The sequence below is a fragment of the Mobula hypostoma genome, chromosome 14 (genome assembly GCF_963921235.1).
Source record: "Mobula hypostoma chromosome 14, sMobHyp1.1, whole genome shotgun sequence".
Classification (NCBI taxonomy): domain Eukaryota; kingdom Metazoa; phylum Chordata; class Chondrichthyes; order Myliobatiformes; family Myliobatidae; genus Mobula; species Mobula hypostoma.
The window spans coordinates 21346426-21470953 of NC_086110.1; the positions used below are offsets into that span (position 1 = coordinate 21346426).

Here is a 124528-nt window from a genome sequence, read left to right on the forward strand (position 1 = left end):
CAGCCAAGTAGCACACAAATTTTGACAGAAGACATTTAGCTTATCTTTACAGAAAAGCAGCCTAACCCAATTTCAATCCTTCGTATTCTGTAATTACCTTTATTACCAATGCTTCTCACAAAAGTGCAGAAAATTCTCTATTATTGTTGACATGTTTTGGGACTTCAATTGAATTCCCATCTTACTGGCTGTGCTCCACCATTGGACTTCACAAGGAGTGCAACTGATGAGCAGAGGGTTTGCTGAATCCACTGCCGTAGTATAGTGTGGAAGGGCCTTGGTGATAGGTAAAAGGCTTTCAAAAGAGTTTTGTGATCAGGGTTTGGTATGACTCAACTGCACCAAACCATTCCAGGGCACTAGTCATATAAGCAAGAACTCTGGTATGGAAAAGGCAAATTCAGAGGATCGTGGGAAGAGGTTCTTCATTCTCTGCAAACCATGTTCATTTCATATATTAAATCATCTCATGTATTTAATCCTAGAACAGTCTCCTGCCCCATTCAATCTGGCCTAGAAATATAAACATATTATTCTATATCTACACTAATTGAATTTCATCTTGTTCAAAATAGGCAGAAATATTTTGCTACCAAGGCAATAGTACTTTGAAAAACATGGAATAATTCAAACAGAGGTGCCTTTGAGAAAATATGCTCATAAAAATTAAACTAAGGAGCGAGCTGATCTCATTGTTACTCAGCAGCATTAAATTGCTAGTCCATTTTCTATTTTAACTGTAATATGTTTGCCCAAGTCCTTTAAGTGAAAACAAAATCTACAAGCCCTCTTAGTACATTCCATTGTATATACACACACACACACACACACATGAAAATTCAGACATTCCCAATAGTTGTTGTTAGTTCTCAGCTTGACTTTAAAAAAGCTAATCAAGGGTGAGCATGCATGCAGCTATACTCCAGCATTCACTGAATTGGCCAATCTGCAGCAGAACACCATCTGGCATTTGGTCCCAAATGACAACCATGCTATCATTTCTTTTGATCACACTAGCAACATATGTAAATGAGAGATATGAAATACTATAGTGAATCTCTGGAGGACAGCTGTTGCCTCTTTTTCATCATTTTTACATTATCTTCCCAGAAAGGAGTAAATCACGTTGTATTGTTGCTTTGTGACAATTCAGCATATCACTTCCTTCCTCTGTATAAACCTAGGCTTTAAAACGCTTATTTTATTCCATCCTACCTACTATTTTCCTACTTTGGAAATGGCTTACACAAATTGTCTCATCTGGATTTTAAGAAACCTTTCAACTATTGGCTTGCTCGCACATAGAATGAATGGGCTCGAGTACAGATGGAGCCAGTCTATTTTGTTTAATTCTCCAATACTGGACAATGTTCCAGATTGTTATCAGATATTCCAGATTGATTTCAGATATGTTACTAAATGATTAGAGATCAATATTAAAATGACATGTAACAATTTGGTAAAATGTTTTTTAAAAATTCTCCAAATCATGTAGATTCTGGCAAGATATGGAAAAGGCATTTAAACAAGGGTATATTAGATGTACACTTTCTGAATTTGCAGTTCAATGGGCTTTTCAACTTCAAAAATTTACAGAAAATGGGGAAGGCAAGAATTTATCAGTAAACAGCAGAATATTGGTAATTATCAAATAAGCTTCAGAGATATGTAAACAGTGTCAATACTAGTTACTTACCAAAACACTTTCACAGAGCCCAACTAAAACCAGTTGTGATTTTATGGGGTTTTGCAATTTTGTTTTCAATTTAAAATCAAGTTATAACTGTGACTGCAATAATTTAGACATGTTAAAGGTGAAAACAAACAACTATTCAGGGCACTATTTAAAACGGCTTTCAAATAACAACACTGCAAAAGGCAAAGGCAATCAGAATACTATCTTAAGTAACATTTTTAGTAACCATATCCTGAAATATTATGGATATTTTGCAATTGTTTTGTTTGAAATTTGTATTTATTTTTAAGATTACACTTCTAAAATAGCAACTACAGAAGTTTTCCCCAAAGTTATAACATTTTGAACGATCATACGAACAATCAAAAAGTTACTATGTGTTACACAAAAGGCAGCAGTTTACTCGACAACTGCCTTGATAAAACAAATAATGGAACGTTTTGCAATATTAAAACATACAAATCAGTGCTAATAATTTAAAGATAAACCAATCCAGATAATTTCCAAAAAATCTTTTTATTGTGAACATTTTTGAAACATTATCCAAACAGGAAATTTCCATATTCAAGATTAAAAAAAACAAACTTAAAATTACAACAAAATTGTAAATGCTGAAAAACATCAATTAACACAAACCTGTTTTTCTTCTTTTTGAACTAACATGATGGAAATAAACTATTTGCTGAGTGAAATTTCAAGCAGTAACAGTCAAACACTAATTAGAAATATTCTGAAAATATATTTTGGATGCTCATTCAACTCGTGACAGTTGTATTCAACTCTAAGTCGAGGTCAGAATTTTATAGTGAAATGCTTTTTAATGCTTAAAGAATGTGAGAACAGAAGGTTGATGTTCAATTATGTGTTTGATACACTTATGCTAACATGCAGATAGTTTTACCGTATCATAAATGTAACTATGGAGTAGGAAAAAGGATGCTTATATTTACATAGTTTTGTTTTAAACTGACCAACATATAAAATGGATTATCCAAATTAGAGAAAAGATTTTTTTTTTTTTTTTTTTAAAGTAACTAATGCATTAGGTGGACTGAACTGTGGCTCCAAACCAATTTTCTTACCACAGATAAGGGAGGTTCCATTTTTTTTAATAAAACAGTTATGTTAATTCGTAACGTACAGATGTGAATCGTATAGTTATAACACAATCATTACAGGTGGCAGAAGCACATCAGCCATAGAGTTCAATTTAACTCAGTGGAGTCATCAGTCCCTGAAGCATCATCGTAAGTCTTCGAGCTCTTTTACTCACATTATTGGGAGGTTCTGCTTGGTTGAACTGATACAGTTTCTGTCTCACTTGATTTAAAACAGAACCCATATGATCCCTGGCAACTGGGTCTGTGTGATCTAGATTCATGATTGCATCTTCCAGGTAACTGAAATGAAAGCAAAGATTAATTATTGCATTAAAAAAAAACAAAAAATAGTTGGCCTTTTGACCATTTGAGCTTGTTACACTATTCAATACAATCATGACTGATCGTCCATCTGAATATTAGATTCCTGTTTTCTTTTCAGACCCCTTCATGCCTCATGTCTAGGAATCTATAGACCTCCTAAAAACTATGCAGTGACATGGTTTTCACTTTCTGTGGTTGAGATTTCCACAGGTTTTCCATCATCCAAATGAAGAGATCTCTCTTCATCTGTCTAACAGGACTTATCCTCATCATAACTCATATCGTCACTTCTCTTTCGATACCTCCCAAACCCCTCATGGGAAACATAACCCGCACATCCACCCTGTCAGAACAGGTAATAGTCACCATAAATAATTTAATATTTTTCACATAAAAATATGGAAAACTGTATCACAAACAACCATTGAGAGAAAAGATAAAAACAATGACCTTGGATTTATTCATAAACTGCCCTTCACACTGTCAGAATGCCTAAAAAGTGATTATTGACATTGAATTTTTAAATATTCCACACTCAGAATGATCATGTTTTGGGCATAAATTAAAACAATTTGCAAGACTCCACAATGAATCATTAAATCATTGATACTTTGTTTAAACCACAGGTAACATTAGAGCAGAATTAGGCCTCTCCACCCAACGAGTCTGCTCTGCCATTCAATCATGGCATTTTTAAACCACATTGTCTCCTTTTCTTCCCATAACCCTTAAACCCCTGAAGATGATGGGGATTGGTTGAATGTAAATTTCCTTTAAGTTCTACTTGTAACTTAGTTTAATACATTATATGAAAGACAGCACCATTTACAATGTAGCATTGCACTGGGGTGTCAATGGTTATTTGGATCCTGATTATGGAAGATGGCTCCTTGGAAGTAACTCTAATAAAAGATACCAGTTAAAACATTAGCCCTTTTCTCTCCAGTGTTAACTGATTGCTTACTAATTATTAATTTCAATATTGTGGCTGAACTGCACTCATGATTTTTCCTTAGCACCTTACCCGAGTTTTAACTCTGTGCGAGAGTTGAGATCTGTGGAGAGCTGTTGAATAAGTGAAAGCAAAACTGGCTGGGTTAGGGGACATGGATGCTGACCAAAGACTAGGTGAGAATCCACAGTTTCACAGACATAAAGTACCAGGTTGAGATCTGCCGCAGTCAAGGCCTGATTGACAGAACAGAAAGAATTAATGAAGCAAGTTGACAGTTAAATTTAATCCAAAGTCATAAGCAAATGTTTCCTGCTCAAATCGTTACATTTTTACTCATAGCTTACTGCAGTTGTTCAATAATTAGTGTAATAATTTGAGCAGCAAAAGTAAATGAACCAGTTCTGTAAAAGTTTTAAATTTTAAATAAAAGGAATTTAAGAATAGTGTCCAGTCACATACCTTAATACTGTTTAAAAAAAACCTGTCATCTCACAATTAGTGGCACTGGGAGACAAGATCTCCTTTTTATTCTTCATTAAATAAATGTCAACAATCCCCAATTCATATTACACTATAACACTAATATCATTGCAAATCACCAAGTCAAAAATTAGGAGCTCTTGTGGGAAACTATCTTGTCAAAATTTGGTGGCTCCGTTTCTCTCATTGCTATATTGCAAAGTCCAATATGTCAAATTAATATTTTTTTGCAAGAATACATTAACAACCCATTTACAAATCAAGGAAAATTTGGTTTCTAAGTTATTATTAAATGCTGTGTACATGGTGGCTGCTACTTTTATTTTCATCTACTCAGAGACCCTATAAAGCCTTTCCATGAATTGAAACATCATTCATTTCATATGTATTTGCTTCTCCTTTTAATTATATGTCCAATCTTATTGGTACAGAGCTTATTTTCAGTATAGCATACAGTACAGGAACTGACCTTTTGGCTTACCATGTCTATGCAAACCACTAGGTACCTCTTTACACTAATCACATTTACCAATACATGGAGTGTAACCTACAATGCCTGGCAATTCACCCGGATGTTTCTTAAATGTTTTCTTAGACACACTTGTCATGAGGTAAAGTTTCTTCCCATCTGTGCCCCTCAATTTTGTACTTCTATTGGTTCTTTCCTCAGCCTCCTATGGTCCAAGGAAAGCAAACCTATCCTATCCAACCTCTCCTCATAACTTAACATTGCATCTGAGACAATATCCTGGTAAATCACACCTGTCTGTTCTACAGTACAATCATGTCCTTCTTACGCATGACAAGAACTGCTTGCAATATTCTATGGCCTAACCAATGTTTCAGAAAGTTGTTCTAAGACCTCTGTGAACTGAAGCTTTTCTTCACCACCCCAGTTACCAGTGCTGCCATTTTCAAGAATCTATTGGACTTGTACACAAAAGTCCCTTTGCTCCTTAATATTCCCTAGGACCCTATCATTCACTGTGCACATCTTCAATCCTCTAGAATGCATCACATCACACTCGGCACGATGAATTTTCATCTGCCATTGCCCTATCCAACTTACTAGCTAATCAATAATCTAACACCACCTACTATCAACACTAATTTTAATCAAACTTTTACATTCACATCCAAGTCCTTAATGTACATAACAAATAACAAAAGTCCCAGCGTAAATCCCATTAGTCACAAACAAAATAAAAATGCATATAATACTAGAAGAATAGCATTGGACCAAATTGGAACAGACTTTGCTCACAAGGTAAACAATAGACGGTAGTGCTATGTCAGGAAAGTTCCAAATCAACAAAAATGCATTCATGCTTTAGGTCCTCAAACCAGAGCATGTTCTCATCTTTAGGATTTTATTTGTATGGCAGGATGCAATGCTACACTAATAACTTCATAAAAGCAGCATCCAGTAAAAGAAACACTGTCAACCTACACAATCTTAATTACTTGCAACTTTAACCTTATTTGAGGTAACATTAAACTAGTTGAAAAAGGCTTGATGCTTTATTTTAGTTCCCTTGAGAAAGCTCAATTTATAGAAAGTAATAACCTGTTTGCTAATTTAACAGTCGGTTATTGCCAGGCAATCATTTCTATAAGCTGTACATAAAGCAGAATCTCAGTAGATTAGCTTCAATGAACCTGCCTTCAGTAGACATTAGTCCAAGTAAATTATCAAGGTACGTATGTCACCAAAATTGAGATTCAATTTCTTGCACCCAGTAATTTTTACAGTAGTTACATCTCTAAGCAATTTTATACTGAGATTTTCAGATTACCTTTGGGCAATTTGTAATCACGTAAAAATGAATTACATAGCTCCTAAATGGAAGAAAAACTCAAAACACTACAACTCTGAAATATTTCTCAGGAAACAAGTCGGTTCACTTGCATGCAAGACCAGATATATGATGGCCACAACAAGTCAACCAAGAATTGTCATCAAGAATTCATTTTATGCGTTCAAAAGTCAGGAGGTTATGTGGCAACTTTATGAAACTCTGGTTAGGCCATGTCTGGAATACTGTCACCCCACTATAGGAAGGATGTTGAGGCTTTGGAGAGGGTGCAGAAGAGGTTTACCAGGTTGCTACCTGGTTTAGAGTGTACGTGCTGTCACAAGAAGCTGGATAATCTTGGCTTCTTTTCTCAAGAGTGCCGGAGTCTGAGGGGAGATCTGATAAGAGATTTACAAGATTATGAGAGACACAGATATAGTGGACAGAGAGCATCTGTTTCCCAGGGTAAAATAACTAACACCAAAAGGCCTGCATTGAAGGTGAGATGTGGTAGGATCAACGGGGATGTGAGGGGCAAGTTTTTTTGACTCAGATGTGGATGCCCGGAATGCACTGCCCGGTATGGTGGTAGAGGCAAATATATTAAAGACTTTTAAGAGATGTTTGGATAGGTACATGGATGTAAGGAAGGTAGAGGGATATGGGCATGGTGTAGATAGGAGGGATGAGTGTTTGGTGTTTTTTGATTTCCTTTTTAGCTGGTTTAGCACAACCTTGTGAGCCGAATGGTCTGTTCCTGTGCTGTACTGTGCAATATAATTATTTGACAAGGTTCCAGATGGACATGTATATCCACACATTCTTAAAAACATCAGGGCACATTTGGTCAACAGATTACAAAGAGGTGACTGTAGTGAAGTTTCAGAGATTTACAAAGACTTTGCTAGGCTGGAAAGATTTAGATAAGAAAGATAGTATGAGCTGGGATTGCCCTCTTTGCAATTAAGGCAACTGTGGAGAAGCCTTAACTGAGGTAAAAAAAATATTAAGGGTCCAACACATAGTCAAAAGGAAGGGATTAGTTCTCTTAACCATGGGATGAAAGGGGATGTCCAGAGGAGAGACTGGAGGGGAAAAAAATTGGGGGATAGAAACAAGTAGGCTAGATTTAAAAAAATAATTACTTGTAAAATTAGGAGAGAGATGAGAGAGAAAGATCAAAGAGTGAGAGGGGGCTGGAACTAACTGCTTGAAAAGGGGCAAGTACTTAAAGAGCCATGACCTGCAAGGCTATGTGCTAATTACTGGAAAGCAAAATTATGCTGGGAACTTACTTTGAAATGACAGAGGCACCATGGGCCAAATAACCACCTGGTGTTGGAAATTTTCTACAAAAATCTAAAACTTGATACATCACTGTCACATGTAACAAGATATAGTGGAAAGCATATATTGCATCAAATCATTACACAGTGCACTGGGCTAGAATAAGGTCAAAGAAATAAAGCAGAATAAAGACCATAAGACCAGAGCAGAATTGGCCATTCAGCCATCAAGTCTGCTCCACCATTTCCTAATGGCTGATTTATTTTCTCTATCAATCCCATTCTCCTGCTTTCCCCCACCCCCCCCCCCACAACCTTTGACGCCCTGACTAATCAAGAATCTATCAACCTAGGAGCCTCTGCTTTAAATATACTAAACAAATTTCTTCCCATTCAGAAAGTAGTTTACACCTTTACTCCATCTACCAAAGTGCACGACCAGATACTTCCCCACACTATATTCCATCTGCCATTTCTTTGCCCATTTTCCCTATCTATTCAAGACCTTCCAGCAGACTTCCTGCTTCCTCAACACCATCTGTCCTCCACCTAACCTCGTATCTTCTGCAAACTTGGCCACAAGTCATCAGTTCTGTCATTCAAATTACTGAAATATAGCATGACGAGAAGCAGTCCCAACACTGACCCCTGCGGAACACCACTAGTCACTGGCAGCCAACCAGAAAAGGTCCCTTTATTGTGACTCTTTGCCTCCTGGTAGTCAGCCAGCCTTCCTATCCATGCTGATACCTCTCCTGTAATACTATGGGCTCTTATCTCGCTAAGCAGCCTCATGAGTGGCACCTTGTCAAAGGCTTTCTGAAAATCCAAGCATACAACATCCAATAATGCTCCTTTGTCTATCCTGTTTACTATTTCCTCAAAGAATACCAACAAATTTATCAGGTCAGATTTCCCCTTAACCATGCTGAGTTTGGCCTATTTTATCAAGTGCCTCATAGTAACCAAAACCTCATCCTTACCAATTGACCCCATCATCTTCCCAACTACTGAGGTCAGACTAACTGGCCTACAATTTCTTTTCTTCTGTGTCCCTACCTTCTTAAAGAATTGAATGACAGTTTCAATTTTCCAGGCCTCCAGAACCATGCTAGAATCCAGAGATTCTTGAAAGATCATCAACACCTCCACAATCTCTTCAGCCACCTCCTTTAGAACCCTGGGGTGCAGTCCATCTTGTCCAGGTAATTTTTCTACCTTCAGACCTTTCAGCTTCCCAAGCATCTTCTTAGTAATAACAACTATACTCACTTCTGGCCGACACTCTTGAACTTATGGCATAATGCTTGTGTCTCCCACAGTGTCATTTTCTAGTGACCAATATCCACTCTTGCCTCTTGTTTACTCCTTATATTTGAAAAACTTTTGGAATCCTCTTACATTATGGACTAGCTTACCTTCATATTTCATCTTTTCTCTCCTTATGGCTTTTTTGGTTGCCTGTTTTTTTTTTAAATAAAAATTTCCCAATCCTCTAACTTACCACTAATTTTTGCTCCATTATATGCCTTCTTTTGCTTTATGCTGTCTTTGACTTCCCTTGCCAGCCACTGTTACATCATCCTCTTTTTATAATACTTCATCTTTGGGATGTATCCATCCTGCAACTTCTGAATTGCTCCCTGAAACTCCAGCATTGCTGCTAGTATCCCCTTCAAAGCAACTTTGGCCAGCTTCTTGTTCATGCCTCTGTAATTCACCTGATTTTCCCCAATCTACCTGCATATTGAAAACCCCCATGACTACTGTAACATTGTGTTTTTTTTTTATATGCCTTTTCTGTCTCCTGTTGTAATTTGTACCCCACATCTTGGCTACTGTTCTGACGCTTGTATATGACTCCCATCAGGGCTTTTTTTTTTACCCTTGCAGTTTCTTAACTCTACCCGCAAGGGTTCTACATCTTCCGATCCTGTGTCACCGCTTTCTACGGATTTGATTTGAATTTTTAACAAAACAGTCACCCTTCCTCCTCTGCCTACCCACCTGTCCTTTTAATACGTGTAACTTTGGATGTTAAGCTCACAATCACCATGTCTGTAAAAATATTCACCCGCCCCCCCCACCCGCGGAAGTTTTCAGGTTTTATTGTTTTACAACAATGAATTAGTGGATTTATCTTTTTTGACAAGATCAACAGAAAAAGACAGTTTTGTGTCAAAATGAAAACAGAGCTCTACAAAGTGATCCAAATTAATTACAAATAAAAACACCAAATAATTGATTGCATAAGCATTCACTCCCTTCAAGTCAGTATTTAGTGGATGCATCTTTGGCAGCGATTACAGCCTTGATTCTGTGTGGATAGCTCTATCAGCTTTGCAAATCTGGACAGTGCAATTTCCCCCAATTCTTCTTTATAAAACTGTTCAAGTTCTGTCAGATTGCATGAAGATCGTGAGCAAACAGCCCTTTTCAAGTCCAGCCACAAGTTCTCAATTGGAGACTCTGACTCGGCCACTTCAGGACATTAACTTTGTTGTTTTTAAGCCATTGCTGTGTAGCTTGGCTTTATGCTTGGAGTCATTGTCTTGTCGGAAAACAAATCTCCCAAGTTGCAGTTCTCTTGCAGACTGCATCAGGTTTTCTTCAGGATTCCCCTGTACTTTGCTGCATTCATTTTACCCTCTACCTTCACAAGCCTTCCTGGGTCTGCTGCAGTGAAGCATCACCATAGCCTGATACAGCCACCACCACGCTTCACCGTAGGGATGGTGTGTTTTTGATGGTGTTTAGTCTAATGGCCAAAAAGCTCAATTTTGGTTTCAGCAGACCACAGAACCTTCTTCCAGCTGACTTCAGTCTCCCACATGTCTTCTAGCAAACTCTAGCTGATATTTCATTTGAGTTTTTTCTCTTCTCATTCTCTCATAAAGCTGCGACTGGTGAAGCACCCAGGCAACAGTTGTATGCGCAGTCTCATTCATCCTAGCAATTAAGCTTTTAACTCCTCCAGAGTTGCCATAAGTCTCTTGGCGGCCTCCCTCTCTAGTCTCCTTGCACAATCACTCAGTTTTTGAGGATTGCTTGCTCCAGGTAGATTTACAGCTGTGCCATACTCTTTCCATTTCTTGACAACTGACTTAACTGTACTCCAAAGGATATTCAGTGACTTGGAAATTTTCTTGTATCCATGTCCTGACTTGTGCTTTTCAATAACCTTTTCATGGAGTTGCTGGAGTGTTCTTTTGTTTACATGGTGTAGTTTTTGCCAGGATACTGACTCACCAGCAGCTGGACCTTCCAGTTACAGGACAATTTTTACTACCATCAGTTGAAACATCTTGACTGTACACAGGTCTCCAAAAACAGATCTCCATCTACAAGATCATCTCCTTTATTCCAAATACTACACACATTCAAATATTACACCTCTAGTCCTGTATTCATCATCCTTTTCAATTTTGCTCCACTTCAACTCATCCCGCTGTCTGCCCTATCATCTGCCTGTCCTTCCTCATAGTCTCACTACACATTGTATCTACTTGTATACCAACTATCCCAAATGGTTCCCATTCCCTTCCCAAAATAACTTTAATCCTCCCCAAAGTTCCAGTAAACCTGCCCACAAGGATATTGGTCCCCCATAGGTTCAAGTATAACCAGCCCTTTTCATACAGAAGATATCTCAATGATCCAGAAAGCTGAAAGCCTGTTCCAATTCCTTGGCCACACATTTATCTGCCAGATCATCCTATTCATACCCCCACTGACATATGGCACAGGTAGCAATCCAGAGATTCCTACCCTGGAGATCCGGCTTTTCAGCTTCCGACTTAACTCTTTATATTCTCACTTCAGGGCCTCCTCTCTTTACCCACTTATGTAGTTGATACCAACATATACCATAACTTCCAGCTGCTCACTCTTCCCCTTTTAGGATGCTGTGGACCCAATCTGAGACATCCCTGACCCTGGCACCTGTGAAGCAATATACCAACCTGGGTGTCTCTTTCAGGTCCACAGAATGCCCTGTCCGATCCTCTAACCATGGAATCCCCCATCACGACTGCACTCTTCTTCTCCTTCCTCCCTTATTGAGCCACAGAGCCGGACTCAGTGCCAGAGACCTGACCACTGTAGCTTTCCTTTGCTAGGTCATCTTCTCCAACAGAATTCAAAGTGGTATACCTGTTGTTGAAGAGAATGGCCACAGGGGTACTCTGCATTGGTTGCCTATCCTCTCCCCAGTTATCCGTGTCCTGCACCTGGGGTATAACTACCTCCCTGTATGTCCTGTTGATCAACGCCCAAGCCTCCCAAATGATCCAGAGTTCATCCAGTTCCAGCTCCAATTCCTTAACACGTACTGAAAGAAGCCACAGCTGGATACACTTCTTGCAGGTAAAGTCACCAGGGACAATGGAGATCTTCCAGCCTTCCCACATCCTGCAAGAGCAGCATTCCACTATTCTACCTGGCATACCCACTGCTCTAACTATGCAATACGAAAATCAAGAATCCATTTCATTATACAAGAGGGCCGTTCAAGAGTCTGAATACAGTGGGATAGAAGCTGCCCTTGAGCAAGGTGGATATACTTTCAGGTTTTGTATCTTCTTTCCAATGGGGAATGGATGAAGAGAGAATGTTGAGGTTGGGTGAGGCCTACGATTATGCTGGCTACTTCAGTGTGGCAAGTATAGAAAGAGTCCACAAGGGGAAGGCTGGTTCCAGTGATGTGCTGAGCTGTGACCACAACTTTCTGCAATTTACTGGGGTCAAATGCAGAGCAGTTGCCATACCAAGCCATTATTCCTCCAGACAGAATGCTTTCTATGTGCATCATTAAAAATTGTTAAGAGTCATCAGGAACATGCTGAACTTCTTTAGCTGCCTGACAAAGCAGAGGCATTGGTGAGCTTTCTTGGCTGTGATATCAACATGTGTGACCAGGACAGGCCACTGCTGACGTTCACACCTCGGAACTTGAACCATTCAACTTGAACACTGTTGATGGAGATGGCCAAATACACAACCTCCCAATCTGAAGACAATTACCTGCTTTTGTTGTCATTGAGGGAAAGCTCACAGTTCAAATTTATTATCAAAGTATGTATATCATATAAAACCTGAGATTCATCTTCTTGCAGATACTCACAAAACAAAGACATAATAGAATTCACTAAAAAACAGTCAAGATAGCCACATATCCAATTTGCAAGTGGACAACTCGCACAAATAATTTAAAAAAGTGTAAACAAAAGCACATGAACATGTATTGCAGAGTCCCTGTGTGACCACAGCTGCAGAGCCCATCCAGAAGCCCAGTGGCTGCAGGGCAACAACTGATCCTGAACCTGGCGGCGTGGGGCCCAAGACACTAGCACTTCCCGCCCAACAGTAGTAACGAGAAGAGGGGGAGACCGGTCAAACACCAGGCAAACGGTGCTGAACATCTATTCATTTTCCACTCTCACTCTCAATGATTTTAATCTTGCTCAGTGCTTTAATTGACAGAGTAATGGAGCCGACCACAGGTTTGTCTTCCGCTTTCAGATCTCGACATGGTGACCACCCCATATGATGGTAGTAATTTTATGAGCTGTCTGCTAAACTTTACTGTCAGTCACCTGCGCCTTCTTGCAAGATTGTTTTCACGACACTATGTCCCTAAGCTCTCAATCTCCTCTATATTCCAACTCAATGTTATTTGAGATGTGGCCCACTACAGTGGTATCTTCTGCAAACTTGTAGATGGAGTTACAACATAATCTAGCGTCGCAGTCATGAGTGTATAGGGAGAAGAGTGGGGGCCTGAGGACGCAACCTTGTAGAGCACCAGTGTTTAGAATAATTGTGGTAAGGATGTTGCTGCCAACCTTTACTGCTTCGAGTCTGTTGGTCAGAAAGTCAAGGATCCAGTTTCAGAGGGAGGCATTAATTCCCAGGGTTCAGTGATGAGTTTGCTTTGAATAATAGTATTGAAGGACAAAGTGTAGTCAATAAACAATAGTCTATCATAGGTGTCTCTACTGTCCAGATGCTCCAGAGATGTGTAGGGCCAGTAAGGCAAATCACAGGGGGTTGAGGTTGTCTGGAAAGCTAGAGTTGTTACATGCCATGACCAACTCTCGACCCGCATCATGGCAAGATGTTAAAGGGCAGTAGTCATTAAGGTTGATTATCCTGTTTTTCCTGTGTACTGGGATGACAGCAAACTTCTTAAAGCAGCAAGGAATCACAGCCTGAAGCAGGGAGGGGTTAAAATTACCTGCAAATACCCCTGCCAGCTGAGCCACACAGGGACTGAGAAGTACAGACTGAATTGGTCATATATTTCATTTTAATGTTGAAAGATTAAAAGTAGTCACATTACTGGCTCACTGTGGAACATAGTCAATAAATCAAAAGTACTGATGAACTGGGAAAAATAGAGCCACTACACGATTTTTAAAAATGGATGTTTGTCAAGAAACTAAAATTAATTGCAATTATACTTTTAAAGACAATCGAAATGCTAACATGCTTGAATATCTCAAGACCAGTATTCAACACCATCATCCCCTCAAAACTAATCAGTAAACTCCAAAACCTGGGCTTCAGTACCCCTTTGTGCAACTAGAACCTAGATTTCCTCACTTCTAGACCCCAGTCAGTTCAGATTGGCAAAATCATCTCCTCCACAATCTCCAGGAGCACCACTGCTCTAACCGTTTTACACCTATGACTATGTAACCACGTACAGCTCCAACACCATGTACAAGTTTGCTGATGACACCACTGTTGTGGGCTGCATCAAAGGTGGTGATGAATCAGCATACAGGAGGAGATTGAAAACTTGGCTGAGTGGTGTAATAACAACAACCTCTCACTCAATGTCAACAAGGCCAAGGAACAGATTGTAGACTTCAGGAGAGGGAAACCAGAGGCCCATAAGCCAGAAAACTGGGCAAAGAACAACCAAGCTAAAAGGAGAGGGTATGGCAGATGTAACAGTTCAACCTTCAAATCATCAATTCTTACACCATGGCAAAAATGAGCAGAGCAACAAGACAATAGGTGGTCAACCTGCATCAGCAAGGTCTCTCCCAAACAAAAATTTCGCAGCAGCTGGTAGTTTTAAAGATATGCTGTCCAAGCTCTTGTGAAGAAGCACAAAGAAATAGGCATGGTCAAGGACCAGATACACAACAGTCAGCTATGGAAAATGAGTGCAACAGACAAGAAATACATCAAACTGATATCCTTTCTAAATCTGAAATGAAGTGAACTTACAGAAACCACTGAAACCCACAACACCCCTCAACACTCTGGAGATGTCTTGTCAGAAGTGGTCTTCATGGAAGAGTTGCTGCCAAAAAGCCATTCCTCCAAAGTGGAAACAAAACCAAGAGGCTCAGCTACACACAAAAACACAAGGACTGGGATGCTGAACAATGGCAGCAAGTGCTCTGGACCAATGAGTCAAATTTGAAACTTTTGGTTCAAACAGGAGGCACTTTGCTGGTAGAAGAGTCAGAGCACACTACATGGGTAAGTGTCTGCAGCCAATAGTGAAGCAAGGCAGAGGTCCCCTGCTGGTTTGGAGTGCAGTTCTGCAAATGGAGTTGGTGATCTAGTCAAAAATAATGGATCCTCAAAGCCGAGAAGTATAAGCAGATTCACATCCATCAGGCAATACCAACAGAGAGGTATCTGATCAGTCCCAACTTCATTCTGCAGCAGGAGAATGACCCCAAAAACACAACCCATGTCATAAACTATCTTCAGCGAAAAGAACAAGGAGTTCTGGAACAGATGGTATGGCCTCCTCAGAGCCCTGATCTCAAAATCAAGGCCATCTGAGATTATCTGGAGAGACAGAAGCAAGTGAGACAGCCAAAGTCTGCAGAAGAACTACGGCAAGCTCTCCAAGATGCTTGGAACAATCTACCAGCCAATTTTCTTATAAAACTGCATGACAGTATATCTAAGAGAATTGGTCCAGCTTTAAAGGCAAAGGGTGATTACAACAAATATTGATTTTTAGTGTTTTTCTACTGTTTACTGCTTTATTAATTTTTTGATATTTAGAAACTTTTCATTTTGTTATTTTTGAAAGTATCCTTGCTTTAGAGAATTTCTTTTTACATGAGCCCGTATTTTGTATATGACATTAAATGCAAATGCTAAATTATACAGCAATGATTAGACTCAAAGATGCTAAAAGTCTTTATACCAACTGATCTGAGTATCAGCAAATATCTAAAATTTCATCTCCACTAGAAATTCGTTTGTCACTTTGTGGTAATAGGCTCAATCTCCTACACAAACCTGTTGAAAAGCTTGGTTCAGTTGTCCCTGTTGCAACAGCTGTAAAATATGGGCCTGTTGGGATTGGAAATCCATGTGAGTTGATGGAATTGGAGTGCCAGCAGCTGATCGCATGGCCTGCATTATGCTAGAAGCAACAGCAGCCTGTTGTTCCTTCATTGCAAGGCCAACTTCTCCTTTAACGATTCTCTGCACTTGAGTTAAAATCGATTCCTGCAAACTGTTGAAAATCAATATGAATGTCATGAAGCATTTTTCCATTAAGTCCTACATATTGTAGCTGTGGATACATTTAATAAACAAACTGTCTCTTATCCAAAAATTAGCATGCTGAACTGTGCATTTCATTTATGACAAAGGAAAAATATCAACTTTTAATCTGTTTATATGATGCTTTTCAACTGAAATTATATATGGAATAATACCAAAACAATCTGTACACAGCTAGAAATATTGTTTTTAAAAATTTCTCACTACACATGTATTCAGCTGCAGTAGCACCACCTGAGATTTCCCCCATGAGGACTTAATCCAGAGATCTCAAAATACTGAAACAGGTGACTCACAAAAGAATTACACTACCTAACAGACAAAGGAAAAAGCAGGCCAATACCTGTGTGCATCTAAATTAAAGACTAGAAATTAATTGTGATCCTGCTAAACATGACAATGGCACATGCTACTGAGGTTTAGATTACGTAGTGTGGATATGCAATTTGTTCAATTATCATTGATAAGCTGATGTCCTAGAGGACTGGCAAGTGGAGGAAAGGGAAGGGACTGGAGGAAAGGGAGGTTGGTTCACGAATAGAGAAAGCTTGGAGACAGTGTGAAAGGGGGAATAGAAAAGTGATCGAGAAGGGACGCGCTTAGACTGATGGCTTGAGGTGTGTCTATTTTAATGCGAGGAGTATTATGAACAAAGCATATGAGCTTAGACCGTGAATCAGTACTTGGAGCTATGATGTTGTGGCCATTACAGAGACTTGGATGGCTCAGGGGCAGGAATGGTTACTTCAAGTGCCAGGCTTTAGATGTTTCAGAAAGGACAGGGAGGGAGGCAAAACAGGTGGGAGTGTGGCACTGTTGATCAAGGATAGTGTCACGGCTGCAGAAAAGGAGGAAGTCATAGAGAAGTTGTCTACAGAGTCTCTGTGGGTGGAAGTTAGGAATAGGAAGGGGTCAATAACTCTGCTGGTTGTTTTTTTTTTAATATATAGACCACCCAATAGTAACAGGAACATTGAGGAGCAGATAGGGAGACAGATTCTGTAAAGGTGTAATAATAACAGGGTTGTTGTGGTGAGAGATTTTAATTTCCCAAATATTGATTGGCATCTCCCTACAGCGAGAGGTTTAGATGGGGTGGAGTTTGTTAGGTGTATTCAGGAAGGTTTCTTAACACAATATGTAGAGGCTGTACTTCACCTGGAATTGGGAAATGAACCTGGTCAGGTGTCAGGTCTCTCAGTGGGAGAGCATTTTGGAGATAGTGATCACAATTCTATCTCCTTTACCAGAATATTGGAGAGAGATAGGAACTGACAAGTTAGGGAAACGTTTAATTGGAGTAAGAAGAAATATGAGGCTATCAGGCAGGAACTTAGAAGCATAAATTGGAAACAGATGTTCTCAGGGAAACTTATGGAAGAAATGTGGCAAATGTTCAGGGGATATTTGCGTGAGGTTCTGCATATGTCATTTCAATGAGATGGAAAGGATGGTAGGGTACAGGAACCATGGTGTACAAAGGCTGTTGTAAATCTAGTCAAGAGGTAAAGAAGAGCTTACAAAAGGTTTAAAAAAAAACTAGGTAATGATAGAGATCTAGAAGATTACAAGGCTAACTGGAAGGAGTTTAAGAATGAAATTAGGAGTGCCAGTAGGGGCAGACAGGATTAAGGAAAACCCCAAGGCATTCTACAAGTATGTGAAGAACAAGAGTTAAGACGTGACAGAATAGGATCAATCAAGTGTGACAGTGGAAAAATGTGTATGGAACCGAAGGAGATAGCAGAGGTACTTAATGAATACTTTGCTTCAGTATTCACTACGGAAAAGGATCTTGGTGATTGTAGGGATGACTTGCAGCGGACTGAAAAGCTTGAGCATGTAGATATTAAGGAAGAGGATGTGCTGGAGCTTTTGGAAAGCATCAAGTTGGACAAGTCACCAGGACCAGACAGGATGTACCCCAGCCTACTGTGGGAAGCGAGGGAGGAGACTGCTGAGCCTTGGGTGATCTTTGCACCATCAATGAAGACGGGAAAGATTCCAGAGGATTGGAGGGTTGTGGATGTTGTTCCCTTATTCAAGAAAGGGAGTAGAGATAGCCCAGGAAATTATAGACCAGTGAGTCTTACTTCAGTGGTTGGTAAATTGATGAAGAAGATCCTGAGAGGTAAGATTTATGAACGTTTGGTGAGGCATAATGATTAGGAATAGTCAGCATGGCTTTGTCAAAGGCCTTATGAGCCTGATTGAATTTTTTGAGGATGTGACTAATCACATTGATGAAGGTAGAGCCAGTGGTGTGCCTCAGGGATCTGCTCTGGAACCCCTACTCTTTGTGATTTTTATAAATGACCTGGATGAGGAAGTGGAGAGATGGGTTAGTAAATTTGCTGATGACACAAAGGTTAGGGGTGTTGTGGATAGTGTGGAGGGCTGTCAGAGGTTACAGCGGGACATTGATAGGATGCAAAACTGGGCTGAGAAGTGGCAGATGGAGTTCAACCCAGACAAGTGTGAAGTGGTAAATTTTGGTAGGTCAGATATGATAGCAGAATAGAGTATTAATTGTAAGACTCTTGGCAGTGTGGAGGATCAGGGGGATCTTGGGGTCCGAGTCCATAGGACACTCAAAGTAGCTGCGCAGCTTGACTCTGTGGTTAAGAAGACATACAGTGCATTGGTCTTCATCAACTGTGGGTCTGAGTTTAAGAGCTGAGAGGTGATGTTGCAGCTATATTGGACCCTGGTCAGACCCCACTTGGAATACTGTGCTCATTTCGCCTCACTACAGGAAGGACGTGGAAACCATAGAAAGGGCGCAGAGGAGATTTACAAGGATGTTGCCTAGATTGGGGAGCATGCCTTATGAAAACAGGTTGAGTGAACTCGGCCTTTACTCCTTGGAGCAATGGAGGATGAGAGATAACCTGATAGAGGGGTATAAGATGATGAGAGGCACTGACTGTGTGGATAGTTAGAGGCTTTTTCCCAGGGCTGAAACGGCTAGCATGAGAGGGCATAGTTTTAAGGTACTTGGAAGTAGGTACAGAGGAGATGTCAGGGATAAGTTGTTTTTTTCTCGCAGAGAGTGCTGAGTGCGTGGAATGGGTTGCTGGTGGCGGTGGTAGAGGCGGAAATGATAAAGTCTTTTAAGAGACTCCTGGATAGGTACATGGAGCTTCGAAAAACAGAGGGCTATGGGTAGTTCTAAGGTAAGGACATGCTCGGCACAGCTTTGTGGGCCAAAGGGCCTGTATTGTGCTATATAGGGCCTGTATAGGTTTTCTATGTTTCTATATTTGGAAAAAGTCCCTCATGGGAGGCTAATCCAGAAGATTAAGATGCATGGGGTTCATGGTGAACTGGCTGTATGGATCTAGAACTGGCTTGCTTACAGAAGACAGAGGGTAGCTAGAGGTCTGTAATTAGTGGTATTCTGCAGAGAACTGTGCTGGGTCCTTGTGATGTATATACATGACCTGGATGAAAATGTAGACGGGTGGGTTAGTAAGTTTGCAGTAGATACCAAAATTGGTGGAGTTGTGGATCGTGTAAAAGACAGGCAAAAAATACAACATGCTATAGCTAAGAAATGGCAGTTGGAGTTTCACCCAGATAAACATAAGGTGTTACACCACAGTAGGGCAAATGCAAGGAGACAGTACACTGTTAAGGACAAGATTCCTAAGTGTTGCTAAGCACAGAGATCATAGGGTCCAAGTTTACAACTTCATGAAAGTGGCTATACAGGTCGACAAGATGGTTAAGTAGGCTTATGGAATGCTTGCTGTTATTAGTCGAGGCAGTGAGTTCGCAAGTCAAGAGGTTAAATGCAACTTTATAAAACTGTGGTTAGGCCACATCTGGATTATTGCAAACAGATCTGGTCACCCCACAATAGAAAGGATATTGAGGCTTTGGAGAGGGTGCAGAGAGATTTACCAGACTGCTGCCTGATTTAGAGGTCATGTGCTATCATGAGAGACCACATAAACTTGAGGTTCAAGGGGAATGTGAGAGGCAATTATTTTTTTCCCCTGAGTGGTGGATGCCTGGAATCTGCTGCCAAATACATAGGAGGCTTTTAAGAGACGTTTGGGTAGGCACGTGGATGCAAGGAAGATGGAGGGATACGGACATTGCATCAGTAGGAGGGATTAGTGTTTGAGTGTTTTTGATTTGCTTTTTACCTGGTTCAGCACAACACTATGGGCTGCATAGCCTGTTCCTGTGTTGTACTGTGCCACATTCTATGCTGATTTTTTTTCATCTTGCTCACATCCATATACCTATCCAAATGCCTTAAATGTTGCGATTGTACCTGCCTTGACCACTTCCTCTGGCTCATTCCAGGTGCTCATTACCCTCATGTCTCCTTTTATCTTCTGAGGTCAACCCTCATTCTCCTATGCTCCAAAGAATAAAGATTCAGTGTGGTCAACCTCTTCCTGTAATTCAGGCCCTCTACTCCAGGCAGCATCCTTCAATCTCTTTAAGTGCAACAATGTATTTCCCTATAACATGATGACCAAAACGGTACATGATGAAGGCCTGCGTCTAAGCACCTTCACCAGCCTGTCTATTTGCAAAGCTGCTTTCAGCAAACTGTGCACTTGTACTCCCAGATCCCCCTGTTTCACTGCACTTCATCAGTGCCCAGTCATTCACTGCACAAGTTCTACCCTGGTTTGACCGTCCAAATGCATCACCTCACTCTTATCTAAATTGAAATCTATTTGCCATTCCTCAGCTTATCTCCCTAATTGATCAAGATCTCTTTGTAATTCACTGTAAACTGCTCCAAGACCCCCTAATTTAATATAATCAGCAAACTTGGTAATCATGTCATATACCTTCACATCCAAATCACTTACATAAATAATGAATAACAAAGGTTTCAACACTGACCCTTGGGGCAAACCCACTACACAGAGAACTAACTTTCTGCTTCTTATCAATGAACCAATTATGAGTATACTTCATAGGCTCCCCACCCCCCAAATCTATGTGACCTAATCTTCTAGAATAACATGATTTGTAGGATTTCAAAGCCCATATAGACAATATCCAGTGCACTACCTGCATCTGTTCCCTTAGTTACCTCTGAAAAACTTCAAAAGATTCATCAGACATGACATGCCACACACAAACTAGCTGACTATTCAGAATCAAGCCTCAACTATCCAAGCAATGGGAGGATCTTGTTCTTCAGAGACCTGTCCAATAACTTCCCTACATCTGAAGTCAGGCTCTCCACCCTGTAATTTCCTGGCTTGTCATTGCTACCTTTCTTGAATATTGGAACACCTGAACTTAAGATCTAACTTAATACAGTTTTTTTGAGAAGGAGAAGCTAAAATCAGTATTTTAGTGCAGTAAAGGGAATTACAGATGATAGATACATCCAAAGATGAAGTCGTATTCTAAAGGGAGGATGAGACAACCCTGGCTGACAAGGGAAGGCAAAGACAGCATTAAAGCTAAAGAGAGGGCATATAATATTGCAAAATTAGTAGAAAGTTAGAGGATTGGAAAGCTTTTCAAAACCAACAGAACAAACAGAAGGCAATTTAAAAAGCCATAAGGAAAGCTAGTCAATAATATAAGTGAGGATACAAACTTTTTTTTCCCCAAATACATAAAGAGCAAAAGGATACACAAAGAGCAAAAGAGAGAAGAGGGTGGATATCGGACCACTGGAAAATGACACTGGAGAGGTAGTAATGAAGGACAAAGGTAAAGCAGATGAACTGAAGTATTACACACCAGCCTTCACTGTGGAAAACACTCGCAACATGCTAAAAATTCCAAAGCGTTAGAGGTCAGAAGTGGGTGTAGCTACTATTACTAAGAAAGTGCTTGGGAAGTTGAAAGGTCGGAAGGTAGACAAGTTATATAGACCAGGTGGATCATACCTCAGGGTTCTGAAAGAGGTCGCTGAAGAGATTGTTGAGGCATTATTAATGATCTTTCAGGAATCATTAGATTCTGGAATGGTTCCAAAGGGCTAGAAATTGCAAATGTCACCTTCACTCTTTAAAAGAGAGAGGGAGGCAGAAGGGAAATTACAAGGCAGTTAGCCTGATTTCAGTGGTTGGAAAGATATTCCAAATCTGTTATTAAAGATGTGGTTTTGGAGTATTAGGAGGCACATGATAAAATAGGCCAAAATCTGTTAGAATTCTGAGGAAAAAACAGCAAGATAGACAAAGATGAGCCAGTAAATATTGTTTATTTGGATTTTCAAAAGACCTTTGCTAAGGTGTGCACATGAGGCTATTTAACAAGGTAAGAGCCCATGGTATTCCAGAAAAGGTACCAGCATGGATCAAAAATTGGCTGACTGGCAAAGAGTGTAAATAAAGGGGGCTTTTTCTGTTTGGTTGCTAGTGACTAGTGGTGTTCCACAGGGTTTAGCTTCTTTTCATGTTATATGTCAGTGATTTGGATAACAGAACTGATGGCTTTTTGGTCAAGTCTGTGGACGATGCAAAGACAGGTGGAGGGGCAGACTGTGTCGAGGAAGCAAGGCGTTTGCTGAAAAACTTAGATTGGGGGAATGGACAAAGAAGTGGCAGATGGAATATAGTGTACATTCGATGGTCATGCACTTTGGTAAAAGGAATATTGGTGTAGACTATTTACTAAACAGGGAGAAAATTCAAAAAATTCAGAGCTGCAAAGGGACTTGGCCCTCATGCAGGATTCTCTTAAGATAAGCTTACAGGTTGAGTCTGTGGTAAGGAAAGCAAATGTAATGTTGTTATTCGTTTATATAATTAAGGTAGAAGTTGATAGATTTTTGATGAATCAGGGTGTCAAAAGTTACAGGAAGACAGCAGGAGAATGGGTTAAGAGGGTTAATAAATCAGTCATGATGTAATGGTGGAGCAGATTCGATGGGTCAAATGGCCTCATTCTGTTCCTATACCTTATGGTCTAAAAATGATTATGAAACTGTGTTGAAAAACTGTCATGATTTATAAAATTTCTCATCAAGGAGCACATCTTCATTTTTCCTTGCACTCAAAGTTTAGCTGGGGCGATAGTCCATTACGTGGGTTGAGTCTGGCCTATGAGCTGTGTGACAGGAGTTGGGGCCTAATATGCTTGTACTGTATATTCCCCCAATCCATTTAAACTCAATGGGAAATTTATCATACTATCAGAACAATGACATAGGTGTAGGTGTGTTTGCAGTAACCTATAATAATCCAGAAAACTTACTAGTCCAGCACCAAAGTCGTGAGAATGCGAGGTTGTTGGGGTTATGCTCTATTTTTTTTAATACTTGCAAAACACAAAACATTTTGATTTTGTACCTGGTGACTTGAGGAAAACTATATATTAGTAATAAATATGTCCCAAAATCTAGATAGAAATGTATGTTATACAGATTATTAAAACAAACAAGCTACCATCTTGGCAAACTAATATCAGATTTATACTGAAGTGCCATGTAACCAAGCTCAAAATGTTCTCTGCAACAGTACAAAGTTATTTTCAACATTGTATGCTCAACAATTTGATTGGTACAGCTCAAAAAATTTTACAATGGAGGATTTACTGACATATTGGTTTAATTTAAGCCTTGGTCCTCGTGACATCATGACAATACATACATAATATCCACATTTTAACACAACACTAAGTAGCAACACAACAGGCCTTTTGCTACTCACTTGCCAACAATGATGTGAAGCTGATGTTGCATCTCTGAACGCATACCATTTGTGATGGTAGCAGCAAGATGATCTGTGGCGTTCTGGAAGTGATCAGTCATTTGCTGCAGCTGATTGATCATTGGATCTCTGTTTTCTTGCTCTTGGGCCTTCTTTGACTGAAGGTGAGTCTCAAGTTGCTGGATATCTGTATGGGTGAAGTGCATTTTTAAAAATATTAATGTTCCAGATTAGTGAATGAAATGAAATTATGTTTTTGATGTAATCTATAAATCAGTGCACAATTTACTTTCAATTCATTGCACTTAATGAGTCGTTTGATATGATTTTACAATGGTTCAGACAGTAACTATCAGCAGGGCACAGAAGCTTATATCACCCTGCATCAGTGAATTACCATTCATAACACCACACCACCCTATCTATTACAAATTTTGCCCACTAAGCCATTTTATTGCTTCCTTATGCACTGTATTTCAAATAATTTCCAAGTTGTCCATTAAACACATTTTTCCTTCCTATCTTCCTCTACCCTCTCTCGTCCACTAGTATATTGATTCCACGCTTCCAGACACCCCTCCCTCATCTGTGTCTGACCCAATTCAACTCTTCTCACGTCCACACAACCTCCCAATCCTTTCTCTCCTCTATTTTACTCTTCCCTCCCATCTCGTGTCCATCGAACCATGTACTTCCCTCCCCTCCTGTCTCTATGGCCTCTCCTTCCCCTGGGTAAGCCCCTCCCTTATTCCTATTTCCTCCTCTCCATCTGTCCAACCCCTTCCTCCCCCGCCTTTTTCTGTTAATCTGACCCCCTCAGCCATTTACCTCAATATACCAAAGGTCAATTTTTCCTTGCCTGAAAACAATACACAAAGAATTATTGACAAGTTGCCCAAATCAAGATTTCTTCCCTTCCTGATCTTCCAACCCTCCACAGACACTAGCATAACATAAATCAGCTAATTCAGCCTGGAATACTAACTGAATCTGATTTGCCTGCTCAGTACTGCTCCAATTCCATAGATCTTTCTTTTTACCATGAAATGGGGTAAGAAGAAACCTTCATTACCACTGTTAGAAGTATCAAAGCCTTGTCTTAATTACAAATACTAGAAAATCTGCAGATGCTGGAAACCACACACACAAAATGCTGGAGGAACTCAGCAGGCAGCATCTAGGAGAAGAGTACAGTCGACATTTTGGGCTGAAACCCTTCAGCAGGACTAATTACACACAACCTCCCAATCTCGGTTTTGACTCTGTGAATATAAAGAATACCGAGGATAAAGCGACACCTACATTCTTGTGTTCCCTGTTTGAAGCTGTCATTTATTTGCTGGAACATTGACTGGCATGCTTTTTCAAACACGGGTACAACTATGCTCTGGAATGCCTCTCTGTACGTAGATTGTATTGGTCCTTGCAAAGCATCAGCCGCAGCTCTTCCAATACTTTCTGCAGTGTTCTGTAACCACAAGCCAGAAAAGAAAACAATAAACCAAACAGAGCTGATACATTCAAACTGGGGGGGACGAAAACAAACACCCAAGAAAAACTTTAAAGAATTATTAGATGCCGGCAGCTTTTTGAGGTTATGGTTGGGCTCCAGCATATGGGTTCTTACCGCCCCCCCCCCAGTAAAAATGTGGAAAATGTGTAGTATCAGCCCTTCCCTCTCCCAAGAAATTCATGTCAAAGGTATTACTAACTTGATCAAGTCACTTTGGGATCACAAAAACCATACAGTCCCCACCATCTCTTTCCTCCTCCTTCCCCCAATGAGGAACACAAACACTAATAGCTGAGATCCAAATCTCATTCACAAATATATTGTTCCCAAGGGACTAAAGTAAGGTCGATGCAAAGTGAACTTCATAAAGATGATTGAACAACTTGAAATGTTACCACAGGCATAGCTTCTTACATCAGTTTTGCTTCGCTCGCAAAGCAAAATTTACCCTGATAAAAGGGCCATACCCATAAAGCTTTTTACCAAGTCCTTTAGGAACATGTCAATAGAATGAAAATGTCAGAGTCTATGGACTAGACTGGTTTGTGTTTTATAATTCCATTCATTTACAAAAGCCATTGTACCATCATCTAATATACTGCTGCAACAAGAATATCTGGAGCTGTAAAACCACAGAAGTTCATCCCAATAAAGATGGATTCTAAAATTATATATATTACAAACATGACGTGAACTAGGGAACGTCAAGCAGTTCGTGAAGCTGAACACAAGAATGAAGGATCTGTAGGATTGCCATTCGAATTCTATCCGTGACTGAGGTTTGAACTTACCTGTTTTTGCTGAAAAGCTTTGACCATTGAGAGGCCGGCCAGTTGCTCCCATTGGATGGGTCACTGCAGCGAAGATGGATCATGGCATAGGAAGTAGTTTCCAGAGGAGAAATAATACAACTGATGTCTGCATTGTAAGATTCTCAATACTGGGTAATATTGACAATGGCCACGGAGAAGTCAATGATCTAGACAGCCTACATGGAGGTGGTAATTGACAGGAGGAAAGGAAATCTCAGAGAAAGTGGAAGTGTAATGGGCCCAGCACAGAAAATGTGATTGAGGTGTGAAACACAAACTTGTAGAAACAAATAAATTGAATAATAAAAAAATCCATCTTAAAATTGTTCATGTCATAATATAAAAGGTGAAACTGAGAATATTTTGATGTTTAAATATTCAAAAATTCCTACCTTAGATTTTACCATTTTTGTTACATTTTCTTTTAATACTCCTTCAATGGCCGCAAGTTTGGCTGCAATCTGATTATTCAACTGGCCAGACACCGGCTCCAAACTTTTGGAAATAGCTATGAAAAAGATTGAATAATTTTGTGTTCACAACTCTTCAAAATGCATTTAGAAACAAGAAATTTCACTAAGCTCATTGCAATAATGACGTAAGTATTATTCTTGAATTCAATGTTCCCTTTGTAGTGAATGCATAATTAAACTACAATTGGCATTTACGTCATTTTTGTTTAGAGCTAAATGCTGTCAACAAGCAGAAAATTGAAAGAGTACAAAATCAAGCACTTCAAAATAAAACTAAATTTGGGATTTTAAAAAAAAGTTAGCCTCAGCCAGAGAAACCATGAAATTACTGGATTATCAGAATAGTTCACTAATGTTCTTCAGGGAAATAATTTACTGCCCTTACCCCAGAACATGTTTAACTCAAACAGCTTCTCAGTTCAAGGACAAGTAGGAATTGATAATAAATGCACAAAAAAACTCTTATCAGTAGATGAATTTAAACATAACCTCTATTGACAAAGCATTACAAGTGATACAAGTAGCTGTGGGAATCAACATTTCTTTTAGTCAACCATAAACTTTGTAAGATATATACAGTGGCATGCAAAAGTTTGGGCACCCCTGTTCAAAATTTCTGTTATTGTGAATAGCTAAGCGAATAAGATGACCTGATTTCCAAAAGGCATAAAGTTAAAGATGGCACATTTCTTTAATAATTTAAGAATACTTTTTTTATTTCCATCTTTTACAGTTTCAAAATAACAAAAAAGGAAAAGGGCCCGAAGTAAAATTTTGGGCACCCTGCGTGGTCAGTACTTAGTAACACCCCCCTTTGGCAAGTATCACAGCTTGTAAACGCTTTCTGTAGCCAGCTAAGAGTCTTTCAATTCCTGTTTGGGGGATTTACGCCCAATCTTCCTTGCAAAAGGCTTCTAGTTCTGTGAGATTCTTGAGCCGTCTTGCATGCACTGCTCTTTTGAGGTCTATCCACAGATTTTCGATGGTGTTTAGGTTGGGGGACTGTGAGGGCCATGGCAAAACCTTCAGCTTGTGCCTCTTGAGGTAGTTCATTGTGGATTTTGAGGTGTGTTTAGGCTCATTGTCCTGTTGTAGAAGTCATCCTCTTTTCATCTTCAGCTTTTTTTTTACAGATGGTGTGATGTTTGTTTCCAGAATTTGCTGGTATTTAATTGAATTCATTCTTCCCTCTACCAGTGAAATGTTCCCGGTGCCACTGGCTGCAACACAAGCCCAAAGCATGATCGATCCACTCGCGTGTTTAACTGTTGGAGGTGTTCTTTTCATGAAATTCTGCACCCTCTTTTTCTCCAAACATACCTTTGCACATTGCAGCCAAAAAGTTCTATTTCAACTTCATTAGTCCACGGGACTTGTTTCCAAAATGCATTAAGTCCTGAAGAAGGGTCTTGGCCCAAAACGTCGACTGTACCTCCTCCTATAGATGCTGCCTGGCCAGCTGCGTTCACCAGCGATTTTTGTGTGTGTTGCATTAGGCTTGTTTAGATGTTCCGTTGCAAACTTCTGACACTGAATTTTGTGGTGAGGACACAAGAAAGCTTTTCTTCTGATGACTCTTCCATGAAGGTCATATTCGTGCAGGTGTCGCTGCACAGTAGAACAGTGCACCACCACTCCAGACTCTGCTAAATCTTCCTGAAGGTCTTTAGTAGTCAAACGGGGGTTTTGATTTGCCTTTCTAGCAATCCTACGAGCAGTTCTCTCAGGAAGTTTTCTTGGTCTTCCAGACCTCAACTTGACCTCCGCCGTTCCTGTTAACTGCCATTTACGAACTGAGGAAACGGCTACCTGAAAACGCTTTGCTATCTTCTTATAGCCTTCTCCTGCTTTGTGGGCATCATTTATTTTAATTTTCAGAGTGCTAGGCAGCTGCTTAGAGGAGCTCATGTCTGCTGATTGCTGAGACAAGATTTGAGGAATCAGGGCTCCTTAATATAAAATAAAGCTTTGAAATTTGCATCACCTGGCCTTTCCTAATGATGACTGCGCACAAGCCATAGCCCAGCAAGCTAATTAAGGTCTGAGACCTTGGTAAAAGTTATCTGAGAGCTCAAATCCCTTGGGGTGCCCAAACTTTTGCATTGTGCTCCTTTCCTTTTTTTCACTCTAGAATTATACAAAACAAAAATAATACACTAATCTTGCTTTAAAATGTTGAAAAGAATGTTTCATCTTTAAACTTTATGACTTTTGGAGATCAGTTCATCTTCTACTCACTTAACGATTCACAGTAACAAATTTTGACCGGGGTGCCCAAACTTTTGCATGCCACTGTACAATATTGATAAGCCACATCTTCCCTCTATCGTCATTCAATAATGGGTTGCAGCCAGAGTTGAAACAAAGATTATCAGCAGCAATATAAGGAAATACTGTAAAATTCCAGTAAGCTAGCATCCAGCCATTCAGAAATCTTAATTATTTAGGTGATGTTTGCCACACTCCCTTCTCATTCTCTGAAGCCCCAGTTCCCACGCTCCCTTTAGACTTCACGCGCTCATTAGATCTAAAAGAACTATTATCGAATAATCAGAAAATCTAGTATCATGGCACCATAGCGTGAAGTATGCTGGATTATTGTTTTACTACATAAATGGATATACCTATGCAAAATAAAAATTATTCTGTAATTATATTATTCAGTTTCTAGGACAGTAAGAAATTCAGTATTACTGAATGACTAATTTAGTTAAAATTACCCTTTGACAGAAGTTTTCATATTCAGTCGCAAGGTAAATAAGTTAGGACCTCACATATGGTCTTGATAATACATTTTCAAATTCAATTTCACAAGTATGCAGTAGTGAATATGTAGAAAAACAAACCCACAACCAACAGAAAGCCCTATAACAAGTTAAATGCAAGAAAGTCATTTTCCCCTTGTGCCTACACACAGCTGATCTTTTAACTCAGTGACATTTTCTTGCATTGATCCAAATTTCATTAATAACTAAAACATCCCTTGTCCTTGAATGATCAGCACTGAGTCTCAACACTCTTGAATGAAGAATCCCAAAAAAAAATCACTCTCATCAGAAGAAAACAGGTTTCTTCCTACTTTCCCTAAATTGATGACCTCTAATTACAAGTGTGATCTCAGATTTTAACCGCTGTTAGGCAATGAGCCATAAACTTTCATTTGAGTCATAAGCTTTATTTTAAACTTGCATTGATAGCAAAAATCTAGGCATTGACCAAAATCAAATTAGATTGAAGGTTCCCTATAATAGATTTAAACAATTACCCTTTCCCATATTTTCAATGATTTTGAATCAATATGCTAATAGCAATATTTTGCCAGAAACAAATGACCATGAAATTAATTTTTTAAAATTATTTAAACTAGATGGGAGTCTGGAAATAAATTGCTGAAATTACTTTCTCCCATCTCATCATGCAGAGAAAAGAACTGCAAAAATGACAGTTCTGTAAATTACTCCAATGATGGTTTAAAAGCTTTCGTCACTACTTGCTGTCAATTTCATAAGACTGCTGCCAGTAAACACTTGGAATTTTAACTTGTAATCATAAATGCTCTTGCTGAGTGTATTTAATTTCTATTAAATATTTGCCTTGATGAATATTTGTTACAAACTTATGCAAACCCAAGTGACTTTTCTACCTAATTGTGCTCAAAAACCCAACACATCCAACCCCCTTCTCAATATCAACCTTCATTTTGTATCGCCAGGTGATTTTAATAGCAAATATTCATACTTGGATCCTACATATTTTTCCAAGTCTCACCTTTGTTACTCCATAAAAGTTAGAATAAAAACTCTCACCCACACAACTTCTAGCTGGCCACCTAAATATGATCCAAGGTTAGATCCACTAATTTACAAATTCGTCTCTGAATGCAGAACAATGCACCTAAAAAAAAAGGTGATTCACAGTCCTGAATTTGACTTAGTTACCTTTTAACTTAATTGGAAATGAGCAGTCAGGATCGGCTGGTGGCGCAATGACATCGGCGCCGGACCCACCAGTCGGGTCCGCTCCCGAGTACGCTTTCCATCCGTGTTGGGTTGAGTGTCGAGATTGCAACTCGACCTCGTAAAATAAAGGGAAAAATACTGCGAAAATGTCTGTGTGAGGAGTGGCTCGTCACACAGTCTCTCTCGCTCCGTGTCTTGTAAAAGCCATGAAAAAGACATCATTACGGATGCACGCAGACACACAGACTCACACGCACGCAGACACACAGACTCACACGCACGCAGACACACAGACTCACACGCACGCAGGCACACGGCAAAAAAAAAGGAAATGAGCAATCAAAATGACTACTTTGCTGATGCAATCAAACGGCCAAACAAAATCCATTGCCAAAACCAGCCAACTAACCTGCTAACCTGGAGCTTCAACAAATCATGTGACAAAACTGCAAAAAATATGCACGTATGTAGCTTTTCTCTCATAACAATTAAAAAAAATTGTAAAAGCTACACCACATACAGATAATATCAAACTAATAGCATCATTAAATTTACTGTTTATCATATGGATGTGTGTGCAATAATTTAGTAGCTGCAGAAAAGAGGCAGTATCACACAATATTTCAGCAAGATTAGTACCAACTATCTGTGATCAATAAAGGACCTATCACACATGATAATTATTTGAACTGAATAAACGGAGCCTTTGGTAATAAAGCCATGCTACATATAGCCAGCAAAGAAATGAAAACATCCACTGTCCATTTCCTTCTATAGAAATTGCAGTTTGGTCTCCACTGCAGTAATATTTTATAATTACTCATCAGGTTCAGAAGATTGATAACTGACCTAAACTGAGAACAACAAAGAACACCAGTGAACTGAAGAATCTGACAGAAAATACCAACAATGAGAGAAAATCTGCAGATGCTGGACATCTGAGCAACACACAAAGTGCTGGAGGAACTCAGCAGGCCAAGCAGCATCTATGGGAAAAAGTACCGTTGATGTTTTGGGCCAAGACCCTTCGGAAGGACTCTGGCAGGGCAATACCAAGAATCCTCATCAGGACATTACCAAGAACACTGCAACATTTACGAAGTGAGAAACAATATTTCTAATGAAAGCTCATGGACATGAAACAGAGAGGTAGAAGCTACAACCTGCAATGAGCCACTGCTGACCTACAAAGTTATTAAATACAAGCTTTTATTCTGCATCCAAAGTCAATGCCTTGTGTAATAGCAGAGATATGAACATAATGTCATCGCACGAGTAGGTCAATAACATCTTAAATTGCTGAAAAAAAAACTGGGAGCCAACTACATCATATCCAATTTTTCTGACTGTCAAACCTATTAAAAAAATTTTGATTGTTTGAATGGCTCAACAATGAAAAACATTCAGAAATCAAAAAATATAAATAACTCATTTATAAAATAAAGTACATCACCAAAATATTTGCAAAACAAGTAAAATCATTAATTGAACGGAAAGGAACATACGCAAATTATAGATAGAGGAGTAGATTTCTTGGCCCTTCAAGTCTACCCTTCCATTCAATATAATGAATGATGAGTCTGATTACAAAGTAGAAATTCTAGCTAAAGGAAAACTGAAATAAATTCATGCACGAGCACTGGAAATGTTATAGTAAAGGTAGACAGGTATCTCCAGCATAACATATCCAGAAAATTTGAGAATTGTTTTTTGCACAGGAGATACAAACTTAATGATACATATAGGGGTAAATGGCGGCAGTTTTTGCCAGCAAATATTAATCTATTAACTCTTTTTTCTCACTCCGTACTTGCTGCCTGACCCGTGAACAATATTCTGTTTTCAGCATCCATATTTTGTTCTTGCAGAATTACAGAATATTCATTGAAAACATGACTAAATTCTCATCTACTTCAAGATTCAGCAGTTTTTAGTCTGCATTCACTCACATTGTGGTAAAGATTTCTTCATCTCATCACGGACAGTCTTTTCTATTCGATTACTGATTGAATTTGCTAAAGTCTGAGACAGCTGATGAGAGAACTGCTCCTGAAACTGTCCATTTCTTTCACGTCCTTCTGCCAAGATCCTATCTGTTCGTCTTTCTGAAGGTTTAAATGTTAAGGGAAATCATTTAAAATCACACGGATTGTGAATGAAGATAAACAGCAATTTTGCTCCTTTATATCACATCTGTTCTACAGCTTGTCAGGTAAATGATATTTAGCCAACAAAGCTTTTAATAAAATATAAAGGGGAAAAGGGATACAAGTTTGCTGTTCAAAATGTTAAGGCTCATAACACAGAAAACTACCAGGGTTCAAAATACTAAAAATTCAAAATTCCATCAAACATTGAGGAGACAGAGAAAGATGATGGAGGTGACACTTATGAGAAAAGGAAGATCACTATACATCTCAGATAATTAAATCAAAAGATCAAAGACATCAAACTGCATTCATAGGATTCCTTAATCTATAGCTAGAGATGAAATCAAAAGTGGTATCCTGCTGTGCTGCTCAGAAATCATTAAAACAATCCATCATGTGATCAACATAGGTCCCCTGCAATAAAATGGGCTACCTTTTTTGTTCTAGTCCCTGAACAGCAATATTCATTTCAGAGGATTATTCTGAAACTATCAGACTTTATGACTTGCATATCAATAATGAAATCTATAAATAATATCTATTTTCCTTAAGTAGTCTCTTGGAGTATGGATAACTGCCTTCCAAGATCCAAATGTCTTTTCAAATGCATGGCGTCCAAATTGAACAAAATGCACATCTAAGGCTAATCTGCCTTTTACCAACTATTGATTCTTTTCTTGTGGAGTCTATACCTCTTAAAAAACCTAAGATGAGAATCCATCTTGTTTAACAAAAATTATTCTCAACTTGTCAGACCATTTCTAAGGATTTATGTATCTAAAACCTCAGACTTCACCTTCCTGTTTTTTTTTACCAACTTTTGTTTTCAAGCAACTGGCAAAGACACTCATATGGTTCATGAAATGTATGCCTCTTGTAATTAAGTACATTTATGCTTGATTGATTTCTTATCCTTTTCCATAACTATAAGCTAGGTATCATGATTATGATTCCCATGTACATTCCCACAGAAACACATCCCACTTAACGTTAAATTTACAGCACAGAGGTCCAGTTATTTCATATTTTACGATGCCTCAATGCTTTTCCATTCAAATTCATAGAAAATCGATTACATGTGCATACATTCAGAAAATAGTTTTATAGTCCATGTGGTCTCAGATTGGGTTTTAAATAATTGGTTAATGGTTTGTGACAGGTGTTTTAGTCAGTTACTCGGAAAATATTCCTGCATTTTAGATTGCTCATGGAATATAATCTGATGTGTACAAATGAACCATAATGAAATATTGACAAAACAGCATGGTAGCATAGCAATTAGTGTAATGTTTGACCGCATCAGCAATCAGGGATCAATTCCATGGGTTTCTTCCAGCTGCTCGAGTATCCTCGCACATTCCAAAACTATACAAGTTAGGGTTCGTAAGCTATGGGCATGCGAGGTTGGTGTCGGAAGCATTGGAACACTTACGGGCTACCCAAACACATTCTCAGACTGTGTTCATAGTTGATGCAGATGCAAACAACACACTTCATTGTGTTGCTCTGATGCCCATGTGACAAATAAAATTTCACCCTAAAGCTAAATGCTTGTTGCGATTGTCACTAGCGGAATCACACAGATGCTGGATTCAATGAATGAAATTTAGTAACTGTTTCATGAAATATTAGTCATTCAGATGAAAATCATAAGTGGAAAATACAGGACAAAGGTAAAAGAAATCCACCATTCTATGCTGAAGTCCTTCTAAATTTGAGTCATTATTTAGATACTTGTATGAAAAAAACACAAGTTCATTTAGAGCATAAAACATAGCTTCCTCATCCTTCTTATGAGACAACCAGAAATAAACACAAGTGTGGTCTAACCAGAGTTTTATACAGCTGCAACATTACCCCATGGCTCCTGACTCAATTCCCCTTCTCCCACCCCCACAACTAATGGAGGCCAACACACTGTAAACCTTCTTGACAAACTTGTCAAATTGTGCAGTAACTTAGACACCAATATGGACCCCAAAAACCTTGGCCTCAATACTTCTTGTGCAATTGAATCCTCAATTTCCTCACATGCAGACCCCACAGCTTGGACTAGTAACAACATCTCCGCCACAATCTCCTTCAACACAGATGTACAAGGCTGAGTGCTTAGCCTCCTGCTCTAATCACTTTACACATATGACTGTGCCGCTAAGCACAGCTCCGATATCATATTCAAGTTTACTGACAACATCACTATCATAGGCTGAATCAGCATATAGAACCAGCAAGTGCTCTCTAAAGAACCTCCACATTTCTGTTGCGCATTTTCCTGACTACTTCCATTCCCAATTTATGCTCCCCAGTTCCTGCTTAAGAGCATCATCATTTCCTCTCCCTGAATTAAATATTTTTCCATAGCATCTGCCCGTATCCCTCTCAAAGGCTATAGTGAAGGTCAGGGAGTTGTGGCCACTTTCTCCAAAACGTTCTCCCACAGAGATCTGACACTTGATCTGGTTCACTGCATAGGATCATATCAAAAATGGCCTCAATGGCCTGTCTATATATTGTATCAGGAATCCTTCCTGGACACACCTCACTTAGTAATACAATTATTCCTCGGAATAATAGACTTACTAAGTTAACAAGCTCCACTTTCTGCTTAGTGTTAATTGTGGATGAATCAGTAGATTCTCAATTTACTGAAGGCTAGATCTGTGGCATAAGGTCGGCAATACTTAGTAGTAGTCCAGTTATAATCAACAGAAGGCAATCAGGAGAATGAAAAGGCAATTCCGTGCGAGGTTGGAGACAGAACTGGATGTACATCTGCTGAGAGAGGGTTTGCATGTTATTACTTCCTACAAGGCAAACCCAACAGCATAAATGGCTGTGGTATTTCATTCCCTGATGAGCTCAATGCCTTATATTCATGCTTTTTAGGGAAAATAAAACTACACCATCTGAGCAGATATCCAGACTATCTGTTAACCCCGTGATCTCTGTCTTGGAGGGTCATGTCAGACGATTCTTCAAGACAGACTCTGATGTACCTAGCAGGATACTGATAACCCATGCCAAACAGCTGCTGGGTTGTTCATGGACATCTTCAACCTCTCACTGCTGCAGTCAGAGGTAACCGCCTCCTTCAAAAGGGTATCAGTCCTAACACTTCCTACCAACAGGCTGAGCTGCTTCAGTGACCATCACCTGATAGCACTTATATCTACTGTACTGAAGTGCTTTCATTACTAGAATTAACTGCTGCCTGAGCAAGGAATTAGACGTGCTGCAACTTGCCTACTACCAAAACAAACTGTCGTGCAAGGTGGAAGATCTAAGGTTGTGTGCCCAGAGACCCAAGATCTTTGGGCACAGAGCTCAAAAAAGCAATGCAACAGACTTTTAACATCACAAACCAGCGAGTTGTTTGTTATATCTCCCCTCTCGCTGTGAAATTAGGGACAGAAAGCACGTGTGGTATGTCAAATACTGGGTGAACAAATAGTCTTTGGAGTACTGCAAGTCTGTGTCTTTGCTGTTGCTATGCTCATGCTTGAGTGCTCGGTGGCTGGTGCCAATGTTTCTTTTTTGCTGGTGGGGGAGGGCGGGATCGTTGCTTGCTGCCACTTACACACGGGAGGGGGGAGCTGGGGGGACTTCGGGGCTCTCACATTTAACTGTCATTCATTATTTGGGGGCAATCCTGTTTTCCGTGGATGGTTGCAAAGAAAAAGCATTTCAGGATGTTTATTGTATACATTTCTCTGACATTAAATGTACCTTTGAAACCTTCGAATTTGTTATGCCTGCTACAAAACAATAAATTTCATGACTTCGGTCAGTGACAATAAACCTGATTGTGAAACACTGGAGTAATACTCTAATATTCTATTCAATTATAGAAAACATTACTTTAAAAAAATCTATAATTCTGCTTGCTACTGAAAAAGCATTTATTTCTCATTTCAAAAAGCTGTGAGTCCTTTCTTTAAACACTTCCATGTTTAAAGATGCCCATTTGGTGTAACGCCTTTAAGAGAGGGAGTCTTAACCACACAAGTACAAAGAAATTGTACCATTTAACGTGTGCAATTTGGAGGGAAATTTGCAAGTAATATTGTTCTTGAGTGCCTGTTGACTTTGTTCTTCCAGGTATCTATATTACAGTTTCAGGATCTGTCTACTTTGTGAAGGGAGTAATAAGTGTTTACGGTAGTAAACCAGCAACAACTTTGTAATGGATGGTACCAGGCTTTTTTTAGGATGCTGGAACTCCATTATCCTCTTAAAGCAGGGTATTATTTGAGTGAATCTTGCACAAAGGATAGCAATTCTAATTTGTTCTTGACTTGCCCTTTATAAGCAATGGATAGGCTATGTGAAGTCAGGTGAATCACATGCCATAGTTGCCAGATTCCTTGGTTATCATTAAGTTTCTGGTTGGAAGTAGCTCATTGTCATAATGGTGGTATGTAGTAACAGAAATATAACTGAGTATCAAGAAATAAAACTGAAGGTTGCAGTCCAAGCAAAAGGTCAGAGGAAACCCTGCATTGATATCCTGGAGACAAAATGACTGAACTCCAACAACTACATCTGCCTTTGTAGTCAGTTAGATATTAGCTATTGAAGAGTTTTGCCCAAGTCCTAGCAACTCTCCTAGGCTTTTTACAATCAAGAGGGTCTAGCAAAGACAATGCTTCATAACTTTTCACATAATTAATAGATCCTCATCGTCTGATTTGTTAACAACTAATCCAGTTGAACTTCATGTACGATCAGTCATGTTGAGGCTCGTCTTCGACTGCTACCATTACTTACATTGGATAGCAAAATCAGTATATCTTGCAGCAACTTAATAGGCTTCCACCGCACTGTATACATCAATAGCCAGAATACCTTCAGTTGCATTTCCTTTCTACAGTCTAGTGTTTCTAATTAGATAACATCTAACTCTATTCAGCTAAATATTTGTGTACTGTTGTTACACAATAAAAGGATACGTTCTTGTTCTTGCTGTGTCACCATAATTCGCTCCACGTGCCCCATAATGGAGCCCTGGACTGCATCCATGTGATCAGTGAGCCTTTGTACAAGTTCCAACTGATTCTGTCTCAATTCACAGAGCTCCCTCTGTTGACTGCGTATCATAGACATCAACTCCTCCTGTTGGTTTGTGTTGAACTGGTGCTGAGGTAAAAGTAAAATTTGTTTAAATAAAGATGAAAAGACAGCTATTAGAATATATGCAATTGCACTGAGATTCCTCCAATATGAATATAATTATATTGTAAAGTAATGAGGGTAAAAACTTCTTTTTTCAGCACAAGGTGGGGAATGCTGGGGAAAATGCATCAAGAACAATGATTAACCTCCTTCAATGTCTAGTAAGAAGCTAATCCATAAAGACAAGGAGAAATCAGTTTGCCTCAATTTGTAAAGGTGGGGGGGGGGGAGGGAGGAGAGGAAGCCATACAGCTGATTAAAAAAAACCTTGTATATAGAAAGAGAATATAGAAGAATCAGACATTTAAAAACCAAATTGTCCAAGAGTCATTTGAAGACTACATCCAACATGTATTAAATTGGTCATGTTTAATGTATTTAAACTAAATGCAAATTAAGCCAAAGACACTGGCTTAGTCATACAACTTGTCACAGAAAAGTTAAAGGGCATTTTCCATATCCATCAATTTATTTATTTAAAAATACACAAATTTTGGCAAATTAATCACAAGATCAACAGAATAGTGAGATGTTCATTAATAGACATTAGTTCTTTGCAATTTCATCTTATAGGCCAATGTCCAGTTCTGTTAGAGGAAGAACTGTACTTTATAAAGCAGATCAAAATTTAATTTCATATTTCTACTTACTGAGATTTGTGTTTTAAGTAATTAGTAGTACGATTATTAATTTAATTCTGGTCTAGTTATAACCTTGAGAGTTCAGTAGGACTACAGATAGGAGAATACAAGAACATTTTACAAATGGGTTGAGACCATACATCAAATAAAACAGCAATATTAATGAAAGCATTAACTTGAGACACTACCTTTTCAAAAGAACTCTAAAATTTAATTTTCCCCATGGATTCAACTTAACTGAAATTTCCTCAGAAAACTTACCGTTGAATATTCTGAAACACTTCATTGTGAATGGAAAAGTAACAAGTAAGAGCATTTAAACATTTCAGAACTTTGCTTTATAGATGTGACAATAATAAGTCAATTACCAAATTAACTAAGATGTAGCATTTGAATGCTGAAGCCTCCATAAAAGGCCAAATAGCACAAAACTAATAAATGTCTACAATCTAACCTATCTTCATGAAATCATGCTTGGAGAAACAGATGTTAAAAAAAAACTGCCATGATTTTGCCAAATACAGACCATGCTTATTTCAGTATTCTATGTTTAACCAAATACACATTTTTAAAGCAATTTCCCCATTACGTATTATTTCAAATTATTGGTTAATCCATTTTATATGCATTCAATCAACTATAAATGCATTTTTAAAAATGAATTAATCAATCATTTGAAATGGGTGAAAATAATCTACAAATACCAACCTGCTGTTCTGTCCTCGGGGACTGTGTGGTCTCCCTGAACAACAAAGTGGGGAAAGAAATAACCAAATAATTACTATCACATGTGCAACTAGAAGTTGTAATGACACTTCAAAAATAGTAGTGTACTTGCACTGAGCAGCAGACACAACTCAATCACATTTTAATGACAGTTGCCCACAAGTGATGTTCAGTATATAATGATCAGAAAAAGGAACAATAATCAACTTATTTATCCCAATTCTGTATCTTTACTTCAAATTAAATTAGTTCTTTGAACAGAAATAATTGATTTACATGGTTGAACTCCATTATGAACTGTCATGAAAGTAATCAAATGTAATTTGTATTTCATTTCCAAATTTTGCCATTTTAAAAAGTACTTCAACTACTTTAGCACAATGAATCTATATATAGAATTTAAATTGATATTTTAAGAAATTGTATTTTTAACTGAGCCAGATTACACTGTCTCATAATTTCAAAGAAATATTACAAGTGGAACAACTAGCATTTAGTTTATACCTTTAACATATCAAGGTGTATTCAAAGAAATTCAGACAAAGTCTGACACTAAACCAAAGGTATTAATGCCAAACATGCCAAATTGCAATTCAATACACATTAGGAAACAATTGACAGATGACAAGAACTCTACGGAAGTTATCTAACTTTTGGATGAAGATTTTTCAAGATTTATATGGATGGTGACTAACCAGGAGTTGATTGAAATAGTCAAATCTGGAAGTGAGATGCCTGAGAAAGCCTTAAGTGGGGATGACAATAAAAAAATTCATATGCTGAATCAGGGTCAGAAGATCATGATAGTATACTGTTACAAATTGATTCCGTTTCTGACAAAGGGACAGCTTGGGAGCAATGGTTTAATATTTCTCAAAACTTAATGAATCATTTTCTTGTATTTTACAGAGATACATTCTCTGCTTCTTGCATCAATAATGCACCCATCAAACCTGCAAGTGCTTCACTGATAAAATCTTAAAAGCAGCTATGACACCAAAATTCAACTTTATAAATGTATGAAAAAAAATTGAGAGCCGAAATCTACTATTATACCAATCCAAATGTTCTGTACAGATACACAACTATTGTACAGCCATCTCATTTTGCAACAACAGTGCCTTTAATAGGGGTAGTGCCCCATAAGTGTTCCAATTATAAAGGTAACTCCATCACATAATCTACGTCAGCATGAATCTTGCATACTTTATTTAAACCTGTACTGCACTCTCTCTGTACCTGTAACAATAAATTCCAGCATTATTGTTGATTTTCCTTTTCTACTACCTCGAAACATTTATGTATGGAATGATCTGTCTGGATGGCATACAAATCATGTGACAATAATAAACCTATTACCAATGCAATTTGTAACAGCCATTATCAAATAAAATTTAACAACAAACAACATAGCTTGATAAAGTTAACGTATAGGTTTTACAGAATCAGGAGGAAAATACATTTGCCAATGGTACAGTAATTACCAATGATGTATGCGGCAGAGTTGGTGCAACACATCTCATAAGGCTGCAGATTACAAAAGTGGACTATGAAGAGATTTTAAAACTACAAAACAAAAGTTGAGTTTAATGAAAAGAAAATCCAGCAAGCACAGGGGTGAAATATGAACTAGTCTTCATGGGAGTTGCAAGTTGGACAGCAGCGTTCTGATTGCTTTTAGTCAATGAAACGGGCAATGACAGCATACTTCAAAAATAATCAGAGGATCACAAGCTAAGTCATTTCACCAGAAAATTTGAACACCACGAGGACAAAAGGTGGGTATCGAAGGCAGGGGAGTTGGGGTCATAGGGCACCTGGACAAAATGGGATCTTCCCAAACACACCATCATTTGGGCAAAGCTTTGGAGACTGGTGCCCTTCTGCATCTCTTTCCTCCTGACACTCTCCTTGCACCATCACAGCTGCACACATGGGGGCTGAGAGAAGCTTTGTCACCAGCAGGGTTCACTAGCACACATGCTGTCAGGATGCAAAACAACTTAACACAAGGACGGTATAGGTGGTGCCACAACAAGGTCCTGCTGTCCCTTGCAGACACATCGGACTGGGAGAGGTGTAAATTATTAATAGATCAAAAGATAAACAACTTCAAACCAAAACATTATATTAATTGCACCAACAAGTTGTATCCTGTGTTGGCAATTTAAACAGGTAAATAAAAAGATTCATACCCATCTTCCTTTTTGCTTTTTCTCTTCAACTTCGGAGAGGATCGTGGAGATATTTTTGATTTCCAGTCTTTAACTGGAAGTCGATGAGAGGCAGATTTTGAACCAAAGCTGCATGACGTGGAAGCAAGACTAGCAACTTCTTCATCATGATCACTGAATTAACAAAAATAATGGAATATATATATCAAGTACATATACAATGTTTTATTAATATTTTAAGTGTAGCCATTCACTTTACTCCATTTCTGCTAATTTCATTCCGTAATTACAAATGGCATGCAGGTTTCCATGAAATATAGCATTTCAGAACACGGTTGACACAACTCATATGAAGTTCTATTTGCAATTACATCATCATAGTAAATTTTAGCAAGCAAATTATTACCAGTCCTTTATACATACAATGGCATGCAAAAGTTTGGGCACCCCTGGTCAAAATTTCTGTTACTGTGAATAGTTAAGTGAGAAGATGAACTGATCTCCAAAAGTCATAAAGTTAAAGATGAAACATTCTTTTCAACATTTTAAGCAAGAATAGTGTATTATTACTATTTTGAACAATTTTAAAGTGGAAAAAAAGGAAAGGAACACCATGTAAATATTTGGGCACCCCAAGAGATTTGAGCTCGCAGATAACTTTTACCAAGGTCTCAGACCTTAATTAGCTTGTTAGGGCTATGGCTTGTTCACAGTCATCGTTAGGAAAGACCAGATGATGCAAATTTCAAAGCTTTATAAATACCCTGACTCCTCAAACCTTGTCCCAACAATCAGCAGCCATGGGCTCCTCTAAGCAGCTGCCTAACACTCTGAAAATTAAAATAAATGATGCCCACAAAGCAGGAGAAGGCTATAAGAAGATAGCAAAGCGTTTTCAGGTAACCGTTTCCTAATTAAGAAATGGCAGTTAACAGCAACGGTGGAGGTTAAGTTGAGGTCTGGAAGACCGAGAAAACTTTCCGACAGAGCTGCTCGTAGGATTGCTAGAAAGGCAAATCAAAACCACCGTTTGACTGCTAAAGACCTTCAGGAAGATTTAGCAGACTGGAGTGGTGGTGCACTGTGTCGCTGCACAGATATGACCTTCAAGGAAGAAAAGCTTTCCTGCGTCCTCACCACAAAATTCAGCGTCAGAAGTTTGCAAAGGAACATCTAAACAAGCCTGATGCATTTTGGAAACAAGTCCTGTGGACCGATGAAGTTAAAATAGAACTTTTTGGCCGCAATGAGCAAAGATATGTTTGGAGAAAAAAAGGGTGCAGAATTTTATGAAAAGAACACTTCTCCATCTGTTAAGCACAGGGGTGGATCGATCATGCTTTGGGCTTGTGTTGCAGCCAGTGGCACGGGGAACATTTCACTGGTAGAGGGAAGAATGAATTCAATTAAATACCAGCAAATTCTGGAAACAAACTTCACACCATCTGTAAAAAAGCTGAAGATGAAAAGAGGATGACTTCTACAACAGGACAATGAGCCTAAACACACCTCAAAATCCACAATGGACTACCTGAAGAGGCACAAGCTGAAGGTTTTGCCATGGCCCTCACAGTCCCCCGACTAAACATTTTCGAAAATCTGTGGATAGACCTCAAAAGAGCAGTGCATGCAAGACGGCCCAAGAATCTCACAGAACTAGAAGCCTTTTGCAAGGAAGAGTGGGTGAAAATCCTCCAAACAAGAATTAAAAGACTCTTAGCCGGCTGCAGAAAGCATTTACAAGCTGTGATACTTGCCAAAGGGGGTGTTACTAAGTACTGACCATGCAGGGTGCCCAAACTTTTGCTTCGGGCCCTTTTCCTTTTTTGTTATTTTGAAACTATACAAGATAGAAATAAAAAAGTAATCTTGCTTAAAACATTAAAGAAATGTGTCATCTTTAACTTTATGCCTTTTGGAAATCAGGTCATCTTTTACTCACTTAGCTATTCACAGTAACAGAAATTTTGACTGGGGTGCCCAAACTTTTGCATGCTACTGTATGTTTGTTTTCCTGGGCATGTAATAGCAAATATTTCTGTGCCCCAATCTCCTGGTATCACATATTAAAACTGTTAAATGACCAATGAACAAGATTGGAATTTAAACCAATTCTTATTATGAAGTACAGATTTTTACTAACCTAATGGGTCATAATATTCACATGCAACTCTGCATTACCTCTGTTCAGCACTGGCATCCTGACTGTCATGTTGGTGTAGCTGGTACGGATGTCGATGGAAGGTGGAGTTCTTGTGCTTCTCTTGCATAACCTCTCTAGAGCTTAAAAATAAAGGAACAGTTAAATGAAACATTTGAAAAGAATACCTACACAGTATCATCCACAGGCATTGGTCCAAATCCACTCAAATAACTCTCGAATACAAATCATATAATTCTTTTTGATGTGTTGCAATATTTTCAGGATAGTGCACTAGTTGAAATTCAGATTGCACTTTTGAAATGATTTGAATCAGCTGATGAAAACTTCCACTGTGAAATAATGTTGATACAGGAAATACTGCAGAAAGACAACAATTCTCAGTGACAGACGGCAAGCATTCACAGAATGCTTCTACGTTCAAACAATTGTTAAAATATAACTAAACATATGTCGTGCTCGTACATGTAGGTGGCATCAATGGAGTAAACATCACAAAACACTGTAGGAAAAAGAACAAATTACAAGGCAAAAGATTGACAACAGAAGAGGCAGTGGAGTCAAACTTAATCACTACATCAAAGAATTTGATTGGGACTTAAATGGACAAGACAGTAATTTGGATCTTGTGTAAGCAAATAGGATTAGTGAAGAAAAAGTTAACACTGAAAGTGGGCTGCTTTTCTGCACGAACTCTAATCTGCTATTATGCTAGGCAACTTGCAAAGTTCATCTTACATTAACAAATTTTCATTTTATTAGCTAATCAAATTAAACTTCTTTATTTTACATTACAATATTTTCATCCTTGATTGAAGTAAGGAAAGCAAATCACAGAAAGCTCCAGAACATTGATTGAATGAACTTGATCTTTTCTCTTTGGAGCGATGGAGGATGAGAGGTGACCTGATTAGAGGTGTATAAGATAAGGTGCATTGATTGCATGGATAGTCAGAGGCTTTTTCCCAGGGCTGAAATGGCTAGCACGAGAGGGCACTGTCTTAAGGTGCTTGGAAGTAGATACAGAAGAGACGTCAGGGGTAAGTTGTTTTTTTTTAAAAACGCAGAGAGTGGTGAGTGCGTGGAATGGGCTGCCAGTGACAGTGGTGGAGGCGGATACAATAGGGTCTTTTAAGAGACTCCTGGATAGGCACATGGAGCTTAGAAAAATAGAGGGCTATGAGTAACCCTAGGTAATTTCTAAACCAAGGGCATATTCAGCAAAGCATTGTGGGCCGAAGGGCCTGTATTGTGTTGTAGGTTTTCTATGTTTCTATGGGCTAAGGGAACAATAAGTTGTGAAGGCTAAATTAGAAGAAAGGTAATGGCATTTAAGGAAAAAGTAGTCATTTGTCTGCTATTGGGGTAGGCACTTTAGCAAAGAAACATGTGCCAATCAGATACTTGAATTGTTACTTTTGTTCACATTTCTACCGGAGTGAAGATCATTGGGTAGACAACTGAAGAACTGCCAGCTAGTTGCCAAATCAAAGTTATTTGGTGGATATGGCCAAGCTACTTCACCAATCTACAAAGAGGCAACTCACAAGATTGATATAATTGTTACCTAAACCACAAATCTATCCTGTTATTGACTGACCTATTGTGCATCTCTAGCATGAGTAATTACTATTTCTAACTTGCAATATGCAGTTTTTCAACTCCACAGTTCAGACATGAAGATCTTCTTTTAAGTACAGAGGACAGACTACTATTATTTAAATGGCAATAATGACAAGACAAAGTTCTTTTTGCGATTGGCCGATTTCATTAATATATCCAATTTGCTGCTGCCTGATAGTCAGTCTGCCTGCTTTCATTACAGGATAAAATAAGCATGTGCAAGACTGCTTCGCCTGAAATAGATACCATTGTAAATATAAAATTAACTGAGAAAGATAATGTACTAAGATGTTATTGCATTGATGACTTTTAAAAACCTGCATCTTAAGTTTATAGAATTTTTAGTGGCAAATATTCCCAAGAATTTCTCCAATGCACAGCTGAGAGCATGATATGCTGAAGGCAAAGTTGGTGGAGTGAAAAAACAAGATATGAATGATCGCATAACTCATGCTAAACCAATCAGAGCAATATTGTAAGTAATAAGGAGAAAGCGGGAGCCATTCTTCACCACAACCAGCATTCCTTACTATCCAAAAATGCTGTACTTGTTGTAGATGGTTCTAGCATTTGTAAATATGGCAGGGCAGAAAAGGTTTGTGTGTCTGTTTTTCAAAGATTTTTTCCCCCAAGGATTGTTGCATACCATAGTCAAACAAACCAACAAGAAGCAGGTGAAAAGAGGAGAAAATTCAAATGCCTAAATACAGTAGATTAGACTTTTTTTTAAAAAAAACAGCCAACATATTGTACCTCTCATTGATGCTGTTACGAGTTTCTCGAGTTACATCAGGTGCCGCTGGCCAAGGCTGACTGGCAACATTCTCCCCTGCTGTATTATCCTGAGACAAAACAGTTTCTAAAAGTGATGGAGTGCTCAGCCGTTCCACTTCCATCTGCGGCATATCTAGTGAGTGATGGCTATGTTCCGAGTTAGGCCGACTTCTTGGAGATAACAGGTGCAGGGCTGAAGCTGCAGAGGCCATGCTGTCCATGTGGTGGTTAGAGTCCAGAACCTCACTGGCCAGCACAGAGCCTGCAAATGCACGCTGAAGAGTCTCTGAGGCTATTTCTGGGATGTCCTGAGACATTGCTGTGGAAGCAGAAGAAATCACATCAGGGGAACGTTCCCGTGTTGGTGAACTTTGAGGCACACAAAGGGGGTCCACAGACTGAAGCTCCAAAGGAAGTGATGAGTTAGCACCAGTAACCTAAAAGAAAAAGACAACCTAGTTAGAAACATAACAAAATTATGATAGGGGATAGTTTATCCCCCTTAGTTTATCCTGTCCATACTGGTTATAATGTTCAACTATATTCCACTTAAATGTTATCTAAAATTTTAATCTTAATTTGTTATACTGTATGCTGCTACAGACAAATTCTACCATGTTTTGGAAAACCAAAAAGTTGGTATCCCATGAAGTAGATGCTCAGTAGAATTTACATCTGTTCGTAAAATTAAGAACTTACACTTAGTCTTTAACACAGAAAACAAAGTATTTCACAGAAGAAAAGCTGATATCAAACCAAGGCTGAAAAATAAAGAGAGGTCAAGACAAAATAGGTTTACAGAAATGCTTTAACATACAGGAATATTGTAGAAGACACGAGAATTAGAGGGGAAACTAAAGTTGATTTAGATTGCTTATTTATATTGAAAGGACAACTCCAGCCCCCGCCCCCACGTTCTTTTTGTTTTTGCACCAATATCAAGTTCTTTCATTGTCATTCCAAGTTGCATTTTACAAACTTGTGCCTATTATCCAAATGATACCCATCATACAGCTTTTTAAAAACATCTCCTTCTCTAATGGGCATACTTGAAGAGGTTTTGTAGGAAGCTGGTCAGAAAGTCCTGGAATAAGCTGCACAGAATTGTTTCTGGGACTGGCTTGGACACTGCTGCTTGTGCTTCCACTGAGAGTCACACTCTCCAATGTCACCTTTGGACTTAGGCACAAGTCTTCAGTAGGTCTAAAAAACAGAAATTATACAAGGGGGCAAATCAGTAGATTTTGAGAAGCAATTCTAGCATTCCAAAGTTCCAATTTGAAAACATACATAATTACATTTATCTCTTATATAGTTTGATAAATACAGATGTTTTTTCTCAATTTTCACATTTATAAACAATAAAAATAAATTCAAAAAGTCACATACAATAGAAAGTAGATAAATTACTGTGTCACTAGTTTATGAAAATACTAAAAATGAACATTTGCAAATCCTACCCATAAGCAATGAGAAACAAAAAAATTACCAAACTATTCAATTATTTTAAAATCCTTTAACCACCATATGGACTGAAAAGCAAGCCTATTAATCTATTTAACTTCCTGAATTTGAGTGATCTAACAGCCAACTAATCAGAACAGGTCAAAGATGCAAGCTTTATTCTCTGCCTTTTATGCAGCTTTGGAGAGAGAGCGAGAGAAAGGATTTTCTTTTAAAAAAGAAAATTAAGCTTGCTTATCTTTGACATTTTCTGCGTTTGAAGTGACAAAGCTTTTTACATCAGTCACTTGCGCTGATTACTTGAGTTGACGGCTCATATAGGTTCATGAAGCTGAACAGATAATAATCTGCTTGGACCACTGCCTTCAACCTGAGAACTTCAATTTACAAAATAATCAAAACAGCATTTCCCAAACGCATGACGTCTGACAAAGTGAAGTGAAGTGAGCAGGTGCAGGAGCCTTACCACTTGCAGGTTCTATGTTACATATTGTTTGGACTGAAATCCCTTGATCATTAATAAAATCAAGGTAAATAATGAAATAATAATATCTTCATTTCTCCTCCTCCTCTAAAATTTTTAGAAATATTTTAAAATATTACACAACTATTTTGCACAACTCCGATATCAAGCTATTTTGTTGCATTTTTAAAAACACCTCAATTCTGAAACATATGCTAAGGACTAGTCTTGTCAACTATAACAACAGAGAACTTACCAAAGTGGACTACAAAATAAGGGATTAGTAATAAATTTAGTAATGAGGAATTAACAATTACACAATTTGTACATTCATATTATGTATCAACTGCAGCAGTTAAGGGGAATGATTGTGTGATTCGTCGTGCAACTTAAAACAGAAGTTAATTCAAGTTATTGACACAATTAAGCTTTAATCAAAACCTTTATTCTAAATTGCTATCACATCCAAAGCAAGGTATTTTTTAGTTTTTCCTCCCCATCTTAATTTATTAAAGTTTAGGAATAAAGTCCTGAGCTGTGACCACAATAATGAAGTTCAAAGCCAACTCTATGGCATAATCCAAGCCAATCATTGTCCTCAATCTGCTTGGCAGAAGACTGGGAGACTTCACATCATTTCCTTCATTCCATGCAAGTGACATCGAAACCCCAGCGACATTTGTGTGCCATGTTATTTTGAACTATTGGAGTGGCCTCACAACCACACCCATGACAATACTGCTGAAAATGTCACCAGGTCTTTAATATCAATAACCTGAGTGGAACAGCAAGTTTGAAAATGTTTTAAGTAGTCAATATTTTAAAAGAAAAAAATAATAGGGTCAACATCTGCTTTTGTTTAATTGTTTGCCCAATTTCTCTCTGCCTTATAAGCTGGAATTTTTGGGAAAACAATCACAAGAGCAATGAGCACTAAGTTTACTCTTCGGACTCACAGTAGGCCCAATTACCGGAGACCCGGACTAAACCAGAAGGTCAAAAAGGCAGCCAGCATAGTAATCCAGCAATCCAGCCACTATCTAACTAGAAACGGAGATAACTCCCAGCAATTTCCCCAATAGCCACTAGTCAGGGGGTTAATTTAACTACTTTTGGCATGGTGATTTTCAATGCGACTCCAAAGGGAAAACAAGAAACCAAATAAAGACAAAATGGGGTATTTGGGTGAAGAATGGCCTGCAGCTTGCATTGGCTAGTGGTACGGCACTGAACTAAACTAAACTAAACTGAATACCGCTGATTTGGTCCACACATTCTTTGTCATTTGCGCAATTTGTTCTTTTATTTCCCCCCACGTTTGGTGTTTGATATTTTCTTGAACAGAGTCCATGTTGTTTGTTTCGTGGCTGCCTACAGGACGACTAATCTCATTCTGTACACATACTTTGATAATAAATGCATTTTGAATCTTTCAATGGTGACTTGAAGACACACAAGCTAGGGAGCCAGGAAAGACCAATTCAATCTTTAACAACGTAAATATTATTAAAATCGTTGAAATTAAGCAGATTTTCTCGTTCAATTCATTTCTGTGCAGCTAATGTAGGTTCCCTACCTTGATGCTCCAGTCTCATTGGCAGAGCTAGTACTCAAACCAGTCACTGCAGTTAAAGTGCTTACACTGCTCCCTGGTGACACAGAAATCTGTCAGCAATAAAACAGTTATATCAACAGGAGATGCAATAGACAGGTGTGGCCGTTAAATTAAAACTTTTTTGTAATTGGCTGTTATACCTCTGCTACTGTGGTAATTATATTTACATTTACACATCAGAAGTTAGGACACTTGAGAAAAAATCTAACGGACTACAACTAAAAGTATGCTGACTACTAGTTGCTGATAACTGAAGATTTACTTCAATTGCAAAATATTTCAGCACAAAGATGTCTAACGGAACAACTTTATCAGCAGTAACTTATTCATCAAAAGGAGAACCGGACTAGCCTACAATTCTTCCAGCTCTGGAACTTGGTCATTCCAGACAGAATGAAAAAACTTGGTAAAGATAGAATCAGAAATTACAAACAAGAGATTTTGCAGGCACTGGAAATCTGGAGCAATGCACACTAAATGTTGGAGGAATTCAGCAGTTCAGGCAGCATCTAAGAGAGGAGTAAGCAGTTGAGGTTTCAAGCAGAGACCCTTAATCAGGACTGGAAAGGAAAAGGGAAGACTCCAGAATAAAGGTGTTGAGGGCAGTTGGGGTGGGGAGGGTGGAAGAAATATAAGCTGCCAGGTGTTAAGTGAAACTAGGTGAGGGAGAAGGTAAGTGGGTGGGAGAGATGGGGATGAAATGAGAAACTAGGTGATAGGTGGAAGAGGTGAAGGGCTGAAGGAGGAATCTGATAGGAGAGTAAAGTGGACATGGGAAAAAGGGAAGGGGAAGGGACAACAGAGGAAGGCACCAGCTTAGAGAAGAGAAAGTGTAAGAGGAGCCAGAACGGGGAATTGAGAAAGTGAGAAGCAGGAGGTCAGTGGGGGGGAGAGAGAGAAGAGAGGAGAAATGATCGGAAATTAGAATTTAATGTTCATGCCATCAGATTGGAGGGTTGCCAGATAGAATAGGAAATGCTACTCCTCCAACATGAGAATGGCTTCATCATGACAGTAGAAGGCCACGGATCAACATGTTGGAACTGGAATGGGAAGAATTAAAACGGATGGCCACCAGGAAATCCTGCCTGTTATGATGGACTGAGTAATGTGCTCCATAAAGTGGTCATTTCTGCAATTTGCTTGCCTTAACTCCACACTTAATTTTCCAGTTCGAATGTTATTCAGAATCCATTTGGAATGACTGGTGCAAGAGGAGATGAATTCATGAGAGCGATCAAGTATAAATTGACCCTCTAGTATTGAGGGTCAAGTTGCAATAGATTATTCTAAAAGCAGGGAACTCGAATTATGGTTTAGCAGCTTTATGCTGCAGCAACCCAAGCTTGTCAGTGTCAAAGTGGAAGACAGGAGTTAAGTATGTCACAAACCTTAACAGATAAATTTCATTAAAAATAAAAACATAATTACCATACAATAAAACAAATTTAAATCTATCTAGAGGAACAAATATTAATCACACCTGTTGCAACAAAGCACTAGGAGTCATGAAAGCATCTGGAGTCATTAACTTTGGTTTCACATCATTAGCAACAGAAAGAAAATCTGCAGGTGTTGGAAGATCAACTATACGCCGCAGGTCATGCTGAGATCCTCTCCCAGAGCCTTTATCAGACGATGCACCCTCAATGCTCACATCTGCTAGATGGTCTGCAAATAATTAACAAATAAAAATTACTTCAGCTCTAGTAACAATAATGCTATTGGTTTTAAGATGGTGATGGAAAAGGATAGATCAAGGTGCACAGGTTAGGTTCCTAACATGGAGAAAGGATCATTTTGGGAGTATTAGGAAGGATTTAGCAAAATTAGATAGGGTGAGCCTGTTTGAAAGGAAAGGAACAAATGGCAAGTAGGAGGTTTTTAAAAAAAAAAGCATGTCCGGGAGTAGCACATTTCTGTTCAGTAAACCTGGTAAATTTAGAGAAAATTGGCTAACGAGAGATATTGAGGTTCAGTAAAGAAAAAGGAGGTATACATTGGGCTTAGGAGACCAGGATCAAGTGAACGTCTCGATAACCATAAAAGTTTTAAGAGTACTCTTAGGACAAAAATCAAGTGGGCAAAGAGAAGGTATGAAATGGATCGAGCAAGTATGGCTGAGGAAGATCGCAAGACATTCTATAGCCATTTTATAAAGGTGGCAAGGGAGAGAGTAGGTGGCCACCTGTGTCTCAAGCTGCAGGAGATCGGTAGGATTTTCAATAAAAAATTCTCCTCGGTGTTTACTGATGAGAAAATTATGGTTGCTCAAGAGATAAGAGAAACAAGTGGAGATGTTTTGGAGAACATTCATATTACCAAAGAGGAGGTTTTTACTTTGCAGCCTTGCAGCACATTAAGGTTAATGAATCCCCAAGGCCTGATCAAGTGTATCCTTGGACTTTCTGGGAGCCTAGGGAAGAAATTGCAGAGGCTCTTGTAGAGGCGCTTTATTGCTGGCCATGGGTGATGTTCCCAAAGATTGTACAGTGGCTGATGTTCTGTTGTTTAAAAAAGGTCAGCAAGAAAAAGTCATGGATCTAGAGGCCTCTCAGCAGGCTTGACATCAGTAATGGGGAAGTTACTGAAGGAAATTCTGAGACACAGGATCCAGCAGTATTTGGATAGACAGAATCTGATTGGAAAGATTCAGCAGGGCTTAGGGTGTGGAAAGCCATATTTGACAAATATTTAAGAGATTTTTGAATAAGTGTCAAAAAGATAGATAAGGGTAGGGCAATGGATATTGTCTACTTGGACTTTAGCAAGGCCTTCAACAAGGTCCCGCATTGTAGGCTGGTCTGGGAAGATTAGGTCCCATGGAATCTAGTTAGTCGGGCATTCAAAACCGGCTGAAGTTTGTTTCTTGGAATAGAGGCTGGTGACTTGCTGTACTGCAGGTTATACATTATTTATATCAATGATTGGGATGTGATTGCACAAGGCTCGATCAGTAAGTTTGCAAATGACCAAAATTAGGAGATGCTGTTGATGATGAAGTTTAATATAGATTACAAAGGGATCTTGATTAATTAGTGAAGTTGGCCGAGCGGAAAATGAATTTCAATGCATACAAGTGAATCCATTTTGACCCTCAATAGCTAATGGATTAAACCACAGGATAATATTTCATCAATAATAATGTGAAGATGTTTCTCCAGGTAATACATAATATGCTTAATCTTGGCATTTAATTATGTTTATCTTTACCATGCACAAGATATCAAACTCTATAGAGAAAAATAATCATTTTCAAGCACAAGGCTAAAATGAAAGTGATGTATTTAATCAGATACCAAGAAGCCTCAACCCAATAATCTACAATGAAATGTAAATACCACTGCAGTATGTCCCATATGCACAACAGTTTCCACATTCAATGTAATTTAACTTGTATCTCAATAGATATTCAACCTTCACATCCTACATAAACACTTAAATATTTACATTTTCCTTATCAAATAAAGATTACAAGTATCTTTGTAATGTTGCCAATACTAACAAAACCACAAAAAAATTAAAGAATGGCTAAAAGAAACACATTAGTGCTTTTTTAAACTATTGTGAACAGAATACATATGTACACTTTAACTCCAGCATTTTAATCAAAACAATGTTAGTTATCTCATTCAGGTATTGGACAGATCTACAATCTTCATATGTTCAAATTTCAAGCATCAAAATGGACAGATGGTGAAAGGGAAAAAAAACTGGTACAGGTTGACCGATTTTCTGGAAACTGATGGTTCGGCACCTCTTTTAACTCAGATGAAATTACGAGACAGTTTACTGCGTGGCCGCCAGATGGCACTGTGTGTAGTGCACACAGAGCTATATGTACGGAAATTCATTTTAACAAAAGCATGCTATTTTTATAATTTACATTGCACTTGTTGGTGGTAGTCCCAATATTTTGTGCTTATTTTACGTAAAGTTAATCCTAGCTATGGCTTCTAAATTAAGTACAAGTACCAGTGCTGGTGCCAAACGTAAACACCAGTCCAATCGATCCAAGAGAAGGTTGAAATGTTCAAAAACTGGACCAAGGTGTTTCTGTGCATAAGCTGTGTGACTTGTATGGCATTGGTTTGTCAACTGTGTATGGTATAAAGAACCAGAGAAAAAAAAATTGCAATTCTGTGCAGTGATTCACTAAAGCAAATGAGCATTAGAAAAACTGAAGGTTGGTAAGAGCAATGAGCATGACTGAGTGAAGATTGAATGGTTTTGCCAGTGGAGTAATTGAGTTGATTTGTCTGGCAACTATAGTGAAGGATGGCTTCAAAGACTTGAGAAGCACTATGAAACTTCCACGCACAAGGTGTGTGGAGAAAAAATGTCTGCAAACCATGAAGGAGCTATTGAGTACACGTATTTTTTTTTTCTTTTTGTAAAGGGGTTTGATGGAATATTAACTGACAGATCATGATACAACTTACTGAAATCTTCATGGGAAGCAGAGGGTTCTCTTGCATTCTGATGTGGTTGGAAATAAATTTGCACATCCTGAAGTGTTCTGAAACAAGAAAAAGATAATGGTCAGAACATGAAGGCAAATAGTTGGCAAATCCACCATCTGCATCCAATGTTTCCTACTGACTTTATCAGCAAAGAAATCCCAATATTTTGTGCATGTTTTACAATAATAGAAATGGCAAATGTGAGACAAAGAAAATTTTCAAAGCTCAATACATAACAGAAATAAGGAAAAACTTAAATATTACTGGCATTTCTTAAAAGTCTGTTTAACCAAAAGAGTACAGGTCACTTACCAAATGTAAAACCTCTTACAAAAAGATGCAACACTGTAGCTCCACAAAACAGAATACATAGTTATTTTCTACTCTGTTCAGATATTACTTTTATGAATAGTTTTTTGCAAAAAGTGAATATACCTAAAATTTCTATTCAAGGTATGAATACATTAGATTCACCTATTAAACAAGAGGAAATAGTAAGGGCTATATCCTCTCTTCAATCAGCTAAAGCTCCGGGACCAGATGGATATACAGTGGAATTTTATAAGACTTTTACTGATAGACTTATACCTTATTTATATCAAATTTTCATTGACTCTACATCCTCTGGGACTCTCCCGAAAACTTTCTATGAAGCTTCAGTATCTTTAATTCCGAAAAAAGATAAAGATTTATCTGAATGCATCTCTTATAGACCAATTTCTCTATTGAATGTGGATTTTAAAATTCTCTCTCAGATTTTGGCTAATAGACTTGAGAATATTTTACCTACTGTTATTTCCAGTGACCAAACTGGATTTATTAAAAATAGATATTCACATTTTAACATTCGGAGATTATTAAATATTATTCACTCTTCACCATCTAAAGAATCTGCAAGTGTTATTTCTCTTAATGCAGAGAAAGCTTTTGATAGGGTGGAGTGGTCTTACTTATTTGACGTTTTGGAAAGATTTAATCTTGGCCCGGGATTCATTTCCTGGAACAAATTGATCTATCATGCCCCTATGGCTGCAGTTATAACTGATAATCAAAAATCTCCCTATTTTAAATTATATAGGGGTACTCGACAGGGGTGCCCTCTTAGCCCTTTATTATTTAATTTGGCTTTAGAACCCCTTGCTATTGCTCTTAGAGATTCTAACACTGTTCAGGGTATTCAGAGAGGGGACAAAATACACAAGGTTTCGTTATATGCAGATGACCTGTTAGCTTACATTTCAGATCCTAGGAAATCTATTCCTTTTATGTTATCTATATTTTCTGAATTAAGTAGTTTTTCTGGCTACAAATTAAATTTACATAAAAGTGAGTTATTTCCTATTACTAATTACTCGGATCCAAACCATCAAATGCCTTTTACTATTGCTAAGAATAACTTTACCTATCTTAGTATTAAAATTACTAAAAGTTTTAAGGATCTATATACATATAATTTTTTTCCATTAATTTGCTACACCAAACAAATGCTCTCCAAATGGTCTCCTATGACATTATCATTCATAGGTCGAATTAATGCTATTAAAATGATAGTTTTACTGAAATTTTATATATATTTCAGGCAGTTCCCCCTTTCATTCCTAAAAAGTTCTTTGATAGAATAGATTCTATAATTTCATCTTATATTTGGAACAATAAAAATCTTAGATTGAGTAAAACCCTTACTGCAGAAATTTAAAAAAGGATGGTGGTATGGCTTTGCCTAATTTTAGAATGTACTATTGGGCAATCAATATTCGATATATTACTTTTTGGATTCACTATTCAGATATACATGAATGTCCATCATGGTTGGATCTAGAGGTAAACTCGGTGAAAGGTTTCTCTTTGGCCCCTTTACTGGGAGTTCCTCTTCCCTTTTTGTTTTCTAAGATTAATATACGAGAATTTAATCCCGTTATTAAACATACATTAAGAATTTGGTTCCAGTTTCATAGATTTTTTGAGTTAATAATTTTATTCTATCTAGTAATAGCCATCTTAATTATTTTTTTTAAACCATCAATTTTGGATAAGGCCTTTTTAATTTGGAAAACCAAAGGAATAATAACTTTTTCAGATTTGTTTTTAGGGAACTGTTCAATGTCTTTTTCTCAGTTAGCGGATCAATATGATTTATCGAATGTACACTTTTTTTCAGATTATTTACAAATTAGGAATTTTTTTTAATGTGGTTTGTTACCAAATTACCCTTCTGCTTATCCACCTAATATGATAGATGTTCTCTTTCAGTTTAAACTATTTCAAAAAGGGTTGATAGCTATCATCTATAAACGGTTATTGAGTTTACAAATGATATCTAACGATAAAACTAAACGCGCTTGGAAATTGGAACTTCAAGAGTCATTTTCAGATAATGAATGGAGTAAAATTTTTCACCTCATCTATTTCTGCCCATCATTCCTTGATACAGTTTAAAGTAGTGCACCGGGCCCATATGTCAAAGGATAAACTAGCGCATATTTTCTCCAATATTAATTCTATTTGTGACAGATGTAATACGGAGTTGGCCACATTAACTCATATGTATTGGTCTTGTATAAAGCTAGATAACTTTTGGAGAGATGTTTTTAAAACACTGTTAAGAGTTTTGGATCTGGATCTACAAACTCACTTGCTTACGGCAATTTTTGGGATTATCCCATTGGAAGCAGGAAATATTCCTGTTTCTGCTCAACGTATGATAGCCTTTTCGGCCTTACTGGCTAGGAGAGCCATTTTATTGAAGTGCAAGGATTCTAATCCACCTACGATCTTTCATTGGCTCTCCTCCATCATGTCCTGTTTAAGTTTAGAGAAAATAAGAAGTCGGACATTTGATACATCCTTTAAGTTTGAACAAATATGGCAACCTTTTATCCAATATTTTCATTTAAGTTGATTTATTACTCTTTCAAGTTTTTTTTTGAGGTTTTAGATTTGATCAGAAAGTTTTTCTCTCCTCTTTTTTTGGTTGTATCCTCAAAATGGACTGCCCAGTCCCTTTTTTTGTTTTGTTTTGTTTGTTCTGTTTTTTTAGAGGGTTTTTTTTTTCTTTCTATTTAAAACCCAATGTTTTTTTCCCTTTCTCCTTTTAACTGGTAAGAGAATTGTTATTTTCTTTTTTTTTAATTATATATTTTATACTAGTTTAACAATGTCTATGATTTTGACAGTGTCTATTTTAATCTTGGTTACTGATATATATTTGAACTAATTCTCCTCTTGATTGTATCTATGATTTTTTAAAATCCATTAAAAAAATAAAGAATACATAGTTATATGAGCAGAACCCACTAAAACAGCTGCAAATACCAAAATCTTTTTTTTTACATTTTTTATTTTTTATTTGGATAAGGAATTCACAAGTATCATGTACTTTTTTCACATGTATAACTTTTCCATTTTTTTTATATGTATAAAACTGTAATTATTTATACATTCCTAAGTACACATTATGATATAAAAAGAAATTAGACACTTAAATAGATAATTATGTACAGTTGAAATTCTAATCTATTAGGCTAAGTAATGATATTAGTTGTTAAGAAAAATAGTAATAATAGTGGATTAATAATAATTTCCATATATCTCTTCTGGACCATTTCTTCTGGTCCAAAATGTTGTATGTAAGCCTATGTAACAACCATTGTAGGTGTTTATATCCTAACTTGTTCATGCTTGCTCCTGCCCCCAAACATAATTATCCAATCCCTATGTACTTATTTACTTAATTTTATCATTTTTTTTATCCCTTTCCCAAATCTTTTCCTTTACTTGTGTTAATTCACCAATTTCCAAAAAAAAAACAAAAACAGTAAACATTTAGACCAGGGGTGCTTACGTTAGCAATATTACTGTGTTGATGAGAAGAGCAGTATAAATCATTAGGAGAGTCATCTAAAGTCTGCTCGCCTTGGGGTTATATATTCAATCCATTTATTCCAGATTTGATAAAATTTTTCTTTTTGAATTCTCAGGGAGTAAGTCAACAAATACTAAAATCTTACAGAATTTTTAAAAGTTTTAGCTTTCTCTTGCATGATTAATTGCATCTTCCAAGATTTATTCTTAGACATAAATAACCTACTGAAAGTTAAATATTTATTTAGACATATATCAACTATGCCCATTTGCTCTCAGAATGTCATCATCACTTCTCGGCCTTTTGGCTAAGATTTAAAAAAAATAAATAAATAAAAAGAAGAATGCCATCAATAAATTCAAAGACTCCTTAACTCTGTCACTTACTTGGTGTGTACACAGTACAATTTTATCTGTACTACTGAAGATTCAATGGGGCCTGGATTTCCTTCTGCAAAAAGAGAAAGTACCACATGAACTACTTCATCTAATCTCATTCTCCAAATTTCCTGTGCCCATTGAAATCAAAATTTGTAATCAGCTCCTTTGGGCCAATTTTTGCAATTCAACACCAATTTAACATTCCCACACAACCTTTATGTCCTTTGTTATTAACATGAATTGTTTATTTTTCATACTAAACATTTTAGTCACTTCACAACTTCAGTTAAAACCACTAATTCATTAATCACAAATGAATAAAGCTTTTGTCATAACAGCATGGAAAGAAGCTCTTTGCCTTAACTGGTCCTTGCCAACCAAGATATCCCTCTACGCTGTCCCATTTACCTGCATTTAGCCCATATTCCTTTTACCATTTCCGACACATGTACAAGCATGCAAAAGCTTTCAACCCTCCAATAAATGAGTAGCACAACCAGGAATTTTGATCAATTCAACTGAGAATTTTTACTTGTGAATCACATGCTTCTTTTTTCACAGTAGAGCCCAAAAAACAGGAAAAATTGCAAAACATGAAAACTAAGCATTCAAAACCTGAAATGTCAGCAGTTCGAATGTATTCATCCCCCCACCCCTTTGCTCAGAACTTAATTGAACCACCTCTCGCAGCTATTACAGCCAGTCCTTTGGATAACTCTCTATTAGCTTCGCACAATGTCATGGAGCAAGATTTACCCATTCTTCCTTGCAAAATTGCTTAAGCTGTACCAAGTTAGTTAGGGAATGGCAGAGGACAGCAAACTTGAGGTCCTGCTAGAGATAACACACACAAATTGCTGGAAGAACACAGCAGACCAGGCAGCATCTATGAAAAAGAGTAAACAGTTGACACTTCGGGCCAAGACCCTTCACCAGGACTGGAAAGGAAGGGGAACAAGTCAAAATAAGAAGCTGGGGAGAAGGGAGTAAGTGCAAAGTGGCAGGTGATAGGTGAAACCGGAAGAGAGGGAGGGGTGAAATAAAGAGCTGGGAAGTTGATTGGTGAAAGAGATAAAGGGCTGGATAAGGAGGAATCTGACAGCAGAGGACAGAAGACCGTGGAAGAAAGGGAAAGGGGGGGGCACCAGAGGGAGTTGTTGGGCAGGTAAGAAGGTGAGAAGGAAACACGAATGGGGAATTGAGTAGAGGGGGACGGGGGCAGTAATTACCAAAAGTTCCAGAAATCGATGTTCATGCCATGAGGTTGGAGGCAATCCAGGAGGAATATAAGCAGTTGCTTCTCCAACCCAAGTGTGGCCTCAACGTGGAAGTAGAACTGACCATGGACTGACATGTCAGAATGGGAACGGGAAACAGAACTGAAATGAGTGGCCACCAAGAAATCCCGCTTTTTTTGGCAGACGGAACGAAGGTGCTTGACAAAGCCTACTTCTTCGGCAAGGACTCTTCCACCCCCACCGATGACCCCTTCTCTCGTCTTCAACCCTCCTCCTCTTCATGGACACCCCGCTCTGGTCTTCTGCCTGCTCTAGATCTCTTTATTGCAAACTGCCAACGGGACATCAACCGTCTCCACTTAACCGCACCTTGTTCCCATTCCAACCTCACTCCTTCCGAATGCTCTGCTCTCAACTCCCTCTGCACTAATCCTAACCTTACTATTAAACCCGCCGATAAGGGTGGTGCTGTTGTAATCTGGCGCATTAACCACTACCTTGCCGAGGCACAGCGACAACTCGCGGATACCTCCTCTTATTTACCCCTCGATCGTGACTCCACTAAGGAGCACCAGGCCATTGTCTCCCACACCATCACTGACTATCTGCTCAGGGGATCTCCCATCCACTGCTACCAACCTTATAGTTCCCACACCTCACACTTCCCGTTTCTACCTCCTACCCAAGATCCAAAAACCTGCCTGTCCTGGCAGACCTATTGTCTCAGCTTGCTCCTGCCCCACCGAACTCGTTTCTGCATACCTCGACACGGTTTTATCCCCCCTTGTTCAATCCCTTCCTACCTATGTTCGTGACACTTCTCACACTCATAAACTTTTCGATGATTTTAAGTTCCCTGGCCCCCACCGCTTTATTTTCACCATGGATGTCCAGTCCCTATATACTTCCATCCCCCATCAGGAAGCTCTCAAAGCTCTCCGCTTCTTTTTGGATTCCAGACCTAATCAGTTTCCCTCTACCACCACTCTGCTCCGTCCAGCGGAATTAGTCCTTACTCTTAATAATTTCTCCTTTGGCTCCTCCCACTTCCTCTAAATTAAAGATGTAGCTATGGGCACCCGTATGGGTCCTAGCTATGTCTGCCTTTTTGTTGGCTTTGTGGAGCAATCTATGTTCCCTACCTATTCTGGTATCTGTCCCCCACCTTTCCTTCGCTACATCGACGACTGCATTGGTGCTGCTTCCTGCACGCATGCTGAACTCGTTGACTTCATTAACTTTGCCTCCAACTTTCATCCTGCCCTCAAGTTTACCTGGTCCATTTCTGACACCTTCCTCCCTTTTCTAGATCTTTCTGTCTCTATCTCTGTATACAGCTTATCTGCTGATGTCTACTATAAGCCTACTGACTCTCACAGCTATCTGGACTATTCCTCTTCTCACCCTGTCTCTTGCAAAAATGCCATCCCCTTCTCGCAATTCCTCCGTCTCCGCCGCATCTGCTCTCAGGATGAGGCTTTTCATTCCAGAACGAGGGAGATATCCTCCTTTTTTAAATAAAGGTGCTTCCCTTCCTCCACTATCAACTCTGCCCTCAAACACATCTCCCCCATTTCCCGCACATCTGCTCTCACTCCATCCTCCCGCCACCCCACTAGGAATAGGGTTCCCCTGGTCCTCACCTACCACCCCCCCAGCCTCCGGGTCCAACATATTATTCTCCGTAACTTCCGCCAACTCCAACTGGATCCCACCACTAAGCACATCATTCCCACCCCCCTCTCTCTGCTTTCAGCAAGGATCGCTCCCTACACGACTCCTTTGTCCATTCGTCCCCCCCATCGCTCCCCACTGATCTCCCTCCTGGCACTTATCCTTGTAAGCAGAACAAGTGCTACACATGCCCTTACACTTCCTCCCTTACCACCATTCAGGGCCCCAGACAGTCCTTCCAGGTGAGGCGACACTTCATCTGTGAGTCGGCTGGGGTGATATACTGCGTCCAGTGCTCCCGATGTAGCCTTCTATATATTGGCGAGACTCGTCGCAGACTGGGAGATTGTTTTGCTGAACACCTATGCTCTGTCCGCCAGAGAAAGCAGGATCTCCGCGTGGCCACACATTTTAATTCCACATCCCATTCTGATATGTCTATCCACGGCCTCCTCTACTGTAAAGATGAAGCCACACTCAGGTTGGAGGAACAACACCTTATATTCCGTCTGGGGAACCTCCAACCTGATGGCATGAACATTAGACTTCTCTAACTTCCGCTATTGCCCCACCTCCCCCTCGTACCCCATCCGTTATTTATTTTTATACACACATTCTTTCTCTCACTCTCCTTTTTCTCCCTCTGTCCCTCTGACTATACCCCTTGCCCATCCTCTGGGTTTTTCCCACCCTCCCCCTTTTCCTTCTCCCTGGGCCTCCTGTCCCATGATCCTCTCGTATCCCTTTTGCCAATCACCTGTCCAGCTCTTGGCTCCATCCCTCCCCCTCCTGTCTTCTCCTATCATTTAGGATCTCCCCCTCCCACTTCCAAATCTATTACTAGCTCTTCCTTCAGTTAGTCCTGACGAAGGGTCTCGGTCCGAAATGTCGACTGTACCTCTTCCTAGAGGTGCTGCCTGGCCTGCTGCGTTCACCAGCAACTTTGATGTGCCAAATCTATGTTGGCTTTCACGGATATACAGGAGACCACACTGGGAGCACTGGATACAGTAGATGACCCCCAACAGACTCACAAGTGAAGTGTCGCCTCACTTGGAAGGACCGTTTAGGTCCCTGAATAGTAGTGAGGGAGGCGGTATAGGGGCAGGTGTGGTGCTTGTTCCACTTGTAAGGATAAGTGCCAGAATGAGGGGCGAAAGCGAAGGTGAGCAGACAGGTAGTGCAGAGCACCCCTGTAGCCATTCCCCTGAATAATAAGTTTACCGTCCTGGATACTGTTGGTGGGGATGACCGACCAGGTGAGAGCCACGGTGGCAGGGCCTCTGGCACTGAGTCTGACCCGGTGGTGCAGAAGGGTGGGACGGAGAAGAGGACAGCTGTCGTCATTAGAGACTCTATAGTCAAGGGAGCAGACAGGAGATTTTGTGGACATGAGAAGGACACCCACATGGTTTGTTGCCTCCCAGGTGCCAGGGTCCGGGATGTCTCTGACCAAGTGCATGACATCCTGGTACGAGAGGGAAAGCAACCAGAAGTCGAGATACATGTTGGGACCAACGACACAGGCAGAAACAGGGATAAGGTCCTTAAGTGTGAGTTTCCAGAACTAGGCAGAAGGCTGAAGAACAGGACCTCAAGGGTGGTGTTCTCAGGATTGCTGCCAGTGCTACGTGACAGTGATGGTAAGAATTGGAGGAGATGGCAGTTGAATGCGTGGCTAAGGAGTTGGCGCAGGGAGCAGGGTTTTTAGATTTTTGGATCATTGGGGAAGGTGGGACCTGTACAGATTGGATGAATTGCACCTGAACTCGAGGGGGAGCAATATCCTTGCAGGTAGGTTTGCTAGCATTGTTCGGGAGGGTTTAAACTAATTTGCAAGGGGGATGGGACCCAGAGCGATAGAGCAATGAAAGAAGTGCATGGAGTAAAGCCAGATCTAACATATAGAGGGGCTTTGAGGAAAGAGAAGCAGAATAAACGGTGTAACGACAGTAAGGTAGAAGGGCTAAAATGCGTGTACCTCAATGCAAGAAGCATCAGGAACAAAGGTGATGAACTGAGAGCTTGGATACATACATGGAATTATGATATAGTGGCCATTACAGAGACTTGGCTGGCACCAGAGCAGGAATGGATTCTCAATATTCCTGGATTTCAGTGCTTTAAGAGGGATAGAGAGTGCGGAAAAAGGGGAGAAGGGGTGGCATTACTGGTCAGGGATACTATTACAGCTACAGAAAGGGTGGGTAATGTACCAGGATCCTCTTTTGAGTCAATATGGGTGAAAGTCAGGAACAGGAAGGGAACAGTTACTCTATTGGGGGTATTCTATAGGCCCCCTGGTAGCAGCAGAGATACAGAGGAGCAAATTGGGAGGCAGATTTTGGAAAGGTGCAAAAATAACAGGGTTGTTATCATGGGTGACTTTAACTTCCCTAATATTGATTGGCACCTGATTAGTTCCAAGGGTTTAGATCGGGCAGAGTTTGTTAGGTGTGTCCAGGACGGATTCCTGTCATAGTATGTGGACAGGCCGACTAGGGGGAATGCCATACTAGATCTAGTACTAGGTAATGAACCGGGTCAGGTCAACCGGGTCTCTCAGTGGGTGAGCATCTGGGGGACAGTGACCTCCGCTCACTGGCCTTTAGCATTATCATGGAAAAGGATAGAATCAGAGAGGACAAGAAAATTTTTAATTGGGGAAGGGCAAATTATGAGGCTATAAGGCTAGAACTTGCGGGTGTGAATTTGGATGATGTTTTTGCAGGGAAATGTACTATGGACATGTGGTCAATGTTTAGAGATCTCTTGCAGGATGTTAGGGATAAATTTGTCCCGGTGAGGAAGATAAAGAATGGTAGGGCGAAGGAACCACGGGTGACAAGTGAGGTGGAAAATCTAGTCAGGTGGAAGAAGGCAACATATATGAGGTTAAGGAAGCAAGGATCAGATGGATCAATTGAGGAAATTAGGGAAGCAAGAAAGGAGCTTAAGAAGGGGCTGAGAAGAGCAAGAAGGGGGCATGAGAAGGCCTTGGCGAGTAGGGTAAAGGAAAACCCTTTAAGGCATTCTTCAATTATGTGAAGAAAAAAAGGATGACAGGAGTGAAGGTAGGACCAATTAGAGATAAAGATGGGAAGATGTGCCTGGAGGCTGTGGAAGTGAGCGAGGTCCTCAATGAATACTTCTCTTCGGTATTCACCAATGAGAGGGAACTTGATGATGGTGAGGACAATATGAATGAGTTTGATGTTCTGGAACATGTTGATATTAAGGGACAGGAGGTGTTGGAGTTGTTAAAATACATTAGGACGGGTAAGTCCCCGAGCCTGACGGAATATTCCCCAGGCTGCTCCACGAGGCAAGAGAAGAGATTGCTGAGCCTCTGGCTAGGGTCTTTATGTCCTCGTTGTCCACAGGAATGGTACCGGAGGATTGGAGGGAGGCGAATGTTGTCCCCTTGTTCAAAAAAGGTAGTAGGGATAGTCCTAGTAATTATAGACCAGTGAGCCTTACGTCTGTGGTGGGAAAGCTGTTGGAAAAGATTCTTAGAGATAGGATCTATGGGCATTTAGAGAATCATGGTCTGATCAGGGACAGTCAGCATGGCTTTGTGAAGGGCAGATCGTGTCTAACAAGCCTGATAGAGTTCTTTGAGGAGGTGACCAGGCATATAGATGAGGGTAGTGCAGTGGATGTGATCGACATGGATTTTAGTAAGGCATTTGACAAGGTTCCACACGGTAGGCTTATTCAGAAAGTCAGAAGGCATGGGATCCAGGGAAGTTTGGACAGGTGGATTCAGAATTGGCTTGCCTGCACAAGGCAGAGGGTCGTGGTGGAGGGAGTACATTCAGATTGGAGGATTGTAACTAGTGGTGTCCCAAAAGGATCGGTTCTGGGCCCTCTACTTTTCGTGATTTTTATTAACGACCTGGATGTGGGGGTAGAAGGGTGGGTTGGCAAGTTTGCAGATGACACAAAGGTTGGTGGTGTTGTGGATAGTGTAGAGGATCGTTGAAGATTGCAGAGAGACATTGATAGGATGCAGAAGTGGTCTGAGAAGTGGCAGATGGAGTTCAACCCAGAGAAGTGTGAGGTCGTATGCTTTGGAAGGACAAACTCCAAGGCAGAGTACAAAGTAAATGGCAGGATACTTGGTAGTGTGGAGGAGCAGAGGGATCTCGGGGTACATGTCCACAGATCCCTGAAAATTGCCTCACAGGTGGATAGGGTAGTTAAGAAAGCTTATGGGGTGTTAGCTTTCATAAGTCGAGGGATAGAGTTTAAGAGTCGCGATGTAATGATGCAGCTCTATAAAACTCTGGTTAGGCCACACTTGGAGTACTGTGTCCAGTTCTGGTCCCCTTACTATCGGAAGGATGTGGAAGCACTGGAAAGGGTACAGAGGAGATTTACCAGGATACTGCCTGGTTTAGAGAGTATGCATTATGATCAGAGATTAAGGGAGCTAGGGCTTTACTCTTTGGAGAGAAGGAAGATGAGAGGAGACATGATAGAGGTGTACAAGATAATAAGAGGAACAGATAGAGTGGATAGCCAGTGCCTCTTCCCCAGGGCACCACTGCTCAATACAAGAGGACATGGCTTTAAGGTAAGGGGTGGGAAGTTCAAGGGGGATATTAGATGAAGGTTTTTTTACTCAGAATGGTTGGTGCGTGGAATGCACTGCCTGAGTCAGTGGTGGAGGCAGATACACTAGTGAAGTTTAAGAGACTACTGGATAGGTATATGGAGGAATTTAAGTTGGGGACTTATTTGGGAGGCAGGGTTTGAAGGTCGGCACAACATTGCGGGCCGAAGGGCCTGTACTGTGCTGTACTATTCTATGTTCTATGTTTAATGATGGAGATTAGTGGGGAGGGACAAGTGGACAAGGGAATCGCATTGGGAGCAATCCCTATGGAAAGCAGAAGTGAGGGAGAGGGGGTGAGGAAGAGGGAGGATGGGCTTGGTGGTGAGATCCCATAAGTTATGACACTTTCAACGAATTATGTACTTGTATTCCCAGATCCCTTGGTTTTATCACACTCCTCAATGCCCTACCGTTCATTGTGCAAGACCTACCCTGGTTGGTCCTACCGAAGTGCAACACCTCGCACTTGTCTATTATTAATTTCCATCTGTCATTTTTCAGCCCAGTTTTCCAGCTGATGCTGATCCCTCTGCAAACCATGATAGCCTTCCTCACTGTCCACTACACCATCAATCTTGAGGTCATCCACAAATATGCTGACCCAGTTAACCATTATATCATCCAGATCATTGATATAGATGACAAGCAACAAAGGACTTAGCACCAATCCCTGTGGCACACCACTAGTCAGGGGCCTCCCGTCAGAAAGGAAACCCTCTGCTACCACTCTCTGGCTTCTCCCACAAAGCTGATGTCTAATCTAATTTACCTGACCCTGAATGCCAACAACTAAATCTTCTTGACCAACCTCCCATGCAGGACCTTATCAAATGCCTTACTCAAGTCCACTGTCACTTTGCTGGTAGCTTCCTTAAAAACTCTAGAAGATTGGTTAGGCATGACCTACCATACGCAAAGCCATGCAGACTATCCTTAATCAGTACCTGTCTATCCAAATAATCATATATTCACAAATAATGATCCAAATAATCACAAGGTCCCTTAGAACACCTTCTAATAACTTTCCCACAACTGATGTCAGACTCACAGGCCTATAATTTCCTGGTTTCGGTTTAAAAACTATTTTAAATAGTGGAACAATATTGGCTATCCTCTAATCCTCTGGTAGTTGGTCTGCTGCTAAGGATATTTTAAATATCTCTGCTCGAGTCCCAGCACTTTCTGCACTTGCCTCCCATATGGTGTGAGGGAACATCTTGTCAGGCCCTGGGACCCCTGATTTGCCTCAGGGTTGCAAACACCTCCTCCTCTGCTATCTGTATGGGTCTATGAAATTGATGCCACTTTGACCCACTCCTATAGACTCTGTATCCGGCTTCCAAGTAAATACAGATGCAAAGAATGCATCTAAAATCTCGCCCCATCTGCTTTGGCTCTACACATGAATACCATTCTAGCCTTTGTCCCCAACAATCCTTTTGCTTTATAATTATCATGGAAAAGGATAGAATCAAAGAGGACAGGAAATTTTTTTTAATTGGGGAAAGGCAAATTATGAGGCTATAAGGCTAGAACTTGCGGGTGTGAATTGGGATGATGTTTTTGCAGGGAAATGTACTATGGACATGTGGTCGATGTTTAGAGATCTCTTGCTGGATGTAAGGGATAAATTTGTCCCGGTGAGGAAGATAAAGAATGGTAGGGTGAAGGAACCATGGGTGACAAGTGAGGTGGAAAATCTAGTCAGGAGGAAGAAGGCAGCATACATGAGGTTTAGGAAGCAAGGATCAGATGGGTCTATTGAGGAATATAGGGAAGCAAGAAAGGAGCTTAAGAAGGGGCTGAGAAGGGCAAGAAGGGGGCATGAGAAGGCCTTGGCAAGTAGGGTAAAGGAAAACCCCAAGGCATTCTTCAATTATGTGAAGAAAAAAAGGATGACAGGAGTGAAGGTAGGACCGATTAGAGATAAAGGTGGGAAGATGTGCCTGGAGGGGAAGTGAGCGAGGTCCTTAATGAATACTTCTCTTCGGTATTCACCAATGAGAGGGAACTTGATGATGGTGAGGACAATATGAGTGAGGTTGATGTTCTGGAGCATGCTGATATTAAGGGAGAGGTGGTGTTGGAGTTGTCAAAATACATTAGGACAGATAAGTCCCCGGGGCCTGACGGAATATTCCCCAGGCTGCTCCACAAGGCGAGAGAAGAGATTGCTGAGCCTCTGGCTAGGATCTTTATGTCCTCGTTGTCCACGGGAATGGTACCGGCGGATTGGAGGGAGGCGAATGTTGTTCCCTTGTTCAAAAAAGGTAGTAGGTATAGTCCGGGTAATTATAGACCAGTGAGCCTTACGTCTGTGGTGGGAAAGCTGTTGGAAAAGATTCTTAGAGATAGGATCTATAGGCATTTAGAGAATCATGGTCTGATCAGGGACAGTCAGCATGGCTTTGTGAAGGGCAGATCGTGTCTAACAAGCCTGATAGAGTTCTTTGAGGAGGTGACCAGGCATATAGATGAGGGTAGTGCAGTGGATGTGATCTATGTGGATTTTAGTAAGGCATTTGACAAGGTTCCACATGGTAGGCTTATTCAGAAAGTCAGAAGGCATGGGATCCAGGGAGGTTTGGCCAGGTGGATTCAGAATTGGCTTGCCTGCAGAAGGCAGAGGGTGGTGGTGGAGGCAGTACATTCAGATTGGAGAATTGTGACTAGTGGTGTCCCACAAGGATCTGTTCTGGGACCTCTACTTTTCGTGATTTTTATTAACGACCTGGATGTGGGGGTAGAAGGGTGGGTTGGCAAGTTTGCAGACGACACAAAGGTTGGTGGTGTTGTCAATAGTGTAGAGGATTGTCAAAGATTGCAGAGAGACATTGATAGGATGCAGAAGTGGGCTGAGAAGTGGCAGATGGAGTTCAACCCAGAGAAGTGTGAGGTAGTACACTTTGGAAGGACAAACTCCAAGGCAGAGTACAAAGTAAATGGTAGGATACTTGGTAGTGTGGAGGAGCAGAGGGATCTCGGGGTACATGTCCACAGATCCCTGAAAATTGCCTCACAGGTGGATAGGGTAGTTAAGAAAGCTTATGGGGTGTTAGCTTTCATAAGTCGAGGGATAGAGTTTAAGAGTCGCGATGTAATGATGCAGCTCTATAAAACTCTGGTTTGGCCACACTTGGATTATTGTGTCCAGTTCTGGTCCCCTTACTATAGGAAGGATGTGGAAGCATTGGAAAGGGTACAGAGGAGATTTACCAGAATGCTGCCTGATTTAGAAAGTATGCATTATGATCAGAGATGAAGGGAGCTAGGGCTTTACTCTTTGGAGAGAAGGAGGATGAAAGGAGACATGATAGAGGTGTACAAGATAATAAGAGGAATAGATAGAGTGGATAGCCAGCGCCTCTTCCCCAGGGCACCACTGCTCAATACAAGAGGACATGGCTTTAAGGTAAGGGGTGGGAAGTTCAAGGGGGATATTAGATGAAGGTTTTTTTACTCAGAGTGGTTGGTGTGTGGAATGCACTGCCTGAGTCAGTGGTGGAGGCAGATACACTAGTGAAGTTTAAGAGACTACTAGACAGGTATATGGAGGAATCTAAGGTGGGGGCTTATATGGGAGGCAGGGTTTGAGGGTCGGCACAACATTGTGGGCCGAAGGGCCTGTACTGTGCTGTACTATTCTATGTTCTATACCATAGGATTCTCCTTCACCTTGCCTGCTAAAGCAACTTCATGCCTTCTTTTAGCTTTCCTGATTTCTTCCCTGGAAGACAGCCCAATGATCTAAAATTCTGAAGCCCTCCCACCTACTTAGCGTCACATTAAATTATATAATCTTCCTAGTTCTGGCCTCACTAGCATGTGGCACCGTAAGCAATCCTGAGATTACAACCCAGGAGGTCCTGCCTTTTAACTTAGCACCTCACTCCCTGAACTCTCTGCAGAACCTCATCTCTCATCCTACCCATGTCATTGTTACCTACATGGGCCACGACCTCTGGCTGTACACCCTTCCACTAAGAATGCCGAGAATTCGATCCGAGGTGTCCCAGGCCCTGGCACCCGGGAGGCAACGTATCATCTGGGAATCTCGTTCATGCCCACAGAACCGTCTGTGCCCCTAGCGAATCCCGTATCACTACACAGTGTCTCTTCTCCCCCCTTCTCTTCTGAGTCACAGAGCCAGACTCTGTGCCGGAGACCCAACCACTGTGACTTTCCTCTGCTAGGTCAACCCCTCCTCCCCCATCCAAAGTGATATACCTGTTGTTGAGGGGCATGGCCACAGGGGTACTCTGCACTGGCTCCTTAAGCCCTTTCCACTTCTTGACTGTGACCCAGTCTCCAGTATCCTGTGCCTTAGGTGTAACTACCTCTCTATATGTTCTATTTACCACCCCTTCAGCCTCCTGAATGATCCAGAGTTCATGCAGTTCCACTTCCAACTCCTTAAAGAGGACTGTTAGAAGCTGCAGCCGGATGCGCTTCTCACAGTTGTAGTTGTCAGGGACATTGGCCATTTCCCTGCCTTCCCACATCCCGCAAGAGGAGCTTTCAACTATCCTGTTTGGCATCTCTGCTGTCCTAAATGAGCAAACATAAAGAAGGGAAGGAGAAAAAAAAATCAACCTAAAGCTTTTCTTTTCTTTCTCTGACTAAAACCTCGAAGAGCTAAAGCCTCAAGATCACAACTCTGACTCTGCCCACTCAGACGACAGCTGCTGCAATGATGGCAACTGTAAATGCCCCTTGCTTCCTTTAATTTTCTCTTGGTAATCAATCTCAAATATGGCTTGGTCGCAGCTCAAAGCTCTAATCTGCTGCCGCCACACCCTTTTCTACTCTAGCACTGGACCCCAGTGAAATCCCCTCCCCTCAAGGTCAACAGACCAACCCAAGAGCTTTGGTCACTGGCATTTAGAGTATTTTTATGAATTCATTGAAAACTGGTGATCCTCCAATACTCTACATCAATAAATTGGGTGAGCTGGTAAGATAATATATTGTACCCGAGGAAAGTGTGTAGTAATTACAGAGAGGTTGAATACTTTTTCAGCCTTTTTAATTTTTAAACTGTTGACAGGTTTTGTAATTTTTCTTTGCATTTGATATGATGCATTATGTTTTGTAGATTAGCTCAAAAATCCTACTCCAATATATTTTAAATTTAGAACACTAGACAGTAAAATGTGAAAGTAGTTGTGGGGGCTGAGTATTTGTCCAAGTGCCTTTTAAATGTTGTTCATGTACCTGCTTCAACCATTTCATTTGGCAGCGCATTCTGTATCTGGGTACAAATGGTTGCCCCACAGGATCCTAATTAAATCATTCCCCTCTCACACAAAACTATGCCCTCTAGTTCTCGATTCCCCAACCCTGGGGAAAAATTGTGTGCATTCACCCTATTGAAGCCTCTCCTGATTTTATACACCTCTATAAGTTCACCACTCATTCTCAAATCTATAACTCAGCCCTTAGAGATCTGGCAACATCCTTGTAAATCATTCCTGCACTCTTTTCAGCTTCATGGCATCTTTCCAAAAGCAGGGTGACCAAAACTAATTACAATATTCCAAATGCAACCTCACCAACATCTTGCACAATTACCACGAGCTCCCAACTTCCATACTCATGCCAGACTGACGTAAAACAACAAAGCCTTCTTTATCACCCTGTCTACATGCTGCAGTATCTTCAGTGAACAATGTACTTGTAACTCCTGTATCGCACTATTTTACAAAAGATCACAGCCTTACTCTAGACTGTGGAAATCAAAACTACTGAGTTTTTTTCTATATTCATAATATTTGTCCCACAATCACATTTAGATAAGGAACTTTCCCACCCCCATACCATCAATACAAACACTAGTAAATGTAAAAGACAATTTTTGCATAAAATGTTCAAGAGCAACCAAAGCATCCAAAGGCTGGGATACCCAACAGCCTTTGCAGTAAAAAAAAACATGATACAGTATGAAGAGTAAAATCTAGACAGGTCATAAACAGTATATTGAAGTATGCCCAAATCAGACCAGCAGTTATCTGCTCACCCATTTTCAGACATTTATTTAGCAGTACAGTACTGAATAGGCCCTTCAAGCCACAGCATCTCAGAAACCCCCAATAAACCCAATTAACCCTACTCTAATCACAGGACAATTTACAATGACCAATGAAGCTAAGTCTTTGGATTGTGGGAGGAAACCAGAGGACCTGGAGAAAACCCACGGGGAGGACATACAGAGACTCCTTACAGAATGGCGCCAGAATTGAACTCCTGAAAGCCCTGAACTGTGATAGCACAACACTAAGCACTACAGTGCAATGGCATGATGGGCCAAATGCCTAATTCTGCTCCCATGTCTTGGGTCTTGCAGACAATACCAAGATATTAAATCCCTGAAAACAAAATACAGAGTGTTCTATAGTATACCATCAACTTCTTGCTGACCTGCACTTAAAGTCTCACTGTCTTCCTCAGCGGGCAGAACCTCTGTGTGCCTTGGCCGACATCTGCTGACATCCTGAATGCCAAAACTGAGCACTGGGAGGGTAAGCAAGAATTCAGATATGGAAACAAAATGGGCTTTGCCATCATCCTGATTCTGATGTAGCTCCATCACATACAATACCTGCAATAGTTAAATAGCAATTTAATTTGATTTGAACAATACAATGTAGGAACACTATTAAAAATTGTATGAGTTTGTGCTTATTTACACTATTAATCCAAAGCAGTTCGATGCCCAAAAATCAAAGGATCCAGTTAATTACTAATGACAAAAAACAAGATTTCTTTTAAAAATGCAAATAAGACTTTTAGTCTAATGTTTGACCAAAGTGTGATAGAATACAATGGAGGACTATACTAGAACAGAGGGCTCATTACAGCAAGCTGAAGTTATAGATATAGCTAAGATCAAAACCACAAAAGAATTTGTAAATATTTATAGTTAAAAACCTTCATTTTTCCCCTAACAGTGTTTAACAGAAACTAGCAATGAACAGTAATAACAGAAGAGCTAGATTTAGCAAACAAAAGTTCTGGACAAATTGGAAACCAAAGATGCTTTAAACCGATGAGGAAGGTATCTGAGAGAATTGATCTTGTATTTCAACAATGGCTGAATGACACAAACCATACTTAGGACTTTTGGTGATAGAAAAGTATGGTTGGTAACTCAGCTTAGGATCGAAACAGGATATTAAAATATTAACTTATAAATTCAATGAGGGTGAGCAGATAAGCAGCTAGAGGCTGGACTCAGCATTCCTGGCAGATGTCACATTGAACACTTTCAATATTGCTTTAGCAGGCCTGTCCTGGACCCAGCACGTACGTGCAATTATGAAGGAAGCATGGCAGTGCCTCTACTTCCTTAGGAGTTTATGGAGATTCAGCATGACATCAAAACTTTGAAAAACTTCGATAGATGTGTAGTGGAGAGTATATTGATTGGCTGCAGCATAACCTGGTATGAGAACACCAACATCCTTGAAAGGAAAATCTTACAGAAAGTAGTGGATATGGCTAATCCATCACGGGTAAAGCTTTCCCAACCATTGAGCACATGTACATAAAACACTGTCGCAGGACAGCAGCTTCCATCAGAGGTCCCCACCACCCCTTTCATGCTCTCTCCTCGCCGTTACCATCAGGAAGGTGGTACAGGAGCCCCAGAACTCTCATCACCAGGTTCAGGAACAACTAGTGCCCTTCAACCATCAGTTTCTTGAACCAAAGGGAATAACTTCACTTAACCCACTGAAATGTTCCTACGAGCAAACAACTCACTTACAAGGACTCATTTCATGTTCTTGATATTTATTGCTTATTTATTTATTATTTCTTTTATGTATTGCAGAGTTTGTCGTCTTCTGCACTGTGCTTGAATGCCCTAGTTGGACAGTCTTTCAATGATTCTGTTATGGTTATTATCCTATAGATTTATTGGGTATGCCCATAGGAAAATGAATCTGAGTTGCTTATAGTGACATACATGTACTTTGATAAGAAAATTTACTTTGAAATTTGCCAACATTGATTTGGCAGACATCTTGCTTAACAGGTTACTCTAGTCACAAATTTATTTTGATATTTTGAATTCCAGGCTTGTTTTCAAAACCAGCTGGCTTTAGATACAAGAAATGAAACCAAGTTTGAAAAGGAATAAAGTCTTCACTAAGTTGAACACCAAGGAGAGCATGAAAAAAAAAAATCAACACAATTCTACTGCTTCCAAGATCACTGCTACTGTCCTTGGGTCATCTCTTTCCTTCCAGTTTGTTTATCAACTAGGAGGGTCCTAGCCATCCAAATAACATGGGAGCTGTCATCTCAGAGTGAGCATTCAATTTAATGGACAGATTTGCATGGTTCCAGGATCACTGTTATTGAATGCCTGAGAATTTCTTTGACATCCCTGAACACTTAAACTCACATGCTAAAAACAAAAACAATAAAACAAAATTTGAAGATAATAAAACGCAATTAAAAAAAATTAAAATAACTCAAATCTCTTTTTTTTAAAAAAAACCTAGAATGCTGGGGTAGGTGTTTCTTTTTAATTCATCTGTGAAATGGACCAAGGCTGAATTAATATACCATAACAGATTTATTTACATCTTTTATCCAATATGCCTATACATTTGATTCTATGCGGACTACCATCTTCTATTTTTGAAGGATAAGGAAAGCAAGGCGAAAAGTGATTTGACAACGAGAAAAGTTCACACACAAGAAAAGTGTGATAGCTTGACTATTCTATTTTTAAATTGTGTATGAACTATTAGAATTAAAATACACAACAGTGGAATTCAGAGGTTCACTGCAATAGACGAGGGTAAAAAAACTCACTTTTCTCTGTACATCACTGAGGATTAGATATTCTGCAGATAGATCCAAGCTAGCTTTCAGACTTGGCTGCACATTGGTATTAAGAGAATCAGGCATAAATCTAAAGCACAAAAAAGACAAAAACAAGATAAATGTTATAGTGTCCCATCATGTACTGCATCACTTATGGTCACTTGCGTTCTCAAATTGCCACAAAAATTATCAACTCAGAGGCAGGGAGAAACGTTTAAGGAAAACTCTTTAAAATCAATTTTTTTTAAAAAAAGGAATAACATTTTTTAAACCAACATAGAAACAGGAAGAAAAAGCGCATGAGAAAACAATCCTGAATATGAAGCAAGTCTGATCAATGCAGCATTCCAGTGTTTTGAGAAAACACAATACAATAACCTTGAAATAGCCACCATTCAGGCTGCAGCATGTTGAGATCCTATTAAACAGAATCTGAGAAGTTTTCTTTTAAATGAAATCAAAACTTTACAGCATTCAAGTCACGATCTATTTACAGATTTCTTACTTCAGCAAATGAGCAAAGTTGGCATTAAAGATTTAAACTTGACACCAAAGATTAACAGATACACAATGTCAACTATTCCATTTTAAATGTTATACCTGATCGTTTGTAAACAAGTCCATGATACAGTACACCACATCTTCAGCTCTCGATTCTGATCAGCTCCAGTAATTAAGAAACGCCAGAATGGGACTCTATAGAACAAAGAAGGGGGACAAAAAATATCAACAGTAGACTAAACTACAGCCCAAAAAGCTTTACAGTAATGAAGCAACTTGGAGCAAAGCAGTTTACAATATGACCTTTTTTTTTGAGTTGTAATCAAGAGGTTGATCTACTCTTGGTCTTCTCATTCATCTTTGCTTAAAAACCAACTCTCCCACAACTTATTCTTAGTAGGCAAGAAACTTCACAAGCAGGTTAACTCTGCACTCCACAACTCAAAATGCAAATAACTTTAAAAAATACTTAGGTTTTTAATCCCACATCAGATTTCCTTTGGAGTTAACAAAATATAATTAAAAATTAGGGGAGGAAATATGATGACTGTGTCAAATGCACCTACTCAACAACTGCTTTTCTCATCACTATAGGAACACGTTTTATAGATGTTCCATAAGAATTTCACCTTTGGACATAAACATCTATTATGTTGGCCATGGTCTCTGATCAGTCAGTTAATCTCATATTTTGTATTGCCATGAACTATTTTTGATAATGTTGGGGAAAAAAAGGAATATGGCTTTTCAGAAGTAAATTAAATTCTTGATATTTTAATTTAGACCCTTCTAATCACACTGAGAATAAATTTCATGAAAAAGAAACATCCAGTGCTTTTCAGTTTAAGACACCACCAAATATCACATGGTAAAAATAACAATGGAACCTGGGTTAATTAACAGTACAACCTCAATTAACTATTCAATTTTCCACTATAAATTTGGACTTGCTTTTAAAAAAACATTATTCCTTTATCCCACAGAAAACACTCAAACTTTGCAGATCAGCCTTCATTATAAGACCATGGGAGCAGAATTAGGCTACTTGAACCACTGAGCTCACTCCACTATTCCATCATGGCTGATTTATTATCCCTCTCAACACCATGTCTTCTCCCCACAACTTGTAAGCCCCTGCTAAGCAAGAACGTATCAAACTTTGCTTTTAATATACTCAATGACTTGGCCTCCACAACCGTCAGTGGTAATGAATTCTACAGTTTACAAACCTCCGGTGAAAAACAAAATTCCTCCTCATCTCTGTACTAAAGTGACATTCTGAGGCTGTGCCCTCCAGTCCTAAACTTTCCCACTATAGGAAACATCTTCTCCACATCCAGTCTCTCTAGGCCTTTCAATATCCAATGTTTCAATGAGATGACCTCCCCGCCCATTCTTCTAAACTCCAGTGACTACAGGCCCCAGAGCCATCAAATGCTCCCATGCATTGACACTTTCAATCTCATGAACCTCCTCTGAACCCATTCAATGCCAGCATATTTTATCTTAGATAGGAGTCCAAAAATGTTTAAATCACGCAAATATTAAATTATAAAGTATAATGTTAATTGTCCTCTTCTGTAACTCTTGCTTAAATCAATTTTTTGATGTGAAGAAATCAAAGCTGGTTTGATATTTATTTCAATGAGCTTACAAGTGAGGCAGCTTAGTGGAGCTCCAACAATGAATGAAAGAACCCAAGTCCATACTCTTGATTGCCCACACTGCAACTCCCAATCTCATCCTCAATGTCAAAGAAAGGAGCTGAGCAAATCCCACGCTCTTCTCCACTGAAGGGTTGCAAGGAAGCAGGGTAATGCAGGAAAGCACTCCAACCAGCTTTCGAATACTTCCTAATTTTAAAATAGTACATGGTCCAGAGACCTAGAAAAGGGAAATGAGAAGAGAAAAAAAAATCCCAGAATAACTTTACAGTATTGCACCTAAGATCTTCCTCAGTCTCTAATCCTGTCTGTTGAGTCACAAAATTACAGCTGTATTTCTACCCTGAAAAGAGTTGGGGGTTTTCTAAGGAAAAGGTCAGGAATGCTTGAGCCCCCTTCTATTTCAAAGCAGGTTGTGTACAAACAGAACAAAAGGAATTGCTTTGAAATTTGTCATTTGTTACCTCAAAGTAACTTTAACAGTTAAATCTTTTCATTGTTACCTATCTTGAGGACTATAATTTTCAATAGGAAATTATAAATTCATGCAGCACATTTCCAGAAGCCGACCTGCACATGGCACAGAAATGTCCTTGTGTCCATTAAATGGAATTCATGCATTTATAGATACACAGCTCCTGTACGAACTTACTCTGGATCCTGTTTTATGTGATTGTCACAAAAGAGAAGACAAGATAATGGTCTCCCATCATGGGGCTTCCATTCATGAAGACATCTGAAAAGGTCCAAAGTGAAGTAATTAGGAAATGCATTAAAGATCAAAAGAATTTCAGATATCAAAGCCATATTACTTGACCAATAGGACATTTAGTGAGTGATTAAAGGACAATTTTTACTGCTCCAACATTTCAAATACATACTGGAAATGAATTTTCATCTCGACTACAATTAGACACTTGAGAACCACATTAACAATAAATGTTTAATCTGATTTTACCTGCCTCGTGACTTCACTCTATCAGAGGTTCCTGTTGTTCCACCCATCACCCTCCTTCGCTTTTATTCTATCTGGACTAACCTCTTTCTTGATTCCCAAAATAACTTTCCAATTATTGCATCCAAGATCTTCCTCAATCTCTAATCCTGTCTGCTGAGTCACAAAATTACAGCTGTATTTCTACCCTGAAAAGAGTTCTCAAATCTCTTTCTCAGATGTGAAAAAGGGACCCTTTTCCAAAACATCAACTGTTTCTCTTTCTATAAATGCTGCTTGATCTGCTGAGTTTTGGCATTTCGTTGGCTCACTTTTCTTTATCATATCCATTCAAGCCTACACAGCCAAATCCAGCTCAAAGCGCATCAGGTTCGTGTAAGCCTCATCGGCATCAACGATGAGTCGGCATAGAAAGGCTTGTCAATTGGTGAGAACAAGCTAAGTCTTGCTGTGGACAAGACAAAGGTGGGGGGGTGGAGACGAGGTGGCAAGTGAGGACTGTTACCTTACTTTTCTTTTAATTGGTGAACTCTGCCCATGAAATATCTCAGCAGTTGAGAGATACTTAATACAATAACTGATAGCTGTGCTCAAACTTTTCACTTTTGTAATAATGCTAGCAAATTTCTGCTAAAGCCTGATTGATATTTAATTCTTAATTATGTAAAAAACACTATTTAAAACAAACCAAAATCATTTGCCACGATTTAATCTCCAAAAATTTAAGTAAATGATCTGCCACTTGCATTTCTTCAGAATGAGGTTTGTCTAAAATTATACAACTTTTATTTTTTTTTAAATAATTTTTATAAACCTAAGTACACAATTTGAATAAAGAAGCAGTCTGATCATCCAGCTTCAGCCAAAGCTAATTGTCTGTACCTTGGTTGATCTTGCCCCTCTATGTAGATCTGCCAAAACTTCACATATCCATCATGGCTCGCAGTTGCAAGAACTGTTCCATCCGGCGATAAAGCTCCTTCACTGATCCGCTAAAGAAAAGACAAATTAGAAATGTTGGAAATATTGACTGCATTCACTAAAACATCTTTGTATATTTCTGAAGCTTCAATAGCTTTTAAACAATGACAAATGACACTCAGTTACAAAAAGAGAAAACCTGCAGATGCCGGAAATCCAAGCAAAAAAATAAATAAATAAATAAATAAATAAAACACACACACACACACACACACACACACACACACCTGGAGGAACTCAGCAGGCCAGGCAGCAGCTATGGAAAAGAATACAGTCAATGTTTCGGGCCAAGACCCTTCATCAGGACTGGAAGAAAAGATGAGGAGTCAGAGTAAGAAAGTAGGGAGAGGGGAGGAAGAACCAAAAGGTGACAGGTAAAACTGGAAAAGGAGGACAGGTGAAGTAAAGAGCTGGGAAGTTGATTGGTGAAAGAGATACAGGGCTGGAGAAGGGGAAATCTGATAGGAGAGGACAGAAGGCTGTGGAAGAAAGAGAATGGGGAGGAGCACCAAAGGGAGGTGAATGGCAGGTAAGGAGAAAAGGTAAGAGGGGAAAATGGAGAATGGTGTTGGGGGGGGGGTGGCATTACCAGAAGTTCGAGAAATCGATGTGCATGCCATCAGGTCTTCCCACCCTGTTACTTGCAAGTTACGTCATCCCCTTCTCTCAATGCCACCGCATCTGCTCTCACAATGAGTGCTTAATTTGAGAACTAAGGAGATGGCCTCCTTCTTCAAAGAAAGGGGCTTCCCTTCCTCCACCATCAACACTGCCCTCAACCGCATCTTTTCCATTTTTTGCACGTCTGCCCTCACCCCATCCACCCACCACCCCACCAGAGATAGGGTTCCTCTTGTCCTCACCTACCACCCCACCAGCCTCTGCGTCCAGCACATAATCCTCCGTAACTTCCACCACCTAGAGTAGGATGTCACCACCAAGCATATTTTTCCCTGCCCCCCCAACTTTCTGCTTTCCGCATGGATCACTCCCTACAGCACCCCTTGTCTATTTGTCCCTCCCCACTGATCTCCCTCTGGTACTTATCCTTGCAAGTGGAACAACACCTCCTCCATCATTACCACTCAGGGCCCTAAGCAGTCCTTCCAGGAGAGGCACACTTCACCTATGAATCTGCTGGGGTCTTCTACTGTATCCAGTGCTCCCAGTGTGGCCTCCTATGTATCAATGAGACCCAACGCAGGTTGGGAGACCAGATCCCTGAGTGCCCACACTCCACCTGCCAGAAAAAGTAGAATCTCCCAGTGGCCACCCATTTTAATTCTACTTCCCATTCCTATGCCAACATGCCAGTCCATGGCCTCCTCTATTGTTGCGATGAGGCCACATTCATGTTGGAAGAGTAACACCTTATATTCCATCTGGTTAGCCTCCAACCTGATCAAACATTGATTTCTCAAACTTCCGGTAATGTCCCCTCCCCCCACCTTCACCATTCCCCATTTTCCTCTCTCACCTTTTCTCCTTACCTGCCCATCACCTCCCTCTGGTGCTCCTCCCCCTTCTTTTTCTTCCATGGCCTTCTGTCCACTTCTATCAGATTCCCCCTTCTCCAGCCCTGTACCTCTTACCAATCAACTTCCCAGCGCTTCACTTCAATCCTCCCCTCCCAATTTCACCTATCACCTTGTGTTTCTTCCTCCTCTCCACCCACTTTCTTACTCCGACATCTTTTTTTTCTAGTCCTGATGTAGGGTCTCAGCCTAAAACATCAACTGTACTCTATTCCATAGATGCTGCCTGACCAAGTGATAATTTAAAAAAGCACAACAGCGCCACGTTCACCTCAGATGGTTGAAGAAGTTTGCTATGGGTCCCCATATCCCAAGGACTTTCTACGGGGGCACAATTGAGAGCATCTTGAATGACTATATCACTGCCTGGTAGGGAACTGTAGTTCCCTCAATCACAGGACTCTGCAGAGAGTGGTGCAGACAGCCCAGCGCATCAGTAGATGTGAACTTCACACTATTCAAGACCTTTACAAAGACAGGTGTGTAAAAAAGGGCTCGAAAGTCACCCCAACCACAAACTGTTCCAGTTGCTACCATCCAGGAACTGTACCGCAGCATTAAAGCCAGAACCAACAGGCTCCAGGACAGCTTCTTCCACCAAGCCATCTGACTGATTAATTCGCGCTGATACAATTGTATTTCTATGCTATAATTGGCTGTCCTGTTGTACATACTATTTATTACAAATTACTATAAATTGCACATTCAGACAAAGACATAACAAAGACTTTTTTTACTCATGTATGTGAAGGATGTTATTAATAAAGTCAATTTAATTCAAGTAAACATATTTTTGTGCGACTCTGCAAACAATCCTGCTTGAGATGTGTAATTTTGTTTTAAACTTGGCAGTAAACTCAATTTACCAGCACAGGTATGGTTAAGGGAGGGCGTGGAATCAAATGTTGCAAATAAAAAAAAAATAATCACACAATTCCAGAAAATAAACCTGGCAGCTGACTTTTCTCACATTTTAAAATTGCAATATATTAAGAAAAGCATATTTGTTCAGATAAATGTTGGCTGGGTGATAAATATTGAACAGCACATCAGTATTCTTTAGTGCCATGGCATCTCAAGTGGCAAATAAAGCCAGTATAATATCTTAAATGATGATAACCTCCAATACTACAGAACACACCTATTCTAGTGCACATCTGAAGTAGTAATATAATGTTAGGAATTCTGATTTTTGGATGAGATGCCAATCTGTCACGTGTACAAAAATGATTTCTTTGGATGGTCTTCAAATAATGTTATTACCCATGTCCTGCCCACTATTTTTCCCACAACAAACATCCTCAGATCAACTTCACTTTTAATTGTTAGGTCTCTCCTCCAAGGTCCCAAATCTCCCTGTAACAAATAGAAAGAAAACCCTGAATAGACACAGCCTGTCCTCCAGCAGAGTGCAAGTCATGAGGTGGTGCAGATCTTAGCCAATTGGTTTCAGAACAATACCAGAGTTCAGGGTCACTTTGATGAATGATATGGCAACCAAATGAGATGCTTCCAATCTTGCAGGGGGAATCTGAGCTCATCAGGTTGGAAACTACACCAGAACACTCAAGCAAGCCTGTAGAGCACCTGAAGACTGCTATTACCAACATCAGGTAGTGCCAGGCAGGAGGTGGGTGGAGAAATTCCGAGATTATTTCCTGGGGGAAAAAAACCACAAGTTCTGGGTGAGACTGCAGATTTCAGGAGGCACAATTGCAGGAACCAGAGTCCAGAAAAGATCCAATCAGCAATTGAAGATGAGAGCAAATGGCAGGTATTAATAGACAGCCTCATTATGGAACGCACCTAGCAGCTCAACAGCAACTAGTACATAGGTGGTCAGCAGGAAAATCAAAATGGTAGGGGAAAAGTGAAGAGGGAGGAAAAATAACTGGGTACATGTGAAGACTAAAAATGCACACACATGGAAAAGATGATTGAATGTATACAGAATAAGACCATAAGACATAGGATAAGAATTAAGTCATTAGACCTCTAGAAAGGAAAGTGAGTGGGTGAATGAAAATGAGTGAAGAGGTCCTACTTGTCAATAGACCAAGAACTCCCTCCAACAAACTGGTATGGTAGCTTCTGTGCAACAGTCATTCAAGATTAAAGGAATACAAGCATGATCTTCCACTCAAAGCTGGAATAGAAGCAAGTCATCCTCGTCTTGAAGCACTGCCTAAGAGAAAGCCAACTCCCTGAAGAATAAATGTCAGAAAAGTCTGCCTTTTGGAGTGGATTTCAGTTAATGATGTCATCAGTCGATGTACGACATGCCTCCATGTAAACCACAGAAGGAATGAGGGAAATTCTTAGGAACTAGGATTTAATATTAAACATCCATTAAGAAAATACTGCAGACAGGCATGATTATTAGTAAGTCCTCTTACTAAACTTCATCCTATTCTTGTTCCTTTTCCCAAAGATACGCATTAAAAGCTACCTTTGACTAAAATTTTACTTCTGATGTGCTTTAAAGTTGTTAACTGTATCCACATACCTTGCTAGCCACTCAAAATATCAGAAAAACTGACGTGGTCTGAGCTTCGTTTGATCATATCTACTTTATTCAAGACAAATCTGCAAACTACATACAAAGAACTTTGCTAAGTAAGCTTTATCTTTCAAATATTAATAATTAGGGTTCAGTTTATTTTTGGGGTTAAAAGCACTAAAATAAATGCAATAAAAAACTAAAATTGAAAATTCTAAATTAGAATTATCAATTCCCTACCTTACAAATGCACAAATAGCCCCAGTTCCCATTTCCAAGTTTTTGTGCAATAAAAACACTTCCTTTTTGATGGAAAAATATAGCTAAAATAAATGTATTGTTTAAGAAGATTTTATTTAATTTTATACTTACAGCTGTGTGCCCCTTCACAATGATAACGCCTTCCTTTATATCTGTTGCATCAACGGGACAAGTGCTTTTGCTGTTTCTTAGTATATCCAGATCCCAGACCTCAGCCTGATCAAGTTACAAGCATAAAATATTTAAAACTTCAAAGGAACAAGAATTCATTTACCCATCAAGCAGAAGCAATAATCTGATTTTACCAATGCCTCAGTATAAGACATTGAGAAGTAGGGCAGATCCTACTTCACTGGTAAATAGATAACCAAACCAAAACTAAACTGGCAACCCAGGATGCATAATTATTTTTCCACATATCTTTAATATCATTTAGGTCTGCAATCCATACTGCGCTTTATTCGTGAGGAAAGACAGGTTAGAACAGATTAATTTATTTAAAAATTACGGATTTTGAAATGTTCCCATCCACCTTACCCTATCTTCATGTAAAACAGCAAGCGTTTGACTGCCTTCATCGTTTTCCTCATTTTCTTCTGGAATAAAGGGGCACCAGATGATTCTCCTGTTTGCATTTAAAGGTGTTCCATCTGGTCTCTTAATGTGCATTACAATTTTTTCCCTGAATATTTAGCATAGGAAAAGTAATCACAGAAGCATTTAACAATCTCACATTCTCTACATTAAAAACTAACTTCGTTAAATTCATGTCATTGACCTTGCAAATGTGGGTCAGAATTTCACAAAAATGCTTCAGTGTCCTTCACGTAGACCATGAGACATAGGAGCAGAATTAGGTTATTTGTCTGGAGTCTGCTCCAACATTCCATCGTGGCTGATTTATTATTCCTCTCAAACCCATTCTCCTGCCTTCTCCTTGTAAGAGCTCTCACCGTTATTAATCAAGAACCTATCAACCAGCACTTTAAATATACCCAATCACTTAGTCTCCACAGCTGTCAGTGCTATGAAGTCCAGATTCACCACCCTCTAGCTAAAGAAATTCCTTCTTATCTCTCTTCTAAATGGATGTCCTTCTATTCTGAGACTGTGCCCCCTGGTCCTAGACTCTCCCACTACAGAAAACATCCACTCTAGACCCATTCTATCCAGTCCTTCCAATATTTGATAAGTTTCAATAAGACATCCCCTCATTCTTCTAAACTCCAGTGAGTATAGGCCCAGAGCCATCAAATGCTAACTCTTTCATTCTCATGAACCACCTCTGGACCCTCTACAATCCAAGCAAATCTTTTCAAAGGAGCCCAAACTACTCACAATACTTCAGTACAGTCTGAACAATACCTCACAAAGCCTTAGCATTACTTTCTTGCACTTACATTCTAATCTTCAAAAAGAATGCTAACATTACATTTGCCTTCCTTACCACCAACTCAACCTACAAGTTAATTTTTAGGGAATCTTGTACAAGGACTCCCAAGTACCATTGCACCTCTAATTTCTGAAGTTGCTCCGTTTAGAAAATAGTTCAATGCCTTTATTCCATTGACCATACAGTTCCCTGCACTATATTCCATCTGTAACTTCTTTGCCTATCCAGCGGGAGGAGAAGATGGCAGCGTGCCGCGTGTGCGCAGCTCTCCGGTAAAAAATGATGTTGTATCTGTTAAATAGGGGCCATGGGCAATTCTGATTTGATGGAGAATGGACGTGAAAGCACAGAGGAACATCTGGAGAAATCTCTGAAACACTCGTTCGCTGCTGTCGTTACTGCGCGGTTGGGAATCTTTCAGAGGGTAGGCCTCAAAATCCCCGGCCTTGCCTGCTTTTGGCGACCCAGAAAGAGGTCGAATCGCTCGGACAGAGATGGCACTCAGTACTCTGTGTTGGAGAGCTGATTAGAGCTCGAAGTTTTCGGATGACTCAAGAGTCCGATTGTGGGTCAGCATAGCACGGAGAGTTCTTCCTTCTCCCGTCTACGTGAGATGTGGGACATTTGAGAAACTTTGAACTTTACTGTGCTCACGGACTTCTTCATCAAGTTATGGTATTGTGCACTGTTGTAACTATATGTTACTATATGTTATAATTGTTGTTTGTTGTTTGTTATAATTATGTGGTTTTGTCAGTTTTTTTAGTCTTGGTTTGTCCTGTGTTTTGTGATATCCCACTGGAGGAAATAATGTATCATTTCTTAATGCATGCATACTAAATGACAATAAAAGACTACATGTCTTCATAATCTATTCTCCCATTCTATCCATGTCCTTTTACAGACTCCTTGCTTCTTCAATACTACCTGGCCCTCCACCCATCTTCATATTGTCTGCAAACTTGGTCACAAAGCCATCAACTCCATCATCAAAATCACTGACACATGTAAATAAGCAGTCCCAACACCAACCCATGTGGAACAGCACTAGTTGCCTGCAGCCAACCAGAAAAGACCCCTTTATTCTCACTCTTTGCCTCCTGAAAGTCAACCAATCTTCTATCTAAACTAGTACCTTTCCTGTAATATCATGGGTTCTTATCTTGTTAAACAGCTTCATGTGTGGCACCTAGTCAAAGGCCTTCTGAAAGTCCAAGTAAACAACATCCACCAACTCTTCTGTCTATCCTGCCCGCTATTTCCTCAGAATTCCAACAAATTTATCAGGCAAGATTTTCCCTCAAGGAAACCATGCTGATTTTGGCTATTTTATCATGTGCTCCAAGTACCCCAAAATTATGTCATTAATAATGGCTTCTAACATCTTCCCAAGCACTGAAGTCATGCGAACTGGCTTATAATATCCTTTCTTCTGCCTGCCTCCATTCTTAAAGAGTGGTGTGACATTTGCAATTCTCTAGACCTCTGGAATCATTTCTCCTTCATAATAGGAACTGCACTCACTTCTGCCCCCTGACTCTCTCACATTTCTGACATACTGGTGGTGTCTTCCAGAGAAGATTGATGCAAAATACTTTAGTTTATTTTCTATTTCTTTTTCCATTTCCAACTTTGTCCAATTGTTGGCACGTGGCCAAGTGGTTAAGGCGTCGGTCTGGTGATCTGAAGGTCACTAGTTCAAGCCTCAGCTGAGGCAGCGTGTTGTGTCCTTCAGCAAGGCACTTAACCACACATTGCTCTGCGACGACAACGGTGCCAAGTTGTATCGGCACTAGTGCCCTTCTCTTGGACAACATCGGTGGCGTGGAGAGGGGAAACCTGCAGCATGGGCAACTGCCCGTCTTCCATACAACCTTGCCCAGGCCTGCAAGTTTGGAAACCTTCCAAGGCGCAAATCCATGGTCTCACGAGACTAATAGATGCCTCTTTTCTCCAAAAATACTACCTCTCCAGCATTATCTTCTAGTCATCTGATATCTATTCTCACCTCTCATTTAATATCTGGAAAAAATGTATCCTTTTGTATATTATTGGCTAGCTTACCTGCATATTTAATCTTTTCTTTCCTTATGGCTTTTTTAGTTGCCTTCTGTTTTTTTTTCCAACTTCCCAAATCTTAAATTTCCCACTAATTTTTGCTAGATTATATGCCCTTTCTTTTGCTTTTATGCTGTCTTTGACTCCTCTTGTCAGCCTCGATTGCTCTGTGGAATACTACTTCATCTTTGGGTTGCATCTATCCTGCACCTATCCAATTGCTGTTTTGCCTTCATTCTTGCTAGTGTCTCCTTTCAATCAACTTTGGCAAACTCTTCTCTTGTGCCTATGTAATTCCCTTTAATACTGTAGTACTGATAGATCTGACCTTATCTTTTCCTTCTCAAACTGCAGAGTGAATTATATCATATTATGATTATTACCTCCTAAGGGTTCCTTTACTTTTAGCTTCCTACCCACTCCAGAATTGCCTTTCTCCTAGTGGGCTCAACCACAAGCTGCTCTTAAAAAGCCATTCTACAAATTTTCTCTATTGGAATCCAGCACCAACCTGATTTTCCCAATCGAACTGCATATTGAAATACCCCCATGACTATTGTAACACTGCCCTTTTTACATGCCTTTTCTAGCTCCCTTTATAATTTATATCTACATCCTGGCTACTGTTCAGACACCTGCATACACCTCCCATCATGGTCCTTTTTTCTCTTGCAGTTTCTGAACACTACCCACAAGGATTCTACACCTTCTGATATCTATATCCCCTCTTGCTAAAGATTTTATTTCATTCTTAACCAACAGAGCTACCTCACCAACACCCTCCCCCACTACCCCAACCTACTTGTCTGTCATTTCAATACAACATGCATCCTTGGATGTTAACTCCCAACTACAATCTTCTTTCAGCTACGACTCAGTGATGCCCATGTCATATTGACCAATCTCTGATAAGATCTACCTCATTCAATATATTGCCTGCATTCAAATACAACACCTTCAGTCCTTTATTCATCAACCTTTTTAATTTTGGTCCCCTGTTACACTTTAACTCGTCCTGCAATTTTGCCCCATCATCTACCTGTCCTTCCCCAGTTACACTACACAGTGCATCTACTTGTATACCAACTGCCCCATCCTCAGCCCTATCACACTGCTTCCCATCCCTCTGCCAAATTAGTTTAAACCCTCCCCAACAGCTCTAGCAAACCTGCCTACAAGGATATTGGATTTCCATCTTCCCATTTCCCACTTATATTCTTCAACCTCTGCCATTTATACAGCTTACAGTTCCCTAGTGCCAACAGGCTTCTTTACTAGAGACATAAAAACTCTTTATGATCCATGGGCCTTCTTCTTGTTCTCTCCAACAACTTGCTTTGTTATTTTCCCAGTTCTAATGAAAACAACAATGTGACATTAACTGCTTCACTCCCCAAAGATACTGCCAAATCTGATCAGCATTACCAGCATTTTATTCTTACTTCTAATTTGTCATGCCATCTATTGAGATTGTGGTGAATTGCCTACAACTGTGGTAATTATCATTCCTTATTTTCCTTGTCTAAGCCGCAGAGCTGTTAACCACCCCAACACCCTTCAAAACCTCTTCTGTTCAGCACTCTCCTGATAGCATTTTGTCTATTGTACCAAAAGTCAGCTGCAATGGTTCTTTATCGCAGGAAGCAGGGTGGAAAAAGGAATAATCATTCATTTGGGCGATAGTTGATCTCAGCCTCATTCCCTGCTCACTACTGATTTTGTTGTCCCACATGGCTCAGAAATGTATCCATCTCAGCCTTCAGAACATTTTCAATGACAGTCTTCAGTTTTCTGGTATATTTCCAAAGATTTAAGTTCCTCAGAAAAAAATCCTTGTTACATAGAATCTTATTCTGTATCTGCCACCCCCAATTCCAGATTCCAGTGGACAGAAACACCTTTTTAGAATTTAACCTGTCATTAACCTTCAGAATCTTAAGTTTCAGTGAGATTACTTCCCATTTTTCTATACAATGAGAAAAAGTCTAACCTAATTAGCCGACACTCATAGATCCCACCTTTAAGGAAACCAAACCCAATGCACAATCCAGAAGTGTTCTTAGCACTCATGCTGTTGAGCTATACCAATACTCGTCTATTATATTCTATCGCTAGTGCAAAAAAGACCAGCATCCCATGTCTTCCTAATTATTTGCTGCACCTTCATGTAAACTTTAAGCTTCTACCTCTGCTTCCCTCAGTAACTCATAACTTGTTGACTTTTTTTTAAAAAAAAGGAGCAATATATAGCCATTATCAATATGTTATTGCCTTCTTTCGACAAATGGTGAGAACAAAATGAGTATGACAGCTATACCTCAAAATGCCATAGGATATCATCTTGCCCTCTGAACAGACATTTTTAAGATATTTTAAAGTCTACTGTACATTAAGATTCCACTTCATTTTCGCTGACATTTAATTTCATGCACTCCTTCTGCCTCTTATTCCAAAACGTAGACCTTTTCTGTATTTTCCATGTTCACCTATTCCTGCTATATTATGAATTTTGCAACTGAAACTAGCCTCCATTTGCCTGTTTCTTTAAGCATCAATTTTTAACCATCCTAGATTTAAGCTTTAGGTTTGCTTCTTTTCTCATTCATGAGAATGTGTGATGTGCATATTAAGTTCTTCCACATCTGAATTATTATTTTTTAAATCCTAATCAAAATTGCCTTTTCAACATTAAAGTTGGCCTTCCTCTAATTTTATACTGAACTGTTCCTTGCCTTTTCTACAGCTATCCTCAATCAAAATTTGATTATTGTTCCTCTAATACTCACACAAAAACATCTCACTGCTCCCTATCAATCTCAAAACCTGATCAACCACTGTTTCCTATCTGACTCACCCAAAACATATTGATCAAGCTTTATGCATACGTTTCACAAATTCCTCATTTTCATTGCTCTTCCCATTATTACCATACCAGTCCATATTAAAATATCATCCATCAAGTTCACAAACATATAATTCTTGTCTCTTTCCACAAATTGCCTATAGATTCTCTCATTATTCAGAAGCCATTAGTATAAAAATGAGTACCAAATACAGAATTGTTGCTCAACTTTAACAAAATAGTTTCTGGGTACCCCATTCCCCACCACTGCACTCTCTACAGTTAAAGACTTTGCAGTCCTACGTGCAAGTGCCATTTTTCTCCTTCATTAGCCTTCCTGAATTTAAAACTGCATTTTATCATAATTAAATCTCCATAACTACTGAAGTACTCATTTTATTATCTATCTCCTTTACCACTTCATTGGTATTCTCTTCTAGACCAAAGCTAGTTAGTACATCTACATTCAGCATTTTATGTTAATATTGTAAGTAATGATACCAATCACTTTTTTTAAAACTTATTCAATGTATAGGATACTGTATTTTTCCATTTTCTTCATTCAGTTGCCAGACAAAAAGGTTGCCTGCCTCATCAACACAGGCTAGTTGGTTAGAGTTGAGGTGTGCAAAACCCAGATCAGCAACACCACCAGTAAATCCTTTCAGTAAGGTCCGCTCAGCCATACCAATGCTCAAAACCCGTACCATGCCAATGCTATTAGCTCCTAAGAAGAAAAAATTAAAAAGTTATTATATTCCCTTATTCGTCTACTTACATAAATTCTAATCACAGCAACGGTTTGCAAGTTGTGATACAATAATACAACTCGAAGTTTGTTCTCAGAGGAACAGATTTTAAAGGGTTTCCACTACAATACATCAACACAACCCGTAGTTCTTTAAATCCTGCGAGATTCTCATATTTAAAAAAAAGCTTGCTTATGTGCTATTAGGAAGGATGCTCACCACGAATGGTATATGCCAAGTACTGATTGGACACAGCTATGAGGTTGCCATAGTAATATTTCTGCTCCCATTCATATTTTGCAACAGGTTGTATTTTTACCTAAAAAGAATAATACATCAGTTACTTTCCTGGAACAAAAACAAACCTTGTTACTCAATCTCATTTTTCTTTATTGTCACCCAGACTTAGAGGTTTATAGCCAAGATAATCTAACAAACTGCCCTATCCTGCACAAAAAATGAAAAAAGTACACACATACATCTTAAAATCTTCATCATCTTGTCATCACAAGATATGTATAAAATAATTCAAAGTAAGAACAAAGTTTTACACTTTAAATAGATACAATGAAAATTTAGTTCACGGTTTATTTGGACAGCTTTCCTAACAAAATAAAACAAATCACAGTTTTAAAGATTTGGCCAAATAGTTAAAGGAAAATGCAGTAGATATTACTGTTGAAATTACTGCAAAAACACAAGAAATACTCGGGTCAGGCAGCATTTGTGGAAAAAAAGGAAGAGAAATAACATATCAGGTTTCAATGTTATTTCCCATCCTTCAGGCTTCACCAGCTCTAGGAAAGGTTAGAAAGTTTATCACATTAATAGAGATTAACTGAGAGTTAAAATAATTAATTCTCTTTTGCTGGATTCTTCAATGAGATGTAGTGGAAGTCAAGCAAGCCAATTACAATATTTAGTCACAGTGGAAATGGAATTACATCCAGTGGTTAGTACAAGCACTAAACATCCACTCATTCTCTGCCAGCTGCTTCACTTTCCATCCAACTTAAAGATAAACTTTTTACTTTTAGATTCCAGTGTATTGTGAAAAGTACAGCTACATTGTATGATTGACAAGCCAATAATAATTTTACATTGAAGATTACATTTCATTGTTGTATGGAAGCCAACTGTGATTGTTCTCTAGAATGGACTAATTAACAGGTAACATTACGACATTCATTCAAGGAACACATTTCAAATAAGAATGATCTCCATATGAAGTGGATTTAAAATCCTAATTTAATGGCATGCACTAAAAAAAATCTAACATCTGGTCCCTTTAAGAACAGCCTGTATTACCTTGTTGCTACCTCTAGCCTTATTACTGACACTGGAGTCATTGCTTGCTATAATTTCCACTTCTTTGGCAGATATAACGCAGTTTGAACTGTCATCACCAGAGAGATATCTAGAAAAAGACAATGGTGTCAGTGGAGCTTTATATTCTTAAAACTATAGCATACAACTCAGTAGCGCTGCGAATTGTTTCCCAGGATAGCAATTTTTTTGTTTTTGTCCACAAACTCATGTCTGACATGGACAGAACAAGTTCATCATCAACAGGTAATAGCAAAGCACACAAGACGACCTCGGTAATCACAAAGTTATGAGCAATTAATCAATAATACACCTCGAACATTTATTCTATTTTTGACAGGAGGACAAGGGAAGCAAGAGACATGTTCCAACAGCAAACTACATGAATTCAATGTATAAATAGTACAGCATCTTACATCTCTTGATTTTCTTGTTGGTTCAGTCTGTGTGCATTGGCATGGTTTGACTCTCTAAGAACAGGTCCATCGCCAGCTGCAATAGGATCGGGAACCAACAATCCGTTCAGTTCTCCATTGTAGGGCATAGTTTTCTTTTGGCCATTAACTGTTGATTCTAGGAAGCAGAAGTAGTCACAGAAAACAATTAAAAATAATCGTACCTCAAGATTGCGATAAGTAAACCTCAAAACATGAAAAGGAGCAAATTAAAATAAACATCTTGAATCAGAAAGTCCCACTAACTGCAGGTAAGTGTAACAAAAATGCCGTAGTGCAACTAAGACATAATCTGCACGTTGTCTTTTTCAATATTTTTATTGATTTCTTACATAAAAGAATACAGAGTACAGGAGGATGTATATTATATATCAATTACAATATATTTAATCACACTTAGTCTCATTACTCCATATTCATGTAAATTAAATTTAATCGCAATATTGAAAAATAATAATTTTATTATACTAAAAAAAAATCTAAACCCGCTACCAAGAAAAGCTGTTTGGTAAAAAAAAAAGGAAAAAATCCTTATCCTATAGTAAAACATTATTAGCCAACATCTGGACATAATAACAAATCAAAGATTTTGAAAATAATTCGAAAATGGTCCCCACAATGTTAGAAAGTCATCTCTAGATTCAGAAATTGAACAACAAATCTTCTCTAAATTTAACCATTTAGCATGAGTAGGCAGAGCAACATCCTTCTACTTAAGCAACAATGCCCTCCTAATTATAAGAGAAATAAAAGCCAAAATGTGCAAATCAGGTGTCTCCAAAATATCTTTTCCTCCAACAATACCGAATAAGGCAGTCAAAGGGTTAGGTTTAAAATGTACTTTGAAAAGTACAGAAAAAGTTCGGAATACTTCCTTCCAATCTTTTTCAAGACTCGGACAAGTCCAAAACATATGAATTACTGAAGATTCTCCACTGTTACATCTGTCACAATAGGGAGATATATCCAAATAAAAATGAGACAGCTTATCTTTAGTCATGTGGGCCCTATGGACCACTTTAAATTGTAGGAGGGAATGACGGGCACATAACAATGAGGTATTAACCAATTTAAAAATTCTATTCCAAGCTTCCTCAGAAATTGAAGTCTATAAGTCTTGTTCCCAGAGATTTTTAATTTTGTCTAAAGGAACGTTTCTCATTCCCAACAACATACCATAAATATTAGATATTGATCCATTATGAAAAGGTTTCAAATTAAAAATTACATCTAATAAATTCTTATCAGGACTTTTAGGAAATGTATGTAATTGAGATCGCAGAAAGTCTCTAATTTGTAAATATCAAAATAAGTGGGTTTTTGGTAAGCTATATTTAGCTGACAACTGCTCAAACTAAAAGAGACTTCTTCCAACAAACAAATCCTGGAAGCATTTAATACCCAAGTCTATCCCAATCTTTGAACACTACATCAGTCATAGAAGGTTTAAAAAAAGTTAGAAAAAAAATGGAACAGGAAGAGAAAATCTCAATAAACCAAAATATTTTCTAAATTGTCCCCAAATCCTCAAAGTATGTTTAACTACAAAACTATCAGTTAGTTTATTTGAAAATAAAGGAATTGAGGATCCGAGAAGAGAGATGATAGAAAATTTATTAACAGAGTTAGCTTCTGAAGAAACCCAAACCGGACAGTCCTCTCGGTTAACATAATATGACCAAAACATGAGGTTCCGTATACTGACTGCCCAGTAATAAAACCTAAAATTTGGTAAAGCTAAGCCTCCATTCTTTTTAGCTTTTTGAAGATGAACTTTATTTAGTCGAGAAAGTTTATTTTTCCATATATATGAAGATATGATAGAATCAAGAGAATCAAAAAAGGATTTAGGAATAAAAACGGGTAAGGCCTGAAAAAGGTATAAAAATTTAGGCAAAATATTCATTTTAATAGAATTAATTCGGCCAATGAACGATAATGAAAGGGGGCGACCATTTTGATAGTGCCCTTTTTACATATTCAGTAGGGTAAAAAAATCTGCTTTAAATATTTATAATTCTTAGTAATTGTTACACCTAAATAAGTAAATTGATTTCTTACAATTTTAAAGGGAAGGTTAGTGCTAATTGATACCAAATTATTCAAAGGAAAACGTTCACTCTTATGAAAACTTAGTTTATATGCTGAAAACTGACCAAAACAGGAGAGTAAGGAAAGTATAGAAGGAAATGAAGTCTCAACATTAGAAATATAAAGCAATAGGTCATCAGCATAAAGCAAAACTTTGTGAATAATACCTCTCCTTAAAATACCAGTGATATCATTAGATTCTTGAAAAGCAATAGCTAAGGGTTCTAAGGCCAGATCAAAAAGCAACGGGTTGAAAGGACAACCTTGCCTAGTTCCACGTTGAAGTTTAAATGGTTTGGAATTCTGAGAGTTAGAAAGAACCCAAGCAGAGGGAGATAGATAAAGTAATTTAATCCATTGAATAAAATCAGGCCCAAAATTAAATTTTTCTAAGGTTTTAAATAAATTCCATTCAACCCAATCGAAAGCCTTCTCAGCATCTAAGGATATCACACATTTCGATATCTCTTTAGAAGGAGAATAAATAACATTTAATAAAATACAAATATTAAAGTGGGAATATCGATTTTTAATAAATCCGGTCTGAATATAGAACATAGAATAATACAGGCCCTTCAGCCCACAATGTCGTGCCGACACTTAAACCCTTCCTCCCATATAAACCCTCACCTTAAATTCCTCCATATACCTGTCTAGTAATCTCTTAAATTTCACTAGTGTGTCTGCCTCTGCCACTGACTCAGGCAGTGCATACCACGCACCAACCACTCTCTGAGTAAAAAACCTTCCTCTAATATCCCCCTGAACTTCCCACCCCTTACCTTAAAGCCATGTCCTCTTGTATTAAGCGGTGGTGTCCTGGGGAAGAGGCGCTGGCTGTCCACTATCTATTTCTCTTAATATCTTATATACCCCTATCATGTCTCCTCCCATCCTCCTTCTCTCCAAAGAGTAAAGCCCTAGCTCTGATCATAACTCCCTAAACCAAGCAGCATCCTGGTAAATCTCCTCTGTACCCTTTCCAATGCTTCCATATCCTTCCTATAGTGAGGTGACCAGAACTAGACACAGTACTCCAAGTGTGGCCTAACCAGAGTTTTATAGAGCTGCATCATTACCTCGCGACTCTTAAAACTCTATCCCTCGACTTACGAAAGCTAACACCCCATAAGCTTTCTCAACTAACCTACCTGTGAGGCAATTTTCAGGGATAGTTGAAATGATCGTCAGAAATGATAGATGGTAAAATATTTTCAGTCCTAAGAGCCAAAACTTTGGATAGGATTTTAGCATCAACATTAAGTAAGGAGACTGGTCTATATGAAGAACATTCAGTTGGGTTCTTATTCTTTTTAAGAAAAAGTGGAACAGAAGCTTCATAAAAAGATTGTAGCAACCTACCCAACTTAAAGGAGTCCGAGAGGTATAAGCAATGAGGAAAAAGCCTTATAAAATTCTCCAGAAAATCCAGCAGGACCCAGAGCCTTCCCCGAGTGCAATGAACACACAGCCTCGGCAATTTCCTCATAAGAAATAGGTTGATCCAACTGTTTATGGTTATCATCAGAAAGTGTAGGGATGTTTAATTGGTCTAAGAAATTATTCATTACAGTATTATCTTTAGGAAGATCAGAACTATAAAGTCTAGAATAAAATTCTCTAAAGGTATCATTTATTTCTAAATGATCAGTTGTCCTATCACCATTAGCTTTACAAATTTCTTTAATTTGCCATTTAGCAATAAAGGTTTTTAATTGGTTAGCCAATAAATTACCTGTTTTGTCTCCGTGGATATAAAATTGACTTTTATCTTTTAGGAGCTGAGTTTCAATTGGATATGTTAAAAGAAGATCATATTTAGTTTTAATTTCAACAAGCCTTTTATATAAAGCAGGTTCTGGAGCCAAGGCATATTTTTGATCTAATTGTTTCAACTGATTAGCTAGTTCAATTCTCTCTTTATTAGCTTTTTTGTTAACATTTGCAGTATAAGAAATAATTTGTCCTCTAATATAAGCCTTAAAGACATCCCATATAATAAGACTGGAAGCCTCTTCCTGCAAACAACAGGAATTCTGCAGATGCTAGAAATTCAAGCAACACACATCAAAGTTGCTGGTAAACGCAGCAGGCCAGGCAGCTTCTCTAGGAAGAGGTACAGTCAACATTTCAGGCTGAGACCCTTCGTCAGGACTAACTGAAGGAAGAGTTAGTAAGAGATTTGAAAATGGGGGGGGGGAGGGGGAGATCCAAAATTTCTCTTCAAAAAAAAGTAATTTGTCTCTCCAAATATTTTTTAAAATCCTTATCTGATAGCAAAGTTGGATTAAAACACCAAAATCAGTTTATTTGAGGGAGACCAGGGAGATTTAAAGATAAAAACCCAGGAGCATGATCTGAGACAGCAATCTCTATATTCACAGGATCGAACTAATGGAATCATTTGGCTATCAATAAAAAAAATCAATCCTGGAATACGTATGATGGACATGGGGGGAAAAAATGAGTACTCCTTTATCTAATGGATGTAAGAAACGCCAGATATCAACAATATATTTCATTAGAAAAGATTGAATAAACAAGGCTGATTTATTAGTGTTGCTGGTTTAGAAGATGATCGATCTGAAACTGGGTCGAACCAGCAGTTAAAATCTCCGCCCAAGACCAGTGAGTAAAGACTTAAATCTGGCAAAAGAAAAAAAAACGCTCAAAAAAACCCTGGATCATCTATATTCAGGGCATATAAATTAGCAAATACCATCAACTTATTATTTAATTTTCCTGATACTATAACAAAACACCCATTGGCATCAGACACTACTTTATGTTGAACAAAGGAAACTGCATTATCTATAAAAATCAAAACTCCCCTAGACTTAGCCTGAAAGGAGGAATAAAATTTGAATCCTTTCCAACGACTAAAGAGGAGTAAATTGTCACATTTATGAATGTGAGCTTCTAGTAAAAAAAAAAATTGGGACCTTAAATGTTTTAATGTAGGTAAATATCTTATTACGTTTCACGGGGTGGTTTAATCCTTTTACGTTAAAACTACGTAAATTAGAGCCAGCTGGTGGCGCAACAACATCGGCGCCGGACCCGGGAGCAGAGGTTCCCAGGTTCGAAGCTAGTCGGGTCCACCCCCCAGCACGCTTTCGATCCATGCTGGGTTCAGTGTCGAGACCCCAACTCAACCTCATAAAACGAAGGGAAAATGCTATGAAAATGTCTTTGTGGGGAGTGACACGCCACACAGTCTCTCTCTCTCTCACTCTGCACCTTGGAAAAAGCCTTGAAAAATCCATCATCATGGACGCACGCACGGACACGCACATGCACAGATACGCACACACAGAGACTCGCATGCACGCAGGCACACGTCAAAAAAAAGTTAAATTAATAATATGATCCACTCTTAATACTACTTAAAAGGTTAGAATAGTAACCACTGGAATGTATATTAAATCCAAACAGTGTGCCTGTTGTCAAATAAACTTCAGTATTTAACTAGACACATTGACATTGACAGCAACAGTATTCTATTTGCAATGGAGAGTCTTAGTCTTTCAGTTACTCAAAAGAAAACATGGTTCATTCAATATTAATTAGGTATTGAACAAGGACGACAGCAAGGACAATTGTAAAGAATTCAAATATAAATTAATTGGAGGTACCTTATGGTGACTTTGAAATCAAGGTTGAGGATAATAGAAGCAATGGAAAGGGAACCAAGGAGAAAATACTTTGTAAGGGGATAAATTGGTAAACTGAGCAATGAACAAAAGCAGGGCCAATATAAAAAAAGAGGGCACACTCATGAGTTTTTCTTCAATCTTTTTTACCTTTTTCCAATTACAAGTTATTGTTATTAATATCCTCCAGAACCTGCCACTGATTTCTTCTGGTAAAGATTAGGGAGAGCTCCCAACAAAGGGTCTCAAGAAATTAGATTTACCTATGTTGGCAGATAATGAATTTGAAAATGCAAATGTGAGAAGCAAGCCTGAGGAGGAGCAGCAGCAGCAGATATACCAAAGATAGGTGCAATAAATGGCCAGAGAGCCAAGATTCCATAACAAGTTGGCAGCTCTAATTGTGGTTTCCATCAGGTCAGAGGATATGCAGAGAAGCTAATCTCATTTGTAGAGCTCTCTGAGTAATCCTGAAAGCAGTGGGATCCCTTGTTTAATCAAGGATTACGAACATTGGGAGATTTGCCTTTTGTTCAGGGAATGTGCCAGAGTGACCAATGAGCAAATTTAAGTGTGGACATGCCATATTAGAAGACACACAAATAACTATAGCACAATTGACTTTTGACCAGCAAAAACTTAATTAAGATGCAGTTAAAGAACAGAGTTTTCGAACTGAAGTGGTTGATCAGGAAGTTATTAAAATATTTTAGATATTAAATACATGCAAAAATATTAAACTCCAATACTCTTAAGAATCTCCTAATCAACCAGGTTGGAACACATGGAATCAGGGGTAATATATATGACATGAATAATGAATTCACAGAATGAACATAGAGGAATCCTTCTCAGATCGGAAGGCTGTGACTGGTGATGTATCCTAAGATACTTGGGCCCCACACAGAAAACAAATTCCTATTTCCCAGTTTGTTGGTGATAAACTAGGTGGGATTAGAAGTACAGAAAATAATGTATAGTGGCTTCAATGGGTATGGAAAACCTGAGTGGATAAGTAAGAACATGCTAAATGGAATATAAAGAATGAAATTATCCATTTTGGAGCACCAAACAGAAACTCTGATTAGTTTTTAATTAGTGAATGCAATTTGGTACTGTTAAGTCCAAAGTGACTAGGGTGTGCTTGCACACAAGTTACTAATGAAAGTAAATGACACATCTGATTTATAATGAGATGAAACATAAGAGACCGCAGAAGCTGGAATCTGCAGAAACACAAATCTTCCGAAAGTGATTCGACCAGCCAAGTTCTTCCAGAAGATTGTGTGTTACTTAATAATGAAAGGTTTTGATTACAGTTAAGAAAATCTTATTGCAATTATATAGGGCTTAAGTGAGACCATATCAGAAACATGGTGGACAGCTTTGGTATCCTTACCCAAAATAAGATAAAGGGAATGCAGCAAAGATGCACTGGTTGATTGCAGGGATAGCAGGTTTGTAATACAGAGAGCCGAGTATTCTCTGGAGCTTATAAGAATGAGATCTCATCAAAACACAAAACATTGTTAAAAGACTTGACAAGCCAATTGCAGAAAAGATGTTTCCTTTGACTGAGGACAGTAGGACCAGAAAACTTGTTTTTAGAATTACTTTACTTTTATTAATCATTAGTTATCTAAAACAAGCACCAAATTTCAGCTTGTTTCAACTGCATATTTTATCATTGTCAACAGAGTTGCGTCTGCTTTTAGAAATATTATATACCTGCAATTGAAATTAGAGGCGTATATTGATATTCATTAGGTTGACAGATGTCTTGAACAGACTTCATCCACTTGACATAATAGGCTCAATTTAATAAAATCATTTCTTAAAATTAACTATATAATTTACAGAAATTACTTTTGAAGCAAACTAAAGCAATGAAAATGGAACTCTTTAGATATAATAAAGTTTACAGGGGGAAATCATATGCATGTCATATCTGTTCAGTATTGTGTAGGAGATAGACCTTACTGATAGTAGCAGAATATTACTCTGGAAGTACAGGAAGTGCTTTGTAAGGCAGACATAATATAATGGAAAGAATCAAAAATGTAGATTCCGTTAAGATAGCAGTGCAATCGATTGCAGAGGTTTCTAAGGGGTCATCCAAAGGTGTTACTGTCCTTTATAAAAGTAATTTTTTTTACAATCATAAGATCCTGCCAGACATTAAAAACTTAAGTACTGCAGTGTGTATCCCATCAGTGAGTTGCTCATCGGCAGACAAACTGAATGAGCTGGATTTTATGTGAATCGTGCTGCTGCCTGTGTTTGAGTGGAGTCAGAGCGTGAAGGCAGTGGGCAGCCCAACAGTGAGAGATCGTCCTAGATGCTTTCTTGTGATCGCAATACCCTGTTGGACACTGTTAATGTGGAATGCTGCAAGATAAATTCTTTGGTTTATTGGCAGATGGTGGGGGAGCTTCCTCAGCTGTAGCAAAGCTTAGGCCACAAGCCATGGTTTCGCCTGTTTACTGCTACCTCGGAGAGAGGCAGAGTTGGTGCACTCCACCAGAGGCTGTGTGGCGTAGTGTCCAAGCTGAAGTCGTTGCTGCCCCACCCCCCAGCATCTGCTTGGCAGAAGAAAGCCATTTTGTAGTCAACTGCAGATTTCTGCAACATCATGAACTCAGGTTCTTCAGCTTTTTTTGGTGTTACTAATTTACTGATATCTTATGCTGTTTGTTGTGTGTTATCTTATGCCTTATGATGTGTGTGACTGTTGATGCTGTGTATTACACCTTAACCCAGGAATAACGCTGTTTCGTTTGGCTGTATCCATGGGTATTCATGTATGGCTGAAAGATAATTAAACTTGAACTGAACTTAATATATGAAGCAAATGCATGGAGTTAAATATATGACGTTAATGATAAGCTACAAGAATATAATAATAACCATATATAACCATACAATTACAGCAAGGAAACAGGCCATCTCTGCCCTTCTAGTCCGTGCCGAACTCTTACCCTATCCTCGTCCCACCGACCTGCACTCAGCCCATAACCCTCCATTCCTTTCCTGTCCATATATCTATCCAATTTAACTTTAAATGACAACATCAAACCTGCCTCAACCACTTCTGCTGGAAGCTCATTCCACACAGCTACCACTAAGTACAGAAGTTCCCCCTCATGTTACCCCTAAACTTTTGTCCTCTAATTCTCAACCCATGTCCTCTTGTTTGAATCTTCCCCACTCTCAATGGAAAAAGTCCAACCACGTCAACTCTATCAATCCCCATCATAATTTTAAACACCTCTATCAAGTCCCCTCTCAACCTTCTACGCTCCAAAGAATAAAGACCTAACTTGTTCAACCTTTCTCTGTAACTTAGGAGATGAAACCCAGGCAACATTTTAGTAAACCTCCTCTGTATTCTCTCAATTTTATTGACATCTTTCCTATAATTCGGTGACCAGAACTGTACACAATACTCCAGATTTGGCCTTACCAATATCCCTTTGTTCTAAAGCATTCTTTAATGCCCTACCATTTACCATGTATGTCCTATTTTGATTAGTTCTACCAAAATGTAGCACCTCACATTTTTCAGCATTAAACTCCAACTGCCATCTTTCAGCCCACACTTCTAACTGCCCTAAATCTCTCTGCAAGTTTTGAAAACCTACCTCATCATCCACACCACCTATCTTAGTATCATCTGCATACTTACTAATCCAATTTACCACCCCATCATCCAGATCATTAATATATATGACAAACAACATTGGACCCAGTACAGATCCCTGAGGCATACTGCTACACACCGTCCTCCAATCTGACACACAGTTATCCACCACTACTCTCTGGTATCTCCCATCCAGCCACTGCTGAATCCATTTTACTACTTCGATATTAATGCCTGTAACGATTGAATCTTCCTAACTAACCTTCCGTGTGGAACCTTGTCAAAGGCCTTATTGAAGTCCATATAGACAACACAAAGGCAAACTACCATCCGGGTCACCTGACTTTGTCCTCAGAATCATCTATCTGACCCCCCCAACTATTGAGTCCCCTATTACTATTGCCCTCCTCTTCCGTTCCCTATCCTTCTTAACTACAGGGCTGGACTCTGTGGCGGAGGCACGGCCAGTGTTGCTTCCCCCAGGTATGCTGTCCCCCCCAACAGTACTCAGACAGGAGTACATTGTCAAGTGCCACAGCCACAGGGGTACTCTCTATTACCTGATTCTTCCTATTCCCCCTCCTAACCCTGACCCACTTGTCTGCCTCCCGTGGCTCCGGTGTGACCACCTGCCTGTAACTTCTCTCTATCAACTCCTCATTCTCCCTGACCAGACGAAGGTCATCAAGCTGCAGCTCCAGTTCCCTAACGCGGTCCCTTAGGAGGTGCATCTCGACACACCTGGCGCAGATGTGAATGTCCGGGAGGCTTGGAGACTCCACTACCTCTCACATCCGGCACTGAGAACAACAAGCTGCCCTCACACTCATACTTCCCCCTCTCTTCAATAACAGTGAAAAAAAAATGAATAACCAAACCCTTTTTGCCTCGCCCATTTCCGCCTAAGCCCGTTTAGCCAAAGGCCTTAAGCCTTCACTCTGCTCCCGGCTCACTCCGCAGCCCGCAAACTACGCTGCCCGCTATATAAGGCTGTGTTCCTTTTAAATCTTCCTCGTTTCCCTCCACGACGTCACACGTCTGCGCAGTCCTGACTCTCTTGATGCCGATGAAAAAAACCAAAAAATTTTAAAAAGGCTTCCTTCACACTCCCGTTCCGAATCTCAGTCTTCTTTCTCCCAACTAAACTCGAATCAGGATTTGAGTCCTTTTAAGTCTTCCTCGTTTCCCTCCACAACGTCACACGCCTGCGCAGTCCTGACTCTCTCGACGCCGATGAAAAAAACCGAAAAATTTTTTTCAAGGTGGTTGTTTCTAAATCCTTTCGTATCTCCTCAAAGTGAGCCTTTCTCCATTCAAAAATCTCAGTCCTAGGTCCAGTCCTGTCCTTCTCCATAATTACACTGAAACTAATTGTATTGTGATCACTGGACCCGAAGAGCTCCCCAACAAATACCTCCATCACCTGCCCTGTCTCATTCCCTAACAGGAGATCCAACACTGCCCTTTCTCTGGATGGTACCTTTATGTATTGCTTCAAAATACAAGAAAATAGGGCCAGGAGGGCCACCAGTGCCATGGCTGATCAGCCCCAGGCCTCAATTCCAGTTCCAAAGAACTTTTAATTCTCAAACATTCAAAAGGGTACATCTCTCTCCTTTAATTACCTGCAGTGATCTAGCCTCCACAATCCTATGAGAAATTCACCTTCATAAGAAACACCTTGGTTTTAAACCTCACTAATCGTTAACTGAGTCACCTCATTTGAAAATCTCAAACTAGTGGAAACATCTCAGCATCTATTACGTCAATGCCCAAAGGATCTTATATCATAATGAGATACACGATCTTATACCCGACCACAATCATACCAGTGCCCAAGAGCAGGGTGAGCTGCATCAACAACTAGTGCCCAGTTATGCTCACATTTACTGTGATGAACTTCTCTGAGAAGGGGGTCATAGCCAGAATCCATGCTGCCCAAGGCCCACTGCAATTACCCATTGCCACAATAGGTCTGCAGTGGATGCCATCCCACTGGCTCTCCACTCAGCCTGGGATCACCTGCACAATAGCAATCGTTCTGTCAAGCTGCTGTTTATTGATCACAGCTCTGCATTCAACATCATCATACCTCAGTACTAATCAACAAGCTTCAAAATTTGGGCCCCTATAGCTCCCTCTGCACTGGATTCTTAACTTACTCATCAGGAGGTCAGTGCAGAACATCTTGACTTTGCTGACAATCAACATTAGCATACCTCAAGGGTACATGCTTAACCCACTGCTCTACTCTCTCTCTCACACATGATAGCATGGCTGGACACAGCTCAAACACCATCTATAAATTTGCCAATGACACAACTATTGTTGGCAGAATTTCAAATGGTGACAAGGAGACATACAGGAGTGAGATAGATCAGCTGATTGAGTGGCGTTAAAAGAACTATCTTGCACTCAACGTCATTAAGACCAAGGAAGTGGCTGTGGACTTCAGGAAGAGGAAGTCAAGGGAACACATATCAGTCCTCATCAAGGGATCAGCAGTGGAAAGAGTGAACAGCTTTAAGTTCCTGCGTGTCAACATCTCTGAAGATCTATCCTGTACCGAACATATTGATGCAGTTACAAAGAAGGCACGACACTGGCCATATTTCATTAGGAGTTTGAAACGACCTGGTACGACACCAAAGACTCCCAGAAATTTCCACAGATATACCGTGGAGAGCATTCTAACTGTTGCATCCCAGTCTGGTACAGAAGGGCCACTTCACAAGAATGGGAAAAGCTACAGAAAATTGTACACTCAGCCAGTGCCATCATGGCCAGTAGCCTCTCCAGCATCAAGCTCATCTTCAAAAGTTAATGCCTCTAAAAGGTGGCATCCAGCACTTAGGACCCAGAACATACCCCTTCTTATTGCCCCTTCCACCATCAAGGTGGTGGTACAGGAACCTGAAGACACACTCAACATTTTAGGAATAGCTTCTTCCCCACCATCAGATTTCTGACTGGATACTACTTATTGTAATTCACAGTGTTTTTTTTTTAATGTACTGCAATGTATTGCTGCCGCAAAACATACTTCACAGCATATGCCAGTATTATTAAACCAGATCTTTATATCTTTCAAAATCATGCCTGGATTATTCTTTTTTAAGAGTGTTGACAGCTAAGGCAACACTTCTCCTATGATGATAGAAATCCCTCCTGAACTGCTTCCAATCTTAGTATAATGAGGGGACTGAAATTGCACAAAGTGTTTCAGATGTGTCCTCACCAATAACTTGTACAATTATAACAACTTCTAATTTAAACATTAATCCCCCTAGTAATAAATGTCAATGTCTCTTGCTTTCTTAATTAATTGTTCCACCTGCTTGCTAACATTGTGTTTTAAACATAACACCTAGATCTTTCTATACATCAGGGAGAAGGCATGAAGATGGGGTTGAGAGGGAAAATAAATCATCCATGATTGAATGGTGGAGCAGATTTGATGGGCCGAATGGCCTAATTCTGCTGCTATGTCTTAAGGAAATTAGGCAGAGCTTCTTTGCTCGAAAGAAAGCAGAAGTTTGGATGCGCTACCCCAAGGGTTTTGTCAATGCGCAAGCATTATTTCTATTCAAAACAGAACTTGACAGACTTCAGAATATTAGGGAAATCAAAAGATATGGTGATCCAAAATGGGTCTAAGGCAGGGGTTCCCAATCTTTTTTAAGCCATGAACCAACACTGTTAAGCAAGGTGTCTGTGGACCCCACGTCAGGTATCATGGTTCCATTTATGTACATTACATAAGAAATGCATTTCCCTCTAACACTAATCCTCATAGAAGCTAACTTCTATAAACAGCAATTGTACTATGAAATCATGTACAACATGGAACATTATAACAAATAGTAAATTTTAAAGTAACACCATAGTTACAATTAACTTTTTTTAAAAAAAGCTTTACAGCAAATGGGAACAGACATGAGGATAAACAGCAACAAAAATTAACTTTGTTGTGACAAGGAACTTCATTACCACATTCCAACCAACAAAAACACAAGAGATTCTGGAGATGTTTGAAATCTACAGCAACACACACAAAATGTTGGAGGAACTCAGCAGGTCAGGCAGCATCTAGGGGGAGGAATAAACTGTCCTCCTGATGAAGGGTCTCAGCCCAAAACATTGACTGTTTATTTCTATCCGTAGATGCTGTCTGACCTGGTCTGTTTTTCGAGCATTTTGTGTGTAGTTTCGAACCAACAGGCCCGTTAAAAAAAAATCAACTTTCAGAAGTAGGAACAGGTGGACTTGATTCAAATGTGGGATTAAAGAAAAATGCCATATTGATTAGTGTAGAGTCCTAGCAATGTACCCAAACCAAACCAACATGTCAGCAAAAAGAATGTTCAGAGATCTACAGCGTATTGATTATCAGTACAGCCATGATCAAAGCTGTTGACACGAAGAGTAAGTTGCTCTGTGTGTCAATTGTTCCAGCAGTGCAGAAAAGTTTGATTATTTAAGCATACACGGTATCCAGAATCAGCAAAATAAAACTCCTGAGATTGGGCCAGCAATTATTGACCTGAAGAAATATTATTCTACTGGATAATAAGGCAAGGACGATCGCTCTGCGTCCAGGACAGCCAAGCCTCGCCGGCATCAGCTCTCACCGCGTTCCCACCACACAAGCGGCCTGCGACAGCGGAGGGAACCATCCTCTGGCATGGCAAGTAAGTGCTGGGGCAGCCGTAGGCGGGCCACCATAGCTCTGGTACCGGAGGCCCGGGTTCCCAGGTGCAGCCAGAGGTACACCTCTCCACCGCGCCACCACCCCCCACCCCGGAGACACGGCGGCGCAAACACCGCTTCTCCTCCCGCTCAGGCCTCACTGCGTGCGGCTCCCACACGTTTCATCCTTACCGGACACGCGGTCCAGCTTCAACATGTCCCGCAGGTGCTGCGTGGCGTTCTGAATGTCCATCTTAGCGGCAGAGGTCGGCGGCGGCAGAGGAGGAGGAGGAGGAGACGAAGCCATGGCGGCGGCCCGGGAACCAGAACATGCGCGCGCACGCGCAGCCGCCCCTCAGAACTGTCAGGTGTGCCACGGGGAAAAGCGTCCCTTCCGGTGCAACCGGCTCTGAACTCCGCCCTGCGGGAACCCGGGGCGACGAGACTGAGAGCAGGTCGTTGCTTCAGCATACGGTGTATATAGTGAATTGGGACACATTAGGACCAGTATGTTTTAGTCCAATGGAAAAGCTGCCTCAATGAGCCGAAGCTTCACAGAAATGATTAAAAAGATATTTAAAAAAAGAAAACTTCCGTTTAACAGAGTAAAAAATTGTGTATTTAAATGAAATACCCAACAAATCAGAACACTACCAATACTACAACACTACAAAACTGTATTGATTGTTAATGATCTACCGTGCTGGATTTCTAAATAGAATAAAAAATAAAATGAAAGTGGGAAAAACGAAGATCGGCTTGACAGAATGTAAAAAGTCTAACCTAAGAAACAATTTTAAAATTACTTTATTAAAATTTTGTTATAAATTTTAAATGCAGAACATATTAAAGAATAATCCGTCTCCTGTAATAATTACGCTCAAGCTCGATAAGGAATTGAGAATGGAAACTGATATATCACGTGACTTTACCAGATTTCCGAGCATTCAAATAATTAAATTATTGGGTTTGTGATAATAGTTTCTAGAGTTACAGCGATGGGTAAATCTACATGGAATTTCACTTTTCACTCTGCAGGAAGCAGAACCAATTCAGTCATCAATATCGTATAGCAGTTGGAGAACATTGAAAAATATTCGAAAAACACTGGTCTCTGCCTAGCACCGTGGAATATCTGGCTTGTCAGCAAGTTTTAGGGAGTTGTTTCTTTTTCTTTTTCAATCTTGTTATTAATTTCATAGAATGAAAACATAACAAAGCAAAAATACAAGTAGTAGGAGATACATTGTTACATTTAAAATGAGTAATTGTAAAACGAAATAGTAAAAATTGACGAAGCTCCCAATCGTATAGAATAATAATGAATAATACAAAGCAAAAAAAAACTGAAGATAAATCATGAAAAAGAAAAGAAAAGAAAAAAAACAAACCCCATCCCAAAAAAAACTAAACTAAACAGAATTAGTCAACTAAACTAAAAAACTTGGGCAATACTAACAACTTGAAAATGGGAAAGAAGAAAACCTTAGTGTCGATGACTCCATTCCTCTCAATCAACAGTACAGAGAAATAAAACAAGTTTGGAAATGGTCAAATTACATCAAATGAAAATGCTGAATGAATGGCCTCCAAGTTTTTTCAAATCTAATGGAAGGGTCATAAACCACACTTCTAATTTTTTCCAGATTCAAACATACCATAGTTTGTGAAAACCAATGAAATACCGTAGGAGGGTTAATCTCTTTCCAATTCAGCAAAATGGATCTTCTAGCCATTAGAGTAAGAAATACAATCATCCTACGTGCTGAAGAGGTTAGATAACTTGAATCTATCATTGGTAATCCAAAGATAGCAGTAATTGGATGAGGTTGTAAGTCTATATTCAAAACCGTTGAAGTAATGTCAAAAATGTCTTTCCAATATTTTTCCAACAAAGGACATGACCAAAACATGTGAGTTAAAGAAGCTATCTCGGAATGACATCTATCACATATTGGATTAATATAAGAATAAGAACGAGATAGTTTATCTTTGGACATATGAGTCCTGTGCACTACTTTAAACTGTATCAACACATGTTTAGCACATATAGAGGATAAATTAACCAATTGAAGAATTTTTTCCCATTTTCAATCGGTATAATAATGTTAAGTACACTTTCCCAGTCAGCTTTAATTTTATTGGAAACATCAGGACATAAATTCATAATTATATTATAATTATATATAATTGCTACAACACTTTTCTGAGAGAGATTTGAATCTAAAATTTTTTCCAAAGTGTCCATTGGATATGGTTGTGGAAAATTAGGAGAAACAGTAATTTAAAAGTTTCTAATCTGTAGATATCTAAAAAAGTGATATCTGGGTAAGTTATATTTATTAGAAAGTTGATCAAAAGACATGAAACAATTATCCAGAAATAAATCACGAAAACGTATTATACCTTTGGTTTTCCAATCAAAGTAAGCTTGATCCATAGTGGAAGGTTGAAAAGGGAAATTAGATATAATAGGACTTGCTAAAATAAATTGATTGAACCAAAAAAATCTTCGAAATTGAAACCATATACGTAAAGTATGCTTAACTATTGGATTATTCATTTGTTTACACAATTTGGAAGTAAAAGGAAGCGAAGTTCCTAAAACCGAACCCAAGGAAAACCCTTGTAATGAATTACATTCAAGGTTTGCCCACTGTGGATTTAAAGATACATCCAAATCTCGTAACCAAAATTTTAAATATCGAATATTAATTGCCCAATAATAAAATCTGGAATTCAGGAGGGCGGGAGTTGTTTCAACAGTGAGCTGGGGCCATGTCGAGAGTTTAACTTAGTGAATCACAAATGTGAAAGCAAAAGATAGATCACATTATAACCCCTTGCTATTGCTCTTAGAGATTCCAATACTGTTCAGGGTATTAAGAGAGGGGACAAAGTACACAAGGTTTTGTGTGCTGTTGGTGGACCTCGAAGGGCAGCTTAAGTTCCCCATCCATATTGCAGCCACCACCCTGCGACCAGACATTGTCCTAGTGTCTGAGTCTACTAAGCAAGTGGTGCTGCTGGAGCTGACAGTCCCATGGGAAGATAGCTGGAGGAGGCCTTTGAAAGGAAGCTCTCCAAGTACGCAGGACTGGTCAGCAACTGTCAGCAGGCTGGATGGAGAGCGAGGTGTCTCCCAGTGGAGGTTGGTTGTAGGGGATTCATAGCCCATTCTTTAGTTAGAGCCTTCAGCATTTTGGGCATCGAGGGAGAGAGGAAGAGGAGAGCCATCCGCAGTACCACTGATGCGGCAGAGAGGGCCTCAAGATGGCTGTGGCTCAAAAGAAGGGAGTCATGGAGTCATAAGTAGCTAGCCATCTGGACACAAGCTGGGGTCTGATCAACCCCGGCTGGGTCACCTGGAGGAGGTTGTATGATGTTGAAAGACCCGAAACATCTGATGGTTCCAGGAACATCACTGCAGATGTGTCCAGAAGCATCAATAGATGTATGTACACAGTTGTATGCAGATGACCTGTTAATTTATATTTCAGATCCTAGGAAATCTATTCCTTCTGCGTTATCTATATTTTGTGAATTCAGTAGTTTTTCTGGATATACATTAAATTTACATAATGGTGAGTTATTTTCCATTAATAATTACTTGAATCAATATCAAGTACCTTTTAGTATTGCTAAAAATTACTTTACTTATCTTGGTATTCAAATTACTAAAAATTTTAAGGACCTGTCTAAATATAATTTTCCCCCATTAATTGATTACACCCAACAAATGCTTTCTAAATGGTCACCTATGACGTTATCATTAATAGGTCAAATTAATGCTATTAAAATGATAGTTCTACCGAAATTCTTATATATATTTCAGGCAGTTCCTTCCTTTGTTCCTAAAACGTTCTTTGACAGAATAGAATCCATAATCTTATCTTATATTTGGAATAATAAAAATCCTAGATTGAGTAAACCCTTATTGCAGATATTAAAAAAGGATGATGGTATGGCTTTGCCAAATTTTAGAATGTATTATTAGGCAATTAATATTCGATATATTACTTTTTGGATTCATTACTCCGACATATATGAATGTCCTTCATGGTTGGATTTGGAGGAAAACTCGGTGAAAGGGTTTTCTTTGGCCTCTTTACTGGGAGCTCCTCTTCCCTTTTTGTTTTCTAAGATTAGTAGACAAGTCTTTAATCCCGTTATTAAACATACATTAAGAATTTGGTTTCAGTTTCATAGATTTTTTGAGTTAAATAATCTTGTTCTTTCTAGTAATATCCATTTCAATTTTTTTTTAACCATCAATTTTGGATAAGGCCTTTTTAATTTGGAAAACCAAGGGAATAACAACTTTTTCAGATTTTTCTTTAGGGGATTGTTTAATGTCTTTTTCTCAGTTAGTGGATAAATATGATTTATCTAATGTACACTTTTTTAGATATTTACAGATTAGGAATTTTTACGCGGTTTGCTGCCAAATTTCCCTTTTGCTTATCCACCTAATATGACAGATGCTCTCTTTCAGCTTAAACCACTTCAAAAGGGGTTGATAGCTATAACTTTTGATCCTCGATTTGACTTTGAGAAAAGGTGGGGCTCTTTTGCATGCTACTGTCATTTGATTTGAGTTAATTAAGATGGTCCTCTTCTGATTCTTTGGTAAATGGAATTGGTTGGCGGATTGATGTCTTTCTTTTATGGAAGCTTGTGTGGCGTATAGCTCCGGGCTTGTGCTCCAAATGGGTTTTTTTTGTTAGTAGGGGTTTTTTTCCAAAAAAATAGCTTTAACATTTTGTTTTTTTTCTTATTATTATTGATATATTGTTTAGCTTGGTTGATAGTTTAACTCTTATTGTACATATTGATATGTTGACTTGATTACTTTAATGTATTTTTTTGTTGTTAATTTTCAATAATAATTAATAAAAAGCTTTAAAAATGAAATAAAAATAATTTATAAATGGTTATTGAATTTACAAATGATATCTAATGATAAAATTAAACGTGCTTGGGAATTGGAATTTCAAGAGTCATTTTCAGATAATCAAAGGAGTAAAATTTTTCATTTGGTTAATAATTCATCTCTGTCTGCCCATCAGTCCTTGATACCGTTCAAGATAGTGCATCAGGCCCATGTATCAAAGGATAAACTAGCACGTATTTTTTCCAACATCACTTCTATTTGTGACAGATGTAATATTGAGGAGGCCACTTTAACTCATATGTTTTTGTCTTGCAAAAAGCGAGATAATTTTTGGAGAGATGTTTTTAAAACGCTATCAAAAGTCTTGGATCTGGACCTACAACCTAATTTACTTACAGCCATCTTTGGGATTATCCCATCAGGAGCAGGAAATATTCCTGTTTCTGCTCAATGTAAGATAGCCTTTTCAACTTTATTGGCTAGGAGAGTCATTTTACTGAAGTGGAAGGATTCTAATCCACCTACTGTCTTTTATTGGCTTGCCTTCATTATGTCCTGCTTAAGTTTAGAGAAAATAAGAAGTCAGACATTTGATACATCCTTTAAATTTGAGCAAATCTGGTGACCTTTTATTCAATATTTTCATTTGATTTGATTTATTACTCTTCCGATTTTTTTTTCAAAGTCTTAGATTTGATCAGAAAGTCTTTCTTTTTTTGGTAGTATCCTCAGAATGGACTGCCCAGTCCTTTTTTTTTTCTTTTCTCATATAGTTTAGTGGGGTTTTTCCCCTTCTTCATTTAAAAATTTTAAGTTTTTTCCCCTCTCTGCATGAATTGATAAGAAGAGAATTAGCTGTCTTCTTTATTATATACTACATATTAGCTTAATACTATGTATGATTTTGATAATGTCTATTTCACTCTGTATTGTTATTGATATATATATTTGAGATAATTCTCCTCTTGTTTGTATATATGCTCTTTTTAAATCATTAAAAAGATTAATAAAGAAAGAAAGATAGATCACATTACAAGGCATATTTCAAAGATGACTATTTGTAAGTTTGTAGTGTTGCGATACAGCTAGAATTTCACTTCTCCCCGAATTAATCCAGATCAAAAAGACGTGATATAACTGAATGAGGTTTGCCTCTGCAAAAGTTAGGTTCTGTAGAGACAAAGGGGATAATGGCCAAATACAGAACCATTGAGGCAGGAGAAGTGAGGTTCATTATTTGCTGCCCTTGCATTATTTTTGGCTTTCAGCATCAATCAGAACATTCTGATGTCACTAGGCCAGAGCACACTTGCTAGGCCTGTTGTATTTTTCCCGTCAGCAGGTAGCTTGTCCAAACAAACTGCAGTGCCACAGAAGTTGTCCGAGCCATGAAAATTAAATTCCTTATTTGCATGACGCACCTGTTTTATTATAACTCCTTGGCTGAGACCCAGAACCACAAATTCATCAGTGGTCTCATTCTTTAAAATACTTTGAGCACAGTCTAACAACTCAAGTAATAGATGATGACACTCAATAAAAACTGCAGTTGCTAGATATTGGAATAAACACTGAAATGGTGCAAATGTTCGCAGGTCAGGCAGCATCTGTGGAAGTAGAAATAGTTAATAAGTCTGGGCCTTTTATTGGAGCAATGACTCAGATCTATTAGCATACCCCAGGACAGATGGGCTGTCACCAAGTTCTATTTACAATGGTGTCAAAGTATGCTACGCATACTTTCATCCCCAGCTGCCCGTATACATTGCATTTATACCTTGGATTGCATTTTCTCTGACTGGGCCAATTAATTGTCTGGGAACCGTCAACATTATCTTCTGCAAGTATGGTATTCAAGCTGCTGCCTGAACTCTTGATTGTCTCTTATTTGGAAACTTCTCATCACCTCCCAAGCTCACCTGACCTGGGTCTCCTTGTTGTCCAGTAGAATATCCTTGTTAGAGCCCTTTAATCAGTCTACATCCATGATCACTGGTGCATAGCAATAATCTGTAAATATAAACCCATCAGTGTCAGTTTTCAATATAAGAAAAATGCTTTGGACGGGTCTAAGCAAATCCAACACTTAGTGTAGGAGCCATGTATCTGTTCTCGATCTGCAATGTATTCTGTGTGGCACATTTATTATGGTAACCAGTTTCATGAGTGGGGTGCATGGTAAAAGCAAAGGGAGTATGTTATATAATCATGCTTCATTCATGTAGTTTGCAGCTGGGAACTGATGGATGCCGTTTCTTTCATTGAATGCCTAATTATGCTTAAGTTTCATCACTTCAACATTGTATGTTTGCTAATTGCTAACAAGGGGTCAAATACATACCTTCACTTTGGAACAATCATTATTTCAGCTGAGGGTGCATCGTGCAAGTACAACAAATCCATGGGGATGCCAGCAATTGTTTTGGCTAGAATTGGCTGCTACGTTCTGTCAGCAAGAGTTTTCCACACTTATACCAAACGAACATCAGCATTCGGATGTGTCTGTGAAATTAGGAGCACCGCAGCCTGGCACAGCTTGTGGCAAGTAATGACCCTTTGTTGGTTCATGCTGTGTGTTTGGGTTTGAAATACAGTTTTGAATGGTCAGCACTGCCTGTCCAGTTGGGGGATGAAAGCTGTAAAGTGGTGTTTGCCCGAGTTTGACGCTTCGTTCTGTTCAAATGTTGAAATACTTCAGCTGCCAACAGTTAAATTGACTTGCCGTTGTTTTGACTAGTTTGCAAACTTGGAAAACAACATGATTCAAATTGAAAGCAGTGACAATGAAGTCAAGACTAAGAGAGAAATTAAACAAATATGCATTGTTGAAGGTCAGATTGCTGAAGAGAATGAAAATATTTATAAAGCCACAGAAATGCTGTAACTGTGTATAAAGCTGATGATTTTCATGATGATGTACACCTTGAATCAAATGTGCGTGCAGCAGTTTCTATTTTGAGCAGGTCATCCTGTGCATCTGATACCTCCTTGGCACACGTTAAAACAGAGGCTAGTTTGGCTGAGCTATGCACAAAACAACAAATATTGAGGGACAAACATGAGTTGCTCCTCATGATGTAGGTGCTTAAGGTGCAAGAAGAAATTGCAGCCATGATGGCCAAAGTTAAAGTGCTAAGAGCTTCAAGCACTCTGTGTGCTAAACATGCCCCAGCAGGACAGTTGTATGGTGAGAGCTGCTATATTGACATGGAACAGAGAAAATCCAACATACTTAATGTCAATGTGTATACATTTGTTCCTAAAATGTCTGTAAGCCACGAGTTTGAACCCCAAGGGGTAATTCAGGATGTTCACTCACAGCTTGTATCAAGGAGGCACTCTGAGCCTGTGCCATATCCAATAGCTTCTGAGGACATTAATTTACAGTGTGGTGACACTTGTGTTTCAGACAATAGAAGTGTAAATCCATAAGGAAGTGAAAGGAAATAACAAGTTTAGGGACGCAACAACGCATTGCATCTCTACCTAAAAGAGAAATTCAAATCTTCGACGGTGATCCATTGCAGTATCAATTATTTATGAGGGCTAGCAAGAATAGCACTGAGGCAAGACTGATGATTATGTGACTGCCGTTGCATGAATGAAGTCACCAGAGAAAGGTACTGGTAGTTATGAAGCAGTTTCTTTATTCGACAAAACAAGATACTGCAGGCATCAAGACAATTTCGATGGAAGGGTCTGGCTGGCCCAACATGGGGCTCAATATTTTATGTGCTAAATATCAAAGGACAATTCCATATTTATAGTACATCCACAAAGCTTTCTTTGAAACTACATACAAACTTCACACCTCCCAATTCACGCCCACAGCACAGACATCTAAATGAATTTTAGTCGGCATTGTCTGGTCTGTGATTCAAAGCTTTTGGGAACCTATTATTCAGAGCTGCATTTAAATGTACAATTTATATTTAGCTTTGAAGATTGGTGGCCGAAGTCATTTGATAAATGTAAATGTGCTGAACTCAAAAATTGCTCTAATACTGACCATTTCTATTTTCTTGAACAGTTCACTAGAGGTTACCCTAGAGACCTTGTCAGAAGTTGCCAGTAAGCCAACCTGGAGCAAGGATATCCAAAGGCCCAAGCTTTACCACTGGAACACTTTGCTGATGCGCACAGAATTGCTGCAGCCTACATGGAACACGTTCCTTCTTGGCCGCATGTCAAATCAGAAGTGGTTACAAGTAAGCTTCAAGATCACAGCTTTTTTTTCTTCGAGACTGTTGCAGTGCCATGGAGGACATGCAGGATGTGTGACTTGGACATCCCTGCTAATGAGGATTGTCGTAAATAAATTGTCCAATAAACTTACAGGAAAATGGATATTTTTCCATGGGAGTCTATGAGGTACAAGGAAGGCACAATTGTAAGTTTATATTCACTGATGTGATTGATTTTATTGAAAGGTGCATATAGATTGTAACACACCCAGTGTTTCAGAATGTGTACGATGTTTCACCATCAGCAGAAAGCAAAGTGTGAACAAAGCTGGATCACAAATTCATTCTAAACCTGAAGAAAGCTCCTATTATGGTTACAGTGAGGCTAAAACTGAGACCAGAACGAAGAAAAGGGTTTGTCTGTTCTGCCAGGGTGAACATACTTTGGATTCATACTCTCAGCTAGATAAAGGGGTTCATAATGAGAAGATTGCCTTCCTAAAAGAAAATGGTGTCTGCTTTGGTGACTGTGTACAGGACACTTCAGCAAGGAATGCAGGAAGAATCTTTCATGCAAGCATCCCAGCAAACTTCATATTCACTCTGAAGAAAAGGGTGCAGATACGAAACAGGCCAAGAATGTATCAAACACATCAGTGAGTAACACCCTGGTATCTAATGGCCTTGCAGGGGCTTGTGATCATAATTGTAAACTTCCAGTAATTCCAGTTCAAGTGAAGTCTAAGAGTCACAAAACTGTGGTTGCTTATGTTTTCCTAGATCAAGGAAGTACAGCAGTGCTCTGTACAGTGAGCCTCACGAGCAAGCTTAACTTGACAGGAAAAAGCACAAGATTTCTCTTGCACACCATGCGTCAAAAGAAGGCTGTGTTTAATTACATCATTTCATGATTGGAAGTGGCTGGCTTAGGCAATGAAGCGAAACATACTGTGAACTGCCTAACTTCTATATGCAGTCAGAACAGTGCTGGGTTGGACTGTTAACGGACCATGGAGGCAGCAGAGACTACACTTGGCCAGCACTGACAGTTATGGGATTTCAGTTTTGTGCTTGGATGAGCTTTGGCGGCAGCAATTCAAGACACATTTTCCTGAATGCAGTCAAGAGGAACAACCTAGTTTGTCACGTCATAATCCAGGAAAGAGGACATTTTGTGTAAATGGTGAGATTTCATGTCTCCTGCGTCTTGGTAGCATGTAGTATAATAGTATACTATTATAGTATAATTCTCAGGGGGCTGGAATGTAGGAGCCATGTATCTGTTCTCCATTTGCTTTGTACTGTGTTGGGCATTTATTATGGTAACTAGTTACAAGTGGGAACATAGTAAAAGTGAAGGGAATTAAGTTACGTATTCGTGCTCTGTTGGTGCAGTTTGCAGCTGGGAACCGACGGATATTTTATCTTTTGTTGAATGCCCTATTACGCCTAACTTACACTTGGGAATGCTTAAGTTTCATCACTTCTAGAGTGCATGTTTGCTAATTGCTAATAAAAGATCAAATACATTTCTCGGACTTTTGAACGATCATTATTGGAACTGAGGGTGCATCATGCAAGAATAACGAGTCCGTGGGGTCAGCAGCAATTATTTTGGTTAGAATTGGCCACTACACTTTAGGTGGTGATTTAATTTTAAACAGTTGGTGTAGCTGAATTACTTCCAAAGAGCAGGCCAATAAAACAACCGGTCTGACAGGGCGGCAAAGCAGGCATTCAAATCTTAACAGTGCAAAGTCTAAAATTCTTTGTATCTCAGATGTGTACTCTATGTATTAGTTTTTCACAATTTGGAGAATTGTACAATTACCTGTCTAATGTAATTGGTATGCAACAAGTTTGAAGAAAACCATTTTGCTATTACTGTCATAGACATCTAATGAGACTACAGATGAGATGGTATTACATGGTTGTGCACTATAATTATACTAATAAGGAAGCCTGATTAATGCTTGGGGTAGTTATATAGCATCAAAAAGTTTCAATTACCTAATGCAAACTGGCCACAGGTAATTCCTGTATTGAGGTATGGATTTGCATTCATAGAAAATAATTTGTATCATGATTTTCTGTATTGCTAAACCACATCATCTGCATACACATTAAGAAAACTGTTGAAAAAAAATGAAGTTTGTGCTGATTATTTTTTTGCCCCTACAACATTCTGTGAAAGCATTTTATTCTGTATCTCAATTTTTTGAGTAGTGTTTTGTAATTTCTGTAAGAGCAAATTTCCATGGCCTTATCAGCTATCAGCTGTGTGTGTGTGTGTTCTCCTGTTGTAGAAATCTGGTCATTATACATCATCTGATCCATACAGACCCTCCAACTCAGAAGGTATCTATAAAATATTTCATAAAATAATTATCCTGAGTTAGAGGCAGTTCATGAATACAAATGAAGAAAGCAACTAACATTTTTCATTTACAAACATAAGCAAAAAAACCCTGGTGCTCTTTAATAACAAGTTTACAAAGTCACTTTTCATCAAAAATCACAACAGTATACAATAGTATAAATGCTAAATGTTTTATTGAATATTCCAATGTTGCCAGTGTGTTTATGTCAGTAATTTGAGTAATATACAAATAAACCAACTAAGACTAAAATTTAAACATCTACATAATTACTTCAAAATTTTTTAACTTAAATTTAAAGTCTGGATCCTTAATTGGGAATCTTAGATTATTTTTGCAGCACGATACCGCTCCAAACCGAAAACCTGCCTTTGAATAATTCTAGGTCAATGCTGTTTGCTTCTGATTTGTCTGTGGATTGTGACCTGGCAATGTAGTGTTTTGGCACAGTCTTTTCCCACCATATGAAGCACTTTTTTTAAAAATTGCTTGTTCTTTATCAATATAATTTTAATGAGACATGATCTTGGAAGGAAAAAAAGAATCTTATTCTTAGTCTGCCATCTAGTGGAAAAAAAAAGATACAAGCCATTGAATAATAAAATCCAGACATTCTATATTAAAAATTCAATGGAATATTAACACAATTTCTCATTCCACCTACGAAAAGTTAATATAATTTGGATCAATTTGCAAGGAAATTGGGCACTAATAATTTTAATCACAACAGCAACAAAACCAGAAGAAATTGCTGATTAACCTCTTCCCACTTTTTCTTTTTTGTGCATTAATTGAGCCAAGATCACCACCATTGTATTCTTAAGATGCTGCCTCTTCTGGTCAACACGGTTCCATTAACAACCTTTTTCTGGAGGTTTGGAGGGTGATTCCCAACTGATAGTCCATACTATCTGGATGAAGAGCTGGATGGTAAATTGTTTTTACTTGAACGAGAAAGCAGCCCTGAATTGCCAGGGGTGGTACAAAGTTTAAAATCAGGAAGTGCAATTTGGCCATTAGATGTACTCTGTATCACACCACAGAACTGTCTCACAAATAGCTGGTAATTTCTCTTCCCCCCTTCTCTTTTTTCAACCCCCCATTCTGTTTCCCTGCACATTCCTTCTCTTCTCCTCTCTGCCCATTATCTGCTCATGATGCCCCTCCTCCATTCCCGTTCTTCCATGGTCCATTGTACTCTTCAATCCCCCTCACCTGGTTTCACCCATCACCTGCCAACTTGTACTGCATACCCCTCCCTCCAATTTCTGATTCAGGCTTCTTTCCTCCTCTTCTCCATTACTGATATACGGTCCAAAGAACATGGACCATTTTTTCCTCTCCACAGATGCTGCCCAACTTGCACTTTCTCCAGAACTTCGTGTTTCTCAAGATTTCCAGAATCTCTGTTTTGGGCACAATTTCTCTTTTCAGGGTAGGTAGAAAATGCAAATCAGATATTATCCATCTAAATCCAATAACTTATAAAAACTCTTCTGGCAAACTTATCCCATACTAGATTCCAAATCCCATCATTTCTTTTTTCGTTAAACTCATAGTCCCAACTTTTATTTTTCTGTTAACCATACCTTCACTGATTCATAATTGTATTCTTCTACAGTGTTTGCTCCCAACAGTTAGTAAAGCTTGCCTGCAAAGTTATAGTACAGTGTAATTAATTTAGTTCTTTAACAGCCTATTGAAGCAAAGTGTCACACACCCCATAACTACGAATTCTCATGCCTAGAAGAAAAGGTTTTATGCTCTCTAAATAATGAAATAAGCTTTTATTTTAAAAACTGCTTTAATATTATTAATACTGGTAAAAATCTCAAATTTTACAACCGGAACCATATAAGCAGGCAGTGATGCAATTTGACGGAATGTGGCAAAAGGTGACTCATTTGGATGAGTCCATTTTAAAAAAGTTTGAGTCAGGATTTACCATACTCAGTCTACATCGACAGCCACTTCACTCAGGGGTGTTAAGCTAGACAGCAAGAATGTAAATTTCCTTAAAAAAATTAAACCAATTATTTAAATTACTATCATTGTTACCAGCTTTTCATGCCACATTTATTTGATTTAAACTTCTGGACTTGTATTCTTGTTTCCTGATGATCAGGCCAATTAGCTCACTAATTCAATGACATCACCACAATGACACAAATACACTTGATTTAAACTAAATTTCCTATATAAAGCACTAAACTTTGGTAAATAATATTATTAAGAGATGCAGTGGAACCAACCATCAACAGATTTAAGAGCATCTTATGTTTGCCTATTCGTAACACCTCATGGGCCACTCAAAGGGTACCCTTTGAGAATATTCATTACTCTCAAAAAGTCTTTTTTTTTTGTTTTTGTTACTGTTACGTACCCCGTAACTGGGTTGCCAAACCAGCAGAAATGAACCACTTAGTTGGAGTCTGGATTACTGGAACTAAGAAAGTTTTATTAAAGAAATAAGTAACACAGTACTCTAATCGTAAGGATATAAGTGCAACAGGTCAGCAATGATAAAACACACATGTACACAGAACTAGGATAATAGGAATCAATCAAGCTCTATCGCAGTCTAGGGGTAAAATGATCAGTCTCAAGTGACGCAGAGTTCAGTTCAGCTTAGTACAGTTCGCAGTAATCACTGTTGTGCCATTGGAGAGAGAGAGAGAGCGAATGCAAATTTTGACTCAAACAGACCTTTGATGTTCCTTGCAGTTAGCTTTCGGGCGAGCCCTTTTAATGTCTTCTGAGGTCACCGACTGTGACCCCTCCATTCCGGATACGATCGTTCTTCCGCGGTGAACCCGGCATCCAGGCAAGGGCAGACACACACACCAGGTTCCCGCCGATCATACCTTTTCACCCTGTGCGTCTATGGTCGGTCCCACGACCAGACCTCCAAACTTCCACCAACTTGTGGGGGCACACTGCTTTTCCAGGGTCTCGTTATCTCGTGGTGTCTGTCTTGCCTTAGCGAACCTGTTCCTTTTATCCCCCTGCTGGGGTATCGCCTGTCCATCAAACTTCAAACAGTTCAGATTCAAAGCAACCGGCCTGTCAATACTCGGAACTGTGTCTCTTTTCGTTAATCTCTCTCGTCTCTCATTAACATTTTGAACGCTTCTCCCTTTGTCTCTCTTATCTCTCTCATCAGCATCAATCTTCTGATAACTTGGTTTTTCGTCACATTACATGCACCTGTTAAATATGACGACCATACTAAGGTCTACACTATGGACATTAACCAGCCTACAACACCTCTTCTACATGACCATTCTTCATGAACAGGCTTTATGTTGGCAAGCTCATTACTTGTACAGGGTCTTGCATTGAAACCTACTTGTTCTAAAGCTGAGAGTGCCACTCTTTTATTAATATAGATGGCACCAAAGAGGAACCTTATCTGAATTTTCTAATTCCAAGCCCGTGCACAATTGCTGCCATTTGTAGATTCCGTGTCCACCCTTGCAAACGATCATGTTTGGCTGGGAAATCAAATCCTGCACCTCCCTGTTCCAAATGGTTTACTGCACATCGAGTTATCAACTGTATATATATTTCAAACATATAATAGCTGCAAGTATGCAAATGCCTGCAGAAGCCTTTATTCTACAATGTATGCTTATGGTAAATATATTAGAAAATGCAGATACACAGAAAATACACAACTACAGTGCTGAAATTTACACATTTCCATTTGATACCCTGTCATACAATTAGTTACAAAATGGCAATCAAATCAAATTGCATTTGAAGCAGCAAATGTTATCATGTCTAACACTGATTTGATCTCAGTGGTAACACTAGAGGTCAGAATTCCAATCAATCCTCTATTTCTTGTTGCTTGGTAGAGATATGTGTCCTCTACGACACTGTTAATTGATTACCTGCACACTAGCTATTGGGTAAATACCCTTCGGCCACATCAGTGGGAAAGGAAACAGAGTTAATGCATCAGGTGGAAGACTATTCATTGTAACTGGGACAGACTGTCAAACTCGTAAAACTGCAAGGAGAGTGGGAGAGGGTAATGGTTCCAATAGGATACAACCTGTGCGACTCTGGGGTCACCTGTATTCTTTCCCTAACTGTTAATATATTTTACATCACATCACCATTCAAATATACAGTAAAGGTTGCATTTCAAGAACACACGAGGTTCTGCAAATCAAAACTTTGAGCAACATACCCAGAGTGTCAGAAGAACTCAGCAGGTGAGATAGCATCGATGGAGGGGAATAAGCAGCCTATGTATTGGGCCAAAAATTTTCACCAGGACTGGAGAGAAAGGGAGCAGAAGCCAGCATATGGTTTGGGGAGGGGAAGGAGTACAAGCTGGCAGGTGATAGGTGAAACCAGGTGAGGAGAAAGGTGGGTGGATGGGGGAAGGGGAATGAAATGAGGAGCTGGGAGGTGATAGGTGGAAAGGACTGTAGAGGGAATATAATAACAGAGCAGACAATAGAAGAAAGGGGGAGGGCACCAGAGGGAGGTGATGGATGAGTGAGGAGAAGAAGTGAGATGGAAACTAGAATTGAGAATGGAAAAAGAGGGGAGAAGGGGAAGAAATTAACAGATAATATAAAAATCAGTTCTAATAACTAAATAATTAAGTAGTCCCCAATCTATGTCAGGTCTCAGCAATGTCATGGAGGTCACACTGGATACAGTAGAAAACATAAAAAACCTACAGCACAATACAGGCCCTTCAGCCCACAAAGTTGTGCCGAACATGTCCTTACCTTAGAAAGTACTAGGCTTACCTATAGCCCTCTATTTTGCTAAGCTCCATGTACCTATCCAAAAATCTCTTAAAAGACCCTATCATATCCGCCTCCACCACCATTGTGGGCAGCCCATTCCACACACTCACCACTCTGAGTTAAAAAACTTACCCCTGACATCTCCTCCGTACCTACTCCCCAGCACCTTAAACCTGTGTCCTCTTGTGGCAACCATTTCAACCCTGGGAAAAAGCCTCTGACTATCCACATGATCAATGCCTCTCATCCTCCGTCGCTCCAAGGAGAAAAGGCTGAGTTCACTCAACCTATTCTCATAAGACATGCTCCCCAATCCAGGCAACATCCTTGTAAATCTCCTCTGCACCTTTTCTATGGCTTCCACATCCTTCCTGTAGCGAGGCAACCAGAACTGAGCACAGTACTCCAAGTGGGGTCTGACCAGGGTCCTATATAGCTGCAATATTACCTCTCGGCTCCTAAATTCAATTCCACGATTGATGAAGGCCAATACATTGTACGCCTTCTTAACCAGAGTCAACCAGTGCAGCTGCTTTGAGTGTCCTACAGACTCGGACCCCAAGATCCCTCTGATCCTTCACACTGCCAAGAACCTTACCATTAATACTATATTCTGCCATTATATTTGACCTACCAAAGTAAACCACTTCACACTTGTCTGGGTTGAACTCCATCTGCCACTTCTCAGCTCAGTTTTGCATCCTATCAGTATCCTGCTGTAACCTCTGACAGCCCTCCACACTATCCACAACACCTTCAACATTTGTGTCATCAGCAAATTTACTAACCCATCCCTCCACTTCCTCATCCAGGTCACTTATAAAAATCACGAAGAGTAAGGGTCCCAGAACAGATCCCTAAGGGTCTTCACTGGTGACCGACCTCCATGCAGGTGAACCCAACAGACTTGCAGTTGAAGTGTCACCTCACATGCAAGGAACATTTGGAGACCAGTAAGGGAGGAGATGTAGCACCTGTCCCACTTGAAGGGAAAAGCATCAGGAGGAAGATCAGTGGAGGATGGTGGCCGGTGGGGGGAGGGAGGTGGAGAAATATATTTAGTGGTATCTGCGTTGTAAATGGTGGAAGTTATGGAGAGTGATGTGCGGATACAGAGGCTTGGGAAGCGTTAGGTATGGGCAAGGAGAATCCTATCTCTTATGGAAGCAGGGCGATGGGGCAAGGGCAGACATGCGGGAAATGGATGAAATGCTGGGCAAGGGCTGCATTAATAGTGGTGGATGAGAAACACCATTCTTTGAAGAACGAGGACATCTCAGAAGGCAAAGTGAATAAGAATAAGGAACCTTGGTTCTCAAGGGATATTGGAACTCTGATAAAGGAGAAAGAGGTATGACATGTATAGGAAACAGGGAGCAAATAAGGTGCTTGAGTATAAAAAGTGCAAAAAAAAACTTAAGAAAGAAATCAGGAGGGCTAAAAGACATGAGGTTGCTTTGGCAGTCACGGTGAAGGATAATCCAAAGAGCTTCTACAGGTACATTAAGAGCAAAAGGATAGTAATGGATAAAATTGGTCCTCTTAAAGATCAGAGTGGTCAGCTAAGCATGAAACCAAAAGAAATGGGGGAGATCTTAAATGGGTTTTTTTGCGTCTGTATTTACTAAGGAAACTGGCATGGAGTCAATGGAAATAAGGCAAACAAGTAGTGAGGTCATGGAACCTATACAGATTGAAGATGAGGAGGTGCTTGCTACCCTGAGGCAAATCAGAGTAGAGAAATCCCCAGGACCTGACAGGGTATTCCCTCGGACCTTGAAGGAGACTAGTGTTGAAATTGCAGGGGCCCTGGCAGATATATTTAGAATGTCAGTATCTAGTGAGGTGCCGGAGGATTGGAGGATAGCTCATGTTGTTCCATTATTTTAAAAAGGCTTCAAAAGTAATCCGGGAAATTATAGGCCGGTAAATTTGATGTTGGTAGTAGGTAAATTATTGGAAGGTGTACTGACAGATAGGGTCTACAAGTATTTGGATAGACAGGGACTTATTAGTGAGAGTCAACATGGCTTTGTGCGTGGTAGGTCACGTTTAACCAATCTATTAGTTTTTCGAGGAGGTTACCAGGAAAGTGGATGAAGGGAAGGCAGTGGATGTTGTCTACATGGACTTCAGTAAGGCCTTTGACAAGGTCCCACATGGGAAGTTAGTTAGGAAGATTCAGTCGCTAGGTACACATAGAGAGGTGGTAAATTGGATTAGACATTGGCTCAATGGAAGACGCCAGTGAGTGGTAGTGGAGGATTGCTTCTGAGTGGAGGTCTGTGACTAGTGGTGTGCCACAGGGATCAGTGCTGGGTCCGTTGTTAATTGTCATCTATATCAATGATCCGGATGATAATGTGGTAAATTGGATCAGCAAA

At 39.3% G+C, this 124528-nt stretch overlaps 1 protein-coding gene across 1 annotated transcript; it reads right to left on the reverse strand.

Annotated features, from left to right (window-relative positions):
- Positions 1–2029: 2029 nt before the first annotated feature.
- edc4 (enhancer of mRNA decapping 4) lies at positions 2030–106265 on the reverse strand. The gene is made up of 29 exons (XM_063066787.1): positions 106109–106265; positions 91805–91961; positions 91371–91479; positions 90282–90381; positions 89854–90040; positions 83558–83702; positions 83132–83236; positions 78626–78735; positions 77441–77524; positions 75224–75319; positions 74612–74711; positions 72206–72386; positions 58262–58325; positions 53993–54069; positions 51034–51221; positions 49512–49600; positions 47058–47211; positions 45988–46445; positions 43632–43733; positions 41472–41624; positions 39259–39292; positions 37687–37873; positions 32537–32692; positions 26548–26663; positions 25133–25298; positions 23831–24017; positions 15915–16134; positions 4145–4308; positions 2030–3096 (listed from the first exon to the last, which is right to left on the reverse strand). Exons 1-29 carry the CDS (start codon positions 106221–106223, stop codon positions 2907–2909), a joined length of 4194 nt encoding a protein of 1397 aa, XP_062922857.1. The 5' UTR covers positions 106224–106265; the 3' UTR covers positions 2030–2906.
- Positions 106266–124528: the final 18263 nt, after the last annotated feature.

Bases quoted from the DNA above. Each gene is read 5' to 3' on its own strand.
- edc4 (XM_063066787.1), bottom strand. From the start codon at position 106,223: ATGGCTTCGTCTCCTCCTCCTCCTCCTCTGCCGCCGCCGACCTCTGCC. The intron at 46,446-47,057 runs GTATGCCCATTA...TTTTTCTTTTAG, and splicing joins TTCCTACAAAACCTCTTCAA to GTTACTGGTGCTAACTCATC. The intron at 39,293-41,471 runs GTATGAATCTTT...TTTGTTGTTCAG, and splicing joins AAAAGCAAAAAGGAAGATGG to GGAGACCACACAGTCCCCGA.